This window comes from Ursus americanus, chromosome 1, assembly GCF_024610735.1.
Source record: "Ursus americanus isolate L20-20 chromosome 1, mUrsAme1.1.p, whole genome shotgun sequence".
NCBI classification, from domain to species: Eukaryota; Metazoa; Chordata; class Mammalia; order Carnivora; family Ursidae; genus Ursus; species Ursus americanus.
Window position 1 is genome coordinate 44,090,658 of NC_142127.1, and position 144,179 is coordinate 44,234,836.

The following is a 144,179-nucleotide window of genomic DNA, read 5'->3' on the forward strand; positions in this document are numbered from 1 at the left end:
GACGATTAACATAGACTTTAAAAAGTGGTCATTTCTGGGGCACCTGGTTGGGTTAGTCAGTAGAGACGTGACTTTTAATCTTAGGGTTGTGAGTTCAAGCCCTATATTGGGCATGGAGCCTATTTTTTAAAAAAAAAAAGTCATTTCATAGAAATAAAAGGGCTGATTTGTAACAAGACATAATAATCTTAATGTGTGTGTCAAAATCATAGAGTTCCAAAATAAAAGGAGAAAAAATGGACAGAAATAAAGTGAGAAATATACAAATACACAATTATTGTTAGAGATTTTAAGAATCTTCTCTCAGTAGTTGATAGAACAAATAGAAAAAAGTTAGTAGACTTGAATAATACTATCAGTTATCAAACATGAAGACCTAATTTACATTTACAGGATAATATATCCAACTGCAGAATATACATTCTTTTCAAGTATATATGAAACATTCATCAAAGACCATATGCTAGGCCATGAAATGAGCCTTAATTTATTTCAGAGTATTTGACAACAGTAGAATTAAATTAGAAATCAGTAACAATTGGTATCTATAAAAAGCCAATTATTTTGGAAATTAACACATTTCTAAATAATCAATCCATGTGTCAAAGAAGAAATAATAAAGAAAATTAGAAAATGTTCTACATTGAATGACAATTAGAATATGATGTTAAAAATCTGTGTGTTCATGCCTTTTAATCATTCTTTTGTCTCAGGAACTGATTGATCAAATTTACGTTAACAATCAAAATACATGAAAGGGGATAGGCAGAAAAGCAGACTGTGAAGATTGAAAATTATGGAGATCATACCTTCCATCAGCCAGTTGTTTTTATTCTATTACAATTATAATAAGGTCACTGGATATTGGTTAACATAATAGGCAAATATCCTTCCAGTGTCTATAAACAGAATGCTAAATAAATATTTTGGCAATTTTTACCTGATAAATCCCATATAGGGGTATGTATGAAGCTTCCATTTCATCCAGTGAAGCAATAGCAGAAATAGTCTGGATAACATTGGCAAAGACTATAACTAAAGAATAAGTTAATCTGTGATTAAAAAGTTGAATAGACAACCAAGAAAAGTTGTGAAATCTTTGTTCTGAGATCTGAGACAAAACCATCTGTCTCTGATTTTAGTGCAATCCTTAATGAATATAACCAGTCTGACTAAATGATCTGTTGGGAGGCCCCCTTCCAAACACAAAACCTATGATTTTAATTAGCATTGGTTATGGTGCCAACACAAGGGGAAAAAATTGCTCACTGCCATAAAGAATAGTAGGGGTTTAATTCTAAATCTAAGTTGTATCTTCTAATTTATAAATTCTTTCATTTGGAAGAATATTTTCTTTATAGAACTCCAAACATTCCTCCTCCTCTGTCTCCTCCTCCTTTTTCTTCTTTTTCCTCTCCTCTCGCTCTCTCATTGTGTGTCTTTTATGAGAAATCAAAGAATATTCGGTTTGAAATTTGTGATCATGATTTGAACTTTTCAAAAAATGTGTGAGTCATGTCTTGCCCTTTGATAATTTCCAAGTGACAAGGCTGCTTTTACAGATCAGTCCCTACTTTTAATGATTTCAGTATATTTTGTTTGGTTGGGAGTGAGAAAAATAAATGGGAAGTGTCATTCTTGAGTATGAGCTTGCAAATGCATATGTAGAGAGCAAATGGTTATTACTTTATTGGAGGAACGCAGTATGTTTTCCTGAGCCTTTTGCCCTTTTCCCTTCTCAAGCCTGCAGTTTCTCCTGTTTTCATTTACAGATGAAAGCAGTACAGCAATGTGGTGGGGTGGCAATCACACCTATCTACGTGGATAGAAGGCGATTAAATATCTAACCATCTTATGAGTTCTAACCATACTTTGTAATTCACATACACAAAGTTATATAGAGCAACTTTCAAATAAAGAATGCAAGAGATCATTTCTTCATTCATTCTTACAGGCAAAAATTGGTATATTAATAATATTTTAAAAAGAGAAGAAAATGAATGAGCAATGTCATAATGCTTTGCTATTCAAAAAATATTTTACTTCAAATGATCTGAATTCATTCCAGCAGCAACATTGTTGATTTGATCAGGACAGGAATTATCTTTATTCTAAAGACAGAAGAAACAAGAAGGAAAAAGAGAGGAAGAAACCGTACAGATCAAGAGATTAAGTGAACTGAGGAACAGAATGGCCAATTCTCTATTTTTTCTCTCTAAAATGTAGGAGTGATTAGAAGTAAGGGAATTCGCCAGTGAAGGTAGTTACCAGCATGTTGAACAAACACATTACCAAAACACTTTCCACACATGAAAACAAACAAAAAGTTTTATAACAATATTTGTTTTGTAGCTATATGTCTTAATTGGTGCTGCTTTTACGTTGGTCTATTTTAAAAACTGCATCATGGTTAGAAAGATTATCTCTTTTCTAATCTTTTAAAATTTCAACAAATATTTCTAGGCATTAAGGATAGGCAACATTTTGCCTTGTCTGCTTCTCTGACATTGAGCTGTTTCTAGATGCTAGCTTTGGCTGCTGTACTTTTCATATCTGCAAGGCTATTCCTGGGGCCACCCTGCAAATAGCCATCCAGGTTAGACTTTTCCGAGCAGTGGGGCATGGCTATCCTGCTTGCAACACCCCCGTTCTGTTCTGTGCTCAGGCTCAGGACGTTGAGTGGCAGTACACTTTCCTTTATTCTGGTATGATTGTTGCTTCTCAGGGGCTGGCTTGGGCTCTGATCTTGACATTTATGTCACAGGTGTCACCGGTGAAACTGCTGGGAAACCAGATGGCAGGTCTAACTGAGGTTGGCAGCATCTGCTGTTGTACTCATTGTCCCTGCTACCTGCTCTACTTTCTTCTTCCTGTTGATGTTATTGTCTGTGTTGCTGTTTCATTCGTTCAATGCTATTTACCTTTCTACAGGCCTTTCCAAATATGAATTCCTTTCTGTAGATCTCTTTATGCATTTTCTCTGCTTGGAACCCCGTTATCCATGAAAGCTCATGAGTTGGCTGCCTTCCTTGGGTCTTTCGGGGGCTTTTGCTTAAATGTTACTTTCTCTAAACACCTTATTTAAATTTTCAATGCACCATTCTCCCCCACCCTCTACTCTGATATTTTTTCCCTCCCTTCCCTGCATTATTTGTTTCCATAGCAATTAGCATCACCTGCTCTGTTCCATGTTGACATACTTGTACATAATCTGTATCATTAGGATATATAAAATATAAGCTTCATGAGGGCAGATCTGTTTGGTTACTTACTGTATTCTAAGCATCTGGAAGAATGCTGGCACTTAGCACTTTAAAAATTTGTCTTTTGGGGCACCTGGGTGGCTCAGTGTGTTGGGCGGCTGCCTTCGGCTCAAGTCATGATCCCGGCGTCCTGGGATCGAGCCCCACATCGGGCTTTCTGCTCGGTGGGGAGTCTGCTTCTCCCTCTGCTCCTCACCCTGCTCTCGTCCCCTCTCTCTCTCTCAAATAAATAAATAAAATGTTTAAAAAAATAAATTAAAAAGTTGTCTTTTGTTGTTAAATGATACATTGCATTGCAAATTCTGAAATATCAGGCTTCTAGCTTTATATTTGGTCTTATTCATTCAGCTTATGTGTAAGTGCTTATGTGTAAGAGCTTTAAGGGCATAGGGAAAAATTGGATAAGTAGCATCTGCTATGTGTAGTGAGTATTGTACTAATTTAATCCTCACTATAATCCAAGTCCTTTGCCGAAAGAAGCACAGCGAGAAAGTAGCAGAGAAGTACGCACACCAGTTTTATCTGGCTCCAAAGTTACTGCCTTTTCTTCAAAGCATGGTGCCCACCAAATAGTAGTAAGTCAACAAGAGCCCCTCAAAATCGATGATGTTGCATAAATCAGGTGTAGCTACAAACTGAGTGCCAAAAATAATTGGTTAAAAAAAAGAACTGCAAATTAGCTCCCTAAAAAGATAACTGGCAACACCAAAAGAAGGAAATCCAAAACTCTTTAGAGCCATGGCACCTTTGGCTTAACTCCCTGGACCTACAAAGTAACTAACTTAAGAAGGAAGACATGTTCCTGGACACATGTTTTGACATATTTGCTGAAAATACATTGTTTACAGTGTATTTTTACAATGTATTATTACAATTTGTAACAAAGACAAATAGATTATTTCTTGATCCTAAAAAGGAAGAACTGCTCTTCAGTGTCTTCTTAGTTCCGTCCAAGAAACAGTAATTAAATGTATTTTTAAAAACAAGCAAGATTTTATTGGTATTATCCTTTTTTACTATATCCTCTCTTTGACCTCTTTTGATCTAGTGATACAAATGCAAGTTAGGTCTCATTTTTAATTCAGTACCATATATGTATAGAGAAACCACATGATGCAATGAGCACTGGAGACTGGAGAGTGGTCAGCAAGCCCAGATAAGCCCCCTGCCCTCATGAGGCCCAGAGCCAACCACTGATTAGGGAGATAACATGTTCTGTGAACATCTTCTGGATGCTGAGTTATCTCTAATCCAGAATTTATGTAAAAACCCTTAGCAATTAATTTATTCTGTCTTCATTTTTCTTCCCTTAGTAAAAGATAATTTAATGCTTTTAAAAATTTTTTATTTATTTTTTATTTATTTATTTTAGGTAATAATATAATCTGGAGGTTGGAAGTATTTTGCTATTACATGTTTCAATTGTTAGCCCAGACAGGCATCCTTTCTACAGTATCTGCTTGAATATTTTTAGTAATTAAGAATTATTTATTAAAAAGTAGCCACTTTGTTTAAGGCAAGTCTAAGAATTTGAACATTATTATTTATATTAAATCAAAAATTGTTTTCCTATAACATTCATATTTGTTTTCGATCTGTCCGTTAGAGTCAGAAGAGCTTTTCGCACATCTAGGCCCCCTGCAACATGACAGCTTGTTTAAAACTGTGTCTCTTTGAAATTGTCTGTTATCCACTTCTTTTATTGAGTATCTACTATGTGCAGGGTATTGCTTTATATGTACTTCGAGAGTCACAAAGGGAGTATATCATAGCCTTACCTAAAGGCACTTAAATATGACAAATAGTGTGTGAGAAGCAAGTGCTATTGAGTTTGAAAAAGTAAAAAGCCATACCCGGCTGAAAGAATCTAGAAATATTCATAGGAATTGTAACATTTGAGACCTAAAACTGCTATTGTCTTGTCAGGTTGAATTGTAGTGAATTTCAGGTTGTGAAAACAACGAAAGCAACAACTTGGAAGTAGAAACACCAAGATCAGGGTGCAGGTTTAGGAAAACTTGGGCAAATTATTTCTTCTTTACTGTAAAGTGCTAGTAGAGGTTGACAGGTAATAAGATGGAAAGGAAATTTGGAGCATTCTTTAAATGTCATGGAGAGGAATTTGTGCTTTATATGAATGGTAATGGAGAATGGTTGAAGATTCTTGGATGAGGGTGACAAACAGAAGATTATACTTTCATTAAGTTGACTTAGCAGTAGTTTGGGGAGTGAATTGAAGCAAAGAAAAATGTATGTATAGGAATGCATTAAGAAAAATGTCACTGGGGGGCGCCTGGGTAGCGCAGTCGTTAAAGCGTCTGCCTTCGGCTCAGGGCGTGATCCTGGCGATCTGGGATCGAGTCCCACATCAGGCTCTTCCGCTTTGAGCCTGCTTCTTCCTCTCCCACTCCCCCTGCTGTGTTCCCTCTCTCGCTGGCTGTCTCTCTGTCACATAAATAAATAAAATCTTTAAAAAAAAAAATGTCACTGTTTCTCTACGTATAATGGAAATTCAGAAAAGGAAGAAGATTTCTTAAAGAAACTGTTTCAGAGCAATTGCACCTGGGAAATTGAAAGATTGGGAAGGTAAATAAATGATTGTTGAACTGTCTGGGCTGGCAAAATAAGCTACAGAGGCAGAAACAAGCATGTGTGTGTGAGTGTGTATGTGTGCACATGTACATAGGTGTAGTGCGTGCATGTTTAGTGGAGAGGAGAGGCGGCAGAGAGAGTATTCTGACTTTTGTTAAGTAGCCTGATTTTAAGAATGATAAAGTAAGCTCAAACAGTGGAGGGGCCATAAATGTATCGAGTCACTTACACTGCCCTGTATAACTGAAAGAAAAAAAGAAACTGGAAACCTGGAATTAGGCTGATGTCATGACACATAAATATATACTGGTGAGAAAAGAAAGTGTACTGAGTGAAAAGAACAAGAGAGCTTCTGAATAACATAGGGCTACAACTGTTAATTCACCAATGATATACTGGACAATTTATCTCAGGTGATGTACTAGGCTGGACATTTTGGAAAAACCACAAAGAAAGATGGGCTAAGATAAGAAAGATGAGCTAATAGGGGAGATAGGTTTTACGTGTAACTTTAATAAAAAGTAGAACTGATAAACATCACTAAGGAGTCTCTGGAAAAAAGAAACCAGCATTTATTTAGCATCTACTATGTCCAGGAAAACTGCTTAGTTTTTTTGTATAAATCTATTTCATAAAGCTCAAAATGAGCCTTGATTTCTACTGATGAGAAAACTAAGGTTCAGAGAGTTTAAGTCTTACTCTGGCAGAAGTCAAGCTAACCCCACAATAACATGATTATAAGGGGAAACTCAGTTTTTCCTTGTAGGTCACCAGTTTAATAGCAGCGGGCTTATGGTATTGTGAAAATATTTCAGATATAGATAGGGATCCAGTAACTTAAAAAATCAGACATATTTCACCTTATTCTTCTCAATTGGTGTATCAATGGTACGTTTCTCCGAAAATGGGGTGATGAAGCATATTTAGAATTTGAAGTCAGACACATGTGAGTTTACATGCTGGCTCTGTGTGGCAGTGCCTCGTTACAGCCTCCATAAGCTCGGATCGCCACCCCATTAGAAAAGTGTCAACAACACTACTTCCCTTACAAAATATCACAAGGATTAAATGAGATAACTAATATCAAGAACGAAGTAGAGTGCCAGAATTTAGATCATGTTAACATGACATGAAGACACAAATCCATGGTCTCTTTTGGTCTCATTCTCTCATATCTAGTTCTCTGTCTGAGGCAAACACATGTACATACACACACGCACACACAAATTTTGTATCTAGGATATTTTGGAATGTAGCTATTTTTTGAGCATTGTTTTTCATTTCAAAGACCTTCTGCTCCTGGCTCTGCCTACTTGTTCTTTCCTGGGGATGATGCCCAGACATTCAGATCCACTACCACACTGAGGTGTTTAGAGGCTGCTTTTTTTTCCTCCCCCACTGAAGAGTGTGAGGGCTGAGGGGAAAAATTATAGGTAGAGGTCCTCAACAAAATGGAAGGAATGAAGACAGCTGAGCTGGAAATATTCAGGCATTTGGAACAATTTTTCACCTTATGGGGAAGACCATGCCTTGGGAAGTTTTCTTCCTTGCTTATTAAATCCAGAATTGGAATTCTGTGATTCTAGCATAATCTAGCCGTCAAAAATAAACGAATATGTAATCAGAGTAGAGGTGGCCTTCCAGCTGCTAAATCATTTAGGAAGGATTGAGGTAGTTCATGGATGTCTACTAACACGCATTTAATATATCTAAAGATTAAAAAAGGATGTAAAACCATGTTGCCAGCCTACCTGCAATAGAATAAAAATACTTGCATGAAGATACAGGCATATGTCATTATATGTAATTTATTTTTTCCCAGGAAAGTTGGATGTAAAGTGATTATTTACTACACTGGATATTTCCTAGGGATCATCATGATCTGATAATATTGGTGTGCATATCTGTTAAAGAAAAAAATAATGTTTAAAAATATAACAGTCATCTAAAGGAATGACTATACTTTTATAAAGGATATTGTTCAACAATTATAATATGAATATAAAATACTGAAAATAAGTTTTTTCATATTGGAGCTAACCCTAGAATTGAAAGAAAAATGACGATTTATCTGAATAGTGCATACTGAGCCTATGTCTTTCATTTTCAATTATGTTCTGTTCTTAATCTATAGTGGAAAAACATGTAAGTCTGATTGCTCAGAACTTTCTCCCTTTTATGGAAATTCTTAGTTATAGAAATGAGCGAGTGGATCGAGGTTAAAGAGAAAAAGATGTAAAAAAACAGTAAGTGACAATCAAAAAGTTCCTGAAAAAATAGATTGAAATGTATGGATTAAGGAAACTAGAAAATCCAAAAATAAATCTTCAGATAACATTTAGCAAGTATGTTCTTAATGTTTCCAGCATTATTCTAATGTAATGAAGAAAACTAAAAATGAGTTGTAAAATAGGATTAAAAGATAACTTTCAGAAAGACATTTCTTAGTCTTTCTCAGCTTTCTTGAATAAAAATCCTCTAAATTTTTTGAGCACTTATCCACAATCATTAGTTATAACATAAACTATTATATAATTATTTCCTTGTCTGTGAGATTAAGTAAGCCAATTTTTTTTTAGTATAAGTTGAACCTTAGAGTAATTATTATAAAGTGAATCTTTGTGGAAAGAAATTAGAGTCGTATGCTATTTTTACTGCAAATCTTTGTTTTATTATTACTCTATCTTTCATATAACTCTTATTTTTGTAGATGTCATCATGTATAATAACATGGCTTCTTTTATATCTTAATTTAGAAAACTAATGTTCCTCTTTTATAAGTGAGAATAATTTTTAAAAGACGGGATTGCAAGGAAAAAAATGTTACCAGAATTTAGAAGTCTAATTCATAATATTCATTCCTTTCTGACTAATTAAAATAATATTGTTTGCCTTTCCAATTACTTATGAGTCTTCCAAATATAATGTCTGGCCTAAAAGTTGTAACATAAAATCACCTGTCTGCAAAGTAATGCAACTGAATGAAGTTTAAAAACTTCGTGTAACATGCCATTTAGCATTCTCATAAAATGTCAGTTTGGTGTTAACAAGAACAAATGGAAGAAAAGCTAATGTGCAGGCCGTCTGAAAACATCATCCTGGGAAATCAGAAATAAGAGACTATGATTGTTATTTCAAATCTGTACTGCATACAGTATTTTTGAGATGGAAAAAATATTCACATGTTGCTCATCATATATCTTGGATGTTTAGGTAAAACATTTCGTGTTCACCCTTTTAAATATCCTAGGACACATTCACTAGCTAGGATTGATGGGACAGAAATGGGTGAGCCTACAACTAATATGATGTCAAAGAAACTGTACATTACCTTGGTGTTCCTGATAGCAAGTGTTTCCTGGAAAGAACCTGGAAGGCTGGAGAAGCATTGCATAATGGTTAGGCACATGGATTCTGTGGCCAGAGAGCATGAGTTCGAATTCTGACTCTACTGTTTCCAGCTGTGAAATCGTATGCATGTTGCCAAGTATTTAACCTCTTAATGCCTCGGTTTCCTCATGTTTTAAATGGGGATAATCACAGCATCATTTCGTCAGGTTGTTCTGAGAATTAAATGGTTTTATAGTTCTTAAAATAGTGCCTCACAAAAATAGTGCAGTATGTGTTATTATGGTTAACCTCCCCCAAAAGATACATTTGGCAAATCATTTTGTAATTGTTTTACTCCTTAATTTATTTTTTTGAATTAGAATCTTGTTATACAAAAGCCTATTATTTTTTTTTTTTTAAGATTTTATTCATTTATGTGACAGAGAGACAGCCAGCGAGAGAGGGAACACAGCAGGGGGAGTGGGAGAGGAAGAAGCAGGCTCATAGCAGAGGAGCCCGATGTGGGACTCGATCCCGGTACGCCGGGATCACGCCCTGAGCCGAAGGCAGACGCTTTAACGACTGCGCTACCCAGGCGCCCCATACAAAAGCCTATTATTAAGCATATTTGTAAAGTGAGACCAGAATATTCATGTATTCATTTGATAAATGAAGCTAATGTTCATCATAGAGATTTATGGAATATATGATTACAGTAGGAGAACTTATTTGGGGGAAAGAATCTTCTAGCCATCTTGCCTAGTTTCTAAGTCTTTAAGATGGTACACATAGAAAATATATCTTTTCCTAATGAAAATGGAATAAAAATATGCGTACAGCATATTTTCTAGCATATATATAGCGTATTTTCTGGCTTTACCATTTTCATTAGAAATATATGTATACATAGATATATATCTTCTGACATTTATAATATTACCAAGTATTGAGGCACTGCAAATATGACCAGTATGTGACTAGAGTACACACTTACTGTTTTTGTTGACAAGTATCCATCCACCAGTGGTAGTATTCCAACTCTGCTTTTGAGGAATGTTCCTATACCACCACCACAGTCCTGACTCTTCGTAGGTTTCAAGCAAGGTTTCCTGCTAGTTCCAAAGGTAAAGCGTTTGCTTTAGGGGAGGCCAATCAAAGCACAAAGCACAGCATTAGCTAGGACTGAGTGATTACTTAAGGGATGGGCATGTGACCCAACTGGAGCCAGTGAGATGCAAAGAGAGTTTTTCTGGATCTTTATTCCTATTGGATTTAAGTCTGGGAGGTTGGGAGGCTGGAGCTGCTATAGCACCCTACTACAATAAGGGATGAATCTCTAGAAAAGCTATCACCATGGAAGTCAAAGCCAAAGGATGCAGCATAACTAGGTGCTGGTAATGTCAGCTGTGTTCCAGAATCATCCCATGCCTAAAGCTAGCCCTAGACAATAAACCTTCCCTTAATGAATTTCCTTTTCTGTCCTTCCGTCCTCTCCTTTCTTCCTCCCCTCCCTCCCTCCCACCTTTTCTTCCTCCCTTCCTTCCTTCCTCCCTCCCTCCCACCGTCCCTCCCTCCCTCTCTCCCTTCTTTCTTTCTTTCTTTCTTTCTTTCTTTCTTTCTTTCTTTCTTTCTTTCTTTCTTTCTTTCTTTCTTTCTTTTCTTTCTTTCTTTCTTTCTTTCTTTCTTTCTTTCTTTCTTTCTTTCTTTCTTTTTTCTCAAGCAAGTGTGAGTCATTCTTTTGTCTCTTGTAACCAAAAGAGACCTGCTAGAGTGATTAAAAAATTATTTTGGCTGTATCTTCTCTATGCTCAGTTCCGACAAATACATTTTTAATGAAAATGTTGAAACTAGAAAATATGCAAAATACATTGATTTAATAATTAGGACTGTTTCTGGTTATAATTGGTACCACTGCCTGATTTTTATTTAATCTTTATTTCAGGCTTTAGTTGCATGAGCAAGTGTTTCTTTTTATGACTGAATAAGCTTAACAGATTTTTGGTGTTGGACTTTCAGTTTGGATCCTGCATGTATGATCTTAGATGACTTTTTCTACCCTCTGTGTACTTCCTTTCTTCAGTTTTCAAATCAAGATCGTGAAAGTGATTATTTGATAGGATTGTGGGGGGGACGAAATGATACGGTACATGCAGACATGTTAGCCCAGTCAGTGACTGGCACATAGTAAGTCCTCAAATCATTACTTTATCATTAATTGAAAGATTAACACTTAGGATTTCACTGGCTTTTCATTTTTCTTCTGGCTGCTTTTCAGCCACTAAAATCAGAGTTAAAATAGGATTGGTGTCTCATCAGGGTTATTTTATTTCTAGAGAAAGGTTATTTGTATAGCACAAAGACCATCTCTGTTGTATTAGCAAAGCACTTTATTGGATTTCAGATACTCTGGGGCTGAGGCTAATGTTAAATTACACTGTATGCAAGACTTGCATTAATATAATTGCCTTTTTATGAGTTTTTATTTTTAACATTCAGTATTTACTTTCTTTTTTTACTTTTAATTTGAATTATTTGTTTTGATTGAATGACTTCTGGCTTAGCAAATAAAAAGCATGAACAGAAGCTTAATCTGTTAGCAAAATTAATGATTGAAATCAGCAAAGTCTTAGCGTTTTGTTCTACAAAAAGCCTGTGAAAAATCAGAGCCCCATTAGTGAAAGCTTTGGGCTGCTTCAGTGTAGGTACACGATGAGGGGTTTCTCTTCACAGTTCCCCCGCCCTCTAGTGGTAGTTATAATAACGCCATTTTGTAGTCCCCAAACAGGAAATGCCTGTTCTTACTTCAGTTACCAGAATCCTTTTACAGGAAGTTAGGTGTGGTCTTTGAAGGAGAATTTAAAAAAAAAAAAAAAAATGAAAAAAAGAAAAAAAGAATGATGGAATTTTAGCTGCAGTCTTCTTGGTGCCAGCTTATCAATCCCAAACTCTGGGTGTAAAAGATTCTGCAGGGGTAATGTTTTAATATTCTTATTATGCTTATTGTCTGTGATGCTTCTCTACCTTTACAGTAGAATCCTTGGGGGGATCTGCAGAGGACCACTTTCATTTTGAAGCTGCTGGCTGCATGTTTTAGCATGTCTCTTCTGTTAGAGCATCCAGGCATGGCAGTTTCCTCCATGGAGTATGCACGGACCTTCTTCATGCCTATGTCTGTCGAGGCATGAGGGTCTCTGGGGATGGGTGAGGTAAAGGAGGGATGTTTTGGAGACAGTGTGATACTGAGAGGGCAGTCTGCTAGCTAGTGGCTGAAAGGTCCTAGTCTACTTCAGAAAAAAAAATGTAGAAACGGTAGAGTAGCTTATGTTATTTTAAATTTCCCTGTTTGATCTGGCAGATGCTACAGAAATGATCTGGATATTAATGCATTTACTCTTCGAAAATGCACTTCATATAATTAAATGGCAATTCTCATTCCTGTAGGATAGGGGTCACAATGGATTGATATTTTAAAAAGAAGGAAAAATAGGTAAGTGATTATATACAGATGGCATTCAAGAGTTAAGGTTTTGGTTGTATGATTTCAAAAATCATAGAAACTCTTGCCCCTGTTCAGAGATAACATTTGGAATGATTGGTGTGCTCTGTTAAGTTATATATGTTAGTCCGGTGAAGTATGATTAGAACACTGTAAGCCTCCATTTATATTATGCCAAAGACCAACAAAAAAGGAGTGTTTAAAAGATAAACTGTCTTAAACTTGTTATTTTTTCAAGTCTAAATCTGCTATTTAGGTTTTTATGAAATGGGCACTATTTGAGAAAATGAACTAATTCTACAGTATTTCCTAACTACTGCAAATTTGTTAATTTAAGAAGCAATTATACTAGGTAGCAGCAGGTTGCTAAGCCAGGGGGGTCCAAGATCCAGACCTCTGACGTGGATGACTTCCTGCCCAGTTTGGCAGGAGCTGGATCCCTTCCTGTGCAGCTTCCGAGCAATTCCAAATGCAGTCGGGCATCCCCCGCTCCTTCCTGCTCCCTTGCTTTCAAGCAGTATCTACCTATGTTTCCATAGCCTGGCATTTCAGGATTTCCAGAGCTCTCTACTAGGTGCGTTGATTTTGAATAAGCTATTAAAGGTGTAAAAGTAGGCCAAAAGGAACATGTAAAAAAATGGAGAGGTAAATGCAAAATCCTTGCATAGCCCAGGTTCTATAATTTTGGGTGATTATTCATCTCTTGTTTTGGATCTCTGATATTTTTTCAGAAAGGATGCTGAAAAAGATGGCTGCCAAAATATTCACACAAGGGAAACAGCAGGCACAAACCAGTATCCTCCATTTCCGAGCTCCGAATTGGATATTTTCACTTAAAACATTTTGGGAGTGGGAGACTAGATTACCTCATAGACATCTACTGAATATGAAAGACAGCTCTCCATGCAAGCAAATGAATGCATGCACAAGAATCCCCTGGATACAGCTTCCTTAGTAAAACATTGCAGATAGCTTGGTTTATATATTTTATCTCAATATCATGTCATTGCCACAGTTACCTTTTATCCTAATGACTGTTGCTTCTCTCTCTCCCCTCTCTCTCTCTTTCTCTTTCTCTTGTTTCCATAGCACTTTCTTATGCAAGGAGCTAAACAGTGATTAAAGGAGCAGGATGAAAAGATGGCACAGTCAGTGCTGGTACCACCAGGACCTGACAGCTTCCGCTTCTTTACCAGGGAATCCCTTGCTGCTATTGAACAACGCATTGCAGAAGAGAAAGCTAAGAGACCCAAACAAGAGCGTAAGGATGAGGATGATGAAAATGGCCCAAAGCCAAATAGTGACTTGGAGGCAGGGAAATCTCTTCCATTTATTTACGGAGACATTCCTCCAGAGATGGTGTCAGAGCCCTTGGAAGACCTGGACCCATACTATATCAATAAGAAAGTGAGTTTTTAGTCAAGTTGTCTTTACTTTCCCTACTTCCTAATTGGTTCTGGACTAGTCCCACAGATGTCTGGCGAAGAATGATATGCTTCCTCGCCTTTGTCTGAAGCATCACTAGGATGCTGGGTGGGCTTGAGCATGTAATGGAGCCATTATCCTACAAGTCTTTTGGAAGTACTCATTTGAATCTGTATTCCCAGGACAAATAGAACTGAAGAGGCATCATGCGGTTGGGTAACTGAGGAAGGGCAAAAGTCTTCTCACTTTACAGTGTGATGAAGCAAAAAGTGAAAACGAGTGTTATATTTCCAGAAGTGGTATTTAAATTCCTTCTTACAACTCCAAGCTCTATGGAAGTTACTTTGATCGGTAGCAGGATTATGCCTTCATACCATACACTTTGCCCTTTCCACGGCTCTCTGCAGGAGAGATAACAGTAGGTGACTTAAGTACCCCCAAAAGAAGCTCATCCAAAACACACGTAGTAAACTCCGAAGTTCTCATGAAATTTTTTTGTCAAAATGAAGTAATCAAAGCCTCATTTTTATGCTTTTTGTGAATTACTAATATAGTTTTAAAATACTTATATCAAAACTTGATGAAAGGTGCTAAGAATTCCTACATCATTGACTACAAGTTTTGTTTTGTTTTTTTCTCCTTTAAATCCTCATGTCATTTACCAAATTTAGGAAAGTTAATGCACAGAAAGAAAAAGCACCTATCATCATGTCGTATGTTGGTAATTAGTGTATTACTATAGTATTTTCTAAGGCAAAATTTTAAATGATGGTCTCACCTTTCTCTTAAAATGTTCTTAATTTTAATATTAAGATCCTAAATTCTGTTTTATGTGTTGTGTTTTCTTTTTCAGACGTTTATAGTATTGAATAAAGGGAAAGCAATCTCTCGATTCAGTGCCACCCCTGCCCTGTACATTTTAACTCCCTTCAACCCTATTAGAAAATTAGCTATTAAGATTTTGGTACATTCATATCCTTTTTTCAAATAGTTGCTTATTATGATTATGATTTTGTTCTTTGACTGAATTATTGATCTGGGAATTTTTTTAAAAAATATATGTGATTGGCAATGTTATGTGCTCTTTTTTTTTCTTTCCTCTTACTGACAATTAGCATATTGCAAATGGGATCATTGGTAAGTGAACCCTTTTTCTTCATCTTCTAGTAGTTCCCCTCTTCCTGACTCACTGCTTCTTTCTTTCTTCTGTCCTCTTCTGCTTCCTTCTGAATTGCTGTACATCTAAGACTTCTTCATTAATATCGATCATGTTACCAGGCTCTCCTTTTACACGTCTTCATATTTTACAATGTTTTGCAATGGGTGAGCTCCATGAGCTAATTTCCTTACTGCTTTCACGTTTGGAAAATATGTACATGATCTGAATTGCACGATTTTATATCTTTTTGATCTGAGTTGTACAACTTTCTGCTTTTTATTTCAGCATTTGAAAGCTTTGAGTGAGTAAATGCTCACAGTTGTAATTGTATACACACTAGCCTTTCAGATATCTCTCTAATTTTTCCCCCAACAGTATCCCACTGATTTTCTATTTTCTTTCTTTCTTTTTCTTTTTTCCCTTTCTTTTGCTTTTCTTTTCTCTTCTCTTTCCCTCCCTCCTTTCCTTCCTTCCTCCGTCCTTTTCTTTTCTTTCTTTTCTTTCTTTCCTTTTCTTTCTTTCTTTCTTTCTTTCTTTCTTTCTTTCTTTCTTTCTTTCTTTCTTTCTTTTTCTCTCTCTCTCTCCCTCCCTCCCTCTCTCTCTCTCTTTCTCTCTCCTTCCTTCCTCCTTCCTTCCTTCGTTTCTTCTTTCCTTCCTTCCTTCCTTCCTTCCTTCCTTCCTTCCTTCCTTCCTTCCTTCCTTTTCTCACTTGTTCCTGTGTTTCATTCAAGTCAAAGATTCTGCTACAACTGTCTCTCTCCAAAGGCTTATTGTCTGTCAAGCCATATACATCCTCATTTTATTCTTCATTCTCCTTATTGAAGTAGCAACTTCCCAGAAATTAGATTGATGACACCTTGGTGGGAGAAGGTAATTTGATTTACTCCTAGAAGTTAAATAGAGTAGTTGTGAATGAGAGGTTTTATTTTCGGTGAAGGACAGTGGTCTGACTGACAGCCAGCCCTGGGAAAACCAAAGAAGCAAAGGTTTGAAATACTGGGGCTTTGCCAGGCAGGGGCATTTACAGGAAGAACACTTAAACCTTGGGATGAGGATTGATACGCATCAGGAACCATAGGTAAGGTTCCTGAAGGGGAAACTGAAATCTAAGCAGAGTCTCAGGGCAACTTTTAATGTTGTCTCTTCTTTAGAAAGAGTCATTGCCTGGGATTCCATGACATGATCAGTCCAGGGATTCTATGACATGGTAAGACTTTCAGTGTAAAAGCCTACTTCCTCCAGTAGTCCAGGAAAATATTTGAATTAGATGAAGTGAGGAATTCAAGATGGGGGATAAGCTTAGTACAGGGAACTCATTTCAGTTCTGGGTGGAGGGGCTGTAAATCATGTCCCCAGACTTGCCAAGCAGTATGGTAGATGAAGTTTTCAGAAGCATGACATTCTAGAATTCAGTCTCCCTTTGACATCTAGTTTATTCCTCTTCCTCCCCTATGTCCTTTGCATAGACATCAGCATATTTTAATTCGTTATTCTTTTATGCTTTAAGATTTAATAATTTTTTTTGTGAATTATCTAAAGGAATAACATTCCCTTATTTCTATTTTTCAAGAAAGAGAACCCAATTGTATGGGGCATAAAGGTCTTTAAGTTAGCATTAGAAATGAATAATAAAGTTGAGATTTAGATTTGAGACTCCTGAATTATAAATTATGGTCTATTATTATGTTTTGGATATTTGTAATCTTTGCACTAAGTAAATCTTTCCATAAATTGTTTATTATGTTATCAGATAACTGTATACCCTTTATGTAAACTTTATGTTTATATGAAATTATGTGAAAACTCAAACTTATGTCCAACACTCTGTTAAGAGTAGATAACTAGGAGAGTATGCATTGAATAAATAAGTGACTAATGAGCCAGAGGTTAGAAAATTAGAAGCAAAACAAGTAACAAAATGGGAGGTCTGAATAGGTCAGAAAAAACTATTTTGTCCTGAATCTGAGTGATAGGATGAAATTAAGAAAGCTAATATTAAAGAAAAAAACAGTTTTTATTTTAAATCTTTTGTCTGGAGATTGTGTAATTTTTAGAAAATGTCACGAAAGCCATCATCTCACTCCAGAAAATCCTAGGAAGTTAGGGAACCCATGAGTCCTAATTTAAGACCCTTTGAGAAAAGAGACACCCAGTGGTAGAGGACAAGGACAGTTTTAGAAGTTTTGATTAGAGGATCCAGGCATTAAAGGCATAGTTTATGGTGGGGGCTCTCTGGAAACTGAGACAACTTGAATTTGAGGGTTTGCACTTGCTTCCCAGAAGAAAATCTTCAAAGGGCAGAGTTGTTTGGAGGCCTGTAGTGATGTGAATTATGTGAAGGCAGCCAGGTAAACCTATTAAGATTTGCTAAAGTGAGTGATAAGACGCTTACAAATGGCTGATAAGCCACAAATTTCTTCCAAGGTAGAAAAAGAAGATTTTTAAAAATCTCTAATTTCTTGAATTAAAATACTATATTTCGGATATTTCATCTTGGAGTAAAGATATAAGAATAGAAAAAGCAAGTGGACCAAAAGTCTAAGATAAATGAATTCTTTAGCCTTTTGGCGATAGTGGCATGCTTGATGGGAGAGCCTAGTAAACTTTGATGTGTATAATACTGTAGGGTTTGCAAGTGATTCTGCTAGTGATTTTGTCTTTTATTCTTCTCAACACAAGCCCTACGTACGCTCAAATCCTGGTTTTCTGACTTCAAGCACATGCCTTTTGCTGTAAGGTTAAAATGCTTGGAGATGGTAATGGCGGGTTTGGGCATAGTTAAGAGGTCATTGTGTATTTATTATCATTAATTTAAAAACCAGAAAATGCCTATTCACAATAAAGAAATTTATATTTTAGGCCTAGACTAATATCTCTATTTCCAAAGAAAATCCTGTCTTGTTTCTTAAAGAGCTGTTATCTTCATTAGGAACTGTTGAATATCAAATTAGCTTTGTTTCTTGACTTTGGCAGAATGAGAAGTTATACTTATGCTTACTATATTTGTGCCAGGGTGTATTTTGAAAGCCGAAAATGCTTTTGATATGCCTAGTATCTTGTTTTGCTAGTTAAATAAAATATGGTTATATTTTCTAGATAATAAACAAGTTAAAAATGATCCATATTCCTAAAATTCCTTATCAGAGTTTTAAAAGTGTTTCATGTCAGTTTTTATTATTTTAGATTAATGTGCATATTCCACCTTATTTTGCATTTGTTACTCATTACTTGTTCATTTGCAAATATTTATTAAGTACCTAATATATGGCAGGTGTTCTAGGCATTAGGATGCAACACTGAACAAAACAAAATTCCTGCTTTGATGTAGTTACGTTCATGTATGTGTATGTGTTTGAGAGGAGGAAGATGAGAAAAATAAATCCAATGTCAACTAGTGATAAGAGATATTAAGAAAAATAAAGCTGTGTAAAAAGAGAAGAATAGCAAGGTACTATTTTAGGTCAGAGAAGCCTTCCCTAAAAAGATAGCATCTGAGTAGAGATCGGAAGGAAGGGAGAGAGTGAGACATGGAAATCTAGGGAAAAGTTAAGTGTAAGGAGAATAGCAAATGTGAAGGCAGAGTATAAAGATAGAAGTACAACTGGTGTGTTCAGCAGGGAGAATCAGCAAGGAGTCCAGAGTGATGGGGCGAAGTGGGGAAGGCAGGGTGTAGTAGGATATGAGGTCAATGAGAGTGGAGGGCAGGGGCTGCAGCTGTAGGCCACAATGAGGACACCAAAGTCACTCTGAATGAGATGCAGAGTGATGGTTGAAGGATTTCCAGCGGAAGAATATCATAACCCAACTCACATTTTATAAATACCACTCTGGCTGCTGCGTGGAGAATGGACTGCATGGAGGGAAAGGTTGGGAGCAAGATTGATTGGGGTCCTCCTGCCATTATGAAGGCAAGGGATGCTAGTGGCTTAGACTGTGGTAGAAACAATGAGGGTGACAAAATGGCATTGAACTTAGATGTATTTTGCAGAAGAGGTGACAGGATTTTCTGAGCAATTGAATTAGATTTGAATGTGTTTTTGAGAGGGCTGTTAGACATTCAGTGGAGGAGCTGAGTACTTGGGTGGAAATGCAAGTCTGGAGTTCAGGAAAGGGTTGGGCTGGAGATAAAACTTTGGGAGACATCAATATTTAGATGGTATTTAAAGTCATAAGAAAGATATGCAACACTCCAGATCATACAACTAGTGCAGACTGCCTGTCATTCACCCAGAGTAGGAAAATGAAAAATAGCTTTAGGTATCAGAAAACCTGGATTCAGACCCCACCTCTGAGATTTACTTATTGCTCTATGACCTTGGGCCAAGGTATTACAACTGTTCTGAATCTCAGTTTCTCCATCTATAAAATTGGAATCAAAATTTATACATTAATAATAATAAAATGTATGATAAGTACCTGGCATCATGACTAATACGTAGTAGGCACTTGATAAATGGTTGCTATGATAGCTGTTGTTGGTTGTAGTAGCTACAATTCTAGCAGCAACTGCTGCAAGATTAGTAAAGGAAAACTCTTGTACTATTAAGAAATTCCACAACGAATTCTGTATAAATCACTGCTTTCTTCCAGCTTCACATTGCAAAGAAAATGTTTATATGGCACCAGAGTTTGGAGCTGTCGGTGACTAAAACACAATGTGATTGTGCAACCTTCTCATTTTGCAGACGATTTAATTAAGTCCCAGACGTGTTTACTCCCTTTCTAAGGCTACATGTTTTATCAGTGGGAGAGCTAAAACTTCAGACCAGGTCTTCTTCTTCTTGTTCTTCTTTTTTTTTTTTTAAGATTTTATTTATTTATTTGACAGAGAGAAAGACAGCTAATGAGAGAGGGAACACAAACGGGGGGAGTGGGAGAAGAAGAAGCAGGCTTCCAGCGGAGCAGGGACCCTGGGATCAGGCGCTGAGCTGAAGGCAGACGCTTAAAGACTGAGCCACCCAGGCGCCCCAGTCAGACCAGGTCTTCTCATTCTCAGCCCAGTGCTGTTTGCATTTTCCACCCAACAGAAGACAACTCTCAGGTATAATGTACTAGGTGCCATGCCAATTTCGCTGTCTGTATGCATTCCAAAGGTTATCTTCAGTGCCTTCAACTTGCTAATTCATTAAATAAGAAGTAGGCTTTTTAGCTCATTCCAAAATTATACGGTATCCACGTAGAAATAAAAAAAAGTTCTGGTTTTCCCTGAAAAGAACTATGTAGGCCTGTAAGAGAGGAGGGGGAACAACTTATGATTTCCATTTCCCCTGCTTTAAAGGCTCAAAAGTTATGCATTAACACATAGTTAGGAAGATGGTTAACATTAACACATAGTTAGGAAGATGGTTAACAATCATAAAATGAAACAACTCAAGAGTTAAAAGTATATAGTGACCTTTAGTTAGTATTTCTGCTAGCTTAGAAATATGCACTGATATGTAGCAAGAGGCCTATCCTACTCTGCTTTGAATTTTTCATTTTTATGTTAAGAAAACAAAACAAAACAAAACTCTAACATTAAACTGTGTTTCCCCTCTGGTGTAGAGTTAAAAACTCCTCTGCAACATCTCTGGATGTTATATAACATTACAAAGTCCCTGAACAGACTCACAATGACTTTCCCTTCTTTAAGAATAATAAAGAAATGCCCTACATTTTATATTCAATAAGCAAATGATTAGTAGTAATAAAAGTAGCTGTATCCTCTAAGGAAAGCATTAGTACTGTATTTACATAAGAAAACTGAACATCCAAGAATTAAGCAACTTGCTGAAACCCATGTGGTTGGTAAAGGATACATCTCGTCTGTCCTTCAGTGCTTTAAAGCTCACGTTTCTCCATCCTGTCCACACGGAGCTAGGGCTAGGTAGGCCAGTATTTTAAATATTCAGGTTCCATGTCAAAGGGTACATAAGCCATGTTCAGTACAAACTTGGGGGTTTCTTTTCATCATATACACACAGAAAATATTTTTTTTATTTATTATGATATGTTAGTCACCATACAGTACATCATTAGTTTTTTTTATAATAATTTTTTATTATGTTATGTTAGTCACCGTGCAGTACATCCCTAGTTTTTGATGTAGTGTTCCATGATTCATTGTTTGCGTGTAACACCTGTGCTCCATGCAATACATGCCCTCCTTAATACCCATCACCGGGCTAGCCCTTCCCCCCACCCCTTTCCCCTCTGAAACCCTCAGTTTGTTTCCCAGAGTCCAGTAGTCTCTTGTGGTTCATTCCCTCTTCTGTTTACCCCCCCTTCATTATTCCCTTCCTTCTCCTGCTGATCTCCCTGCTATTGCTTATGTTCCACAAATGAGTGAAACCATAAAATATTTTAGATTTGCCAACTGGCAGTATTAATCACAGGTTAACATATTTTACCTGGTATAAATAAATTAATAGATTAAAAGGATCAATTTTTTCCTGAAATTATTTAAGGTTAGTCAGCCTCTATTATATTTTATATACCAAGGCTCTTAAGGAAATATTGATCTGGGATACATTATGCTTTTAAAAATATACTTTGTTGATGTCTTGGCCTATATATTTAGAAAATAATGTAGGATTTACACGTTTTATTACTAGTTCTTCCCCTTGAAATCTGCCTTGGTGTAGAGTTTCTATACTTTTTCAACATGTGGTATCACCAAAAAAAATCCATACCTACATTTTTTAATATCTGTATATTTATTATGATTATCTGAAACCTTATAAAAAGTCACTCACTAAATGCCAAGAGTTTTAAAAGTATGTGACTGATGAAATTAATCCACAGCGATTTTTAAAAATTGATGAATTCTGATACACCCCCTATTTAGCAATGCCTATTAAATCAAAAGCAGAAAACCTAACTCTAGTTATCTTTTATTTTGCTTTAAAAGCAAAATAGTTTTATTTGCTTTCTTTTCCTGAGTGCCTGTCAGGATCTTTAACTTAAGTGTATTTTTTTATTATTAAGAGGATAGTCATGCAATGTGGAAAACTCTTGTCTGAGCATAAATGCTTTATGCTTTGTGACTTATGAGACAATAATCACTCTTTCTATTGTCTAATAATATTGAAATTTATATTTTACTTCATTATATATAATTAAATTCTACCATTATAAAGAGTAAATGTTTTTTAAGGGTCATAAAACCATGGCTCAGATCATTATGTGACATAAATCCCATGAGGCTATTAATTTCCACTTATGTTTGCCTTCTGTACTCTCTTTCAAAAAACAAAGTGTAGAAACTTGTGTACTCAATATACATGAAGATAAATTTCATGCTGTATTTTTATCCCATATCGTATCAATACATCATCAAAAATCCTTATAAAGGAAAAATACTATTCTGTTTAGTAATAAATGAGTTGCAAAATTTATTTCATTCAGTAGTCCACTGACTGTGCAAAATGGCCAGAATTTAGTGGTGAACACTACAGACGTGGTGTCTGCCCCCACGAAGTTGATAGTCTAGTGGAAGAAAAGGTTGGCATTAAAATTAATCATTGGTAGAATAATATAAGATGCTATGGGAATATATAACTTGTAGACCTGAACAGGTGAGGTACTATGGTAAATAACTTTCTACTAGAAATCTTTTTTAAAATAAGTACTAAAGAACAAGTATGAGTTGACTATAGTGTAGTAGAGAGCATTTCCAGGGAGAAGAGGTGGTATTTGCAAAGACCCTTATTTGAGGAAGAGAATATGTCATTAGATGATCTAAAACAATTACAGTATCATGGGAGGGTGCAATTAAGAGTGAAGAATACAATAAATAAAGAATGCAAAACTAGAGGAGCAGACAGGGGTCAGACCTTCTGGAATCTAGGCTGTGTTAAGACATTTGATCATCATCCTAAGAATAGCGGAAAACTATTGAAATCATCTGAATTACATTTACACAGGTCATTTTAGCACAATATGCAGAATGTATTGAAAAGAACTAAACATAGATTCAGAAAGACCAGTTTGGAGGAAACTACAATAATCTAACTTACACTCGGTGGCATCGGACTGTGTAGTGATGTGGGGATGCAAAAGTGCCCTGAATCCAGCTACAGCAAGGTACACTTGACAGTATTTAGTGCTAAACTGGATGTAGAGGTTTACGGAGAGAGAAAAACCCAGGACCGGATGCCATTTAAACACTTGACTGTGTAGAGTTCAGAAGAGGCGTCTAACCTGGAGACAAGTAGTTGAGATGGTGGATACATAAATGACACTTAAACCTATGTTTGTTGATGAACGCTACTAGGCTGAATATAGCAGAAGAGGGGGGAAATGGCTGAGATATCCTGTCTCCTTTTCAAAAAGGAATTGCTGCATTTCAAAGGATGCAAAGAAATTGTTGTTGCCCGTGAGGCATGAGGTAACCAGAGAATTAGGATTTCAATAAAGGGAAGGGAAGAAAACTTAATGAAAGAGGGAAGAATTCTCCTTCCTGAATACTGCCGAGAGAGCAAGTCAAGTAAGAACAAAATTGCCCTTTTGTTTATTGACAAAATACGAAGAGTCTGCCATCTTTAGAAAGAATAGCTAGTAAGCTTTTGATAGGAAGCTCCCAATAGGATGGGAGATAATAAAGATAAAAGAAAAAAGAGATAAGAGATTTCTGAAGTGTTCTGGAAAGAAGGTGTCCGGAGTATGAGTGGGGGCATTGAAAACTTTCCCCATTGAAACAGGAAGGAAGAAAGGATAGGTCCAGAAGCCTCCAGAGAAGTTTATCAGCTTGGGGGTGAGAAATAGAGATCTGGCAGTCTGATGCTATCTATTCTCTCAGTGAAGTAGGAAATAAGGACATCAGCTTCAGGTGGGGAGGGAAGGAGGAAGAGGGTTAAAGGTCAGAGGAGATTGGAGAATGTTTGGAATTGTCTTTGCAGAGGGTCGGAGATGGAGCTAAGTGAGAAATACAAGACTGTGTAGAGGACTGGCCAGATTCACAACCATGAATTTAGAATGGTGCCAGTCTGACAAAAGGAGTTGTTTTCTCCCGTAGGACCTAGCAAGCTAGCAGACACAGAAGATCTAGTTTTATATACTAATAGCAATCATCTTACATTTATTTTACTTTTTGTTTATTTCTAGCAATTAAGGAAAAGTAGGTGTTTCTTCTTTGAAATGATGTTTTTCTAAAGTGTTCTCTAGGTTCTAGTGCCCTCACGTGGCTGATCCACATCATTCACTTAGGACTGTTTTTAATGTGGATGCATTTGAACAAGCTGAGAATTAAGCACATGCCTTATATCACTGTTAGTAAAAACAAAAAATGAATTATGGCTTTGTCTAATGGCAGTTGTTAAGTGCAGAGAAACTTCCATTATAGATTAATAGAACTTGGCTACTCACTGTCCTGTTTTACTGTGCTTAAAATCATGTTACTGTTTTGTTATGTGCAAGTAATATGAAAATTTATAATAAAAATTAAGAGTAAGAAGGGTTATGAACAGCATCTACTCAGTTTCTGGGATTTTTATCATTGTGTCTAAGTTTACATTGATAAAGATTGTCATTTTACATAATTGCAACTGAATTTTTCTTATGCTTTTCCTTAACTATGGAAGTCATTTTAATTATCTGACTACCAAATATTTTCTCAATTTTTGTTGTTGTTTTTCAGTAAAGGAAAGTGAAGAGCATTGGCTGTGTCTACAAAGGCAAAGTGGGTACAGCGACACAAACCAGATGTTTGTTATAAGGAATGTTCTCTATGATTCAGGAAGTTAGGAAGGTGATTTTTTGAGCATCTTTTCTTTACCAGGCACATTAAGTGTAGGAGCTTTTGTGTATTTTAACTAATTTGATCCTCACAGCAATCCTGTGAAATGGTTATTTTTTCTCACTTTTATAATGAGTTAAACCAAATCTTAGGTACATTAATAAGTAATTTGGCCACAGTTACACACCCAAGAAATGCCATCACTAATACCAGCCATCTTTTCTTACTATTCGAAATTTTATGAGCAATTACTGTATATTATACATTCCATGCAGAAAGGATCATATTAAAAACATTCTACCAGAATGATCCTTGGAATAGAATTATAATGCATTTAAGTAATCACTTAAATTCTTTTGTTGAATTTTTGTCGTAGTTTACAGACATGCTGAACTTGCAGTTCGGTTGTTGAGGTAAATCTGTCATTTAAAAAACTTAAATTGATAAATTATTTACCAGTGAACCCATCTCTTTATATTAAATTACTAAGAAACACCTAAATGGCCTCAAAATAGTTGAGGGCTTCGCCTGACATGGCCTAAATATGTGGTTGTTGAATTACAGAAATGGAAAAGATGGACTCAAGAATAAAATAATAAGAGCATAAAAATTCTAAGCTTCATAGTGTAAAAGGCATGGTGGGGCATAAAAGTGAGATTTTTCCATTGAATTTTTGTCTTCCTTGACAATACTCTTCTACTTTATTCAATGTGCTCATTATGTGCACTATTCTCACCAACTGTGTATTTATGACCATGAGTAACCCTCCAGACTGGACAAAGAATGTGGAGTAAGTAGAAAATAAAAAATATTTTTCAATGTTGTTATCCCTTATATTTCAAATTTACTATCTTGAGACCCTATCACTTTCTTCAGCAAATCATACCAGCTACTGTACACCAGACAAGTTTAAACAATGACTCAGGACCATTTCAACCACTAATTTCCCATAGGACAAAGCTTGCAACGGCTCATTCATTAGCTCAAATCCCTGCACTTGTTTGACTGCCAATATTTGTAGCCCTTTATCTTCCTTGTGAGTCTCATACTCTTTTGAATATTATCAGTGATTACTAATATCCAATGATAAAATTATACTTAGCTTGTATGTTCTTTTTCTCATGGCTATCACCGTTTTTTTTAAAGATTTATTGATTTGTTTTAGAGAGCAGAAGACAGAGCTAGAGAGAGCGGGGGGAGGGGCAGAGGGAGAGAGAATCCTCAAGCAGACTCCCCTCTGACCGCAGAGCCTGATGAGGGGCTCAGTCTCACAACCCTAATAAGATCATGACCTGAGCCGAAATCAAGAGCTAACCAACTGAGCCACCCAAGCACCCCGGCTATTACCTTGCTGTTTTATTAGTATATATTTCATGGCTCTTAATGACACATATTTTATTAAACACAATGCTTCATTAATTTGGAGGTTAATACCTATTTGCTTAAATCAGACTGAAAGCTAGTGTATTTCAGGTAATATCATCTTATAGAACCATATTATTTGGGCCTTCAAATTAGTTAATGTAGCAAATACAATGCTTATTTACTTATAGTTAATGAGAATGTCTTTCAGAATGTAATGTTTCTTTTGCCTTAAACTCTTCCTAAGCTCACATCATGGGGAGACCAGTACAGACCCGTACAGAAGCTTCTAATTTTTTGTTGTTGTTGTTAAGTTTCCTTTAAGACATGTACTTGTCAGTTACCTACTACATCTTTAATGTGGGCTTGGCTATTTCCTCTCAGGTACACCTTTACAGGAATTTATACTTTTGAATCACTTATAAAAATACTTGCAAGGGGCTTTTGTTTAGAAGATTTCACATTTCTGCGGGATCCATGGAATTGGTTGGATTTCACAGTCATTACTTTTGCGTGAGTATCTTCATACATTTTCCATCCTGGAATAATAAATCACTGGTGGGAGCCTATGCTGTATTTCTCCTCAGTGGCTTCCCTTGACAGATCAAGCATTTTTCTTAGTTATCATGTGAACTTAGAATATTTTTCTTCTAATCAAATGATGCACTTTGGAAAAATTAGGAATCTAGTAGTTAATTTTATAACTTTGGATTCAATTAGCACTATAAAGTAATAAAATGAAGTTTCTCAAGTAACATAGACTATGATTGAAAACAATGCCATTTTTCTCTTAATTGGGAAATCTGATGGCAACGGTCATTGAAGTTGAAAAGGTCTTGATGAAAGACCAACATAGACTTAGATTTCCCTAAATTCTGAATAACTCTGATTTAATTCTACAGGTATGTAACAGAATTTGTAAACCTAGGCAATGTTTCAGCTCTTCGAACTTTCAGAGTCTTGAGAGCTTTGAAAACTATTTCTGTAATTCCAGGTAAGAAGAAACTGGTATAAGGTGGTAGGCCCCTTATATCTCCAACTGTTTCTTGTGTTTTGTTATTGTGTTGTGTGTGAACTCCCTATTACAGATATGTGACAGAGTTTGTGGACCTGGGCAATGTCTCAGCGTTGAGAACATTCAGAGTTCTCCGAGCACTGAAAACAATTTCAGTCATTCCAGGTGAGAGCTAGGTTAAACACCGAGGCTGACTTTACTGCATTGGTGCTACAATCACAGCTTTTGTGCATAAGCCTTTTGCTTGTCACACTTTGCAAAGAAATACGTAAAAAAGCAAGAATCAGGACATCATATTTTGGATGGGTTTGATTCTTTGCTTTTACTTCTTGCTTTCTTTAAAACTGTTCTAAATCAGCCTTTGAGTTTAACAGGTCTTTGCATGAGGCATTTGCAGTAACAGGCTACATGGTTTGCATCCTGTAACATCAAGCTTTCCGCATAGAGGCTAAACTATGAGGCGTTCAGACTGATGCAAATTTGACCATTGAGGTCGAAAACTGGTGATGTTCTTATCTGCAGATAAATGAAAGAGCAAGAGATAGCATGAGTGCTGCATGGGGCTCAGTTTTCAGATGTCTTCCTTTTTTAACCCATATTCAAGCTTGCAGAATTCGCAAATATATAACCTCATAATCCATTGACTTCAAGATTTCTTACTACTCTATTCATAAAGATTTTTCTAAAATCAATAAGAGGTTAAGGAGTAAGACATCTGCAAATAAAAGCAAAATATTTACACAAGGTTGGTGTTTAAGCATGAATAACAAAATCATTTCTTTTGCTCTAAGGGGTATTTGGAAATATACTTTTGGTTCATTTCCATTCACAGTTTTCTAACGAACATACAAGTTCTGCTTTCATTCATTTTCACCAGCTACAGGCTTTTCATGAAAATGTTATTCAATCACAAACATTAAACTAATATTGTTGGCATTCTGCATGACATCTTTATTTTCCAGGACAAGTTCATGATGTTTTTGTTGATAACATAGCTGTTGAATAGTATATTGACATTCCTCCCTCTGATTTTATTCGTAGGCCTGAAGACCATTGTGGGGGCCCTGATCCAGTCGGTGAAGAAGCTCTCTGATGTAATGATTCTGACTGTGTTCTGTCTGAGCGTGTTTGCACTAATAGGACTACAGCTGTTTATGGGCAACCTGCGGAATAAATGTTTGCAATGGCCCCCAGATAATTCTTCCTTTGAAATAAACATCACTTCCTTCTTTAATAACTCATTGGATGGGAACGGTACCACTTTCAATAGGACAGTGAGCATGTTTAACTGGGATGAATATATTGAGGATAAAAGTAAGATATACTCTTTTAACCATTAAGTTGTTTAGTCCTTTAGTTAAAGAAATACATATAGTGGAAATTGTCTCAATTTTAATGTGAACTAAATGACTTAAGCAATTTAAGATAACACATGTGATACAGAAATCAAATGATATTTATGATATGATGATATTTTACTCCTTTTTCCTTACCTATCAATCAGTATAATAAAAGTTATCATTTGAAAATGTGTTATCTTTTCCTAAGACAGTATTGAAAGCAATACCATTTTATTTGGTATTTGGTAAACATTGATCAGGAAGGAGTTTTCAGTCATGTAGTAAATAAATCAATAGTTTGAACTATTCGGTGTATTATGCTGAAACAAATGCATTGTTAAGAAGACTGGGGAAAAATAACTTGGCCTTATTTGGTTGACTCATTGTATGTATTGAGTGCATATGATATATCTGGAAATAGAGAAATCATTCAGCACGATGGAAATCTACGTTTGTGTATTCATCAGAAACTTAAGCAACCCCAATCCAGCCATTCACTCATTGATGATGGGAAAGTGTAAACTTAAACCCAATCTCTGTTATTGTAATTTATCCTTTTGGGGTCAGCCATTGTTTTAGAGTTGTTTATCAGTATAGTTTGATTTTATTTAGGAATGGACATCAGAATACAGTTATGATGCCATATACTTCAGTATAATTTTTACCACTGAAGCCAGCCTCTGTGTCATGTGGATGTCCAAGTCCTCCCTCTCCATGTGCAATTACCTAGCCAACTCCCATTGGTCTTTTGATTATCAGTATTCTACTGGGATACTTATTCTAAAGTATCCATCATGGTTTTTAGAACCATGTGAAATTTTATCCCTTCTCAAATTATATTCATGTTTTAAGAGTTAGTATTCTTATGAAGATTTCTATAACAGAGATTAAGACTCATTGGATAGTTTTTAAAAAATTCATGATTTATGGGATTTCCTACTTATTAATATTGTAATAACAGCATAGTAACAATATTTGCACATAAATATTTTCTCTATTTCTGATTATTTCATTCAGATAAATTTCTATTAATAGAATTTGGTGGGGGGGTGTCAAAGGGTATAACCAGATTAAGGCTATGGAGATAGAGTGTCAGATTGCTCTCAAGAGAGATCATACCACTATATAATCCCTACAGAACTGGTCATTTTACTGAACTGTCCCTAATATTGACTATTACGGTATTTTAAAATCTTTTGGTAGAAAAAATTATTATTGCAGTAGAATTTTTAAACTATGTTTATTAGTACCATTAACAAGTTATATATTTCGTATAACGTGAATTATCTGTTGATTTTTTTTACCCATTATTTCATCAAGTGATAGTAAATTTTGGAGAATTCACATGAATTCTTTCATTTATCAAGCATGTTAACATTTTGTCCTTTTCTGGCAAATTTATTTAGCTTGTTTTTCATCTTATTGCTTGTTTTTGATGTTTAAGTGATTTTCATATTTAGGCAATATAGTTATCAAATTTGTTTTCATTTTTCTCTATTTAAGTTTAGAAAATGCTTCTTAATTTGGAGATCATAAAAATATTCCCTTAGATACTATACATATAAAGGAACCACCTATATCCTATATAAAAACACTTAACTATTCTTTGTATTATATTAATATACTTGTTTTTAAATCTTCAATCTTTAAAAATCTAGACATATTTTTTTGGTATATATTGTGAGGTAAGGATCAGAAACTTTTTGTAAAACTACAGCCCAGATTTCCCTGTATAATATATTAGGGGATTCCTTCAGTATAGGCTTTAACTAGTCCTAAAAACAACTACAATAATTTTTTGTGGGGTATATGTATGTGTTTTGATGTTATATGTTTTTGTATGTGAATATGTATGTTTATGAATGTATATGTTTTTTGAGATCATCTTTGCAACTTATTGAAGTTATACATAAGGTTTCCCTAAGAATAGAAATTAGATATACTTAGAAAATTATATACCTTCAAAGAAACAGGTTTATGCTGTTCCTTTGAAGGACATTAATCAAGCCAGAATCCAAAACACAATATTTATTTAAAGCATCATAGAAAGGAAAAACCTAACCTCACTTTTCACAGGAAATTAAGTTAAAACTGGTAGGAAAAAATATCTGAATCTATTTTGAGACCATGCAAAAGGGTACTTATAAAGTACCCTTTCTCTCACTTTTTGTGCCAAACAGCTTTGACTCTTTTTTTTTTAACTACCCCAAGCAATTTGAGTTTATATTTGTAATAAATGCTGATAAGAGAATCCTATGTTATTCCTTCCCCCAAAAAATTCTTTTTAAAACAGATTTTCTAAACATTTGTTTAATAAAAAATTTTATATTTTGATATTTGTTTAGTGTTCAGTTATTATTAAAATATTTTCATTTAGCCATATACATATTTATTATTTTATCCATTTCATTATGGTTGAAAGAAATTATGAGGTCTGTTATCTGAACACAATGGCTGATGTGTTTTGAGGGGTTTTTTAATGATTCTTTCTATTCCTCACTCTTTAAATAGGTCACTTTTATTTTTTGGAAGGGCAAAATGATGCTCTGCTTTGTGGCAACAGCTCGGATGCAGGGTAAGTGATGTTTCGTATTGAGTTTCAGTCCACACTGCTCCATCAGCCCCAATAACTTGCCACCTCCCACCCACCCAGCCCTCCCTCACTCCTCATTCAAAGCCCTCCATAAATTCCACTTCACGCTGATTCTCAAAATAGCTGAAATAAGTGTGGATTCTCACCTCCTTCACACACTCATATGCGGCAATTATTTTTCCATACTAGGTCACAGCTAATCTTCCAAATTAGTTCAATGGAAAATAGAAAAGCAGTATATATGTATTAGAAGATTAAGTTAATGGAATTCATAAGCATGTACTTTTGTAAGTGTGATATTATATATATGCTAATGTGGTCTCCATGGCTTCAAATGTAAGATCTCTGAAGATAATGTCAGTATCTGAGTCATGGTGAGTGTGTGTCGAGCATATTTTAGCAAAGTGGTTAAGAGCACAGGCTGGAAAGTTAGCATGGATTCAATCCTGACTCTACCAAATAACACTTCCTCCCCTTGCCTTAGTTTCCTCCAGTGATAAATGGGTATAATAATAGAGTTGCTGTGAGGATTAAATGGATTAGTGAACATGTAGCTATTACAGCACTCAATAAGTGCTTTTGATTATTATGATTGACATGTGAACTTTGTTATTAAGAATTATTGCACTTGGAGCTAAAGCCTAGGAAAATTCAGAGAAATAATTACCTTTCCCTGTTTGGCAAGAATTTAGAACCATAGAAGAAGTCTGTTGTTCTTCAATGGAAGATGATGTTGTGGGCATTAATAACTAATACCTGAGACTTTTCATTTGGCTCATATGATAAATATTGTGCTGCCTTTTTCTCCAAATCCCAGTGATAAGTAGCACAGACTAATTTTAATTCCTTGTCTGTACCATTACTAAATGCTTTACATAGAATATCTTATTCAACGCTTGTATATTTGTAAGGCAGGTCCTGTTATTAGCCCTTTCTTACATATGAGGTGCCCAAAGATTAGCAAAGTTAGGAAACTTACTCAAGATCATGCATCCCAGAAGTGTCAGGCACAATACTGGGGCCAGGTTTGGCTTGATCATTAAAGTCATAACTGTGAACTGTGACATTCCCTCCTCTCCATGTGCCCCCATCCATCCTTCCTTCCCCCCTCTTCTCTACTGCCATACTCACACACACACTCTGCATCTAGATATCTTCAGTGAAAATCAGTTTTTTCCCTGTAGACTTATTCTTCTGTTCCTTCTACAAGTCCCAGAAGATATTAATCATGATATGATTGCTTTTATATGGAGACATGATAAATATAATGACAATTATGAATCACAGAGGAATCCACAAATAGACCTAATATATTCTGTTATTATGTAAATCAGTCCACATAGTGTTGGGTTAAGTGCTGGGTAAGGTGAGAGAAATCTGTTTTCCCTACTGTCATATAAAGTAGACATTGGCATCTATAAAAACAGGAAAGTCACCCACCAGACTTGCAGTACTGACTTCTTCTTTTAATCTAATTACAGCCAGTGTCCAGAAGGATACATCTGTGTGAAGGCTGGTCGAAATCCCAACTATGGCTATACAAGCTTTGACACCTTTAGTTGGGCCTTCTTGTCCTTATTTCGTCTCATGACTCAAGACTTCTGGGAAAACCTTTACCAACTGGTGAGAACAGATAAAAGGATTCTTCTAGGAAGCATGAAATACTGAGATCAAGGGAATTGCTATAAAATACTGTGTTACTTGGGAGTGTGAGATTTTAGCATCTATATAAAATTTAACAAACTATCTCTCACATTTTTCAGACACTACGTGCTGCTGGGAAAACATATATGATCTTTTTTGTGCTGGTCATTTTCCTGGGCTCGTTCTACCTGATAAACTTGATCCTGGCTGTGGTGGCCATGGCCTATGAGGAACAGAATCAGGCAACTCTTGAGGAAGCTGAACAGAAAGAGGCTGAATTTCAACAGATGCTCGAACAGTTGAAAAAGCAACAAGAAGAAGCTCAGGTACAGATAGCAAGAGCGTAGAGCTCTTTTGTGTTTGTTGATCTCAATCTCTGACCGCACCAGTGAGGTCAGCGACATTTACTGCACAAAATCAGCAGTGGATAAAAGTAACACTTGAAACGTGTCATATGTGTTGCTGTTAGGAGCCTGTTCGAATTTTAGATTGTTATTTTATGTTGATGATTACTGTCAATGCTGATAGCATCAAAACTTTGAGAATTATAATTGCTTTCTTGACTTTTTTTTTTCCTCCCTTGTGACTCCTCATTTACTCAGGCTCACGAAGTATTGAGATCTATATGCCCTCAATTTTCTGGGGAAGAGGAATTTGTTATAGTTGCTTCTTCATTAGTGTCAGTAGAGGTGGGAAAGATCAGAAAACCAGAGTCAAACTGAAAAGATTATTTCCTAGAATCTGGAAAAGGAAAGACCTATTTAATATTCATTTTTATATGAAGGGTATTTAAATGCAAATTTACAGATTGCATAAGAAAAACCCTGGTGTATAAATGTAGTAAGTCACCACATTCTCTGCCTCCTATCCTATAAAAATAATTTAATTTGGATTTGATAAGACTTCAAAATAAGGCAAGAATTGCTCTAATTGTATTTGCTTGATTTAATGGCATTAACTAATCCAAGTGCCTATTTTTGGCTTCTCTTGGATCTTGACTACAGTTTCCTTTTAATACTGAGTATCCTAAATATTTAATAAAGGTCAGATAGATAAAATATACTGGGGTAACAGCAACAAGATAGGATACTATACCTTTCGCGGGACGCCTGGGTGGCTCAGTTGTTAAGCGTCTGCCTTTGGCTCAGGGCCTGATACCAGGGTTCTGGGATCGAGCCCCGCATCGGGCTCCCTGCTCTGCTGAGAGCCTGCTTCTTCCTCTCCCAATCCCACTGCTTGTGTTCCCTCTCTTGCTGGCTGTCTCTCTTTGTCAAATAAATAAATAAAATCTTAAAAAAAAAAAAAAAAAGACTACCTTTCCCAAAACTGTACTCTTATAATTTAGAAATTCATTCAGATGCCATGATCTGGGATATATATATATATATATATACATATATGAATGATCTGTAGTATGTTTTTGTGGTACATTTCTTGGTGAAATACTTCACTTAAGTGAGAGATAAAAGTTTATCAAAATAAAATACTTGGCTGAATTAAATTCAGTAATTTAGATTGGCACTAAAAATTAGTGTCAAGTGGATGTGTGATGGATCAGGTTAAAATAGGAAACCTTTAATTCTTAAATTCTTTACTTCATATAGTGGTTAAGTCAGAAAAATTTGTTATGATATTTGAATGTCTTGCTCATATTGTTGAATAATTAGAGAGCATAGTGAGAGGCCAGAGCTTTCAAGTTTCCATCAAAGTCCCATGTATCATCTTCCACGTGTCTTTTGAATTTAATTCTTTAATTGGTTTAATGACAATGCATGGTCTTCCAAAATATGGAGCAGAATGGAGAATTGTTTTTCACGATCGTGCTCATGATACTGAAGAGAGATTAAGTAGTGAACAGGGATAGCGTTTTTCGAGGTTTGGATGCAACTACCTCTTCCTGTCTGTGCTTCTAGGCAGCGGCTGCAGCAGCATCTGCTGAATCAAGAGAGTTCAGCGGTGCCGGCGGGGTGGGAGTTTTCTCAGAGAGTTCTTCAGTAGCATCAAAGTTGAGCTCCAAGAGTGAAAAAGAGCTGAAAAACAGAAGGAAGAAAAAGAAGCAGAAAGAGCAGTCTGGAGAAGAAGAGAAGGAAGATGGGGTCCGCAAATCCGAATCCGAAGACAGCATAAGAAGAAAAGGTTTCCGTTTTTCCTTAGAAGGAAGCAGGTTGACGTATGAAAAGAGGTTCTCTTCTCCACATCAGGTAAAGATATTATTAGCTTACACAAATTGCATTTTCATAACAGACCATTTTTAAGAGATATGCCAGAATTTGGTAGAAATAAAACCACGTTCCCCCTCAATGGCACCGATCTATCAGAATTGTAATGTTCATCAAGTGTTGTGTTTATCACCTCAGAGACTTTGTGAGTTTTGCAACTTTTTGAAATCCCAAGAAAGCATTTTTAGAGCATAGACCCCACTGTGCTTGGGAAGGTTTCTGGTTTTCAGGTTTTGTGGAAGACTCAAACATCTCAGGGCAATTTTCCACATGAGAAATTATCAGCAGATGGTTCCCATCCCTTTTTAGCTACACAACTGTGCCGGGACCCAGTGCCTATGGGTTTTCTGAGTGGCAGGTTCCTAGAAGTGAACCATGTATTCTTTCAGACCATCTGTGTAGTTGTTCCCATTCACATACAAACTTCATTAGAAGAATCTTTCTTCAGACACTTTGTTTCAAAGGAAAATGAAGCAAAATTTTTCTAGAAGTGTAGCCAAAATTCTTAGGTGGGAATGCGCTAAGGAATATTTATGACACTAAATAAATAGTGGTGTTTAATTGCATTTGATTATCTGTCTCATGTTTAATGTGGGATTTGTGCTGAAAGAATATCCTGATTATATGGGGCAGTAAATGTTCACTGGATGCCTGTAGCTTATGTACCAACACAAGCTGTTGAGACTTTGAAATTTGGGATCCTTAAATTTTGAAATTACCTAGAGAATTACCAGATACAGAGTTTCTCAGAAGATAATGTCACCAGTAGTGAAACCTTAGTATGATTTAGTAACCATAACAATGAGAACAATACTGATGGCAATGATAATGGCTGACACTTACATAATCCATTGCAGCTTTCAGTGTGAACTCACTTAAGCCCTTCACTACAGCCCTGAGTAGGTACTGTGATCATCATCCCCAGTCTGCAGATGTGAGAATGGGAGGGCTGCATTCTTTCTCAAGTGCTTATTTTATCCTTGGTGTTCTTTTTACGTTATCATAAGTAATGCTAATATTATTTTCACTATTAGGCCCAGTGAAATTGAATAATTGCTAAATGTCATATAGTTATTAAGGGCTGAGGTGGTGTTCAAATTTGATATGACACTGAAACTCCTGAACTTTCCACTTTAACAGCCTGACTAGAAAGAATATTTTTAAAAAACTGATAAAGAAACTTACAATTTGATTTCACTAAAAAGATACATGTATTTAGGGTTATACTTGCTCTTCATATAGTTTGTAGTATATACAGTCTCACAGAACCTCATATTTAACATGTGTAAAATTTTTATAGGTCAATTCGATTCATTCCAAGTCCAAATAACATTATGAGAGAGAATAGATTAAAGGATTAGTGGGGTTGAATTTATATTTAAAATAGAATTTGTTTTTAATTCTACATTTTATATTCATTCTCATTCATGTTGTTGTCACAATCATTATGATTTAATCTTAATAAATGTGAATTCCTTAAAAATCAAATCCCCTTTTTACAGCATTGGTCATGTTGAAAAGGAAGGAAAGGAAGAAAGGAGGGAGGGAGGGGAGAAGGAAGGTAGGTTACTAGAGATAAAATGGCCTAAATTTGAAACTGCAGATCACCAGGCACCACAGTCTCTTCAATTTGTTTCAATTCAGATCCAACAGAACTAATTCTAGGTGAAATAGTGAAGCCTGAAAAGGTTAAGTTCTGACCTACTTCTTTCTGCAAATTTTGCCCACAGATACAACATTTCCCCAGTACTGTCTTCTTTGTAACTCTATTTCCTAGCTAGTTGGGCGTAGTAAGTGATTACTGACTTATACAACATGCAACATTTGGCTCAAATTGATATTTGTTTCTTAAGTAGTATCTGTATTTTAAAAGATTGAAAACCTTTCCTTTTAGCTGGTAAATAGATGCATAGTTAAGAAGATGGAGAGGGAGAGAGAAAGAGGATAGGGGAAAGATATAGAGAGGGAGGGGAAGGGGGGAAAGACAAAGAGAATCCTGAATTTATACTAATCCCACTTTCCAAGTCCCTGGAAGTAATACAGAAAATATTAAGGAAGGTAGAGGTTCTTAAGATACAGTACCAAAAGGCCCATTGTTAGATTTTTTTGAAAGTCCAAGACCCCAAAGTATTAAAGACTACTGTTTTGTGGTGACACGATGGAAAGGCAGTTGTGTTGGTAACCATTTCTATTTTCATAATGAAAAAACATATATATAATATAGGCTTTTACTGCCAGATTATAATTTTCTCAGTAGCATAGGTGGATTGTATGAAATATTTCTTAGGCTTTAGTTTGACTTGTTAGTGTGGAAGATGGGGGAGAAGGAAGTCAAGAGGACAACCTCTAATCAAGTCTCAAGACAATCAATATTGATTTATTTTATTTTATTTTTTAAAAGATTTATTTATTTATTTTAGAGAGATAGCACATGTGCAAGTGGGGGGAGGGGCAGAGAGAGAAGGAGAGAGAGAATCCCAAGCAGACTCTGTGCTAAGTGCAGAGTCTGATTCAGGACTCAGTCTCAGGACCCTGAGATCATGACCTTAGCCGGAACCAAGAGCTGGTTTCTACTGAGCCACCTAGGTGTCCCTGGATATTTTATTCTGAAGATATAGTCGACTTTCTTAAGTTATTAGACATAGTCGACCTTCTTAAGTTATTAGTTCACTCCCTATTTATAATAAAGCAGGAGTTTTGCTTTTTAGAGATTCATTTGTTATGGCAGATTTTTTGTATTGCCCATCCTTTATTTGTGGTGCAGCATTTGATTGTTGTGGATTTAGATAATTAATGCAAGCATTAGAAGATGATGTTAACAGATGGAGCACAGTCGTTTTTCATACAGCTGTCTCATGTAAGCTGTGCTCTTGTATGGCATAATTCACCTTTGAACTCAGAGGGAAACCTTGTGTATAATTTTATAATTTATTTCCCTCCAACCCTTCCATTGGCTCTAATTAAGTGGAGTACTTGTAGTTAAAATATAAAGTCTTACTAAGAGTGATACATATAGTTTCTACCTTATTTCTTATTGCCAAGCATTTCGTGCCTGCCTTTTTGAGCTGATGATAGCCAGTATGTCACAAATCCTGTAATTCTCATGTTTTTATACCTTATTCAAAGTCCGTTGTGAAGAGATAAAAGAGGTGAAAGAAATTGGGTAGTAATCTAAGAGAGACATAAAAAAATAATTACTTACTTGGAAAACAATAAAGGAAAAGAAGGAATCTTACTAGTGAAATTAGTAATAAGATGACAAAACATGGGAGCAGGGAAAGGAGAAAGGACATCTTTTGGGGGAGCAGATCAGTCTCTTTAAATGTCCTTTCTGTAATTAATGAATAGGATTCCATAATGTAAGATAGTTTTTAAAGCTTACAAATGTTTTACAGATATTTATAGACATTATTGAGAAAAATTATTTTTTAGCCAAAAAGAAAATTAAAAGCATACTTGTTGGTAAGGAAATATAAAAAAACATATGGGTACAAAATAATTTTATTTAGCTTTAAATCCTTTGGAGAGAAAAAGATAAAACTAATAACATTTAAATGATTAGATTAGTATTCTTTTTATTAATAATCCTAGAAATCCAACTCCAGCCAGCTTAAATGAAAAACAGAGAACTGAATAGATCAGATAAATAATATCTGTGAGTAGCTTTAGGCATGGCTGGATTCAGAGGCTCAAAACATGTTATTATGGCCAAGTATTTCTCCATATTTCAAGCCTAAATTCTTCCAATACAGTGGCAAGATGCCACTGCAACTTCAAACTTATATTCAATATTCTTAGCAACCCCAATTGAAAATGCACCTCTTTCTCAACAATTGTAAAAGAAAAAGGTGGCTGCTAATGGACGAAGCAGGCTGCCCTGCCCATCTTTAAAGGGTTCTCTATGGCCTGAGGTATGGAATGCACTCATTGGCTGGGCCTGGGTCATAGCCTTGACTGAGGATCATTTGTCAAGGATAATCAGGGTACGTTGAAAGAAGAACGAAAAATGGATATCGGACAGGCAAGAAAGTGTTTACAATAGTGAAGTTATAAAAGTAGACTAGTAATAATCAGGAAGTGTTTGTGTTCAATGCTTCTGTGTTTAAGAATCAAGGAAAACTGCATTGTGGCAGTGACAATGTAGCCATTTAGAAATCTGTGTAATGACTGTGACCAAATACTTACTGAAAATCAGGCTTTTGTGAATATGGTACTTTTCAGATTTCTTGAGAGACAGAAGAGTGAAAATCAGGGAATGAATCATACAGTTCTCTCAGCTTGATTTATTTAATTTATTCATGAAGACATTATAAAATATGCAAAGGGAAAGGGAGAAGCTGCTCCTTGTACTATAATTAAACAGACCTACTAGCAAGATTGATTTTATTTTCCTCTGTGGTGAGATCTGCATCAGGGTGTGGTCACTAGTGAGCTCTTACTGGGCTATATTTTTGGCTTCAAAGGATCTAAATGTAGTTGTGTGTGTTTAGTTGCTTTCCATTGGCATGTTAAATGAGATTAGTTTCTAGAATAGGGTCTAGCAAAAAATTCTGTTCTAGGTGCCAATAATGGGACAAAATAAATGTCGAGGGGTATTTGCGACTATCTTAAGGCATCTGTAAAATAGAAGTGACAGAAAATAAAAAATGGAGGAAGGGAGAAAAAGGGAAAGCAAAACAGATGAGGTGAGCCTGGTAGAGAGTGCCAGCACACCACCAGCATTTACCACAGGAGCGCATGGTTCCAACTTGTCCCATGACTTATCCTCTGGTAAGTCAGCAGATCTGAAACGAGTCAAGTCTCATATGTTGGGGATGACTGCTCTTAATTCTTTTCATCTGTGTTTTGTTTGCTTTCTTATTATTCATAGTCTTTATTGAGCATCCGTGGCTCCCTTTTCTCTCCAAGACGCAACAGTAGGGCGAGCCTTTTCAGTTTCAGAGGTCGAACAAAGGATATTGGCTCTGAGAATGACTTTGCTGACGATGAGCACAGCACCTTTGAAGACAATGACAGCCGGAGAGACTCTCTGTTTGTGCCACACAGACATGGAGAGCGGCGTCACAGCAATGTCAGCCAGGCCAGCCGCGCCTCCAGGGTACTCCCCATTCTGCCGGTGAATGGAAAGATGCACAGTGCCGTGGATTGCAATGGAGTGGTCTCGCTGGTTGGCGGCCCTTCTGCCCTCACGTCTCCAGCTGGACAGCTCCTTCCGGAGGTGAGGCCAATGAAAACTGCCGCTGTTGGGAAGGGACCTGTGGCTGGGGCAGGCAGGAGTTTTTTTGATTTCCATATCCAGCGATTTTGTTAAGTCTTTTGTTCGGGTTGGTTCACTCTAGCTGTGAACTCACTTTGTCAAATTTTTCTATTTAGATGTTTCTACAAATTAATTAAAAATATAGGTTGGCTCTCACAGAATCTAATTAGAAGTATTCATCATTATATGGGAAGAAGAAAAGGATATCCTTCAAGGCCTAGGGGTATGATATTCGCCAAAAAAGCACAGCAACAATTTATCAAACATGATGTTTAATTAATATAATCAAATGAAATGCAAGAAATGATATAAATATTCAACTGAAGGATCTTGTTACCACTGTTCCATTAAAAAGAGAATTTGATACTTCTTCTTGAAGTAGATACTGTTACTAAAGACATCTAAATCCTGCAATGCAACATTTCTTTTTCTTTGCAGGTCAGAGTGCTGTAACATTTTTAGCACCCACTCAAATGACCCCAGCCATTGTACCTTTGTGTGGTAAAGAAGTCACTCAAAGTACCTGGTAGGGTCATGCATTGCAATTTTTAGAGCAGATTTCATTTTTTGTGTTACTATCATGATTTCTTTTTGTAAACAAAGAGGCTCTAAATCAAACATATAAAAAAGAGTTTCAACTAAATAGCAGACACTTACAGGGATATATTATTGACATTTGCCTTTGTAAAACATAAGGTGCTTCTTAACTTTGGTAATAAATAAGATTTTATTGCCCAACATAAAACTATTCTAGCAATGTCATTGGGTTGTATTTTATAGTTTGCCAAATCATATTGTAATCTTCTTTGTATGATTTTTCTAAAACAAGCCCATTTATTATAGTTGGAGAAGCTCTTTCAGCCACATTAAAATCATATGGAGTCAGCTTTCTGTCATCTAAAAGAGGAGCTTCTTACCGCTTACCTAGGTTACAGAAATAGCCATTGATCGCTTTTTTCCCATGGCCTCTCCCTACCACTTTCTCCCAAAGAAACATCCAAGTACCTGGAGTCAGATAAAATAGTGAAAAAAGTAGAACTTTGTAGTGAAGGAACCAGGAAGAATGCAGAAGGAATATCAACTTCTCTGTTAAAACAATCATGGCTGACTATGTACCAGACACTGCCTGGAACACTTTACATGTGTTATTTCATTAAGTCCTCACGACAACCCTTTATGATAGGTACTAATATTATCCCCATTTTAAAGAGGAGGAAACTGAGGCCTGTGCATGATGGAACTAAGATTTGACCCCAGGTGTGTAAGCTACTGACCCTGCATTCTATCCATACTGCAATATTGCATTCCATTGAATTTTTTTAACTTTCTTAAATGGAAAGTAAGAAATGGCTAAGGAAGCAAACATTTTCATTTTAGCCCAGTGTTTCTCCAAATATACTTGACCCTCAGACTACTTACATCGAAATTCCAAGGGATGCTTCTTAAAACTGGATATTCCTCATTTCCCTCTCCCCCAACCCCTGGCAGTCACCATTCTGCTCTCTGCTTCTGTGAGTTTGATGGCCAAAGGGTACAAAATTTCCATTAAGCAAGATAAATAAATTCTGGAGATTTATATAGCATAATGCCTATAGCTAATGATACTGCATTGTAGCCTTAAAATTGGCTAAGATGGTAGATTTAATGTTAAGTATTCTCATCATGAATCATAACAACAGCAACAACAATAAAGGGATGAGTGGAAACTTTGGAAGGTGATGGAGATGTTTGTGGCCTTGATAGTGGTAGTAGTTCACAAGAGTATACTCACTGAATTGTGTATATTAAATATACACAGCTTTTTACGTGTCAGTCATTCCTCAATAAAGCAGTTTAAAGAAAAAAAAAATAGAGATTCCTGGGCCAATCAAGACTTACTCAGACCAAAAGAGTGAAGAGAACAGATAAATGTTAATTGAACAAACAAATCCGCAACTTCTTTGCATAATACAAGGAGTATCTCAGAAAATAGAATTTGTCAGTAATTACCATAAAACCCCTGTCCTATCAGAGAGGATAGGATACATCTCTGAAGGCAAATGGGAGCCCATTTGAAGCAAAACTTACTGAAATCCTTTTATTTCCCACTCCATCATGTCCATTCTGCAGTCACGCAGCCAGGCGCTCAGAGGCAGGGCACTGAGCCAAAGGTGCAGACAAAGGAGTAGGCTTTGAGAGACTGCAGAGGGGGAAATGAGAATAGAAAATAAACCGCTGAAGCCAAATGATACCCACCAAAGCACACAGTATCCTTGACATGTAAATTCAATAGAAGCAATTTAACTTAAGAAAGAATTTCCTCAGTAATATCATTAGAAGATCAGAAATCTATCATTAAAAATTAGACAGATCTAGGATTGCACATATAGTTCTGTACAGAGCAGAAGAGACTAGATGACCTTTAAGTGACCCTATTTTTTTCTTAAAATTTTGCCTCTCTGACCAGGCCAAATATTTTAATTTCTGAAAAACAGCCTTTTGATTTGAAGGCCTTTAGTTTCAACAGGGAGGAGTAATTTTTTTTCTCATCAATTTTGCTTCTCTTCTACCATAAAATTAATTTTAGAACGGTCTGTATGGATGTCTGTCACCATTAATGGCAATCATATCAACTAAGTGGAAACTTTGCTTTTGAATATGTCTGCATCAGAAGGATGCAGGTTAATAAAATAATGTTAATTACTCATTCCACAATAAAGTCAAAGTAGATGAACAGGACTCATATTGCTCTTTGAAATAGGGAGGATCCTCAACTAAAAATGACTTCTTGTGTATTATTAGCACTCAGATCTGCATTTGAAATGCATGAATTTTGCCCTTTCTTCCTGTGATAATTAACTTCCTTGTTTGATCTCCTAAAGTAGGAGTAAATTTCTGCCCATGTTGAAATCTTCCTGAGTGTATTTTGGAATAGAAAAGTATCAAATCATTTTATCATGGTTAAAAATCAAAGTTCCCCAAATTGGTGTTATTGACTTAAATTAGAATTTCAGCACCAAGGATGTGTTGTTTTGTGGATGGTTTGTGGAGTTGTTTTGCAAATGTAAGACAGTTATAAATTAGTTCTAATACTTGCTTTTATTATTAAGGATGTTAGGAAATGTTACCTATTTATAATGAACAAAAGCATTTTACAAGTTGAATTCACATTTTAGGGGGAATGTTACTAATGCATATTAGGGAAACCTTAGAAATTGTTTCCGTACATTAAACCATGAATATGTGTCTGTAAAGATATAATAACTCAACCTGAGAGTAAATCAAGGAACAATGAGTTTCAATCTGAAGTTCTAGGTAGGATTGGTTGAAATGCTAAAAGGTTAGCTATGCAATGGTAGGTATGATCCCTCCAGTCAAAAGCTCCACTGTGGAGGAATTAAAGTCCATCTTGATTGCAAACCCAAAAATCACTGAAGGCTGAAAATCTGATGGGCTTTGAAACGCTTCCCAAGAATGCTGATTCCAGCAATATCTTAATGAGCTGTTCTCATCTGGTGGGCATTTAGTTAAATAGTACCTATTGTAGGTACACTTTGGGTTTTGCTACCCTTAAGAATAATAGTTATTTTATCTGAAATTTTATTTTCAGGGCACGACTACTGAAACAGAACTAAGAAAGAGACGATCCAGTTCTTATCATGTTTCCATGGATTTGCTGGAAGATCCTACAGCAAGGCAAAGAGCAATGAGTCTAGCCAGTATTTTGACCAACACCATGGAAGGTATGTCAAAAGTCCTACAGTAGACCCACTTGGTGATACTTTGGTAATGATGAAAAAAAAATTACTTCCATAAAGTCCAAGAAAATTCTTCCTGACTTTATATCACATCAGCATTATGTCTTTTACCAGATAAAAGTAAAATCCACGTACAACACGTAGATTCTACTATCTTATACAGATTTTTACATTTAGCCTCCAGGAAGCTACTGCAAATTCAAGATATACTTGGAATACTGCTTTTGTAGATTAAATTCTAAACTGTTGAAGCTTGTTGTGTGTATGACAGTGAAAGGAGTGGACTGATAAATGTTTATTTTCATGATGATGCTAACCCATTTAAATTGTATTAACTGCTTGAGACAAAAGTTATAAAGTTCTTTGATTTAACCAGGAATATTAATGAAAAATGTGGATTAGGGTTTGATATCAACCTCTTTGAAGCAAATTTTTCAAAATTTTGTTGAACTATTTTTGCCTTTCTGTGACCAGAGTTTTACAATATATCAGCTCTTTCTTTAGTTGCAGATTGTATATATGAGTAGTTAACATATTGTTTAGCGGTCTGGATCTTATAATGCCAAAATAAAGACTGTGGGGACAGCTTGATCGGTTATCGATTCTTGGTTCTGCTACATGTTAAATGTGTTAATTTAAGACTCTGAACTTAGTTTTTCTCATCAGTAAAATACAGATAATGAGATCTAGGCATCAGGGTGTTGTAAGAATTGAGACATCATATATAAAACACCTATGTATCTGGAATGTAGAAGGCAGTCAGTAAATATTATCATTATTGTCATTTTACTTTCATTGTTTTTGTTAATTCCCGTTTGTGTCTTTCCACACTGTAAGTGAATTTAAATGTGAACTATCAACTTCAACTACTTGGAAAATACTTTCATATAAAATATATTCTATCCTCCTCCCTTACCCGCCATCTCGCTTCTGTCCCTTTCTCTTTTATAGCCCCCCTTCTTTCTGCCCCCTCCCAGGTTGTATGTATGTGTGTGTGTATAGGCGTGTCAAAGGAACAAGAAAGATGGCGAATGAGAGAGAATGCATGGGCACATGCCTTTGTTATTGTTAGTTATAGTTTCTCTTGGCATTGGACGGATTCTTGGAATAATTCTTTTCCAGTCTGAATGGGAAGATTTTTTTTATACTAATATCAGTACCAAAAGCCTAAAAGTCGCAGCCAGAAAAAACCCACAGTGTAGATGTCTGAATATATATCACAGCCACATCAGTATTACAAGACCCAATTTTCATAATATCTTAATGCAGTATCAGAAATCTTCTCACTGATTTCTATGGAATATTAAACTCAGTACGTTCTTCCCCAACCTCGCCTGCATTAGCTTGCACTCCCTCTTCTCCCCCAGCTGCCAGTAGCTTGCTCCTCCCTGTCCCTCCAGGTAAATCTTTTGAAGATGCTCTGGTCTTCTGCTCCTTGCCATAGCAAAACCACTGAGAGGAAGCTGCCAGTGGTTCTGCTACCGATGTCAGCAGCATGTCTGCTCCCTAAAGCAAGAAGTAGACAAGGAGACAGGGTAAGTCTAAATCAACAGTCCTACTTTTCACTTCTGATACCATTAAGTTTGAGCTAACGTAAGAAATTACTTGAAAACAGCAATCCACCACAAGATTGGCCTTGTCCACTAATTAAAATACAGAGTTCAAAATGAGTGTATCCACATGGCTCTCCATTGAAATGTGTCTCAATGGGCTTGCCTTGGATGTCCTAGAAATATGTATAAATTAGGAAGCAGAAGACTGAGTGTTTGGTTTAATACCTGCAGAGCTTTTTGACTTTATACTTTTGTGAGGGACAGTGGCAACATTTTCATTCTGTTTTTCATTGGTTGATTAGAATATAAACCTTTCTTTTCTTTATTCAATTGTATCTAAAAATTTTGAATGTGATGTTGACCTAGGTTGGTTGTTAGCAATACTTCACATACACATGCATATTAGAGCTGTCTTACATAGTCCTTCCTTTTTTGGTCCTGCTAACCGTGGAAAGATTTCTTAGGTTGACATAATTTGTTTATTTGGGGATCCTTTCTCTAAGTCTAATCATGTTTAGTTTACCCCCCCCCACCTCTTTTTTTTTTTTTTCTTTGAAGCAGGCTTGTTGATCCAGTTGGCTGGCATCTTTTGTTTTCCTTCTTTTGAACTACAGTCAAATCTCCATTGTCCAGGGGAATGAATAGCCTCTTACTTAATGAAACTGTAGGAGATGAGCAAAAAATGAATTGTTTGCTTTTCAAGTTTTAAATGCAAATCCATACATAAATGTTCCCTGGTCACATTCTTGGGAAGGATAGTGGGAGGGTAAGTTACAAACACCTGAGGAATTGAGGAGAACCAGCAAAATATCTAAACTGGGATGGAAGTCAATCTCAGTGTAGATAATCTACACAGGAATAATGGAGAGATGGCTGTCGTTCTTTCCTGAGTGCTTTGTTTTGTTTTAAAATGTAAGATTCTTCTCTCTGTCCCTCTCTCTCTCTCTCTCTCTCATTCTCTCTCACTGGCATGAATAATTGAATGATTTTATTTTAGAACTAAAACAACTTTGATCCACTTTTTCCTGGTGTCAAGATGAGCAACACTGCCTGAATTTTCCCTTTTGAACTTTTCTCTGGTTTGTTTGTTTGTTTTTTTCTACACAATTCCTGTTTGCTTCTCTTTACCTGCTAAATGACAAGTAGAATTTAAAAAATACTTATTCTGACGGTACACAGGCCAAGAGTTATTATTTCATTTCTCTTCTGTCAGTTACTGTAAATGGTATCTTTTTATCTTCAGTATAAATATGACATTGTTTAGGAGTCTTAAAAGCATCTTATGCAATAACTGGTTATTAATTTTACATTTTTCCTCTGATTTACACCTCAACTCTTCTTTATTGTTTACAAAATTACATATTAAGAAAGAGAGACACAAACTGTGCACTTGAAGAATTTTAGTATCTAAAGAGACAATTGAAGAATCTAGCTCTAATGGATTTCTGTTACCAATAATCAAGAAATTAATTTACTTTAGGAAATTGGTGAACTTACAGCATTAGTTAGTAGTTAATGTTTATCAGCAAAACAAAAAATCATTAGCTATGGCTGTGTTGATCCATTCCATATGCTGTTCTCTCCCCCATGAAGTTTAGCTTCTAGTGAACTGTATCAGGTTGGAAGGGATATTTCGTTGCTACAGTAGTAATACTAAGGTAACTGATCAGAGTCAAATATACTATGAATGAAAAAAGAATCTTTCCCTTTATTTTAGTGCTAAGAAGTGGTGGTCTCATATTTGGCAGAACAGATAATCAGGTGTGAAGTAATGCTATGGGCAGAAAGCAAGTTCTGCATTCTTATCCCACCCGAGTTGATTAAAAGATCATCTCACCAAAGAAGATAGTAATTTCTCACTTCCTAATTTTCTAAAATTCTTTGCCAGTATTTACCAAGTTTCAGTATTTTGAGTATCACCTTAAAGAGCTATGCAATTCTGTCTTCTCTCTCCTATTATTTAATTGAAAGCCTTCTTGAAATCATACTTTTTTCTATATAAATGTACTATATGAAATTTTATATCAGAGGTTTGCTATGATAGTTATATACTTTAATACATTAAAGTAAATTCACACCATGAAAATTTATGAATTCTACATATGTGCCACCTAAAATCCTCTTATATTTTACCAGTAGTACATGTCTCAAGTGAAACATTGATTTATGCTAACAGTGAGTATTCCAGTTTCTTAACATGTATATTTTCTCTTCTTTTGTGCCCTCTAGTTAAATAAGGAAATTTAGGGATAAGGAATCTTGTTGAGTTTAATATGCAAGCCTATATCTATAAAAAGCTTAACTGGAAACTTTTTGACAGACACTGGTGGCACTGACCAAACTATCTCATTGAAAGACCCAAAACACATATCTTTTTTTTTAATTACTTTTTTTTTTTTATTCGACAGAGATAGAGACAGTCAGCAAGAGAGGGAACACAAGCAGGGGGAGTGGGAGAGGAAGAAGCAGGCTCATAGCAGAGGAGCCTGATATGGGCTCGATCCCATAACGCCGGGATCATGCCCTGAGCCGAAGGCAGACGCTTAACCGCTGTGCCACCCAGGCGCCCCCCAAAACACATATCTAATCCAAGAAACTGAGATTCAGCATGACTGATAAAAGTTTTAAGACATCTCCTGTGAAGGGGTTCTTTGATAATGTGTGTGTGTATATATATATATATATATATATATATATATATATATATCTGGCTCTATCTGGAGCATGGATGAGCTTAACCCAAGTCCTCCCCATTAGTTTCAGATATTCTTGAAGATAATTTTTGAACAGTTTAATATCGCAGATAGACTCTGGGAAATTATGTTTAGCCAAAATAGATTTGGAAAGTTTACCAGCCTTTTTGTGCCCATGTTTTTATGACAGATAAGCCACGATAGGTCTTTTCCTGTTCCACCACCAGATTAATCCGTTAATGACTTGTGACAACTTTTATTTCTAAAAAAATCACTTTCAGTTTAAACCAAATGCTGCCTAATAAAAAGTAAGCAGTTTTCATGAGTATTCTAACTTTTTTTTTTTTCCAGAACTTGAAGAATCCAGACAGAAATGCCCACCCTGCTGGTATAAATTTGCTAACATGTGTTTGATTTGGGACTGCTGTAAACCATGGTTAAAGGTGAAACATCTCGTCAACCTGGTTGTGATGGACCCATTTGTTGATCTGGCCATCACCATCTGCATTGTCTTAAATACACTCTTTATGGCCATGGAGCACTATCCTATGACAGAGCAATTCAGCAGTGTGCTGTCAGTAGGGAACCTGGTAAGACTCGCTGAGGGTCCTTGCAAGAGTTCATGATTGCCTTAATGAATTTCATATATCACCTTCGAGTTTAATGTGTATTAATTGGCAGTGTACTCCTGGACAGCAAAAGTTTATCATCCCTTTTTTTATAACAAAAATATATTGCTGCATTTAAGCAGTGCACAAAAGTGAAAGATTTTATGTACAATTTGATTTAGAATTAAATTTGATTAGAGGGGCGCCTGGGTGGCTCAATCGTTAAGTGTCTGCCTTCGGCTCAGGGGGTGATCCCAGGGTCCTGGGGTTGAGCCCCGCATCGGACTGGGCTCCCTGCTCTGCTGGGAAGCCTGCTTCTTCCTCTCCCACTCCCCCTGCTTGTGTTCCCTCTCTCGCTGGCTGTCTCTCTCTCTGTCAAATAAATAAATAAAATCTTTTAAAAAAAGAATTAAATTTGATTAGAAAGATGATTATGAATTATAGAGGACATTAGTCTATGGTAACAAGATTGTGATGTGTTTCTCAGGTAGTTAGAATACATTCTTAATGACATAACTACGTTTATCAAGTTTTAAAATATGCCAAGTCAGATAATTTTGAAATATCATTTATAAACACTGAAGAGAATCTTTGGGAAGGAAATATCACATAGAGATTATTATTTCTGTTTGAATTTCTTCTGTAAATTTAGGAATTTATAATGCTAAATTTTTGTATACATTTTCCCTTAAAAATTTGTATTAACATTCACTGGATATATGGTAAAGTGACAGAAAGGAAAGGAAAGTGATCTTATACTGAGAAATAAAAACTCAGGCAACAAAAATATATTAATACCAATGTAAGAGGCTTAAGTTCTCATATACCTCCCAACTTGAGAAATGAAATTTACATGAGCTCCCTCTCTCTAGGTTCCCATAAAGTCAGTCCTAAGGCAGGTACTATGATTGTTTGTATTTTACAATTAGGGAAACTGTGTCCATAAGAAATTGACAGAGCAATGAAAAGTCTGAACATTATATCCGAGATTTTGAAAGCTATTTCAGAGAATACCATAAACTGTAGTCAGAAATCATAGAACTGTGGGGTAAGAAAGAATAATAACATTACCTAGTCCAAATTTTCACCTATATGGGAACCACTTCAGTATTTTCTCTAAAAAATGAGCAAGGGATGGAAGAAAGCTTAATGGAAGCAGGTGTTAGGAAACAACTCAAATGGGCTTAAGCAAAAATAAAGAGAATTCATTACCTCAATTAGCTAACACCCATTTGGGTATAACTCCAGGTTTTAAGCTGTATAGATTCTCTTTCTCAAGCAATGTCACTGGGAGTCATTTTCTGACCCTACTTCTTCCCAATATGTTTCCTTTGTCTCTGGCTGGGTATTCTACTGGTAGCAACATCCCACCAACTTTTATCTTTTTTTTTTTTTAAAGAATTTATTTATTTATTTGACAGAGATAGAGACAGCCAGTGAGAGAGGGAACACAAGCAGGGGGAGTGGGAGAGGAAGAAGCAGGCTCCTAGCGAAGGAGCCTGATGTGGGGCTCGATCCCATAACGCCGGGATCACGCCCTGAGCCGAAGGCAGAAGCTTAACCGCTGTGCCACCCAGGCGCCCCCCACCAACTTTTATCTTACCAGCCTAGATTCCTGAGCAGAAGGATTGTGCTTCCTAACTAGTTGCTTAACAAAGGTCTAAAAATTGATGATTATTGGCCTGGTTGGAGTTACATGACCATTTCTAAGCCAGTCAGTTACTCTGGTTCTAGAATTAGAATGCCCTATTTGGCCAAACCAGAACCATTTCTTATCCCTGGAGACAGAGTAAATGAGTGGAATTATAAAGAAAAAAAATCAGTTCTCCCACTTCTAGATGAAGAGAGAGTAGATGCTGGAAAGACAAAAAAACAACAAATGGACAATTCAAAGTGGGATTTGTCTTATGTGTTAAGGAAGGCAAGATTTGCATTTGAGGGGAATCATGGAATATTAGAAAATATATGGATAGGATATATAATTCTTCTCAAGTACATATGAAATACTCCCCAAGTTAAGTTATATGTGAGGTTATAAAACAAGCCTCAATAAACTTTAAAAGATTGAAATCATGCAAAATACTTTTCTGACAAAAATGGAATGGAATTAGAAATTAATAACATAAATTTGGAAAATTTACAAATATGTGGATTTTTAAAAACTTCTAAGTGACAAGGGGTTAAAGAAGAAATCACAAGAGAGATTAGAAATACTTTGAAATGAATATGAAAACTCACCAAATTGAAACTTATGAAGTGCAGCAGCTAAAACAGTGCTTAGAGGTAAATTTATGCTGTAAATGCCTAGAGTTAAAAAAAAAATCTCAAATCCATAATCTACCCTGCTCCCTTAAGAAACTAGAAAAAGAAGGTCAAGCTACACCCCCAGCTATCAGAAGAAAGGAAATAACAAAACATAGTGTGGAAATGAATAGAGAACAGGAAAACATTAGAGAAAATCAACCCAAAAGATGATTCTTTAAAAAATTCAACAGAAATGACAAATCTTTAGCTAGACTTACCGTAAAAAAAAATAGAGAAGACTCAAATTATAAAAATCAGGAATCAAAAGGGGACATCACCATAGATCTTACATAAATAAAAGGAGTATAAGGAATGTTGTAAATAATTGTATGCCAACAAATTAAGCTAAATGAAATGGAAAAATTCCTAGAAAGTAAGAAACTACTGAAACTGAGTCAAGAAGTAGTAGAAAAATCTGAAAAAACCTTTAACAAGTAAAAATTGGATTAGTAATCAAAAAATATTCCCACAAAGGAAAGCCTAGGCCCAGACAGTTTCACTGGTCAATTTTATCAAATGTTTTAAGAATTAACACCAATCCTTTACAAACAGTTCCAAAAAATAGATAGAAAGGGATATTTCTCAACAGAATTTAGAATTTGAAGCCAACCAAGATAGAGAAATTGGATGAACATGTTGAGCTTTTCTTTGAAATCCCAGATGGGCTAAAATTTGGGGGTAAAGACTATGTCAAAGAACCAGAATTCAGCTAGGACAAAGAACAAACCAAAATACCTCTGTCCTAATTAAGTATAAAACATAGCTACCATAAGTTCCATGTGGCCAACCTATAACTAATTGCCTGCTAGAACAAAAATCAGTTTTCTTCAGAGGAAATAATTGAATCAAAACACTCTACAACACATCACATCACATAAAAAAATTACATGATATGTTAAGGGAATAGGAAAATGTGTCTTATAGTTGAGAGAAAAAGCACTTAATAGAAATAGATACAGAAATGACCGAATTGCTAGTATCAACATAAAAGGACTTTGGAGGAGCTACTGTAAATATGTTTACATTTTGAAGGGAAAAAATGATCATAAAGAGTAAACAGATGGAGAGTATGGGTGGAAAAGAAATGAAAACTATTAAGAAGAATCATCTAGACATTTTAGAACTAGAAAGAAAAATTCTAAGGTGAAAAATTCATTTGATGTATTTTTAAAAGATTGCAGATGTCAGAAGAAAGGGTTGCTAAACTTGAAGCAAATCAATAGAAATGATCCAATTTGAATGGCAGAGAAAAACCGAAAAGTGTACTATTACTAATTTGCACAATAATATCAAGTGGTCTAAAATTTGCTTAAGGAAGACCCAGAAGGAGAAAAGTGAGAGAATAGAACAAAACAAATATTTGAAAAATAATGGCCAAAATTTTCTCAAAATTGGTGACAAATATTAACTTTAGACATTTTTTTTTAAGATTTTATTTATTTATTTGACAGAGATAGAGACAGCCAGTGAGAGAGGGAACACAAGCAGGGGGAGTGGGAGAGGAAGAAGCAGACTCCCAGCGGAGGAGCCCGATGTGGGGCCCGATCCCAGAACGCCGGGATCACGCCCTGAGCCGAAGGCAGACGCTCAACCGCTGTGCCACCCAGGAGCCCCTAACTTTAGACATTTTAATATTAAATTATATAATTTCAGTGAACATCAGCAAGGATAAATATAAAGTTAACTACATTGGGCCCATCTTAGTCAAGCTGCTGTAAACAAAAGAAACTTTTGGAAGCAGCCAGTAGAAAAATCCTTATTATATGCTAGGGGCTGATATCTCATCAGAAACAATTCAGTCCATAAGAAAATAACCCAATGAAAGAAAAAAGGAAAAAGTTAACTTGTTATTCTGCAGTGAAACTATCCATGAAAAGCTAATGTGAAATAATTTTAGCATGAACAAAAACTGAGAGAAGGTGTTGCATCAGAATCATGCTACAAAAAATGTTAAAGAAGTTCTTTGGGCTAAAGGGGAAAAACCTGTCAGATGAAAATTTGAATCTGGGAATGATGGTCACTCAAAATTAATAAACGTGGGTAAATAAAAAAGATTGCCTTTTTTCCCTTATCTTAATTTCTTTAAAAGACAACTAGTTGTTCAAAACAAGAGTTTATGGCATATGTAAGCATAAAATATATGAAAAGATTAGCATATGTGGTTGGGGTGGCAAAGATTTTTTGGAAAAGTAACAAAAAGTGTTATACAGTATCTTAATATCTGTAGAATATTCAAACAATGGATATCCACTCAACAATAAAAGGAGAATAAACTGGTGATACCTGCACGGGTGAATTTCAACCTGAAGTATTCAAGAGGTATTTGTGTCAGTAAGGGTCTCAGATTTCTGAGATGGCCACCAAGTTTGAGAGTGATTTCATTTATTGAGCTAGTGAGTATCAAAAGAAAAGCAAGGTTGTGCAGAGAAAGTGGTAAGGTAAATTTTGGACCTGTTGAATTTGTGATCCCTATGAAATAGCCAACAAATGGAAGTGTTGAATAGGCAGGTGGGTCTGTGGTTCTGGAGCTCAGGAGATGTGCTGGAATGGAAAAATAAGTCTCAAAGTGTAAACTTCTTGTAGGAGGAAAATTAGAGTAATAAGGTCCAGGACAGAGAGACTTCTGAAGAAGTCCGATATTAAATAATTTGTTAGGGGAAGAAAAGCAGCTGAGAAGTATCCAGGGAGGTGGGGATCACTGAAGCCAGGAACAGAAAATATTTTCAGAAACAACGAACGAAAAAACAATGTGAAGAACCCCCAAAGAGATAAGCAAGATAACTTCAAAAATTTTGACTGAATTTACCAATGGTGATGTTGGCTATTTTGGTGAAATTTGTTAAAGCAGTTTGTGTTGACTGATAGGTTGCAAAGTGAGTTGAAGAAATGGAACTAGTGAGTATAGACAAGTACCCAACCTCTTAAAGAAGTTGGGCTATGAGGAGAGGACAGATGGGGGTAGCTAACAGGGGAAGCAGAATGTAAGGAGAGTCTCTTCGATGATGTTCATGGTAGTTGTAGAGAAGGACCGAGTGTCCATTGCTCCCTATAAAATCCCAATTGGAAGAAGTCAGTAGCAGGAAAAGGTTGAAACTATGTGGTTAGTTGAGAAAGTGAATTCTTTGAGAAGGCCAAAGGAGACACATAAAACAGAGAAATTAGAGCAAAGCAGGGGCTCTTCTTTCATTTTTAACAGGAAGGGAAAAACCTGCAAAGCGTGGGTTTGGATGTAAGTAGGTAGATAGAGGAACACTGAGAAGGTTCAGATTGTCTGACTTCTGTTCCCTCTGAGACTCAGAAGTACTGAGGTGGAAAGATAAGGAAAAGCAGTCAGATATGTGGAGGAGAGAGTAAGTTTGAAATAGTTGCAGATTAAGAAAATAGAGAATGGAGAATACTGCTTCTTTTTGGCCAGGAAAATAATTTTTATTTTTAGCATTCTTACCATCTGTAGTGGTGACCATGTTTATTATAACTAATATGAAGCATTCTTAGCATTCTAGCCTGCAGGGCCATGGGAGGGGACCAACTATTAGGTAATCATTTGGTGAGTTTTGGAGGCCTAGAGAAATTAGAGACAGAGCCAAGCAGTTGACCACAAGGATTTAGCTGAACCTTTCATGTAAGAAAATAAAAATAACAATATTAAATTTATGGTCTTAATTCATGTACTCCTCATCACTTAATAAACCTTAAATATAGTAAACAATTAAACATTGATTTGAGTACAAACCATTTGAGGTTACTAATTTGCTGGACCTAAACCAGTTTTTAAAATTTGTAATTGTGGTCTGTTGGAAGTAAGTTAAATTGCTCAATAATTATTTATGTTTTCAAGAGTATTCACTTGTGCAATAACATTTCTCTTTTAGGTCTTCACTGGGATCTTCACAGCAGAAATGTTTCTTAAGATAATAGCCATGGATCCATATTATTACTTTCAAGAAGGCTGGAATATTTTTGATGGTTTAATCGTGAGCCTCAGTTTAATGGAACTTGGTTTGGCAAATGTGGAAGGATTGTCAGTTCTCCGATCATTTCGGCTGGTAAATTAACTGGGAGTATCCATAATGTTTTTATAATTAATTTAATCAGGCTTCTCTCATCTAGTAGGAATAAGAATGATAAGATTTCCCATAGTTAAAATATTATTTGAATATATTTAAAAGCAAACCAGATTCCTGTACAACCAGCTGGCAACTTGTTCTTCATCATAGCTTTAACAGATAGATAAAGTTTATTCAAATGACCAAATAACAGTTCTTTTTTAATTGAATGGCAAGGCTAATAGGGATTTATCCTACAAAGGATTCATATATAAATCCAAATACAATTAAATAACACAATATTCATCGTTCAGTTATGTGAAGTTTGCTTAACTGTGCATAAGGCTTGTTTGAGACTTAGGATGAGCTCACCTTTTTCTCAGAGGCTCAGGAATTACGGAGTTGCCCACTTTGCCCTCATAGAAGTCAAGACTTGAGACTGGGTAGAGTGTGCAAGGGAAGAAGGTGGAGCTCCCCACACATTTGCCCCTTCAGCCAGTCTGGAAGTCACCAGATCTAGTCTCTGAGAAGAATTGCTTATATTATGTTTTGTTAATTTTAAAGAAATAGTCTTTTATTTGATTTTTATATTCATCAGTTCATGAATCTTTTAAAATTCAGAGACAAAATATCACTTGACACATTTCCATTTAGAGTGTGATGCATTTTATCATGCTGTTACTTTGAGTTGGCTCTTTTTGTGATTTATTTTCAATTAACAGAGGCTGTAGATAGTTACTAAAGGCAGATTCTTATTGGTAACATATTAATGGTGATTAGATTCAAGACTTTACTGTGAAGTCTATTTAGAATTTCCTGTACCACTTTCAAAGATGAAATTTGAGTTGAGATCCTTGGAGCTATGGTTTCCTTCACTAGTTTTCATGGATAGCTGTGAATCTAATTTGAAGCTAGAAGGATGCAAATAACAGAGCAAAAATTAGAAATGATTATATAACAAATAATATGGGCAACTACTTAAAAAATCTTTAGTAAGTCTTTGTGATGATGTGATGCAGTTTGCGGAAATAGGAAGCATATTAGCATTAGTGTTTTGCTTAGCGTTTTGCTCTGGGAATAAATTAAACATTTTAGTGCTTATATCCACTCCTTTGGGTCACTTAGATGCCATTAAATAATACACTACTCTTCTGACATTTACTGAAACATCAGAAACAAAATTCTGCTGCCATCAAACTGTAAATGGTAACTTAGAGGACTCCATGAGATCGTACAACTGGCACGTCAAGTACAGTGGTGGCAAGCCATTTACACACTATAATGAATTGATTGATTAAGTCACGAAGACATAAGACTTGACCAAATACAGCTTTTTACTTAAGTCCAAGTATTTCTTATTTGAATACAGTAGTCCCAGTAGTCCCCTCCCCCTTATCTGTGGGAATATGTTTCAAGACACCCAGTGGATGCCTGGAACTGTGGATAGTACCAAACCCTATATATGCTGTTTTTCCCTATGCATACACACCTATGATAAAATTCGGTTTATAAATTAGGCACAGTAAGAGATTAACACTAATAAGCAATAATAAAACTGAACAATTACAACAATATACTCTTAATAAAAGTTATCTGCTTTCTCAAAATATATTATTGTATTGTACTTACCCTTCTTCTAGTGATGATATGAGATGATAAAATGCCTGTGTGTTGAGATGAAGTGAGGTAAATGACGTAGGCATTGTGACATAGCGTTAGGCCACTATTAGGAAGGAGGAAGAAGCATCATCTGCTTCCAGACCGTAGTTGACCGTGGTTCACAGAAGGTGAAAACACAAACAAGGTCAGGGCCCTATAGTAAAATAAATCTCCTTTAAAATACAGCTTGAGGTTACAGCAAACTTATGATATAGCAAGATTAAAGCAATCTAACGATTTAAAGAAATTAGTTGTTTTTTCTCTCGTACCTTACATAATTTGTGTTAATTTAACTGTACTTATGTATCTCAAGTACACTAAAAAATTTATCCACTTTGAGCTTTTAAATAATGAAAGCCTCTACTTCAGTGAATCAGTCTCTGCCAATTAATCACCATTAATCTTAGCTATATCAGTTCCCTATGGAAAACAAAAAAATCTTACATATGCTTATAAGATTCTGGAAATGTTGATATATCTTTTCATTAAAATGCCAATAAAAACTGTATAATATATTTGTTTTATTTATAAAGTAGACTATTTTAGAATGAAAAATAACCCATGGTATTAAATAACTGATACATTTATAGATAATAGTTTGACACACAAATAATCCATCACCCTGTAATTGAGACAATTATGCCATAGATTTTCCCTGTAAATAAATTCACAGATTCTTTAGAAGGCAGGGCAATAATAGCCTTCTCACTTTTGTTTCCAGCTCCGAGTTTTCAAATTGGCAAAATCCTGGCCCACCCTGAATATGCTGATAAAGATCATTGGCAACTCAGTGGGGGCTCTGGGTAACCTCACCTTAGTGTTGGCCATCATCGTCTTCATTTTTGCCGTGGTCGGCATGCAGCTCTTTGGCAAAAGCTACAAAGAATGTGTCTGCAAGATTTCCAATGATTGTGAACTCCCACGCTGGCACATGCATGACTTCTTCCACTCCTTCCTGATTGTATTCCGTGTGCTGTGTGGAGAGTGGATAGAAACCATGTGGGACTGTATGGAGGTCGCTGGCCAAACCATGTGCCTTACTGTCTTCATGATGGTCATGGTGATTGGAAACCTGGTGGTATGTAGTAGAAACATTTTCCTTATCTTTAGTAAAAGAAATGTAACCATTAAAGTGTGTGTTCAACTGATGAATGTTTTATATGTTTTTGGCTTTTTAAATCAATGCTCAATTATTCATTATTGCAGAAGCCAGGTACAGTTTAGACTATTGAGACCAACATAAACTTTTTAAAAAATATTTGTTTATTGTTTATTTTTATTTTTCCAGTCTTATGTAATTGACATATAACATGTAACATATAGCGTATAACAAGCTGTTAAAATACCATTTGAACCAGAGTTGCTCTTCATCACTATACTTCTTACTATTCCATGGCAATGGCCATTTCTGTTTTTTATCTTTTAGTTCTTGTATTAAAGCATGGATGTGTTACTAAGAATAGTCACTCACTTTATTTTTAAGTATCAACAATTGTATCACTTGAAGATGTTTCAGATTTGGATTTCCTACAAATTAGAGTTTAAAAAAATTAACGGTCATCTTAATCCATTAAAAGCACATGAGTTATTTGGTGCCTAGAAACGACAGTATCAGCAAGTACACTGACTCAGGAATCACTTATTATTATGTCTATGTCAAAGGAGCCATTTCCAATACATCTTTACTGAGTCCTGGAGGCATAGAAAAGGTGATAAGATATATATGACACCATGATATGACTTAACTCAAACAGGGGTAAAGTTAGAAGTATCTAATATGTGTCAAAAATGTAAAAACAGGCGCCTGCATGGCTCAGTCATTAAGCATCTACCTTTGGCTCAGGTCATGATCCCAGGGTCCTGGGATTGAGCCCTGCATCGGGCTCCCTGCTCAGCAGGAAACCTGCTTCTCCTTCTCCCACTCCCCCTGCTTGTGTTCCCTTTCTCGCTGTCTCTCTCTCTCTCTCTGTCAAATAAATAAATAAAATCTTTAAAAAATAAAATGTAAAAACAGAGTGGTATATATCAAGTTCACAAAGTGGAAACATTGCTTTGGCAAGGATAATCAAGGCAGGCTTTGTCAAGGAGTTTGAACCTGAATTATCTTTAATTAAGATGTAAGACTTAGCTCGGTAGAAAGAAAAGTAGGCTGTTGCAAACCAAGCAATAGTGGACCCAGTGGATGGGGAAGAGAAGACAATAGACTCAGTGGGCGGGATCAGGTTCTTATACTTTACATATTAAGTAATTATTCTGAGTTGCTTAAGTTCCAATCCAGTGGACTAGAACAAGGACTGACATAACCATATTTTAAAATATGTAATTGATAGACTTAACTTCCTTTCACATTAAAGTAACCTCCAGTTCCCCCAAAGGAAGAAAAAGGGAGAGGAAAAAAGGCAAAAGTTTATCATTTATTTCTATTCGTTTGCAGATTTCAGCCTCCTCAATATTAGCTTAGATGATGCAGACCTATTCTTGAAGTAACAAGAAACATGAGCACTGTGCAATCCAGAAATATGAACGGTGACTTAAAACAACAAATATTTATTATCTCTAGTTTCTGTGGGTCATAAATTCGGGAGCAGCTTAACTGGGTGGTTCCGGCTTGGGATCTGTAGTAAGGTTGTTTTCAAGATGTTGGCTAGAGCCCCAGTTATCTTGACTGAAGCTGGAAGATGAACTTCCAAGAAGCCTCCGTCTCGTTGCTTTTGACAGGAAGTCCCATTTACCTGTTGGCTGTTGGCACAAGGCCTCAGTTCCTCTCCACGTGGACCTCTCCATCGTATTGTTGACTGTCTAGGACATGCAGCTGGCTTCTCCCAGAGCAGGTGACATGAGACAGAAGGCAAGGAGAAGGCTTTGTTTGTGTTCTAATCACTGTCCCTTCTGCCATGTTGTATTCATCAGAGCTAGTCACTAAGAAAAACTCACACATAAGAAGGAAATTAGGCTTTAACTTTTGAATGGAGGAGTAACAAATAATTTGTAGATCTGTTTTACAGCCACCACAATCCCCAATGCAATTTGCTTGCTTTCAGAGAGGTACAGATTGCATAGAACAGGAAGAGATAGTCCTGGGGTTCCATAGAACAGAAACAAAAAGTCATAGGCTTGTATTATAGATATGGTTTGATTTCATATATATACTTGGCATATATTGGAAGAAGAGAAGAAAAGGCAAAGAACAAAATCCTTTCTGACAACAATGAATGAACAGATCAAACTGCAGCAGGGAAGTTTAATGTAATAGTAGTTTCAGTAATTTTGTAATGACTAAAAAGGAAATAGTGTTAATAGTATTACTTGATATTGGACAGGTATTTATTTCATTCACTTTTTTTTCAGGATAGTTTATCACAAACTAAAAGGAATACCTATTAGTAAAAAATGAGGAGTAAGAGCAATTTTGGAAAATTTATACTTAAGAGCAACTGAATCAACAGAATGTTTTCATCACCTGTTTTCCTATTGTGTTTAGGTTCTGAACCTCTTCTTGGCCTTGCTCTTGAGTTCGTTCAGTTCTGACAACCTGGCTGCCACTGATGATGATAATGAAATGAACAATCTCCAGATTGCTGTGGGAAGGATGCAGAAAGGAATCGATTACGTTAAGAGAAAACTACGCGAATTTATTCAGAAAGCCTTTGTTAGAAAGCAGAAAGCCTTAGATGAAATTAAACCCCTTGAAGATCTAAATAACAAAAAAGACAGCTGTATTTCCAACCATACCACTATAGAAATAGGCAAGGATCTCAATTATCTCAAAGATGGAAATGGAACTACCAGTGGCATAGGCAGCAGTGTGGAAAAATATGTTGTGGATGAAAGTGATTACATGTCATTCATAAACAACCCCAGCCTCACTGTGACCGTACCAATTGCTGTCGGAGAATCTGACTTTGAAAATTTAAATACTGAAGAATTTAGCAGCGAGTCAGATATGGAGGAAAGCAAAGAGGTAGGAATTTTTAAATAAGATATTTTGACTTAACGTATGCTTTGAACTAGGAGTCTACATCGAAGTTATGTTTTATCTCTATAAGAAAATAGGATATTGACACACTTTCTATGGCAAACTGGTGATAAATTGAGGACAGGTTAAAATGTAGCCAGATAAATGATATGCTGACTCAGTTTTTTCAAATATTCACCATTTTAAACTATTGATAATATTAATACTCAGATTAATATGAATCTTTCTAATTATTTTCAAATAATTTGAGATTTGTGAAAATGCCTCAGTTCATTTTCTTCCTTGTAATTCTCCCACAATGGTGGTTTTTTGTATATACTAGAAAAATACTTGGTGAGAGGGCAGTTCCAATTCTTACTTGGCTTTTATGAAATACTTCATAAAATGTGATCTTATTTAGTTTGCACAGGCATTTTTATTCATGGAAAATCTGGTTGGGATCTTGGCTTGGAAAATCTGATTGGGATCTTGGCTTGATATTTACATATAGTTTCAGGTTTCTGAAGTAAATAATTTTTTTAAGGAGAGTAAGGTAGTGATGAATCATACTGAAAATGTTTAACCCTACTGAGCCCAGTGCATGCTGTCTACACAAACAAGTCCTGATATGTTGGAGAATGTAAAATTTTGAGTTTGTCAACTACAGTACCAGTCTTCGCAGTTTAAAGTATTCTTTGATTTACTAGAAAAGTATGAGTACCAGAGTATGCTTTTAGTTCGTTTCTAGGTTAATAAGCACAGAGTTGGAGATAAAGAGAAGAAAGAATTTAAACCCTTAGTGTTTAATTGTTTAACCATACAAAAATGAAAACAGAATTCCCCGTGATTAAAGCTTGCATAAGCAAACAAAAATAAGAGCCAAAAGCAGAATTCATCCTTTCTGTCATTTGAATTGATTGACAGGAAGAGAAAGACCTCCAGTACTATTTTCATTCTAAGAAAGATAGATGACTGGGGAGCTTGAGGCACTGAAGGGTAAAATTTAAGTAGTGTAGTGGTCACAAAAATTGGACATTAGTTAATAAAATTATGAACAAAAATATATTTCTATGAAGGAAACCTTAGCTGTTTCAGTCAGTATTCCCATGTTGATTATCTAAAATTACTGAAGAATGTGATATTTTTCATTCTTTCTTGTTTTAAGATAAGTATTGCTAATTCTGTGATTAGGTAGAAATAGATGTTAAACATGAAATCCAGAGAAAGTTTATTTATTTATTTTTAAAGATTCTTTTTATTTATTTGAAAGAGAGTGAGTGAGAGAGAGAATGAGCAGGGAGAGGGGGAGAAGCAGACTCCCTGCTGAGCAGGGAGTCCTACATGGGGCTCAATCTCAGGGCCCTGGGATCATGACTTGAGCCAAAGGCAGTCGCTTAACCAACTGAGCCACTCAGGCACCCCAGAAAAAGTTTAAAAAGAGGTATTAAAATTAATGGGTAAGTAACAAGGCCATAGTTACTAGTTTCACAGAATAAGTGATGTGATTCAAGGTGAAAATTATAAAACTTTATAGCCTGAGGCAACGAATTGCTGTAACTAATTGAACTCAAATGTTTACTAATAAAGCCATTATTTTAAAATTTAATAATATCTTAATATATGGTTAATAAAATTTTGGATAAGTGTAATTGGTTGGGCTGTGCTGAAGGAAAAGGTGGGACCTAATTGTACCTATTATTTATTATTGGAAATCGAAGCCAGCATTTAGAAAATAGAATTAGGTCATTAAATTTTACTATATATTCCCCTCTTGTTATCCTGACATTATACCATATAGTAAATATTTCCTTTACTGTAAGGGAAGTCAATTTTTCTTTTTTTTTTTTTTTGATTTTTCTTTTTATGTATGTTTGATTTTAGAGTATCATATAAATTAAGAATAAATTATGAAGAATCAAATGTTAAAGCCATCAGTGAGTTTAAACTTTTGGCTAAGTTTGAGTATCTTTTCAGGTGAAGTTAACTTGACATCCAGTCTTTTTAATTTTCAGAAATTTTAAAGCCTCAGGCTTTTCCAAAACTGCATGTATTTTTGCCTCACCCCCAACAAACCATTATGTTTGACACAGGAGGAATGTCCAATCAGGTGGGGCTTATAGTAGGAAAATCCAGACTCTCTTTCCAGTAGCCATTAAGCTTTTTCATTTGTTTTCTGTTTCAATTAAGTACTCCAAAATAATATATGTGAAGTCATTACTTTGGAATTGGAGCAGAGAACTGATCTGCCCATTGGAAATAGAAATTATTCTATTGCTTTGGCTATGGAGTCCTTTCGATTCATTCCCACCATAGAGATTGTTACCTGGTTGCTCAAATTTATTATTTGGAGGAATTTTCAAGTATGTCTTTATATCAGACTTCCTAAATATACACTCATAAACTAATAAAGATTAGGGCAATAGTCTAGGAAGAGAAATGTACAAGTTTTAATCATTTGGTATTTTACCTAGTAGCTCTGTACTAGAAAACAAAAGATATTTGAGAGAATTATCCAAGAATTCCAAATATTCCTACCTGAAATATCTGTTTAGTGTTCCGTCTTCTAGTTATTTTTGTCTGTTCATTTTTTTAACGAGTGGGATGGGTTTTGCTGTTAAGTAACACATGTACAGTAGTAAGAAATGGTATGAAGGTTATTATATTCTTTTCTAAATAATTTTTTTAATTAAAGGGAAAAAATAGAGCACTTCAAAAATTTTGGAATGCCTAAAAATCCATTTTTATAGGACAGACTAACCAAGTGGACTCGGAGGTTGTTTGGGTGTTTGAACTAAATCCTCTATGTCTTTGACAAAGTTGTGTGATTCTTTGATACCTTTGTGTAGATCTTTTAGAGTTTGCCATATAATCATGTATGCTCTAACTCAACATTATTTGACTATATTTAATGTAATTCTTTTCATAGTTTGTGATTTTGAATGACTGATTTCTCTTTTAGAGTTTTAATAATTTTGAAGCCATGCTTGAATGATTATTTTTCAAAGTGAAATTTACTAGTACAATATGGTGACCTTCACTGCTTACCGTTCTTACTTCTCACAGGGGTAAAATCAAGCTGGAGCCATCAAGAGTGCAGCTCTGGTGTTTTTTAACCAGCCAGAGGCTCGTGCCACCACTTTTACCCAGGTTACCCAAGCAAGTTGTACATATATAAATATAATCAGTTTCTAAATGAATTTTGACTGGCCTGCATGTTACTCAGCTACAGTCCTTGCCCATCCATTGGCAGTAAAATAAAAACATGCACAGCTGCTCTTACGCTGAGTCATGTCAAGCATGGTCGGGCAAGTCTGGCAACCCTAACTTTTTAAAACAATGATTTAGCTGCTAATCTTCTTCATAGATTTTAATAGAAATTAAATTCACTGAAAAAGGAAAGTGCATGCCTTTATGGATTATTTAATTTCCAGTTAATGCTACAGAATTTTGAACATGCTAAGGGCTTAAAGGAGAAATGTAGGTGCTCTTTGAAAAACTTGCAGAAAAGCTTTCTCTCCCCTGGTTTTTTTTTTGTTTTTGTTTTTGTTTTTTTCAATATAGCCCCAATGGGTGTACTTCGTTGATAATTTTTTGTTCAGTGTTATATTAAGTTTTTCTGAAGGGTAATCTGCAAATCAAAGCAATTCCTTATTCATGTGCAAACTGCCTAAAGGGTATTTTAATGTGATAATAATGTAAATGAATTGGAATGTTTACATTTTGGCTGCTAGCAGCATGGGTACAATTTTTATCTGTTTCATTACAGAGAAAATGGCATTGCTTTATTCAGCAGTTGACCCAGAAGTATTTTACATTTAGAATATGATTCCTTGGAAATTCTGTTGATATTAACCCCTAAAACTCCTAAGACTGAAAGAAAAGGGGAAAAAATGCCTTTTGTACACCAAAAAAATAAGATAATGGTCTTTTAGGTGGTATGTTCATTCTGAAAATAGATCTGGGATCCACCTTCTTTACTCGGTTGCTCCTCTGGCCTTTGTGGTTTTGTTTTTCCTTGTTTCATCCAGACCTGCTAGGAAACTGTCTCCTGAAGAATATTATTTAAATGTATCATACACTACAGACTCCTATGTGGAAAGAGAATCCTTGTGAGCTCCTTTAGTGTTTTTAAATGAAAGGACCTCCCTTGTCATGTGACCATGGCAATGAGTGTAACCCACTTTGGGGTCCATTTGGTGGACCTTTGCATTTCCTAATGTTGAAATTATAGTTTTGTACTCAAATATGTTAACTAAATTGCTCAGTACAATTTAATTATTTTCTTAAGAAATGTTAATTAAATACTTTGTCACTTAGGTGCAGTTCCCTCTTCTGCTGTTAAAACTGTAAAACAACTCTAATGTAAGCATATTTGGCGCTCTGGAAAGGAGCAATGGTTATGTCATTCTTATAGTATTCTTTTATACTTCGGAACAAAATATTTAGTCTCTGGCACTCTAGACTCAGAAAGATAATGCCTTGTATATTAGAAGAATGACATAAAATGGGACCCAAGATATATAATTGTTCACAATGAAACACAGATATACATATACACAGGAACTAGAGAGAATTTTTTTCCTATAATGTATTAATTCTTCATAAAAGTGTGGGATTTGACACCTTAGGATAATAGCTTGTTTTTCCCAGTTTCTTGGAGAAAGGGGAGGTTCGTTTCCTTATTTTCTGAGTATCCCATATTCCAATTCTTGTATAAACAGGTATACCAAGAAAGTGATAATCAGATGTATTATCCACCAGTTTATTTAGGAGATTTAGTTGGAGTACATGTGGTGAAACACAAACTGAGCAGAAACTGGTTTAAATTGACTTCATTTATTCTTAACTCTTACATTATTACAGTTTTCAATTTCTTTGAATATGTCTCTAATCCTCCCTCAGGAAACATTGTCTGCTCCCTAAAAGAGTATACTAAATTCTAATACAAGGGGTGGAAGAGGGAAAAAGATGTGAGAGAAGGTTTTGGTGGGAAAGATTCAATAAGAACCCACTTATGATTTTATCCTGGAGAATGTTTAGTCCTCAAGGTAAAGTTTTCCAATTGGATAGTGGTTAAGGGAGAAAGAGTCTCTTAATATCCTTCATGTAAGAACAAAATGGGCTAAACATGTGTGTCTTTGGGGCACTATCTATCTGCTGAGGGGTAAGCCAACGTGGTATAAAGGTCATTTTTGACAGACCAAGAAGGATACTTCAAATCCAATTTATGGTTTGAAAATTGTGTAATGTATCCATTATAAAGACAGAAATGGTTTCTGGGTAATGTAGTATAATACTAATGATACTTTTTGTCGCATGTTTGACTTTGCCATCTTCCTTATTAAGACCATAACACCAACAATCCCTTTGATTGTCCTAGTGTTAAGATTTTTCATGGAAAATAACCCAGAGTTCCTTAAATATAAATTTGAGTTAGGATCCATGTGGAACAAAAGATTGCCATTCTTGGGGGTCAGAATCTTTAGACACAAAATATTTGATTTAATTTATATTTGAAGCTATTTCATTCTTTAAAATCCCAATTCCTTTTATTGATCAGAGTAGAATATACTGCTTTTCTAAACTATATATAATATTTATAAATAATTATATTTCCTTAAAAATGTATCTCAATTTTATAATGAGAAACAAGGGTGCCTATGAAAAAATAGCAAGTGATGTTTTCTCTCCCTTTTTCTGCTGTTATTAATTATTTGAAAAAATACTTTTACTTTCTGTAAGAAAGACTACTAGTTTGGCATGTCGGTGTTTAATAGTAATATATCAATGGTATGAAAAGTAAAAGAGATAGAATGTTTAAAAATACAAAATGAAATATTATGTGCCTTGATATTTATATATTGGATCATTTAGCAAAATATGATTCTGTCTGGCTTAACTCCTGTAAGAATCCAGCAGATTTTCAATAGAAAGAGCCCTGTAATATGAGATTTTCATTAAAACAAATGTTCAAGTAATATTTCCACCTGTAGGTTAATTATTGCCAGTGCTATTCATAGCAAGTAACAATTGACTATTCCTGTTTGATCTCTTTACTATCCCAATATTAGAATACATTATATTTGGTTAAAATTTAACTAGGCAAAGGTACTGTAACAATATCATTTAGTTCATTTATTTCCTGATAAATAAAAAATAAAAAGGGAACCTAAACATCTAAATTTTACCAAAGGAAAATATAAAACTTGCCAAGTGTAGAACTGGAAAGTATAGAACTGGTTCTGTTTCTAGCCAATTCATATTTTGACCTCTTACTCATGTGGCATCTTGCAGTGGATGATGCCTAGTTTGGAGCATTTACAAACAACCTTTATTTGAAAATTCTTCAAGTACATGAGTTCTAGAAGTTCCATATAATGAGGTATATTTGACGGTTCTATTTGGTGAATTTGTACCATAGTTAAGACTTATTATAATTATGACCACATCTGAAGCTGGAGTTTTGTAGTCTTAATTTGATTCCTTTGATGTTTGTGGATTCTTTACACATTTTAACTTTTAGTCAACGTATTTTATATTATGATATTTGCCTCTTATGTAATTTTAAGTCATTGGATTGATGTTATCAAGAAAGATTTTACAAATTGCAGTTTCTTGCCTACATCTCAGTATTATTGTTTAAAGTAAACTCTTTGTTCATTTAATATTCCAATGAATATTTAGTTCTACTCTACATTAATACATATAAAAATATGAATATAAATTGAACTAATACTAAGTTCATAGTCACAAAACGTGGGAATCAATAATATCACAAGCACTATCTTGAACCTACAACATTTAACTACGTATCACGTCTACTAAATATTTTTTACTGATAAGGGTTGGTTTTACTTATGTATCATCAAAAAATTCTCTAGGAAATTCTGGGAAGATAGGGTACAGAAGATCTAGAGTCCAACTACTGACTCACTATAACTTATGACAAGATATTTAAAGCCATGTTTCCTTCTCTAAATAGACACCAGATTGGTTGCTGTTTCATATCAGAGGGAAGATGGAGAAGGAGGAGAGTCCCTCTCCTTAAAAAAATTCCATTCACCATTGGGACTTCAGATCTACCTATAAAGAGTGAAAAGAAAGAAAACACTGTCAGAATGATTCAGTATTATTTTACTAACTCCAGAGTTAAACTACAGTTTTCTTTGTAGACTCATTTTAGGTCTGAATAATTGAGAGCCTGGTGTTGAGACAGCACTACTAATTCTAAAGTAATTGGCCATTATTTACACAATTCAGAATCTTAAAGGATTTGTGTTACTCTGCACCTAAGTGGGGATATTATTTATATTCTCTTGAATGTAAAAGTATTCAATAGGAGGTGTCAGAAGTAGTTACTGGCAGGATAAAAGAGTCCATGCACTGGTCATTTATTCATTTACTCGACAAACATCTGTTAAACACAAACGTTGGTGATAGGTATTAGGGATACAGAGATGGCAGTAGTGTCTTTGCTTCAAAAGATTAAATCTGGCACTTTACATCTTCTAGAGAAAAAATCGTTTGATGTTGCACTTCTAAAATTATAACTAGTAACCTGACCTTTAAATACACAAATATTTGGCTTCAATAAAAAGACATTACTTCTATATTGGTATTAAGGAGCTGCAGTAAATGAAAGGTGTGATAGTTGACATTACAGGGATCTTCTGGAACATTTCAAACCAAGATTCACTGGAATTTGTTGTCTGATGACTTTCCCAATCACCGTCAAGAGCTAACCTTCATTTTGTTATGGAGAAGTCGATTCATTCATTCATTTTTTAAACAATATTTATTGAGTACCTGTGACATACCCAGCACTAATGTAGGCTGTAATAGAATCATTCACTAATGTCCCCCTGAGCTTATGGAGTACTCTGAATATGGATCCTCGTTTTTCCCTTGGGTTCGCCCCCAGGTCTTCCCCCAATCTGTATTTACAGTGTTATCCTTTTTTCTAAAAGGAATGTTTTCCATTTCTTTTGTGAGCTATCTGCAGTTAGATTAGGTATGACTGAGCTTCAGGTTTTCCGATTACCATGTTTCAACCTCCTGCAAATGATAAGATCAGTATCTTCAGGTTCCTAATATGTAACAATTTTATGTGACTCAGATGAATTGGAATGAGAGGATAATTTGGTCATATCTTAGTCAATTACACATATGTAAACACAGCTATATTATCAAAGAGTCTAACCAAAAGACAAAGGATAGGAAATTAGAAGTCTAAAAAATTAAAATATGTGTAACAAATATTCCTATTTTGACAATTCATATTAAAACAAAATATATTAAAATTTTAAGGGCAAAGATATCATGATTATCTGTCTAGTAGTGTGATACACCTGGTGAGCAGAAGAATTCAACAAAATTCAAGCATTTTATAATATATAATCCTTGATTTAACTGTTACATTCCAATTAGAAAATAGTCCTGAAACTGGATCTAAGAAGATAGACATATCTTTTATGCTTCTGTCACCGATATTGTTAAATTACACAAGACAAAAGCATTTTTAATCTCATATGTATCATATATAAATAGTTTTACTTCATCAACATCACTATGCCAAGTAAATATTTTAAATAAAGAAAATGATTTTCATAAAATAAAGGAACCAGCTTCCCGGAGCGGATCCATCTAATCCTTAGCTCAAATATGAGTAGAGTGTTTCTGATACTGACTGTAGTGTCCACTTTGTAGTAGTTCACCCTACTTCGGTGTGCCTTTTATCATGTGCTTACCTCATCCCCTTTATAAAGTAGCTCTTACCAGCTCAGCCATTTCCTAATGTTATGCACTAATGGTAATAACATTGTAACAGGTCCGAGAATGCTGTGGCCCAAACTACTCTGATTCCATGTGGCACTCATACCTGGCACTGTGTCATTCCTGCAGCATTTTAAGACCAGGCTAAAGACTGGGATCCCTTCATTTTTAGCTGATCCCTTTCACACCCTGATCTGGCTAAAGTTTGTTGCATGTCCAGGTCGAAAAAACTTCTTTCTATTCTATTTTTCTTCTGGTGGTATTTGATGTAGCCTAAAGGAAACCAAAACGACTGCCAAAGATTCACTTCTCCCTGTATTACCAGGACAGGTAAGAGTGCCAGAGTGACAAGTAGTTTCCAAATGCACAGTGACACACAGGAGTGCATTGGCCAAAGAGAATGCAAAATACCAGCTCTTGCTCTAAAGCTAACAATGTGCTGCTCTTTTCTGAATTAGAAAACTATAGAATATATTTAACAACAACTACTGGTATATGTTTTCATGTCAATGAAAAGTGGATAAATTTAGATTGTTGCTGTTTATGTGCATTGGATCGATCTTTTCTGCATTTGACATGAAAATACACTTGTGCAGCTTTCGTTGGTTGGGTCACAATTTTAGAATAAAACAAACCATACCATTTGCCAGTGAATTTACAAAAGCAAGATCACAGATGGCCATATGACTCTGGCAGCTTACATCAGCGCTCTTCAGGATTTATTTCAGAATCTCTATACAAGGGCTTAATCAAAAATTATTGAACCTGTTAGCACCATATTTTTAAAGAAAAAACTATGCTGTGGCACTGCATCTAATCTTGTGACCCCCACCTCTCCTAAAGCGGACTGGCATTATGTTTAAGAGACTCTTGAATTACAGATCAAGGAAATGCATACAGAAGACTTGAGGGCACACCTTTTGAATTTTTATATTATAGATTAAAGAAAATATTTTAAAAGCTTTTCTGTGGAATTGATTTTCAGAAGCTAAATGCAACTAGTTCATCGGAAGGCAGCACAGTTGATATAGGAGCTCCCGCTGAGGGAGAGCAGCCTGAGGTAGAACCCGAAGAATCCCTTGAACCTGAAGCCTGTTTCACGGAAGGTGAGTAGAGCAGTGCCTGTGAGCTCACCGGACCCTTCTTACCTCTCTCTTTCCCCACCCCCGAATCATCTCTATCTAGAGACTGTTCATTCATTTGTTTGGTTTTTGTTTTTTCTGTATCAAAACAAAGATAATTTTTTAAAAGATAGGGTTTATGCAATGAGACATTCCTGTTTTTGTGCATCCTGTTCAACTAAGAAAGGCTGCTAACTATATGGGTGTTTTGGTGGCCTTCTAGAATATCAAATCAGAGAGAATGCCAAATCAAACATCTCTCCCTAGCTTTAAAAAAAAGAAAGAAAAAAGTTAAGGTCAAAGAGGTAATTTATTGTTTACTGTTTTGTCGGTTTACAATGGGCCGTAAGTGATAAGTGTACATTTAAAACTGTCCATGAGTAATGGTTACTTGTTTCTGTCAAGATTAATTTTTTTACTAGTTCTGAATGATAATAGATAATAGATAATGAAATGCCAAAATGTACTGTGAGTTTTATAATATGGGACACCATGCCTTGGGCCAATAATACCAAGAGGATTTTCTGAAGAAAGCTAAAAGTATGTAATTTGAGGTATGGAGCAGTTATCTCTTGAACGATAATGCTGTATATCCAACAACCCAGAACTTCTTAGCATATAGAAAAAAACATATATTTTTGCTCACAAGTCCATGGCCAGCCAGATGATTTTGCTGATCGTGGATAGGCTCTCTTCCAAGCCTGAGGTTTTGGATGGCCTGTTGGGCTGACTCAGCTCCACTCCTGTCTTTTCTTGTCCTCCACACAGTGGTCAGGCATGTTCTTGGGGTGAAGGCACAGGAGCAAGAGAGGATGCCTAACTGCCAAGGTTCCCCTTCTGCCAGGTTTGCTCCTGTCCTGTTCACCACAGCAAAGTCACCTGGCCAATCCAGACTGTGTGGGAACGCACCACTAATGATCAAAGAGGCAGAAAATTTAGTGCACTAGCACAAGATATGAAATTCTTTTCATTTCTTATATAAATCCCTATTATAGGTACAGGAACATTTCTCAAAAACCCTGGATATCACTTCACATTTAACTAATTTTTTAGTTAATAGCTATTTAATAATGCATATCATGTCTTAGTCTCAAATCAATACCATATAGCAATTGCTTAAGCAAAAGCTTAAAAAATAGTGACAGCCTCAGGGCATAGTCAGTAAGTATCTGACTCTTCATTTTGATTCAGGTCATGATCTCAGGGTTGTGAGATCAAGCCTGGGATTAGGCTCCGTACTCAGTGGGGAGTCTGCTTGGGATTCTCTCTCTGTCTCCCTCTGCCCCCTCCCCCTTCTCTAAAATAAATAAATAAATCTTATAAAAATAAAAAATAAAAATAATGACTGCCTCAAATTGTTACTAGTAATGCAATTTTATTACAACTAATTCTAAAAGTGTTTCATTTGGGTTATGCATGTTTACATTAAGAACACTAAAGCTGTTTTAACTTAAACTTTAAGCAAATTTTAGAATGTGTAATTACACAGATGTTAAAAATCACAATTGATGTCAATGGATTCTTTCAAGGTTGTTATAGAAGATTATGTTGCATATACTTATTGATTTTGGACTTTAATGCATTGGTGAAAATAAATACTTAAATATTAATTGTAAATTTTTAAATAATTTCAGAGGGAGAGCTATTTGTTCAGCATAAGTTATGAGGGAGTCACTCTTTGCTTTTTTCTTCAAAAAGTCTGCATACATTCCAGGGCAGTTATTTGATTATGAAAAAAATAATATGACTTCCCAAAATATTCAAGTGGTGTATCACAAAAATAATTTCTGTGGTATTAGTTTTTACTCTTTACCAGACAATTAGCTTAGTTTTAGGGTCACAATATATTCATATATACTGCAATAATAAGGAAATAATAAGTTATTATGCAATAATAATTATGGTACTATTAACATTTGTCTTTTGTAAGGTTTAAAAAAACACTTAAGTATGAAATATTTTAGAATATATTCTATGTAGGATATAGAATAACTTAACATTATAGAAAATAATAATGAATAATACATAGATGCCCACCAACCAACTTTAACAATTTGAATACTTTAGTCATATTTGCTTCAGACTTTTTATTTAAGAATAAAACAGATAAAGATTAGGCCCATTTTGTTCCCTGTTTCTTATCCCCCTTTCTTCCTTTCTTCTCAGAAATAAACCAGTGTCTCAAATTTGGCATTCATCATTCCCACCAAAATTGCTCTTTTTCTGTTAAACTGTTTTTTCATCTCATATCCTCTTTAGAGAAAAAAAACACCCTAAATTTAGTTCCATTTAATTTAATACAGTGAATATTTTCAGGGCACGTGAATCTTCTTGATCTTTTGGGAAACAGAAATATGAAAAAGATCTTGCCTCAAAGAAACAACAAATATAATGCTATTTATTTCTTAGTTGAGAAGCTAATAACATTTTATAGCACATCATTAAATTTTCATGAAACAAAGGATATGATCTGGCTGACTGACATTCTAAAGTAGCATCTGATAAATGTCTATGCAGTAAAATATTATGCTCTTTTCAAGATGAGGTTTCCATTTTTCTATTGATTGAATAAGAGCCCTCTTCATGGTTAAATCCTCATCTCATGACTCATCTCCCACACCCCAGCATCCGCCTATTTTGTGTGCTGCCAGGTCCTGTGAGCTCAACAGTATCTTCTGATTCCTAACCACTAGCACCACTGTTGCCCTTGTTTGGGTCTCATGCACTCTTAACTCCTTTTTCATCTTCTTTCTTCTATCCATCAGTGCCTTTTATAGGCAGAGATCATTCTAAATCAGTGTTCTTATCAGGTAAATCTTCACAACTCCCAAATAAATCCTTCAATGTTTTAGTCATTGGACAGTATATAAAATCTAAACTCTCCAGTTGACTCCTCAGTTCCTTTTTTCAGATTGGCTCTAAGTGTTTTTTCTAGTCTTGACTCCTAATTCTTTCCTTCATGCAACTTCTAGACCTATCATTAAGTTTTATTGATTTCACTTTCTCCATTCCTTTACAGCTTCTGTACTAGACCTGTTCTTACATATCCCTCAAAGTCTAAGCTGCAATTCATTTCCTCTATAAAGCTCAATATCAGAAGTTAATCTATACCAGTCAACTCTCACAATACCTTATTTAATTTGTGATTTTTTTGCTTTCAATAACTATAGAATTTGTGAGCACAAGTGCCCTACTTAAAATGCACACTTTTTAAGAAAAGATTTTATTTATTTATTTGTTTGAGACAGAGAGAGTATGAGTTGGGGGGGTGGTGGGAAGGGACAGAGGGAGAGGGACAAGCAAACTCCTTGCTGAGCAGGGAGCGGAGGCAGGGCTCCATCCCAGGACCTACGATCATGACCTGAGCCAAGGGCAGACGCTTAACAAACTGAGCCACCTAGGCACCCCTAAAATGCACACTTTTTAAAGAGAAAGTCTATGTTTACACATTCTACAATTATACTTTGTCCAGTACAATTCCTTGACTACAACAGATATTCAATAAATATCTATTGATAAGCCTTTGATGTAGTAATTCACAGATTACACAAAGATGTTTATAATATTGTTGCTGATAATAGCCAGAGTTAAAGCAACACATTCAATAATAGTGGAATAATTCTATAAATTCTGGTTAAGTCTGGTTATCTTATTTAGAGAAGTATTGTGAAAGCCTTTCACAGTTCTATTTACTTACAATAAAAGGGAAATGTGCATATTATACTATTAAGTGAACTACTTAGAATTCAAATGTCCATGTATGAATGGAATCATAGGATAAGGATAAGATGCAAATATCAACTTTTGGTGATTTTATTTTCCTTTCTGTTTTTCTATATGTTTTTATGATGTAATATAATCCATTACAATAATCACATATGCATAAAAAATATCTGTTGAATGAATGGTTTAAAAACCGTACAGATGATTTGTGTTTGTGTAAGTGGAAGCCTAAAAAATAGTTATTTACAACGTATCAGGTAATAACGTAGGTGAGTCTTCCACCAATACAAATGTACATAATCGAAGAGTGACTATTTTTTTTCTTCATTTACTTTGACTTATTGTAGACTGTGTGCGGAAGTTCAAGTGTTGTCAGATAAGCATAGAAGAAGGCAAAGGGAAACTCTGGTGGAACTTGAGAAAAACCTGCTATAAAATAGTGGAGCACAACTGGTTCGAAACCTTCATTGTCTTCATGATTCTACTCAGCAGTGGGGCGCTGGTAGGTGACATATAATCTGCTCCTTTTCCTTTACTGAAACTCTTTACCTTCCCCCTCAGTGAACCTCTTGTTACATGTTTTTAAAATATGGTGCTTGTGAAGTAAGAGATTACATTGTGATATTCTTAGCACAGTGTGAACCCCAGTAGATAGCAATTTTTATTGTTGTGGAGTAGATCTCAGATTGAATCAAACTCAAATTATGGTTTCTTGTAATACTTCAAGATATTTCTGACTTTGAGTCATCAGAGGCAGTTCTTATTAAGAGTCATTATGCAGACATGATATGGGATATCAGCTAACTGTCAAACTGCTTACATAAACTCCATTTCACAGGGGATTCACTTGTCTTGTTCATCCTGATTCACTAGTGCCAATCACAGTGAATGGCAAATAGTAGACTGACTTAATTACTGACTAATAGCAAAATGAAAGCATTAAAACTTAATTTATATCTGATTTCATTCAATGGAAGGGTCAGTTTGGTCAAAATATTAATTAACCTATGAAAATAGTGTGACCTGTTTTCCCATTTGGTGATAACAAATGTGGCTGCATTTCTTTTATTTTTTCAATTAGCAACTACAGGGTTTGGTCAGTTGATTTCATTAGGATTATAGCCTTGTGTCTGGAGGCCTCTAAGACTGCCTCTGATTTGACTAAGAATCCTGCATCTTGCCATGTACTTGCGCAAAGAGGGTCAGCCCTGAATTTTTAATGCCAATAGAGAGGGAACTCTAAAGTCTCACCAGTAACTAGTGCCTTTGCTGTCTTAGCTCTTGGTTCTCAATTATACCCAGTCAAATCTCACCAAAATGCATCAACATAGCACCATGGCTGGCTTCTGAGGGGCTTCTAGCTTCACCTGTAAATTGAGCTGCAAAGACTTTAGGCCCTTGTGCCCTGATCACAAGCCCGGATCCCCCTTTTCTCCAAAAAAGAACATTTTCTTTTGTTCTTAACCCAGACCACCAAGTTATCCTGATAGTTTTTCCTATAAGGAGATTGAGTTAGATAAATGATCTTTTCATTCCAGAACACACAGAGGCTCCTGAAAATCAATTCCCTACACTGTCCCAAGAGCTCTGCAAAATGTCACAGCGGGGCTGGGGTGGGTGGGCTTCCCCACATGCACCACACATGTGCCCACGCTGAGCGAGAGAAATAGAGAGGAGAAGGTGATAATCCTCTGTTCCTCTTTCCTCCTGCTATGGGAGTGGGGGGGGGGGGGGGTTTGTCTCCTGCCTTACATTTGCATTACTGAGAGAAAACATTCTAGTGTCATGAACAAAGCACATCTACTCACACATGACTTTCTGCCTCCTGCTGTAGAGAGAAGCACCTGACAGTCTCTCCACATTTTTAAGCTCTTTGGGATATCCCGATACCCTAATTTAAAAATTATTTGAATTCCTTGGTTGACTGAAGTGTGGCTGCAGGTGACCCTGAAGCACAATGCCGCCATGGGGAGCGAGAAGCCTTCCAGACGCAGGCGCCTGAGACGAGGCTTGCAGCAGGTTTGCTCTGTTAAGACATCAATTAGAGACAGTTTATGACAATGAAATTCCATGGGATTTTCTCACTCACAGGCCTTTGAAGATATATATATTGAGCAGCGAAAAACCATTAAGACCATGTTAGAATACGCCGACAAAGTTTTCACTTACATATTCATCCTGGAAATGCTTCTCAAGTGGGTCGCGTATGGTTTTCAGATGTATTTCACCAATGCCTGGTGCTGGCTGGATTTCCTGATTGTTGACGTGAGTGTTCTGCACTTCTGTGTTTCATTCCATTGGCATGTGATGATAGTTCTAGCAATGGTGCCTGGCACACAGTAGGCACTCAGTAAATACTTTACATAAATATAAATGATGACTCCCATTTTTCCCAATGAGAAGATACCCCATAATGTTTTTTTGCTGATTTAAATTCATATACTTTCATAGGTGAAACAGTCAAATGCTGCCTTACTACACTTATTGATTTCATTTCAGATTAACATTTAAATCCCAAGTTATACAGAATAATATATTGATGTAGAAGTTTTGCTTTTTTTCACTCTTACCTTTGACACAACAACCGTGTTTAAATTCCTCACGGTTATCTTTGACATTAGTATTTTTGTTATCATCAGAGCCTGTTGAGAAGTGTTTGTCCCACAGATGGGTTACTAATCACAAAGAAACTTGAAAGTCAGAAAAGCAGGAGATACATTTCTTGATTTGTATGATGGTTGAAATAGACTGGCTGTGGGCCAATATTTAAAAGTTGTTTTAAACTGCACTGGTGTTGAAAATAAAGTAAGATGGAGTACCAGAATATAAAAGTCTTTAAAAAATGGAATACAAGATTACTCTATGATTTCTGAGGGAAAATTTTGAAGATCTCACCTTTTATTCACAAATACAAATTCTTAAATGAACAAAAAAATTAAAAATCATTTTCATTTAGTTCTGGATATTTACTTCTTATAAATACCTTTTAAATTAGTAGTCTATTCATAATGGCCAAAAAAAACCTTAAAGGCCTTTTTTCTAGGAAAGACTAGGCAAGCCAGTGGGGACAGGGTTAGGCACATGGGGAAGGTGACAGGATGATGTTCACAGCCAACAAAGGAGGAGGACGCTGGAATTTGCAAGAAAGCACAAGTGCTAACTAGTACATTTTAAAGATGGTATTCTGTTGATTGTAATTCCTTGGAAATTAAAGACATACTTTTAACTTGAAATATTTTGATATATAAAATTTATATATCATGCTAGCAAAATTTTAAAAAATGGACCCTTCCATGGAGAAAGTTATTTTTTACAGTTTCAAATGAAAAAATATCAACTTTTAATCCAATTTGAGTTTTCCAAGAACCAAACAGAAGAAACAAATTATGAGAAAAAGAGTTCTTTGAATTTAAGAGAGAAGAATATCTGTTCTATTTTTTCCTAATCTGTCTATAGCAAATCTACTATTAAATATAATATATAAGGCTACAAGCAGAATTACATCAAAAGTTTTCTGGCAATAAAAGAAGACAATAAATAAATAAGGACTTAAAACCATGTATGATTGGATATTACACAATGGAAAAATATACCAAGACTATATATAACCAATCTTTTATTTGTATAATTGGATTATGGTGATACTTTTTCTTTACTTTCTATATGTGGTTATGATACACTGGAAAATTTATAATAAAAATATTTGATATATAATGTATCTGTGTAACAGTAAAGGCATTTAATCAATATGATCTGAATATAAAGAAATTCTTAGGAGAAATCTAGTTGCCCTGCAGCTGGTGCTCATATTACTGAGCATATCCTGGTATTTACCTTCTTAGATTTAAGAAAATTATTATGACAATATATAAAACTCATCAATACTTTGCTTTATATCAAATATATTCCTGATCATCTGTTTTGCTATGGAAGATACAAATATGAATGTCATTTTTCTAACTTGTGGGAGCTTACAGTTGACAAGTGAGAACAGATACGTATATATCGAGAAGATGACATCTGTGTTGGGAGTGCCATTCACTTCACTAAGGAAGGAGGCAAGGCTTTGTGAGGCAGCACCCTTGTGAGCTGGAGTTTGAGGGCTGAGAATGTCAGCAGATACAGATAAGGGGAAGGACACCAAAGCATTAAGACCAGTGCAAGCCAAGCAGGGCCTGTTCAAGCGACAAATAATCCTAGAGAGTAAGAACAGTGCCACGGGGTGAGGGAAAATGTTTTCTAATTGGATGACGAGGTAAGAAAGGTAAGTTGGAGAAAAGTTTAAAGAACCTGTGATGATGGGGCGCCTGGGTGGCACAGCGGTTGGGCGTCTGCCTTCGGCTCAGGGCGTGATCCCGGCGTTATGGGATCGAGCCCCACATCAGGCTCCTCCGCTATGGGCCTGCTTCTTCCTCTCCCACTCCCCCTGCCTGTGTTCCCTCTCTCGATGGCTGTCTCTATCTCTGTCGAATAAATAAATAAAAATCTTTAAAAAAAAAAAAAAAAAGAACCTGTGATGCCATCCAAAGAGATGTAGGCCTCTGATCTAATTCGGGAAGAAGCCACTGAAGCATTATGTGACCAGAAAAGCTTGCTCTTTGAGGGAGCGAAATTTGGTGCAGTTGTGAATGATGGACTAGAAAGAGGATTTTTAGAGACCATAAGATCAATTAGGAGATTGTTCCAGGAAGAGGAGAAAGCATACATGGATCTCCTTCTCACATTGAGCTACACAAGTTCCATAGAAGTGGGTATTTTCCCACTTCTTTTACTTAGCCAGTCAATACTGCCCTTGTTCAGAATTGTTTTTCTTATGTCCTACTTTTATCTTTCATCCTTTAATTTATGCCTGTTTCTTATTGATTCTGTCTTCAGGGAAGGTAAAGTAGTCCAGGTCCTCATATTTTATATACAGAAAATTTTCACAACAAATGATAATCCAGGAATTTTATTTTTCAATTATTAGTGAAGAGAGGGCTCACAAGGCCTAAAATTAAAAGTTTCGATTTTAGGGGCACCTGGGTGGCTCAGTCAGTTAAGTGTCTGCCTTTGGCTCAGGTTATGATCCCAGGGTCCTGGGATCGAGTCCTGCATTGGGCTCCCTGCTCAGCTGGGAGCCTGCTTCTCCATCTACCCTTCCGCCCAGCTTGTGAACTCTCTCTCTCTCTGTCTCAAATAAATTAATAAAATATTTTTTTAAAAAAGTTTAGATTTTAGGGAAAATATGTAAACCACTTAAGATAAATTTTTGTAGCTCATTTTTTGCCAAATTTAGAGGTTTTTTCTATTTCACATTACATATGCAAAATTAGTTTGAATAAGTTTTGTAAAAATTTTCTGTGTGCCTTATTTTTTTTAAAAATATATTTTTTCAAATATCCATTAACACCATACTCTTAAAAGCTATATTACACATCTATTTTTCTTTCTCTGCTTTTGAAATTCAAGTGTCTTTAGGACAAAATACTTTTTCTTAGATTATATAGATCTAATGAGTTTTCTATGTATTTTCAAAGAAATTAGACATTTCTGTGCTACTTATGACACTTGATCTTTTCCTTTTTAGTTGAGATTTTAGAATTTCTATCAACTACGTTAGTCATCTCTATAAAACCATTGTCCTGGCAATTTCTATTAGTCATACTAAAATCTCAATTTTTTTTTGGTTAATTATTTTCATTTGACCTAATTCATGGTTTGATGCTCTCATACTGAAGTTGACAGAAAGACAAAGCCACTATTTAGAAGCCTAGATCTTTCTGAGTGTGTTTGTGTGCAGATTCTCCAGTGGTTTTCTTAGTTCACCTGTGTACTTACACTAAGTTTTAGTCATCTCCCTTTTAGGTTGGCTAAACATATGAGAGATGATAAAGGTTTACAGATCTGTGGGTGAAAATTGCATTTCAGTGCCATTTCTTTTTCTTGTTTTACATTTAATTAAAAAAAACTGTTCGTGTCAAGAATCTTGAAAAGAGAATATGTATAGCTTCTTTCTCATAAGTTTATGGCAGTGGTTCTCAAAGTATGGCTCACAGACCAGTATCTTTAGCCTTACCTGGACTTGAAGATTCTCAGGCCCCATCCCAAAACTACTGGATCAGACTCTACCAGTAATCTGTGCTTTCAACAAGCCCTCCAGGTGATTTTGATACTCACTACGGGTTGAGAACCGGGTAAGCGTTTTTGCCTGTAAGTGAGAAAACTGTGTTGCTTTTTCTGTACAGGTCTCATTGGTTAGCTTGACTGCAAATGCCTTGGGTTACTCAGAACTTGGTGCCATCAAATCCCTCAGAACATTACGAGCTCTGAGGCCACTGAGAGCCTTATCCCGGTTTGAAGGAATGAGGGTAAGACTGCATGCCTTCGAATTTGCTGGAATTATAATTGAGAACAGACTGACATTTTGTACCTCAGAAATGACAAATCTATGGAGAATTTATATCTTATACATTCATACTGACATACCCTGTCAATCAATATTTGTCAGACATCCGTAAACTTGACACTGTTGGAGACACTCACAGACTAGAATGCCTAAGTGATTGCTTCTAATTAGAAACAATTAGATTGCTGCTAAGTAGATTTTTCACTCTGTGGGAAATCTCTATCATGTTGTGTAGACTTCCGATGTGAGTCAAGATTAGTTATGTTCGTTCCATTTCTAAATGTGCGGGAAATTCCACCGACTGTAATTTAAAACCTCCAAAGAATTCCTCATCATTTCTTCATTGCTCCATATGATGTGTTTGAGACTTTTTAAATCTGAATCTGGCCCTTTAGCCTTCAAACACAGGCTGTGGTGGCTGAAAAAGTAGGTCAGTGGAAATCTACTGCTCATTTAGAAAGGTGGTAAAAAGAAAGAAGGAGGAATTTGTGCTGCCATTTGTCACTGTCCCGGGGCACTAAACCTGAGGCCACACCCCCTCAGCACAGAGGAAATGATGACATCCTGTCTCTGGGGATTTCACTACTCTAAACAAACTTTTAGAAAATGATGCTTTTTCTGATCATTTGAAAGTAGTTACTTGGGACTTTCTCTGAATGTTGCAACATTAACAGAAATGAAAGATATGTGTAGGTGTGTGTGTTTGTGTGTTAGTGTGCTCATGGTTGCATAGAAAGGATCTGTTAGCTGTTAAATTCTTTTCACTTTACCAATTTAAAATCACTGTTTTTGCAGTAGTAGTTTTAATTTTCAAAAAGTAATCAAACTTTCAATAGTAGAATAATTTTCATATTTTCTATACCAAATTTGCATAGATAAGGACCTAAATTCCTAGTCTTTCCATTCATCTATCTTGGAAAACACGTATATTATTTCTTTGCTCTCCAGTTTTTTTTTTTTAACTCTGCTAATCAGAATCTCCTCACATTTGCAGAGCATTCATTGTAGTGAACTTAAAAATGAACTGTCAAGTCTACAAGTACCTCTGAATTATCAGAAAGTTGAAGTTCTTGTAGTAACTTTACACTGTAATAAGTTCTTTAGAAGTTTCTTTCATTAAAAAATTCTTTAAAATATTATCCTTTACTGAATAGGCTCCAGGTGCCAATTTGCAGATGAGTTGTGCCTTTTTGCCAAGTACCCATTTGGTATGGTCGATTGTAAGATACCATTATTCATATATTTACATGTGTGTATGTATGTGTTTGTATGTAAGATACCATTATTCATATATTTACATGTGTGTATGTATGTGTATGTGTGTTTGCAGATGAGTTGTGCCTTTTTGCCAAGTACCCATTTGGTATGGTCGATTGTAAGATACCATTATTCATATATTTACATGTGTGTATGTATGTGTTTGTATGTAAGATACCATTATTCATATATTTACATGTGTGTATGTATGTGTATGTGTGTATGTATGTGTTTAGAAGTTTCTTTCATTAAAAAATTCTTTAAAATATTATCCTTTACTGAATAGGCTCCAGGTGCCAATTTGCAGATGAGTTGTGCCTTTTTGCCAAGTACCCATTTGGTATGGTCGATTGTAAGATACCATTATTCATATATTTACATGTGTGTATGTATGTGTTTGTACATGTGTGTATGTATGTGTTTATCCCATAAGGGAGTTGAGGAAGATTAATGCGTGTGTTTCGTATATTTTACATGCCTGCTCATTGATAAAGTTTATTGCTGATGTAGGTTAGAACATGATTTTTAGCTAAATATTTCCTTGAGGGATAATTTTTAAAAGTGCTGAAAAATATTTCCTGAAAGCCCTAGTTAATTGAGAAAGCTGCAAGTAAAAGAGCCATTAAGTGAAAACCCTGGGCTCAAATTGCAGTGCTTTATGAGGATTTTCTTCTGAAAGGGATTTCCCAAAGGAGGATCAGAAAAATGAAATAATTTGCCCAAAGGCGCACAGCTAATTTGTGATGTAATCTGGAACACAGAGCTCCTGACTCCCAAACCCCCTTCTCCTGTCGCATGTTTGATTTCTATGCTCTGAGCTCTTTGCTCCGAAATTGTAGCTGTAGGGTGACCCTAGACTACAGTGCCTGGGACATCCTGGCTTATACTGGCTTTCCCAGAATAACTGTTATCAGTGTTCCCTTTTGCCCTGGAAATTGACCCTCAAGTGTTGTTCTCTTTTACTTTCAGATTTTGGTTTGTAAATTTTATGGTTTGCAAATTTTTAGAAATTGTGATCTTCACATGCTGACACTGTTTCTATTGCCATGTCACTATTTGCATTTATAATTAGTTCCATTCTTTGATGAAAATTTGCTCTGTGTATGTTCTTACCTCTTGAGAAAACATTCTATGATATAAAATATACTTTAACCATTCTGAACTGTAAGTGTAAAATTTTTTATTGGAGCTACCAGATACTAGTTTCTGCCCAGTATTGAACTTTAGGAACAGATATATTTTCTATCACTTGACTGCTGTTCTTTTAATAGTGTTTAAATATGGTTGTTGAGTTTTCACTTATTTTCCCTTCTCATTTCTCTGCCAGGTTGTTGTCAATGCTCTTTTAGGAGCCATTCCATCCATAATGAATGTACTTCTGGTTTGTCTGATCTTTTGGCTCATATTCAGTATCATGGGAGTAAATCTCTTTGCTGGCAAGTTTTATCATTGTATTAACTACACCACTGGAGAAATGTTTGATGTAAGTGTGGTCAACAACTACAGCGAATGTAAAGCCCTCATAGAGAGCAATCAAACTGCCAGGTGGAAAAATGTGAAAGTAAACTTTGATAATGTAGGACTTGGATATCTTTCTCTGCTTCAAGTAGTAAGTAACCACTTTATTGTTCTCTGTGATGTATTGTTAAAATGAGTCTGAAATCTTCTCTCTCAATATATATATATCTATGTATATAGATATATATATGTATACAGAGATAGATAGATATAGATATAGATATAGATATAGATATAGATATAGATATAGATATAGATATAGATATAGATAATTTACATAGATTCTTTCTAATCATTGCTGAACTATCTTTACTGCATCATGCTGGAAACTGGACTGCTCTACAAAGTTTATGGTCTTTCAGACTATGCATTAGCTACCCCAGTACCAGTCCTTTGTTATTGAGATTTCTATGTAGGTTCCCACTTTTTTACCCCATCCCTAGTCTGAGCAAAATAGAGGCACAGGCCCTAGCGTGGGGTTGGAGAAGTGTGTGAGTGGAGGAGGAGGAGTGGTACATTTCTCTCCTCCTTACTACCAGACAGTATAAAACCCTCATCAAGCCTTCATCCACACAGTGTCTACCACCACCATAAGCAAACTCCCCACCTTTACGTCTGTCACACGGACACCTACCTAATTCCAACCTTTCCTGCCTGTCGCTTGAACTCCTTCAGATAGGGAGATTGCTCTCTGCAAATAAAAATCTTCTATCAAGTCTGTTATGTCTGTTATGAATTCATAAAAATCCATTCCACTTCTCAGCTGATCACTCCCTGAGATAATCCACCTGCATGATACCCAATGCTGTATGAATATTAGGGGGAAGGACAGATCCTGTGGTTCTAAGGAACTGAAAAAAAATGCATAAAACTTGTTTTTAGGTGCATTTGTCTCCCCCAAAACCACAGATATTTAAAAGAGTAAATCGTAGTTCAGTATGTTTGTATTCAGATTAGGCAACTACTTCATCTTATAGAATAATTGGATCAAAATAGTATAATCAACAATATCGAGATTTTTCAAGAACAAATCATCATGATTAGTGATTGGTGATAATACCATTTAGAAAAGAATAAGAATGGAAAACATTAAGATCAAACAATGCAGCATACTTTTCAACTTGTCTGATGTTATTTTATCAAATTTCATGTTACGTTCTTATAGGTATATCAGAGTCAAAGATTGTTGATAATTACTTTTATGATAGCATATTGTTAAAATCTATCCTGTTTAACTATAGATTTACAGAAGAATGTAAAGTTGAAGTATTTTCCATGCATCTATTACAAAACTTTTCCCAGATTTTACATACTAACCCCAACCTTTTATATACCTGTTTTTGAATGATTGAATTGGTCAATCTGATACTTAATTTCTTTTCTAAAATTATAATTTATGGGAGAAAAAATTACCTGGTATGACTTTTTTACAGGCCACATTTAAGGGATGGATGGATATCATGTATGCAGCTGTTGATTCACGAAATGTAAGTCTGTTTAGAGGGAAAATTGTTTAATTTGATCCGGTGAATATTTCCACAGTGTTGTAATTTACTAATAAACAAAACAATGGGTCAATTTATAGAAAACATCTATATTACAAAAATAGAATATTCAACCTTGCATTATTTCTTCCACAATTTGATTTGAACGTTTTTCTCTACTCACTGTAAATCTTCTAACACATCTTTTCTAGTATCTAGCATGGCACCCAGCACTTAAAATTTTGTCGATTTTGCAAAATGAGACATTTTATTTTCGGCTCTGATAGTTCTGGCCATTTGTGCATTAGAAGCCCTCAACGTGCACTTTCTTCATCTGTGACAGATTTCTTCCATCTTTTTATCTTCCCTGTAATAGGAAGAATCCGGCTAATGGTAGAAAAAACAAAGAGAAAACAAACAAAAACTTTACAGTGTTTCTCTCTGGAAGTGAGATTTTCAGATAGAAGGAAGGGGCCTTCACAATCTGCCTTAGACACGTCAGCACTTTTGAAAATTTTGTACAATTTTCATTAATTTTTCACCATGTAACAATGGGAGAGGAAATCACATTTAAAAAAAGGAGAGAGATTGGCTTCTGGTATATTGCCAGAGCATAGTAATTAAATTCGAAATGTTATTTTCCTAAGCACCAATAACCAGGTGGTAACAGAGAAAGAATTCCTGAACAGTTGGTTTTGTTTTGGGTTTTTTTTTTCACCTTATTAAAAAAAAGAGAGAGCGAGCATGAGAACTAAAAGCCCTGCATTGTATCTCTGCGAGTACTATCAGGAATCCCAGTCATATGCTTTTTTGAATAATAATAATAACTTAACTAGTATTACTACTCACTTCGCTAAGGGCTTTCTTAATACTATCCCACTTAATCTTAAATAACAACGTTACTGTGTGGTTGATATTAACTCCATTTCACTATTGAAGCAAATTGGCTCAATGCGGTAAGTGGTAGTACGTGTTTTTGAACCCTGACCACAAACAATGGGCTCATAACCACTTTCCTCTATAGCAGTTTCCTACCTCTTTTGAATAATTCATTTAGAGTTCTCTCTCCCTTCCTTAGCAGCAGCCTGATATGAAACTTTCTTTCAGTTCCTTCCTTAGGAACTTAGCGGACAGTATCTGCTACATAACTCCTCAGCGTTCAAGCACTTTACAGTGATGAAATCCAAGTGGACACTAAAGTTGTGAAAAGTTGCTCACTCTTACTCTCAGTAGTTACCAGAGAAATGCAAATTTAAACCACAATTGACATTAACTATACATTTCCCTCATTGGCAGTATTAAGTATGACCATATCAAGTACTGTCAAGGGTAAAGAGCAATAAGAACTCTTATGCAATGCTGACGGGACAAAATGGATAAATATTTCTTTAAGAAGTTGGGCATTATCACGTGATTCAATAAAATTCAAGATATTCTTTAGCCCCGCAATTTCATTTTTAGCAATATATCCTACAGAAACCTGTGCACATGCATAGCAGAATCTATGTACAAGAGTGAACATAATTTTTGAACTAGTAAAAAAGTGGAAACAGCTCAAAAGTAGTAGAAATGGACAAATGATTGAATGTTATACAGTGATGAATGATATATGAATACAGCATACATAGCAATGTGGATGAATCTAAGAATAAACAGTTATAACAGATGTATCTACTAGACAAAATATAGACATAACTAATCTTATTGTTCAAGAATGCATGGTTACATCGGTAGGGGAAGAAAGGGATAAAGAAAGAAGGGGTAATCAGAAGGGGGAATGAAGCATGAGAGACTATGGACTATGAGAAACAAACTGAGGACCTCAGAGGGGAGGGGGGTGGGGGAATGGGATAGACCGGTGATGGGTAGTAAGGAGGACACATATTGCATGGTGCACTGGGTGTTATACGCAACTAATGAATCATCGAGCCTTACATCGGAAACCGGGGATGTACTGTATGGTGACTAACATAATATAATAAAAAATCATTAAAAAAAAATAATGCATAGTTACATGTTAACTCTAAAGAAAAAGCAAGGAAAAAATTACCATAAAAGTCAGGATAATGATCGCCTCCAGCAGGGATTATAGAGTTTATATTTGGGAAGGAATACAGCAAGGTTTCTGAGTTCCTGACAATGTCCTGCACCATGAGATTCATCTTATAACAATTTATTACTACATTTTACACTTATGTGCTGTGCACTTTTCTGTATGTATTGTATTTAATTTTAAAATGTTTTAAACTATCATTTTATATCACTGTTCACTGTATACATACATAAATGAAATAAATGTCCCATCAAAGAATAGGTACTTTTACAATATTTCTGACATTTTCCATTTTACTCTATTTCATTAAAAAAACATAGCAAGTTGTCCATTACCCTTTAAATTGATTTCGTGACACAATGGGTCATTACTTGTATCCATTACCACCTGTGACTGGTTAACTGAACTGGTTAGAACAATATCCTGTGGGACCTGAGCTATAGATTACAGCCAAAGATCACACCGTCACTCTTTTTTTGACCAAAAAGTGTGCTGGACAAGACAAGGCATCATTGTTACAGAAACTCTGCCTAAAGCCTACCGAGTAGGATGAATCTATAGACTCGTTTTCAGAAGGGAATGATCCTACAGATGTACCCATATCCACACATACAATAATAATTCTAGCCTATGAAAAGAAACGTGTAATAGGAATCAAACCTTTACACTCAGCTATTACTATAGGCCAGGCACTGTTTCTTTAAGCACTTTTCAGGTATTAATACGTTTAACCTTCTCAACTGCCCTATGTGGTTACGGTTCTAGTATTTCCATTTTACAGATGAATAAAAAAAACAAATCAGAGAGAATAAATCATAAAGGTTTTAACATAAAATAGTGTAACTCAAACATCTCTTCTGCAGGAAAGGGAAATCCTCACTTTGCATGCCCTGTTGGAGGACTTTACCTATAAGGGAAAGTACATTCATAATCTAGAAATTTATTGGGTGAAATTAATTTTAATTATCTGGACTTTTCTATGAGCTTTTTCACTTTGCCAAGTCAGTGAATGGTCTTGCAGGACTCTTCAATAAGCATGTTAGATTTGATGTTTCATAAAATCTGTTTAATGTTTGAGGTTTTTTTTCCATTCCCAGCAATTGAGACATGTTTTGAGAATTGAAAATCAGCTGACGTCTTTTTTATAAAACAAGTAGTAGTTCTAATTGTTATCATTCCTTAATATTTTGTAGGTAGAATTACAACCCAAGTATGAAGACAATCTGTACATGTACCTTTATTTTGTCATCTTTATTATTTTTGGTTCGTTCTTTACCTTGAATCTTTTCATTGGTGTCATCATAGATAACTTCAACCAACAGAAAAAGAAGATAAGTATACTAAAACTTCATCTTTATTCTAAAACATGAACTAAACATATCACACTGGTTCTTTTTGGGTCTAAAACGTAATCAGCTAAAAGAAGGAATATAAAATTCTGAAATTATTTTGAGATATTTAATCAATTGTAAGTTTTTAAGTAATTGCTAATTCAGATAGCATGTATGTTTTCAGTATAGAAATATGACTGATTAATACAGAATAATTTACAGATTGAATACATGCATCTAACTCTGTAAATACAAAGATGGGCAACACTAGAATAGCACGTGGAAGCCAATTTTCACACAACTACGGAGGTGGATTTTATAGCTAGAAAAGAACAAGATTTTAACAAGTTTTGTTTTTATTTCTTTACTTTGGAGGTCAAGACATTTTTATGACAGAAGAGCAGAAGAAATACTACAATGCCATGAAAAAACTGGGTTCAAAGAAACCACAAAAACCTATACCTCGACCTGCTGTAAGAATAACATGCTTTCATTCCCAGCAAGATCTATGTTATTTATCACTTGCGTAGTCCAAATTGCCAGATACTAGTATTTTTATCTTAGCCTAAGTGTATATGTGTGTGTATATATATATATATACCTCGTATACACAAAATATATAATATAGGTATTATATATAAACATATAAATATATGTAAATTAAACATTTCAGACTTATATGCCAATAGCATTACATAGGATTGATGTCATTGAGGAGCTTATAATAATGTAGAGAAGAAAACATATGCATACATACATTGTGTGGAAATATTGAACGTTCACAGAGTACAGTGGGGACCAATTGGAATAATTGGTACATCTCAGATATTCCCCATTTCCTATCCAGTTCTGCTGATTAAGTGGAATCATTAACGATACAAGTCAGGGTTTTTTTTCTGGTTTTAAAGATATTTCATATTTTCCCCTAGCATCTTGCTTCTAAATCTGATAACATCATTCTCTTCATGAATTTTTATGGCTATTCCAGTTGTCTATTTGCCAATAGCTGCTTGGTTGCTGCAGGACATTGTTGTCAGGAGGAGAAGAGCCCTTTAGAAGAAGGGCAGTGCTTGTGTGAAGGCCCTGAGGTAGGAAGGCCAGTGAGGCTGGAGTACAGAGAGTGAGGGCTCATTGGGATGTGTTGAGAACGAAGAGGTTAGGATGGGCCAGATTTTTCTGAGCTTTGTAGGCCATGTTCAGAAATTGTCTTTATCCTTAGAGCAATGGGAAGCCATTGAAGGGGACCTGGTCATTTTCAGTTTTGTAAAGATCACTCAACCAGTATTGATAGGGGCAATGTGTATGCTTCGTAGACTTATTTTGGGGCTGTTTCAGAGATGAGAGGTAGCCTGAACCAGAGTGGTGTGGAGATGAATTAAAGTGGATGGATTTGTGAGCTGTCACTGGAGTGAAATTAAAGTTTGTCCATGAATTGAATATGAGAGACAAAGAAGGACCCAATAAGGAGAACTTACGAGTTTCTGCCATACACCCTGGATGACCAGTGTCATGCAGGACATGAAGAAGGGACATGCATGGAGAAAAAAATGGAGATGCTAGCTTGCAGAATCTGGCAATCAAAAGTTTCTTAAGATTTGGAGAGAGATTTAGGTTGGAAGCAAAACAGGAGTTCTGGGGAAGAAGAGTGTGAAGAGGGAATATAGAATAAAGTCACACATAGGATGTGGCTCAAGAATAGAATGGTCTAGATTAGATTTAGAAGTAAGAGGGACTGAGTCCTGTAATGAATATGGAGTAATATATAAAAAGATACATGTGAAAAGTCAAGATAATATGAAATGCAAAAGGAAGCAGAAGAGTTTCTTTACACTGATTTTGATGCTCTCAAAAAAGAGTAGAGGGCAAAAGAAAAGAATATTTCTGAGAAGTTTGTAACTATCCTGGAGCAAGTGAGGGATAAAGGATTCCCCACCATCGTCAAGGGCCAAGATGAAGTGAGAGGACATAAATCTTTGGTGCACAAGGCTGCCAGGGTCACGTGGCTTCCTCCAGCATGTACTAGATCCTGGGACTTAAATTGGAGATAGCGATTAGTGACTGGGGATTGGATACATCGAAGTGACCCATTGGAAAACCACACGGACAGAAAATCTAAGGAGCTTTTCATTGATAAAAGGCTTCTGATTTTAAGCAATTTCGAACCTACTACACTCTAAGTGCTATATCTATAAGAAAAATGACACTGCTCTGTGCTTGCAGAGCCTCCAGACAGCTAGAAGAAAAAACTAAAATAAGCAGGAGCAAACCATTTGCAATACAGTGTTATCAATTTTATGACAAATGTAAACGTAAAGTTTTCTGAGGACACAGGGTGCTTAAAACTTAAAATTGAATTCAAAGTCACCAGAGAAGGAGTGAGGGAAGTCTGTTTTAGTACAAGGAGACAAGATAAAATGATACAGTAGAATCTGCAAATTTTATTAAGAGGAATTGGAAATATCAGAAGGGTAGAAATAAAAGAAACATAACCAGACTTGGAAAGGTAAACTACAGTAAATAAGAACTAAGAAGGAAGGGTCTGGAACTGGGATGAAACACATTTATCAAGTTGAAGGAGACTCTTGAAGGACAGACTCTGCTGAAGCAATAGAAGTCCAGTCCAGCAAGCCAGGTATCTACTCCGAGAAAGGAGAAAAATACAACAAACTGGTGATGTTTGATGTCCAAGAATTTCCATAGGGAGTAATGGATGTCTCTCAACAGGGAGAGATCAGAACACTAGTACAGAGAAGCCAGATGGATAAACATGTCAGGATCTGGGAAAGCAGGCTGTGAAGGGTATAGGGAACAGATCATCAGTGTTTCCAGTTAAGAAAGTAGAGGACAGCCTAGTGGAAGTTAAGTCAAGGCTTGAGCCCTAGAAAGCCTGAAATACCAAGCAGGTATAGGCAAAATGGTACAAAACAGGGTCCAAATGAGCAGAACTGGTAAGGTGAGGCCTTAATTTCATAAACAAGACATAAAGCCAATTAGTTCTTGGAAATAAGGTCCAAACTGAATAGGGCAAAGTTTGAACATCTGATTGTGGGCTATAACTTTTTAAAAGATTATTATATTCTTAAAGAAGAGTTACTTGCATATGATTTCACCAAGCTTTTCCTTATTGCAAAATCTGGCATAACCATAGATCAGTAATCAAAGCTAAGAAATGGTACAATACCACTTAAATAAAACATAGAACTTAATTGGATTTCACCAGGTGTTCCACATATGTCCTTTCTCTTGACCTATAATTTTTTAAAACATCTTCCAAGATGAAACTTCAGGTTCTCTGGCTTTGGGGAAAGGTGATAAAAGCAAAAAGTAGAAAAAAATAAACATGAGAGAAAAAGCTAGAGAATTATTTATTAGTTCTTTGAAGTTTACTTTGATGCCCACCTCTAATATGTGGGATAACAAAGATTTTTTATAGTAGCAGATATTGGCTGACTGTTGTACACATGATGTTACGGGCACTGAGAACACAGTAAGTGGCTCTTAACTTAAAGTCAGTTTATAAAATCTGATATCATGAACAGTGTAACTAAAATACATTTGAAAAAAAGTTGCATATGCCAGTATACAAAATGTTCTTCCAAATATTAAATAAACATGGTGTGTTTTTATAAAAGCCACATTTTCATATTGCTATGTTAAAAGCAGATATGTCAAATTTGATTTTTTTTATGTTTCTAAGTGAATTTTATATATTCCTTGTTCCAGAACAAATTCCAAGGAATGGTCTTTGATTTTGTAACCAAGCAAGTCTTTGATATCAGCATCATGATCCTTATCTGCCTCAACATGGTCACCATGATGGTGGAAACTGATGACCAGAGTCAGGAGATGACAAACATTCTGTACTGGATTAATCTGGTGTTTATTGTTCTGTTCACGGGAGAGTGTGTGCTGAAACTAATCTCTCTTCGCTATTACTATTTCACCATCGGATGGAATATTTTTGATTTTGTGGTGGTCATTCTCTCTATCGTAGGTAAGAAGAGATGCTTTTACTCAGTTAAGGAAGTTAGTAGTAAAAATTTGTTTAAAACTTTGAAAGTGTTTCTTACTGATCTTTCTCATTCATCCCAAAATTTCAGATAAAAGTCTAATAGTTCTTCAGTTCGTCATTTCTCTTGTTGCATGCTGTGCATGAAATGATGTGTAAAAAAAGAGATTTTCTATTTTTCAGCTTTCATTTATCATCTTGTCTCATTTCAGAAGACAATAACTGCAATTTGTCATAACACTCTTTTAGTCACTCACACTTCTGTGGTATAGACAAGTACTGCTTTGAATAAATAATTCACACACACATACACACAAAAATTATTAGAAGTAATCAAATAGTCCATAAATATTAAGCTATTGATAATTGGAATAGTTTGCATGTGTGTTTACATATATTCACAAACACACAAGCTTCATCTTACCTTTGGATTCAGATAGTTTCTATGGTTTGTAATATTCTTTCTCCAGAAGTAGACATTTTGTTCAAAAAACTACAACAGGCTCCTTATCATTAATACATATTAAGTGGTCAGGTATAGGGCATTAAATGAGGGGCTGGCAGTAAATATAAGAGATTTAAGACAAGGGTCTGCCTATTTGAGAAAAGAAAACATACACAGTGGGAAGCAAATAGTATTCTACTATTTATACTGCTTTCTCTGGTGGACTAGAACACTGAAACAATATGCCATTCTGTTTGCTCCTCGCAATGGCGCTATGAGGTGGTCACAGAGTGCTTAAGGGATGAGACTCGGGAGTCATACCGATCTGGTCTGGAGCTTCCCTATTTCCACTACTTACCCGCTCTGTGACCTATGGCAAGTTACCTCCAATCCCTGGCTTTCCAGGGAATATTTCTGTGAAGTGTTATTGTGAGAATTAAATGATATTATGTAAGGAGATGCACTTAGTAGCATGCCTAGAACAAAGTAAAGACCCAGTAAGTGCCGAGTTTAATAAAAACAACAAAAGTAGATATTAACACCACTTAGTGATGTGGGGAAAAAAGAGATAGGATTCAGTCACAAGTATGTCTGTCTCCAAAGCCTGGATTCTCTCCTGTCCATCATTCTTGCCACCTTCCAAATAAAGCGGATCACAACCGTCTCAGGATAAGAACTCCCATATTCCAATCCAGATTCACAAACCTCGTCCATTAGTTCTTATGCCAATACTAGAACTGGTATTTCAGAACTACAAATCCACTCCTTTGCTTCACTGCCGTATACTTTGTGACATCTTTAGGCCTTCAGTGGTTGAGTCTTTTAATAGATGCTTTCCTTGAACTAGGTAAAATGACCATTGAAACCTCAGTTAGCATAAAGGGGTTAATGTTATAACACCAAACCTATCAGTTTCATTTTGCTAAACAAATACTGCAGATTGTGTGTGTGTGTGTGTGTGTGTGTGTGTGTGTGTGTGTGTGTATTATGTGTATACCTAATTCTTATGTCCACATTTTGTAAAACTAGTGATTATCTAATCCATGTAAATTTTCATTCACTACCATTAAATATAGAACTATTTTTGTTTTCCTTGACTTTCCATAGGCATGTTTCTGGCTGAGCTGATAGAAAAGTACTTTGTGTCTCCTACCCTGTTCCGAGTGATCCGGCTCGCCAGGATTGGCCGAATCTTGCGTCTGATCAAAGGGGCCAAGGGGATCCGCACGCTGCTCTTCGCTCTGATGATGTCCCTTCCGGCCTTGTTTAACATCGGCCTCCTGCTCTTCCTGGTCATGTTCATCTACGCCATCTTTGGAATGTCCAACTTTGCCTATGTTAAGAGGGAAGTTGGAATTGATGACATGTTCAACTTCGAGACCTTTGGCAACAGCATGATCTGCCTGTTCCAGATTACCACCTCTGCTGGCTGGGACGGACTGCTAGCACCTATTCTCAACAGTGGACCTCCAGACTGTGACCCTGAAAAAGATCACCCTGGAAGCTCAGTTAAGGGGGACTGTGGGAACCCCTCTGTCGGGATTTTCTTTTTTGTCAGTTACATCATCATCTCATTTCTGGTCGTGGTGAACATGTACATCGCTGTCATCCTGGAGAACTTCAGTGTTGCTACTGAGGAAAGTGCAGAGCCCCTGAGCGAGGATGACTTTGAGATGTTCTATGAGGTCTGGGAGAAGTTTGATCCCGATGCCACCCAGTTTATAGAGTTCGCCAAGCTCTCGGATTTCGCAGCTGCCCTGGATCCTCCTCTTCTCATAGCCAAACCAAACAAAGTCCAGCTCATTGCCATGGACCTGCCCATGGTCAGTGGGGACCGGATCCATTGTCTTGACATCTTATTTGCTTTTACAAAGCGGGTTTTGGGTGAGAGTGGAGAGATGGATGCCCTTCGAATACAGATGGAGGAGCGATTCATGGCGTCAAATCCCTCCAAAGTCTCCTACGAGCCCATCACAACCACTCTGAAACGCAAACAAGAAGAGGTGTCTGCTATCGTTATCCAGAGGGCTTATAGACGCTACCTCTTGAAGCAAAAAGTTAAAAAGGTTTCATGTATCTATAAGAAAGACAAAGGCAAAGAAGGTGATGGAACACCTATCAAAGATGATATTCTCATTGACAAACTAAATGAGAATTCAACTCCAGAGAAAACCGATGTGACGCCTTCCACCACCTCTCCACCTTCCTATGATAGTGTGACCAAACCGGAAAAAGAAAAATTTGAAAAAGACAAATCAGAAAAGGAGGACAAAGGGAAAGATATCAGGGAAAGTAAAAAGTAAAAAGGAACAAAGAATACTCCATTTTGTGATCAATTGTTTACAGCCTGGGATGGTGATGTAGTGGTGTCAACAGGACTCCCAGAGGAGGTCTATGCCAAACTGACTGTTTTTACAAATGTATACTTAAGGTCAGTGCCTATAACAAGACAGAGACCTCTGGTCAGCAAACTGGGACTCAATAAACCAGAAAAACAGCATTGACAGGAGGTTTCTGTTTTCACAACCAGCTGACACTGCTGAAGAGCAGAGAGGTAATGGCTACTCGGACAATAGGAACCACTTTAAAGGGGGGCGGGAAGTTAAATTTTTATGTAAATTCAACACGTGACACTTGATGATAGTAATCGTCACCACTGTTTATGATTTAACTGCCACACCTGCCATATTTTTACAAAATGTATGCTGTGAATTTATCACCTTTTTTTTTTAATTCACAGGTTGTTTACTATTATATGTGACTATTTTTGTAAATGGGTTTATGTTTTGGGGAGAGGGAGTAAAGGTAGGGAATTCTACGTTTCTCTATTGTATAACTGGATATATTTTAAATGAAGGCATGCTGCACTTCTCATTCACACATGAAAAAAATCACATCACAAAAAGAAAGAGTTTACTTCTTGTTTCAGGATGTTTTTAGATTTTTGAGGTGCTTAAATAGCTATTCATGTTTTTAAGGTATCTCATCCAGAAAAATTTTAATGTGCCTGTAAATGTTCCATGGAATTCACAAGCATTGAAGAATTGTTTTATTTTTACATAATCCATTATATGTACATGTATATATGTATATATGTATATGTGCGTGTATATACATATATATGTATACACACAGAGACACACACACACCATTACATAGTCATTCAGAGTCCCGGCAGCATGACTATACCATTTTTGATAAGTGTCCTTTGGCATAAACTAAAAATATCCTATCAATCCTTTTAAAAACCTGAATTGACCAAAAAGCACCCCCTACCACTTTATAAAGTTGATTCTGCTTTTTTCCTGCAGTATTGTTTAGCCATCTTCTGCTCTTGGTGAGGTTGACATAGCATATGTCAATTTAAACAATAAAAGTCTGCTTTGTAAATAGTAATTTTACCCAGTGGTGCATGTTTGAGCAAACAAAAATGATGACTTAAGCACAGTATTTATTGCATCAAATATGTACCACAGTAAGTATAGTTTGCAAGCTTTCAACAGGTAATATGATGTAATTGGTTCCATTATAAGTTTGAAGCTGTCACTGCTGCATGTTTATCTTGCCTATGCTGCTGTATCCTACTCCTTCCACTGTTCAGAAGTCTAATATGGGAAGCCATATGTCAGCGGTGAAGTGAAGCAAATTGTTCGACCAAGACCTCATTCTTCGTGTCATTAAGCAATAGGTTGCAGCAAACAATGAAGAGCTTCTTGCTTTTTATTCTTGCAGTCTTCATTGAACACTCCATGGTGACCAGCCCGACTGTACGGACATGTTGCAAGCTGCTTAAATCTGTTGAAACTATATGGTTAGAGTTTTCTAAGAAAATATAAATACTGTAAAAAGTTCATTTTATTTTATTTTTCAGCCTTTTGTACATAAAATGAGAAATTAAAAGTATCTTCAGGTTGATGTCACAGTCACTATTGTTAGTTTCTGTTCCTAGCACTTTTAAATTGCAGCACTTCACAAAATAAGAAACAAAGACTAAGATGCAGTGTAGGTTTCTGCTTTTTTATTAGTACTGTAAACTTTGCACACATTTCAATGTGAAACAAATCTCAGACTGAGTCCAGCATTTATTTGCTTTCAAATAGTAATGCCTTATCATCAAAAGAGGCTGAAGGAAAGACCAGTTGATATTCTTGGCATTGCTTGGATCAGATGTTTCCACCTAGTCTTATTCAGTAAATCGTCAGTCTTTTCCAGTGTTTGTTCACCCAGATAGATCTTACTCTTATTGACCCGTATGGCATTAGAACTGTATCAGTTATGATAGGGGACCGAAGTTTTGTGGGTTTTTTTTTTCCTCACAAAGCCAGGTAGTGAAATTATATTACCAGTTACAGCAAAACATTTTGTTTTCCTTTCACAAGCAACATTAAATGTAGATTCTTTATACTAAAGCTATTGACTTGTAGTGTGTTGGTGAAATGCATGCAGGAAAATGCTATTACCATAAAGAACGGTAAACCACATTACAATCAAGCCAAAAGAATAAAGGTTTTGCTTTTGTTTTGTATTTAATTGTTCTGTCTTTGTTTCTATCTTTGAAATGCCATTTAAAGGTAAATTTCTATCATGTAAAAATGATCTATCAGAAAAAATATAAATGTAAAGAATACACATTAAATATAATAATTCATCTTTAAATTTTTTCATGGAATGGAAATCAATTAAGAAGAGTGTATTGGATATCTAGTTTTAATATTGGCCAAAAATCTAGATATGGTATTGGGTAGAGTACTGGAAAGTTACAAAAATTAATAAAAAAATTGACTAACATTTTAAGTTGTGTGTCCTTTCTCCTTCCCGTCTACCTACTGTTTTGTTTTGTTCTCCTTTTCACTTTAGTTTCTTCCCTATGTATTCTTTTTTTTTTTTAAGATTTTATTTACTTGACAGAAAGAGAGTGAGCGAGCAAGAGAGCGGCAGGCAGAGGGAGAGGGAGAAGCAGGCTCCCCACTGAGCAGGGAGCCCAATGCAGAGCTTGATCCCAGGACCCTGAGATCACAACCTGAGCCAAAGGCAGTTGCTTAACTGACTGAGCCACCCAGGAGCCCTTCCTATGTACTCTTGATCTGCTTTCCTATATACTTTTCCATTCCTTCCTTTGGCTCTTGTTTTTCATTCAAGATATTTTTCTTGTTTCTTTTCTGTTCACCCAATCTCTTATTAATTACATTCTGTAGACAATGGCTCTGTGCACTTAAACCCCTAATAATTTGTTGTCGCTATAAAAAATCCATAGAGTATCATTATATTCATTTCTACAATTTCTTTGGCAAAAATTCTAAGTGAGCTTAGATCTCAACCCTTCGTACCATATTAACAAAACTCCCAAATGACACAGATTTGGTTTTTCTACTTAATTTGAGCAGTTTGGGAAATGTTTCTCAATTCTGATTCCATATTGAATTACCTGAGAAGCTTTTTTAAAAATGTCAATGCATGGGCCAAGGCCAGACCAATTGAAATCATATTTCTGGGGATGAGACTTAAGCATCTAATTTTTTTTTAAGGCTTACCATTGATGCTGATTCATACTACGGGTTGAAAGCCAGTGAGTTAGGGTCTCTATGCCCAATAGGAAAAAAATATTAGAAAAAATAGAAAAAAATAGAAAATGCCTGCCCCTTTCATGTTTCGGAGTTTTCATTATATAACTCACTGTGTATAAAGTAAGGCTTCCAATATGGTGGCTTTTGAGGTGTTTATCTCGTAGTGCAAGGACTTGACATTGATCTGTTTATATATCAGGGGTTCTCTTCTAAGACTGTAGTTGGTGAAAGGGAATTCTATCAGTATTGTTTTTGAGAACTTTTTCAAATTATACACCCACACAACAGGCACCGCAGTTGTTCCTAGTACATACTGGGTAAGATGAATATGCAGGTGGTTTAGGAAACAGTTTGGATTCATAAAATACTCTTTCAGGTGAATACTACATGCCCTGTTGGGTAAAAACCATTAATCTGGACCAATGGGAGATAATCCACATAAAACACACATTCAGTTTGTCATTCGAGTCAAAAATCTAAACAGGAAAGACCCATCCTCTACTTCTCTATTCTGGGGCACCTCTCATAATCACATGTTCTCCTGAGTTCTGTATAATACAGATCGATTTACAGAGAGAAGAGGGGAGAAAATACGAGGAAGGATGAAAAGGCAGAGGAGAAGGAAAGAGGGAAAAACAACTGGGAGAAGTAGAGGGAGGGAGGAGAATATCAAAATGGGAAGGGATGCTTTATAAATTAACCTCTGAAAAAAGGTCTTGCTGTTAATATCTACAGAAATAGTGCAGGAAGGGGGAAGGAAAAGACATAGGAAAGAAATTGTGTTTAGTTGTCGACATGTTAGATACACAAAGCAAACATGTTTCTCCTCTCCTTTTTTTTAAAGAAAAAAACTATGATAAAGGCGAAGAGGACATTATGCAAGTAAATGTTAGAATGATTGCATCGATAATGGGGTTTTTTTCTGTCATCTGAACTAAATAAATATTTGAGTGTCTACTACGTATTAACTTTGTGATAGGAGCTGTGAGATTAAAGACAAAATTAACTGTCCCAAAAAAGGGTATAGCTAGAGGTGAAGAACCTTGAATGTCATGCTCAAGAGCCTGAGATTTATTCTGTTGGCAACAAGGAATGATTGATTGCTCCTCAACAGTCCAATGCAGTGCCGTTAGGTATTTTTGTCCCTATTTAATTTGATAGTAAGAAGACTACACTGACCATTCTTTTTGCTAATATTTCACAGAGCTCTCACTTTCCCATCTCTTTATTTTTAAAGATGTCTGTGTTCTTACCTTTTGGTATATATTTTTAAAAGAATATACATAGATTTTTAAAAACCTAACATTTTCTGTTAATAGCCTACCTTATTATACTTGTATTTATTTTATACACAGATATATTTGATTTTATTTTTATTACTTTTTTCTGTGCTTTTTATTTGTCAAGTTTTTCTTTTTTCTTCCTTCCCTTTTTGTCCTCTTTCTCATTAATTTTGTTATGTTTATTCTCTCTCCCACATCGGTACTGGTTTGGAACCTACACATCTTCCTCCCTCTCTCCCTTCTTCCCTTCCTCACTTCCTTCCTTTTCTCTCTCTCTCTTTTATTTTTTAATAAGTGATTGCTCTTAAATTTTAACATGCATACTTAACTAGTGAAATAAAATCAGCAGTTGCACCCTTATCTGGAACAATGAAGTTCTCTAGATTCAATGCATATTGTTGTCCCCTTTTGGTGTGATTTTTGTCTACTATTTTAATTCTGCTTTGTCTGACACCCAACAAATTAAACAATATTATTATGATGAATTTGTATATGCAGTGCTTACTTAGACTTATTCACATGTTAATTAATCTTTCCTAAAATATGTTTCTTCTGTCTACTTCTTCATTTTATGCTCTATTTCCTTCGTTGTTTTTCTTTAAGATTTATTTATTTAAGACAGGGAGGCACAGGGAGAGGGAGAGGAAAAGGGAGAGAGTCCAAAGCAGACCCTACCTTGAGCCCCTGAGCGCGGAGCCTGGAGTGGGACGTAATCTTACAACCCTGAGAGCACAACCTAAGGTGAAATCAAGAGTCAGTCACTTAACTGTGCCACCCAGGTGCCCCCTATTTCCTTCTTGAAATATGTAAGGAATTTTATTAGTAAGGTCTGTGGGTAGCAAATTGACTTTTTTTTTCCTTTTTCTGAAAATGGCTTTATTTCAGCCATATTTCTTTAAAAAGATTTATTTATTTTAGAAAGAGAAAGAGAGACAGAACACAAGTGCGGGGAGGGTCAGAGGGAGGGACTCCCAAGCACACTCCCTGCTGAGTGCAGAGCCGATGTGGGGCTCACACTCACAACACGAGATCCTGACCTGAGCCGAAATCATGAGTCAGACGCTTAACCAACTGAGCCACCAAGGCAACCCCAGCCATATTTTTAATGTAATAGTTTAGATTATAATTATTATGGTGTTTTTTTTTAATTTTTTGAATCTAGTTATGAAATTAACTTTACTAATCTGCCTCAGAATTAATGCTATTTTAATTTGAGATTGACATTAACATCTGTAATTCAGAAAATTTCAGGAAAATTCTCAACTTTCAGCAAACAAATATCTCCTCATCCTATATTCTTCTGTTTTCTCCATCTGGAACCTCTGAGGGTTATATGTTGAAATTTCTTAATCTTTCTCCCACGTTTTTTACTGTCTCTTCCTTATTTTTAGTGTTCTTTCTGGGTAATTTGTCAGCTTTTGGTATCAGGATAATCCTGGCTTCATAAAACAAGTTAGAAATTGTCCATTCCTGAAAGAATTTCTGTAAGATTGCAATTATTTCTCCCCTACATAATGATAGAATTCATTAGCAAAGCCATATGGAACTTCAGTGTTCTTTGTGAACAAGTTTTTAATTAAAGATATTTGTTTCTTTAGTAGATCTAGGGCTATTATGATTTTTCCCTTTTTTTGTTTTGGGAAGTTGCATTTTTCTAAAGAATTTGTTCATCCAAGTTATCGAATTTACTGCTAAATGGTTCATGTCATTCCATTATTAGGCTTCCAGTATCTGTGGCATCACTGGTCATATCCCTTTCTTCCCTTCTGGTACTGAAAATTTGTAATTTATCTCTTTCTTGATTAGCTTATCTAAGGGTTCTTCAATTTTATTAATGTATTCACAATACCAACTTTTGGTTTATTGATTTTCTGTACAGTTTTCAGTTTTCCATCCATTGATTTCTGCTCTTTTCAATCCTACTATGATTAAGTATGTTGTTTGGTGTAGGTTTTCAAAATAGATACCCATTATCAACTTAAAGAGAATCCCTGTGATTCCGAATCTTCTAAGGGTTTTCAAAATCATTAGTGCACACTTAACTTTATTAAATTTTTATTGTACCTTATTTAGATAATCATATTGTTATTCTTTATTTTGGTGTTATGGTAAATGGTATTAATTGCTTTTAGAATGTTAATCCTAATTATTCTCCTGGAATTGAATACAATTTGGTCATTTACATTATCAATTTCATATATTGCAATATTTAGCTCTTTAATATTTTGTTTCACATTCTCAAATCTACATCTGTGAAACAGCTTGGCCCACAGGATTTCTATCTTTTACTGTGCCTGTTAGGCTTAGATCATAAGGTTATTGGTATGCTCAAAACAAGTTGGGGAAAGTTTTCTCCTTTTTTGTCCTCTGTTAGAGATTGAATAACATAGGTGTTAATTTGTCCTTAATATTTGGATGACTTATGAAGTCTTCTGAGCCTGATTTGCCTTTTGTGTTCAATTTTTTAATCATATATTTGTTTTCTTTAATAGATAGAGGGCCATTTAGCTTTGCTGTTTCTTCTGGTTTCACTTGCCATAAAACTATTTTTTTCTAATGATTTAACATTTCAAATAAAATTTCAATTTTATTCACATAAAGTTACTTATAACTTTATATTATCTTTTAAAACTCTGTAGGATCTGTAGTAAAGACCCCTTTCCTACTGATATTAATTTTATTACTATATTACATTGTATTATATTAATTACTATACATTAAGAACCAATTTTGGCTTTTCTAATCTTCTCTATAGTATGTCCTTTTCTATTTCGTTATTAATTTTGGTTGCTTTTATATTTATCTTTTCCTTCTTCTATTTCATTGGTTTTAATTTACCATTATTTTGTAAATTTTTAAAAAACAAGTTCAGCCTTTATTCTCTTCTTAGTAAATGCACTTAGGCTAGGCTATAAATTTCTAAGCATGGCTTTAATAACATTCCACAAATTTTGTTGTATTTTATGTTGTTACCATTCAGTTAAAAATGTTTTCTAATTTCTATTGTGATTTCTTCTTATTTTATTAGAAATTTAGAAGAGTACTGCTTAATTTCCAAATATCTAAGGAATTTTCTAGATATGTTTGTTTTGACTTCTAATTTATTTTCCCTTTGTTCAGATAATATACTCTGCATAATTTTAATCATTTAACTTTCGGGGGGGACTACTTTGTAGCTCAGCAGCTAGCAAATGTAACATAAGTTTCATACGTGGTTGAAAATAAAGTGTATTATTCAGTTGTTATTGTATTATGTATGTTTAATAGATCAAGTTTATTGATTATGTTATCAAAATTCATCTTTATTGATTTTTTGTCTTTTTTTTCTATATAAATACATCACACTTTCTTATTGATAAATCTTGTAGTATATTATTGAAGCCAATCTTTAGGGGGTAAAAGGAATTATCACCTCATGTTCAATTCTAGAAAGGCATCCTATAAAAGATTGCATTATTAGAAGGAACTATGAGTAGTTCATAACTATTGCCATTATTTTCCAATACTAAAAGGCATTCTCTTGTAATACCAACCAATATTTTAGGAAACCATATTCTGATGTGTGTTGGTTGGCCTTCTTTGATGGTTCCTCAAAAAGTTAAACACAGAATTACCATACAACCCAGCAATTCCACTCATAGGTATACACCCAAGAGAAATGAAAAAATATGCACACACAGAAATGTGTTCACAAATGTTTATAACAACATTACTCATAACAACAAAAAGGTGGAAACAATCCAAATTCCCATCATTGGATAAAGAGATAAACTGTAGAATATACATACAATGAAATATTATTCAACAATAAAAAGGAAAGCAGTACTGATACATACCACAACTTGAACTGACCTTAATAGCGTCATGATAAAGGAAGGAGGTCAGAATGAAAGGTATTGTATGATTTCTGTTATATGACATGTCCAGGATAAACAAATCCATACAGACAGAAAGCTGGTTAAAGCTTACTAGGGGATGCTGAGGGCAGAATAGGGAGCGATTACTTACTCGCTATGGGGTGTTTTCTGAGGCTATTTAAAGGTTTTGAAACTAAAGATAGATTGTGGTTCCACAAAATTGTGAGTACACTAAATGCCACTGAGTTGCACACTTTAATATAATTACGCGAATTTCATTTCAATGGAAATTTAAATGAAAAAAATTAGTTAATATTATTGCAATACTACCCACTAGGGGGCGCTACTTCCATTACGAAACATGACAAGCATTTTTTTGGTAGAGTAGGAGAGTTACCTTTGCAAATACATTTTGTGCTTATTTTGCATCTATTTTAGATGTGAAAAAATAGAAGCAACTGTACCTTTTGGAAACATTTCTGGAAAACAATGTTTTACATTTGAATTATCTCTTAGGAAAAAGCAGTTTGTCAAACATCTTTATTAAGAAAAGATTTCTTTCCTTGAACATTGAAGACCTCATAGTTGAAAATCCAAACCAACACAAATAAATTATGAAGCCAAAGAAATGGTGAATGGAAAACACTTCAGAGAGTCCCATAAAACTGGATGAACAAAATGTTCAAGTACAGAGTTTCAAATAACTGTTCATTATTACTGTAAGTACTTGAGAGGGTCTTGAAGTGTTTATCCACATTTTCATAAGCACAATAAAATTTGGTTGTCCAGCTCAGTTCATGTCTTAAATTCTTTCTCTAATTCATGAAATAACTCTATTCATTAATAAAGCTCTATTTGTTGGAGTAGTATCAAGAATAAAATAATTAGACCATTATCTCCCTTAGCTTCTGTGGCTAGGGGTTTTAACAAAGTCACACACGAAGGGTCATGCTTTCATATGTGTGAAATATGTATTTTTAGCTTCAACCCACGCAATAAGTTACTCTTCCTACAAAGAAAATGTCCTCCTGCTATTGTAAACAACAGATCCCAATTGCGGCAGAAAAAATTAGCCCAAGAAAACATAGTCCCCAAAGCAAATCTGATTCAAAACATTCTAATTAGTACCATATAATTATAGCATTGTACCGCCATTCTTGGGTTAATTTATAAAGTCAGCAGTCAGCATTTTCCAAGTCGTACTAACAGGAAGCAAAGCCTTCCTCAGAATTAGCTGATAAAGACTATAAAGACAGTACTCCGAGCAAAATCAGAACAGTTTTGCTATTAAGTCCTCTGTGAAATAAGAAACAAGCATTCTGGGACAGACAGTTTGGGACAAACTCAATGTGAGGCTTGGCAAGAGAATCTAACAATTCAGAAACATGAGCTTAATCATAGACCTTTACTTAGAAAGAAATGGAAAAATGTCAGAACCTACTCTATAGTCCATATTATGAGGCGTATATAGATTTTCCTAAAATTCAGTCATTCTAAAACCCAACAAATGAAATACCTTTTTGTCCTTTCCATGGAATAACTTTTAGATCTTGTTATAGTGCATTGGTTTTCAATTGCCAAGTAACAAATAACCACAGATACGGTAACTCAAACAACACATGTTTGTTATCTCACAGTTTCTATGGGTCAGGAGTCTGGGCACAGTTTGCCTGGGTCTTCTGCTCGGGGTCTCACAAGACTGTAATCAAGACATTGGCCAGTACTGGGGTCTCATCTGATGCTTGGGGGGCCTCTTCCAAGCTCATGCAGTTGTTGGTAGATTTCAGTTCCTTACAGTTACAGAACCCATGGGGCTTGCTTCTTCAAGGCCAGTGGGAGTCTTTGTTGCTTCAAGTCTCCAGGTTCACTGTAATGGCAGATACATATCATTATACATTTGTCTAAACCCATAGAATGCTAAAGGCCAAGAGTGAACTGTAATGTGAATTATGGACTGGGGTGATTATGATGTGTCAATATGGGTGTATCATTTGTAGCAAATGTAGCACTCTGGTGGGGGATGTTGATGGAGGAAGACAATGCATGTGTAGGGGCAAGGGGCATATGGAAAATCCCTGTACTTTCCTCTCAATTTTGCTGTGAACCTAAAACTGCTCTATAAATAAATAAATAAATAAATAAATAAATAAATAAATAAATTTTAAATAAAAAATTAAATTAAATCAATTAGATATCTTTATTACATATGCAAAATTCCTTCACCTTTGCCATATTTCAATGGTTAAAAGCAAGTCACATGTTCTGCCCACATTTAGGTAAAGGGAATTACACCAGGGTGGCACAGCTCAGGGGGAAGGGGGGTCACTTTAGGTGTGTCTGCCACATATAAAGATAGCTGAACTAAATGAAACCTGACTATCCTAACCAAAATTATATTGCTCACAGAGGATAGGCCAGGAAGAAGGCATTCTCTTCTGCAAGCCTCTTATGATTGTGGAATAATGAGGCTGATTTCTCTCTGGGTGGCCACATACGTCACACATGCAACAATTACAACCAGCCATCACTCTTCATCCTTCACACCAGTATATTCATTCATCTGCACCCCAAATAAACTATCTTTCTCTATCAGACAATGACCTAAGCATTGACAATTGTTTTCCTTTGTCCAGAGGAAATTTCCTTTAGAAGCACGCAGCCTGAATTTTTAAAATTCTAATTAAATCTCTACCAGTAACTCAGAAGAAAAATCAAATAGACTTTATCTACTAGAATTTACCCAATCATAATTTCTAACTTACTCAGTACATAAAGAATCCCTGGGGCATTTATTGACTTTTATCCTATTTTTTTTAATGCACAATGATTCATTCTCACATCACTTAAATTTGCACATGACTATTTCCAGATGGTACTGAAATGATCTGGCATCCAGATATTGGTTACTGCACTAATGAAAAGAAGTGGCTAGTCTACACAACTTCTTGCCTGAAAAATCAGAACGTCAGGGAGAAAAAACAAAAAAAGAGGTCTCTTAAATCTCAGCTACAAAGAAACAAGGAAAAATAACAAGTAAAAGAACACTAAGTAAAAAATGCTAATCTTGAAGAGTCTTCTGTGAGGGCAGCAAAGACCTTGGAGAAAGAGACATTGGAGCAAGTTTGCAGAGGTAACAATCCCACAATCCTATCTGCATGATCTTGAATAATTTGTTAGTCCTGGGAGTGATTTATGGCATTTGGAATAATTATCTGAAACCGAAAATCTAACTCTTACTTGAGGACCATTTGTAAGTCCTGATTAAGTTAATTGCTAGAAATAATAAAGCAATCAAGTCAGTCAATAAGGAAGTGTATGCGTCAGGCCTGTCACATGGCTGACGCAGGGCTAGGCTTTGTGCCAGACGTGAGTTTGATGTAAATCTGAATCTAGTACAGAAGCGGTCAGGATATTGAGGAAGTCTTGTCACCAACAAAGCTGGCTGTCCCACGACGTAGTGACCCGTCACAGAATGGCTTGTTACAGATTAATACTTGTGCTTTTGTCTTTCTACAAGTGGGGAGATGTCTAAGAACCTAAGTGGCTACTTTCAGGGTAGTTACTCGCTGTAAAGACATCAAAGCATCTTGGCGCCTTTGGAAGGCTTTGATGTCAGTTGCTCAAGATTAATCAGTCATTTGTGTCAGAATTAGAGAAAGTGCCAGGGTGCTACCACTCCCATGTAGATGGTAATACCAGGAAAATAGCAGGTGTTTATTAAATATTGCTGTGAAATTGAATGAATGGTGATCTGTATATAGTCTTTCTGAAGGGTTTGGGACAACTTGGATCTTCTAGCAGTCTTTCCCATGAGAACTGCCCCCAACTCATACCCCATTTCCCCAAAGACTGGACATTTGTCAGGCATTCTTCCGGCTCTGCTGCCTTACCTTTTGGTCACAGTGGATGAAGGATGAAGACCCAGGTGGATAAATCAGATTCTCTTTTACAAATCTGAACTGAAGACATAGAGATTGGTATTTGAAAGTTGAATTATTTAATGGTGGAGCTAGGAAGACTCTGTCTTTCTGAGGATTGTGGGGTTTTTAAAAAATCCTTTCTTTGAATTCTATGAAATGTCTTTTCAATAAATCCCCTTTTTATTCATTTATTTTTGTTTACTTTGAAGACTATATTACTTTCAACCTAAGATGTCTTAAGTAAGATTATCAATGGGCTTTTGAAATGTGCCGGAGGTCAAAGAAAGGAACACGAGGTATCTGTGGGTGAATTACCTTATTTCCTCATTTTTCTCACTTCAAGCATGAAAATTATTAAACTTAAAACTTTAAAGAGTATATCATAGCTTTTCTCTCCATCCTCACATCACAAACTCTTAGGGATACAGCAGGCTTAAACTCTGTTAAATTTATTTTCTGGAAAATGTTTTTATATCAACAACAACAGCTCCCCAGCTTAAAGGGGAGGAGGGAGAGAGAGAGAGAGAGGAATATAAATTTATAATTCTCAGTAGAAATAGTTTAACATGAAGAAAGTGACAGATGCACTGTAAAGAACATGAAGAGATTCAGTAGAATCAAACACGTTTGTTGAGCATTTGATAGAGATTTTCTATTTATAAGCCAGAGTTTATAAATTGTCTGACTCTAGTTTGTTTCAAAATACATGTAGTTTTAAATGAACATATACATAGATTTAATAACATGTAAGTAAGTTTATATCTTATGTTGATTTTTCTGAAAACCATGAAGAGCAAAGTGTTACAAAGTATTACAGATAAAACTTCTTAATGAATAGCATTATTTTAAAATTTCTATAACTTTTTTAAAATCTGAAGCTGCTTCACTTCTTTTTTCTTGGATATTTTTATTACACTTTTCAATATGCTTAAAGTATTTTATAAGATTCATGTATTTAAAGTATACCCTCTGATGAAACTCACCTGCTTTAGAGTGCATACATTTTGATTGATAATATATTGCTGGTTCTTACTCTTCCTTGCTAAGAAATGTAAGATCAAATAGACTACAGAGAATGATTAAACACTAAAAATTGTATATATTAGTATTTTGAAGTTATTACTGTAGTTGGTAGTCACTGGAATAGCAGTTGCTAATATCACGGAAGTACACACTCCCTGGCTGCCACATTGCCCTGGGCTCCATGGGTCTGTCTGCCTCACTTCCTGCTTTACCCTCACTGGTAGCAGCAAGCCCTGTGGTTCTTGCCCAGCCTCACTCTCCAACTCTTTTTCTGACCACACTTTAGTTCAACGGAAGATTGATTCAAACATCCTGTTGTCATCATCTCTCATGCCAAACTCAGTAGTGAGAGGTGGCAGGATGTACACTTACACGTATCAATGGGCAAGAGCCCAGACTTCAGAGTCAGAGCTTATCACCACTGGGTAACCATCTGGATACACCAGTGATGCTCACTCAGCAGCTGAAAGGCCAAATAGGCAGAATTCCATGGGGAAGCTTGACTTCCTGCTGCGAATAGGTGAGGGTAGCTCTTCCAATTAGGTAATGCAAAGCATAATGGGAAATAAACTGTTCCCTAAACACTCTAGGTCTGATGTCATGGCCTCTCAGCGTCTTCCTGCTGTCTCATTTCCTAAAACACCAATCAGGTGTCCACCTAGCTTTACGCCTCTCCATGAGTCAGCCCTCCTGACGTCCAGGACCTTGAGCCCACGTGATCCCCCTATGCATATGCATTCCACTTTGGTTCTATGAGGACATCTCTGGTGCCACATTGTGGAGCATGCCCAGAGGAGCAGTGACGGAGATGATGGTTCCTGCAAGGGTAATAGCGAGGAGACACACTGCCTGCGGTGTAGGCGCGCTGTTGTCCGTTGGTCAGGAATAGAAGCTCATTTAGGCTACTTCACATTGCAGGAGGTTAGTAAAACTAAAACTTGTGGCAGTAAGGGAAGCAAGGAACTCAGGAGCAGCCGAACGGTTGAGGCTTGGTGGAATGGAACACAGTCAGGTAGAATCATCTACACCGTATTAGGGTTCATTTACTGAGAACAGCATTCGAGGGCAATACAGGGACTTATCTCCGCTTCTGTCAGCTGCCAACCAGCTCATTCATCTCATCTGTAGCTTGTCTTCACCTCACTCACGGCTCTCGTGGCCTTTGCCACAATATGGCATCCTGGATATCTTCTCAGCTTCTGTTCCCACATAGTCTGCTCCTGCAGATTCTGTTTCCAACCTTAAATTCCGGAGAGGGAATCTGGATGGCCTGGCTACATACCCGCGCTTGGAAGGAATCATGCCCACTTTGGATGGTCGTCTTGACACAGGAACCCACCTGTGCACATAAAGGAATGAGGAATGTAGAACTTACTAACTACAGGTTGGGGCCAATCCGTTAAAGGCATTTTAAGTTAAAATGAGATAAATATTCTAGATTCTGTGACTAGGTAGCTTAAAAAGACCCCGTAAGGAATTGTGAAATGTACCTAACAACCAGAAAATGACGCTTTCACCATTAGTAGTTACATCTCTCCTTCAGCCATGTAATCAGGTAAAAGCACTGGAAAATGTATCTGATAAGAAAATTGCATCTAATAAGTTGGCCAAAGACATTAAACGTTATCAAGAAGTCTACAAAAATATTGTGCAATATAGACTTCTGATTTTCCAGTTTATATATATATTTTATAATATGCACAACATACTATCATATTAATAAATTTGTAATTATTAAGGAGATATATATCTATAATTAGGGACAAGTTTAAAAATTAACTAATAGTGTTTATATTCCAAAGAGTTTTATGAGGCCAGAGGTCCTTTCATTTGTTCACATCTGTCGCTTAGCACTGAACATTTAACCATGTTGAGAATCTCTTGTAAGCCAGAACAGATACAATTTTTTTTTTATTGTGTGCCACCATCACAAAGATCCATGTTTTTTAGAAAGGGAGAAATCATTTATAGTATCAATTACTTCTGCAGAACCAGTAGAGATCTTGTGGAGATCTTGTGGAGAGCCAGGTGCCCACACTGTACAACGCACAATGCCATGGCTAAGCAGTGTGCAAGGGCAGAAATCGCCCCATGTGACTGAGAGCCGGGAGCTGGAATGGACTGGAAAGGGCACTCATACCAGAAGAATGCAAGCATCACAGGAAAGCGATGCAAGGCAAAAGAGCTCGCAGTTTCTGGTCCCGGCACGGCCACGTGGATAACAGGGACGTGGAATTAGGCATCTGGCTATGATGGCCTTGCCCGAGGTAGCATATGGCAAGCTAAGGGTTAACACAGGCATTGGTAAGTTAGGACGCACAAAAATATGTTGGGGAGGAGCTAGATATCTGGAATCCTAGAGAAAAAACAGATTGAATCAGGAGACAAAATGGGAACTAGCAGAGACCAAAAGCAGGTCTAGTGTCAAGGGATGAAGGTAAGCAGGCAATCGGACCTGGGCGGTCAAATACTGACTTGTAGGAAAGCATCAGGACGGCTCTTATCTTTGTTAATCTGCTGGTCTCTCTGTCAATTTTTCTTGGCCTCATTGAAAACAATTTGTAAGTATGAAGTAGATTTTTAGAAACATGATCGAGGCCGGTTCTCTGTTAAAATCTTTTGAAATGCCATCATCTCACCGAATAGAAGTCATTCAGGTAAGGATCGGAGATGGAGACAAACACTGTAATAGGAAGAGATTTTCTATTATTAAAAAGATAAGATCATTGGGCTACTTTCAAAGATTCCTCATAAAATGTCTCCAAACTGCTTTTTCTGGTTTGTTATTCACTTTATGTTTCAAAATATCTTAGGCTTAAGCCACATCCAGTGTTTAGTCTTAATCACGGAAGACATGCCCATATTTCAGTGCCTGTGGTCTCTGTTGTAAACTAAAAAATTGAACTAGTCTCTAAATCCTTGGAATGTCCCAAGTGATAGCAGTGTTTTTGTCATTTGCAGTGGTGTCTGACTGTTTATACTAAGGAGGTGACTCATGGGGGGCCCTAGATCTTTCTGCTGAGATGACCCAGCACCGACCATGTGATTAGAGGGTGATAACAGCCCAATATCCAGGGAGAAGGGAACTGAAGGCTTAGTTCAATCATGTGGAGGCCAGTGATTTATTCAATCATGCCTACGTAATGAAATACCAATAAAAATTCTAGGCACTGAAGCCTAAGTAAGCTCCTTGGTCGGTAATACTCTACGTACTGTCACACATCAATATGCTGAGAAAGTGACATCCTGATTCCCCGGGGGTGTGCAGGGGTGGAAACTTTGAATTTGGGGCCCTCCCAGACCTCACCTAGGTGTCTCTCCCTTTGGCTAGTTCTATTTGCATCCTTTTGCTATAATAAATCTATAAGCATAAATATAGCACTTTCCTGAGTTCTGAGTTGTTCTAATGAATAGTTGAACTTGAGAAGGTGGTGGGAACTTCCCAGAATTGTAGCCAGCTGGTCAAAAGCACAGGCGGCCTGGGGACCTTCTAACTTACAGCTGGTATCTGAAGTGAGCACAGTCAGGTAGAGGGCTGTGCCCTTGACCCACGAAGTTTGGCTCAACTATGGGTAGCGCTCCTTAATGTCCATCACACCGTCACCACATCCCCCAACCCCGTCCCCTCCAGCAACCCTCAAAATAAAACAAGACGAAATCAGAGAGGGAGACAAACCATAAGAGACTCTTAATCATAGGAAACATACTTCTTCCTTTCTGATTTGGATGCTTTTAATTCTTTTTCTTAACGAATTCTCTGGCTGCGACTTCCAGCACTATGCTGAATAAGACTGGTGGGAGTGGACATACTTGTCTTGTTCCTGATCGTAGACGAAAAGCTTTCAGTTTTTCACTGTTGAGTACAATCTTTGCTGGGGACTCGTCAATATGGCCTTTATTATGTTGAGGTTCATTTCTTCATTTGTTGAGAGTTTCTATCATCAAAGAATGTTGAATTATGTCAAATGTTTTTTCTGCGTCTATTGGGATGATCGTATGATATTTATCCTTTGCATGCTAATGTGGTTATCATCTTTATTGACTCGTGCATGTTGGGACACCCTTGAATCCCAGGGATAGATCCCAGTTGATAGTGGTGTGTGAACCTCTTAATGTGCTGTTGAATTTGGCTTGTGAGGAGTTTTGCATCTTTGTTCATCAGGGATATTGATCTGTAGTTTTGTTTTCTTGTAGTGTCCATATCTGGTATCAGGATAACATTGGCCTCCTAAAATGGGTTTGAAAGTGTTTCCTCTCTTCAAATTTTTGGGAGTTTGAGAAGCCTTGATATTGCTTCTTCTTTAAATGTTTAGTAGAATTCATCGGTAAGTCTCTGGTCCTGGACTTTCCTTTGTTGGGGAATTTTTGATTACTGATAAAACGTCTAACGATTCTATTCATTACTGGTTTGTTTCTTGTAATCTCCCATTGTTATCTGCACATTTGATGCAGCGCTCACCTGTTTCAGACTTTACCAGCTGGTTTTGTTTGGGAAAGACACTTATCCGTGGGTGAGTAGAGAGAACCCGCTGTATGGAGTCTGGCGGTTCCTGCCGCAGGAAAGGCTCAGCAGAGCAGTTTTCCTGGGTCTCCCCCAGCTGAGGCCAGTGTTGGGGAAGATTTCAGCGGTTCTCAAGGGCCCCGGATGTGTGTGTCTGCAGTAGTGGTGAGAGCTGTTAGATTCTCTAGCGGCACCTGACCTTCCTTCGCCCATGGAGGGTGTCGTGGCGGACAGGATCCCTCTTAGCACCAGGTGTGGTTCGCAGGCGCCCTGCAGTCACAGTAGTGCTGGTGTCCGGCGTGCTGGTGACCGCGGAGCAGCACGACAGCCGGCCTGAGCGCTGGTGCACGGGAAAGCGCGGCTCTGGCGGGCAGGTGCTGGCGAGCCCTCCAAGGCAGTGGTTCGGCTGCTAGGAACGCTTGCGTGTGCACGCGAAGCAGCGGCAGGTTAGGGTCTGGCCCGTGGGTGCGTATGGAAGGTCCTACGAGCCAAGATCTGGAGTGCAGGTACGTGCTCCGTGGCTGAGCTCTGGGGTCCAAGGCCCACGCGGGATTGGGGGTAAAGGGCCTTGTAGCCCTGGTCCCAGGGCCACACAACAGTAGCTTCTTCCCTGGGAGGCCCACAGCAGCGTCTCCCTCCCTGGGGGTCCGCATTAGTGATAGTGCCCTTGGGGACCTGGACGCGGCTGATACTGATCCTGACACCGGTACTGAAAGCTCCTGCTCTTCTTCCTTTCTAGCCTTCTCGGGATGTTTCGGCTCTGCCATCACCCAGCAATCCTTTCTGTGTGGTTACTCTCCTTTTTTTTTTTTTTTTCCCCTCCACTGTGTTTCTGTAAGGTGAATTTAAATCTTGAGACCTCCTAGGGCTATTTTCATTCATGGGTAACTAACTGTATTTTATTTTTTTCTTTTTCTTTTCTTTTCTTCTTCTTTTTTAATGGGAAGGTAAAAGAAAAATCTGCCATCTTGCTGAAGTCCTACATCCAATAGTCAAAAGATGTTCACTCGAGGGTCAAGATTTAATAAAATTAATTTTTACTGCTTCATTAAGTACATTCTTAAGTGCAACTAGCTTTTTCCATTTTTCTCCTGCAAGTGTGTGGCCCTAAGAACGCAATGACTAGAAAGGCAGAATGGTTGGTACTGCTGTTGATATTTGTGCTAATGCACCCAGAGTTTGACCCTTCGTTGCTTCTGTACCATCTGTGCAAATGTCAACAAAGTGAGGGGGGGAAGCAAATGTCTTAGTGGTATTATGAAAAGTTATTTGACCTCATGGACCTGCTGCAAGGGTCTTGGGGAACCCCAAAGTTCCATGGACCACACTTTGAGAACCACTTATTAAATAGAGTTCCCTATTGCTTGGTGGTGCTTCCAGTAGAATGTAGGCTTCTTGCAACGGGGGGATACCCCCATCTGCTTTGTCATTTTACTTTCAAAGCCTAGAGAAGTGCTCAGCATAAAATACTGCAAAATAAATATATGCATAAAAAACAAATGGATTTAATGTTAGGTATATTTGAAGCTTGCACTGCACTGTTTTGCTTACGGTGTTCCCCTTATTAATGTCTATCGGTTACTTTGGCTGATAGGAAAAAATCAAAATAAAGAGACAGACTATATAAAGCTGGTTTCTTAAAGGCCTGTGGAGGTACCCTAAAATCGCAGTTGAAAGGATTGTCTCTAATTCCATATGGAAACTAGTCTTGTGCCTGAAAGCAACAGCAGCTGCTTGTGACGCTTGCTCTAGTAGCTTCCTCAGCAGTGAGCTGGGCACAGATGCAGAACACATTCTTTTCTTTTACAAAGCTTCATTTAAAAGGCAGTGCAGAGAGTAATTATAGAAAATTTAATGTCCACTTGCTTTTTCAAGTACTTTTTAAAAAACAAATACCTGCTTCTTATTTCAATTATTTGTCACCATGAATAACGTAATACTATTTCTTACTGCGATGCTAATTGCATTTGTTGGGTAGAGAACTTGTTAGGTAAAGAGCGTAACACCCACCATCAGAAGTCTGCTTCAGGGGCAAGTGTCTCTACGCCTTTGCGCCGGCCATTTTCTCTGCAGAGAACATTCTCTCCCCCTTTCCTGACAGGTAAGCCTTACCTATCATTCAAGCCTTAACTCAAGTGTTACCTCTTCCCAGCGGCCTTTCACTCTTCCCCAGATGCAAGTTATTTTTCCAACTGTTTCTCTTGTCACTTATACATACCCTACTGTAGCACTTAGCACGATGGATTTTAGGTCTTTACCAGTAGGGATGATGTAATTTTCAACTTTGAATCCCCAGGACCTGATAGAGTGCCTGGAACAGAGTAAATGTTTAACAAATGGTCTTTGGGATTGTTGTTGTTGTTTTTAAAAATGCAACACGGTTATACTGTTTCAAGGATCAGGCAAAGCTTTTTCATCTTCTGATTATCATACAGATACATCATGATGCATGCCCTAGACAACATTATTGCCTGAGAGAAACTGTAGATTTCACAAATGCTGTGTATATCCTGGCAACGTTGGGGCACCTGGGTGGCTTAGTCAGCTAAGCATATGATTCTTGATCTCCGCTCAGGTCTTGATCGCAGGGTCATGAGTTCAAGCCCCACGCTGGGCTCCATGCTGGTCAAGAAGCCTACTTAAAAATCAATCAGTCAATCAATCAATCAATCAATCAATGCTGGCAACCTTGAATAAATGCAAAGAATAATAAAGTAGCAAGAAAAATAATGAAAAGCAGTTTAATTCTTGAGTGTTTTTCAGAACTTTCAAGGAAGGAGTGCTTTCATAAAGAGAACACTCTGCCTCTTTGCCACCAAACAAAGAGTGGTCCATGGACCAACAACATTAGCATCACTGAGAGCTTGTCAGACATGCAAAAATCGCAGGTCTCACCCCCAAAATAGACATTTTTACAAAGTCTCCAGGAGATTTGTAAACTCATTCATTAAGATTGAGAAGCAGTGGTCTCACCTCTGAAAAATCACGTCCATCCATTTCTCTCATTTCTGGGTTCTTTCAGAGCAGCTGCTCCCTTATCTCTGCAGAGATCTGTGAGGGCTTTGTAACTCTAAACTTCTGCCATTGGGTAACAGAAAAATTCCTGAAAAGGAAAACAATCCCTGGAAAAGAAAACAAAGGAAGGGCAATTAAGAGGGTAGGGGTCCTGGGAAGGATGTGGAGGAATAAAAGTCCCAGTGGGAAGATGCATATAGAAGGTGTGAGGGGTTGGCCTTAGAACCTCTGGAAGTTTGTTGTATTGTCAGTGTAAACTAGAACAAATTTTATTTTTTAAGTGTATGCTCTTGAAGAAAATTGTCTAACCTCTTAGAATCCAGATTAATTTGCTCAGATTCAGCTTTTTAGCAGTAGTATTAATTAAAACGAAACTACTAAATTGCTGTTGGTGATAAAGTCATGTGAGTTCAGGAAAACATTTCAAAATCTCTGATCTTTAAAGTGTAAAAGGATAAACCATTGATTTACCAAAATCGTTCTGTTTCAGCTCACTTGTTTTGTAGTCTGTAATTTAGCAACTCAGAAGTGGGTTTTTTTTAAGTTTTTTTTTCTTCTGAATTTTCTTTAACTGGTGACTTTGTGCTTTTAACTCACTACACTTAGCAAAAATATGAACTTCATTATAAGTCTAGCAGAAATGATCTAAGAAGCTCAGATGCTGACTTTTCACAATGGAAGCAATCTTTTTTTCTTCTTTTCTTTTCTCCATGTATTCATGGCATGTTGCTTCATATTGAAGGGATCCAGAATAAGCCAGTGTGCATAAAAATTATTTTGAGCCAAAGACATTTGAATTCTGGAAATCCCTCATCTGCCTAAAAGCAAAGCCGCCCAAGAGAACCCAACTGTCATAATTCCCCTCCCCACCCCCACCCAGGGGCAACTCTAATCAACTCTTCTTGGAGACAGGAAGTCTACATACCCAAGCAGACATTGCCATGGAACTACCATGTTTTTCGTCTATTTTCCTAAAGACCCATTCTAAAAGTCACTTGTTTTTCCATAAGTGCCCCTTTATCCCTCTCTAACAAGTCATTTGTTCCCCCCAAAGTGTCACTCTCCCCTTCCCCATCCCCAATTAAGATGGGAGATAAGCCCCAAATTCAACCACCTCCCTGACTCACCTTTCTTTGTGAACTCCCAAGTACATATATAATTAAATCTGTTTTTTTTTCCTTGCTAATCTGTCATTTGTCAGTTTAATGAGAGGCCTTCAAACACTAAACATAACAGGGTAAAGTTTTTTGTCTTGCTGACAACTTACTTTTATCACATTTGAAGCAGTCTAAATATTAAAACGGTGGACACACCCAGAGCAGAATTAGTGTGATTTAACCATTATAGACTTATCTATCTAATAAAAGTTTGGCAATGTGAGATGAATTCACTCTGCAAAATCAGTAAAACCATATGAAGCAGGTAGTGGTGTCACAGACATCAGTGGTGCATTTACAGTTATCATCAGTCGTGATTCTTGATTCAGGGGTTACAAACTGGTGTTTTCTTCAGCCCCATGGTATTAAAAGAAACACAGTGAGTTTGAATACCTTTAGGAGAGGCTAATACTCTGGTTTTACATCATTCCTACTATTCTGTAGTGTCCTACATGTTTGTGTCCATTCATTTTACATATTTGTAATACCTTCCTGGCCCCTGAAGACAGTTGGGTAGGTGTCTCCTGATTTTAATCAGATCGGTGAAGATAACTGTAAGCTATCTGCTGAACTCTGCATAATATTAACCTAAACAGAGAGCTACATCTAAATCCATATCCTTAAATTTGATTTCAGCAGACTTTTGTTATGTCAACATTATATAAAAACAGCAATAATTCCCATTAACAACAAAATAATAAACAAACTGAACTTTTATATTAATAACTCTAAAACTTCTGGGGATTATAGACTAGTGGAGAATCTGATGAAAGCCATGTACCTTCTCTCCAGCAAAATGTATACACTTCCTCTCTCCCCCAAAGAATTTGGAAGCAATCTCAAGTTATTTATAGGTTTCCTAAAGCCCATTTATAGGTTGATTTTTCCTAAGTACTTAATATGGTAAGAACCAAACAACTTACATTTAAAAACTGAGCTTTTGAATAAACTACTACTACCTTAAGTTTGTGTTAATGTAATGGTGAAATTATCTTGGATCTCAGCCCTTTTCTCATATCTTTGCCTTCTCAAATTGAAGGCTTTATGTTACAAATTCTTGGAGAAAGGACTTATCTGGTGTATTTCTCTCCCAGTGCAAAGCGTGATTCCATACCGGGTACTGCTACTACTAATACTGTATTCCTATCTTTAATATTTGACAAGTGTGTCTGAAAGTTGCATCTAGGTTGGAAAGTTGATGTGTCAGGGGGTTTGGAATGCTTGAGTGTTTGCTGTTCGGGGCAGCACAATATGAACGTCATTATTAAATATATTTTTTAATAAAAGATGGGACATTTAATATTGATTTATGATTACTATTTGAATATAGCTTACCATTTGGCAGTTATGCTATATTATGCTAAGTCTGCAGATATTTTATTTTATCTTATCGTGTACATTTGTACATGATTGCAGAGACCCCTTCTCTAACCATCGTCGTGCAGGATACTGGGCCATCCATGTTAGTATTTCTGAGAGCTGATTGACAAAAGCAAGGAAGTGGCTCAATAGAAACTTAGGTACATGTGACCTCACAGCCGCAGAGCTGTCCTCACCTCCAAGCTACTCTTACTTAAAGAGCTGTGTTGATACGAAATGATTTATAGTAGGTGTGTGTGATTTATTAAACATCCTTTAGGAAGAAGCAATTCTTACTACAAATCAAGACTTTGTTTCATTCCTTCTTACTATAAACACTAGCATGAGGCACCTTTGTTTTTTAAAAAATAGCAGATTTAGTAAATGTAAAAAAATCTTTGAATTCCAAGAAAAAATTAACATAAACATTCTAATATGCTGGATTATTCTTACTTACGTTTGTCTCATTGAGTAAGTACAATCGATTGAATCCTGACTTCACAATGTAACAACTGAAAAAATTTGAAAAGCTGACCGTCATAAAGAGTTTGGAAAATTAAATCTAATGAATTGGCTGGTATACAGTGTTTACTCGATATTGCTTCCATCCTTCTCCCCTTATCCATGTGATGGCGTAAGGACTTCAGGCAAAATTTTCAGAGCCTTAAAGTCAGATAGTATCTTAGGACAATACCTGTATGGTCTTTGTAAATATATAAAATTAACATAGTTCTCTGTTAAGTTTTCCCTCCAAATACTTAAATAAATATGGGATTGTTTCCTTTCATTCAGAAAGTATGACAAAGATTAAGTTTCGTCTATCTTGGCTTATTTTGGTTCGTTTCTGAGGAACTAGGTAAGTATTTTTCAAACTTTTTTCTAAAGAAATTAAAGAAGGGACAATAGAAGCAGCACCAAATCCTGGCTTGTCCTCACTTCTCTCCTTATAAGAATAATTAAGGAAAGTTTTCAGAATGATTGGCCATTTAAGCAACATAGACCCCAAGGAATAGCCAAAGCATAGATAAAGAAAAGGTTAAGGAAAAGAACACTCCAGAACCAAGGAACAGCATGGGCTAAAACACAGACACGAGAAGACAAAAATTATGCACAGAAAATGTAAGTAGCAAGAATAATCCTGTCGGACTGTGCTTGTCACGCTGTGTTCCGGGAAGCCCGAGAGTTGTGTAGAGTAAAGTAGGTGCCATGGCGGAGGGGAGGGGATGCAAGTACTTGGATCTCCACAGAGCCTTTCAACACCTAGAGATCCGGAGCACTTCCGTGTTTGCTTCTTTACCTGTTGGGGTTCCATTTATATTCATTTTGAACAAAGTTTTCCACACTGAAACAAATGGAGAAAAATTGTCTTACAATTGTGGTTGAAAACCAACTTCAGCTAGCTTAAGCAAAATAAAGATGATTATAACGAAACTGGGCATTTCTCAGAAACCAAGAACAAAAATGTGGGCAAGAATTGAGCCTGTTACTCCAAAGACAAGAATTTGTAAAGCCTCAGATGGAACTGAATCCAGGACGTGAAAAAAAAAATCAAGAGTTCAGAGAGCATGCTTTCTCTGTCTCTCAGTCCTATTTCTCTTTGTGAACAGATTTTATTATTATTTTTTCTGCAGAGAAGTTTTATCTGCTACTCTGTCAACATGGTTGGCAGAAGCCGCCAAGTCAAAACTACCAAAGTTTACACGGTGCCAAGGACTGGCTGACTGGAGCTCTGATCGCAGGTAAAGAAAGCGTAGAGACTGGAAAAAAAGAAAAAAGAAAAACAGAGAATCAGTGACCCATAGGACAACATCAACTGGCCACATTTATGAGTAATTGGTGTCCCAGAAGGAAGGTGGGAGGAATAGAAGAAGTATTTAAGGAGATAACGGCCAAAAATTTACAAGTTTAATAAAATTTATAAATTAATAACTCAAAGAAGCTTAATAACCCCAAGCAGAGTAAAAGAAACCTATATCAAGGCATCTCACTATCAAATTGTTGAAAATCAAGTGATAGAAAGACAATCTTGAGATAGGCAGAGAAAAAAGGCAGACTGACTACAAAGGACAAAAAAAAAAAAGAGAGAGAGAGAGAGAAAGAAAAAAAGAAAGAAAGAAAAGAAAAGACTGGCAGGCTGGTCCTAAACACAATAGAGCAGTGTCTTTAAATACTTGAAAAAAGGAAGAAAAAACCTTTTATTCTAGAATGCTATATCCAGCAAAACTGTTGTCCGAAAATAAAAGTGAAATAAAAGCTTTCTTAGACACACAAATGCTTAGAGAATTCATCCCCAGTAAACCTTCACTACAAGGAATGTTGAGGAAAGTTCGTTAAGCAGGAGGAAAATTATATCAGAGGGAAATATAAATCCTCACCAAAAAATGAGGAGCACCAGAAACAGTAAATACCTGGGTAAATATGAAAATGTATTTTCTCATTTTTAAGTTCTTTAAAAGATACTCAACTGTTTAGTGCAAAAATAATAATCCACTGTAGGGTTTAAGCGCAGGACCATCTGGTGAGCTAGCCCTCCAGCCATTAGGGCACTCATTAGCTGACACTGAGTTAATAAAAAGGAAGGTGATCATGTCTGGATCTGATCCAAGCAAGGGGAGGCCTTTAAAATGAGGTGAAGTCTGGGGTGCCTGGCTGGCACAGTTGGTTAAGTAACCGACTCTTGGTTTTGGCTCAGATCCTGATATCAGGGTCCTGAAATCAAGCCCTGCATCAGGCTCCCCGCTCAGTGTGGAGTCTGCTAGAGATTCTCTCTCCCTCTCCCTCTGCCCCTCCCGCTTGCGCTCTTTCTCTCTCTCTCAAATAAATAAATCTTTAAAAGGAAAAAAAAAGGGAGGTGAAGTCTAAGAGAGCTGTTTTCCTGCTGGCCGTCAAGAAAGCCACCCCGAGTTCTGTAAGTGCAAGGAAATGCATTCTACCGAAAACCACATTAGCTCGAAAGAGGAGATTTGATTCGTGGGCCTCAGATAAGACTCCGGCCCTGGCTGACACCTTGATTGCAGCTTTGCAGGCCCTGGACAGAGAATACAGTAATGAGCTTGAGACCTACCAAAACTGAGATAATAAACGGATATTGTTTCAAGCTGCTACATCTGTGGTAATTTGTTACATAGCAATGAAAAACTAATAGGCCCATACAAAGGAGGTGCTGAAGTTCTGTTCTGCTAACTGTGACATTAACTCTCAGCAAAGCATTTCTTTACCACCAGTGCTAGTTTATGTTGGTAGTGGTGAGAAATTCCCTCACTGCGCACAGTAAGCACCATCGGCTGGGGAGGAAATGGTCAAAGACAGAGCTGAGTGATGTTCTTTCCCATCAAGTAAAAAGATGTATAGGTAAAATTTTATGTCTTACCTCTCCAACTAGATTGTACAGTCCATGAGAGGGGAGTAGGTGTTTTATATTTTTTTGTGACCATGTAAAAAATGCTTATGCTCTATGTTGCTCAAAGTCCATACAGTGTATGATAGAAAAGCAAATTAAATTTTTTTAAATGGGTGAATCTTTCACTGATTCTCCAAAGATGGTTAATATAATTTGGCAAAAATATTTATTTCTGTGACTTTCAATTTCAAGATCCGGGTTAACATGCATCAAATTATAATGCCATAACCTTTTCTGACACTAGACACTATTTGGTCACAAAAGGAATGATAAGTGTCAGTTACTTTTAGCCCAATAATTATTTAGTAATTACAAAAATTTTTAACATGTATAGCAGGTAGCATTAACACAATGCTTATAATACTCACATAATTAACATCCACATCACTATCCTCAACTGGTACATGTTGCAAATTCATAGATGAGAAAAGGATTTCTACCTTATTGACTAGAGCTCTAAGGAAAACTATTTTCTCTAATCCAGTTTTTCAAAAACCGAATCTCCGAACTTTTTAATTTGCATACACAAATCAGTAAGATATTTTCAAGTGCATATTCCCAGTACATGTATATTTATTTATTTACATGTTACAAAGAAATACATTCCCATAGTCCTTATATTATAAAGAATACAGTAGAATTTTTTTAGGGGCACCTGGGTGGCTCAGCTGATTTAAGTGTCCAGCTCTTGATTTTGGTTCAGGTCATGATCTCAGGGTCCTGGGATAGAGCCCTGCATCTGGCTCCCTGCTTGGTGGGGAGCCTGCTTGTCTCTCTCTCTCCCTCTGCCCCTCTCCCCACTCATGCCCTCTCTTTCTCTCTCTCTAAATTGAAAAAATAAATCTTTTTTAAAAAGAATACAATAGAATTTTTTTAAAAATGAACTGAGGATAACAAACATTATTTTAATAACTATTTTAATTTAAAAAGGAACAAAATGTTTTTTCTTTAAAAATAAATACACATTACATTACAGAGGATAAATTTAATATTTAACACGCCTGATTATTTATAAAAACATTCTGGCCTAGCACTTTATAATAAATTTGTAGGTCTGGGTTTAACTTTGGTTTACTTAGATATTTGGGTTTAGAAGTCCATCTTAGCTGACAAAAAAAAGATGAAGAGCTAAATGGAAAAATCTTGTCTGTTTTTTTATTTTGCTTACCAAATCTTTCTACTCATTTCTCTATGTTGTCCACTAAAGATTTTTGTTGAAATTCAAGCAAATTTTAATTTCCCCAAAATCCATCAGTTTTTCTTGTAAACTAATCGAGTGTTAATTATATCTTAATTGTGTTTTTAATTATATCCTTAAACGATGGTTCAAATGTACTGAAATCCATTTGAAGATTTTTTTTAAAGTAAACTCTTTTTTTTTTAAGTATTTTTTTTAAGTAATCTCTACAACCAATGCGGAGTTTGAACTTACAACCCTGAGATCAAGAGTCGCATATTGTACCGACTGAGCCAGCCACAAGCTCCCCCTTTTTGAAGGTTTTTAATCAAAGTAGAACATTTGCATTCCATGTTTTTAAGTGTGCAAATTTTTAGCAATGAACTTATATAATCATGGAAACATTTATTTTAAATATGCTCCATCCATAGCCTACATGTCTTGCAGAAAAGAGTTACTTTCTTTTCATTGATCACCTTCTTAGATCTTAGATTATTCTTCTTAATTAGGTTGGGAAACAGCTTGCACTAAGAGCAGGAAATGGTGTGAGTTATGCCATTTCAGGTGGCTACTTGTGGTTGCATTAGTTGTGATGTCTTCAATCAGTTGCAATTCTTTTTAAGCCACTAGCCCATTTTCTGAAGGCTTAGGTCAGTGAAAATTAGGGAAAATATATCCACAAGACTACCTAAATAAGTCCCAATGAACTGCTCTGTGTTGTAATAATACATGAACCAGACCAAGCATTTCTGTCAAAGCCACCCCCCCCCCCCCCGCCGCCTCCACGATAAAAGTCCGTTTTCCCTCGTGCAGTAGGTGACTCATGACTGTTTGGGACTCATTGTGAGAGCCAGAGTTCTGAGTAAAGCTTGATGTCTTTCTAAGTTTTCAGATAAAAATATTTTTTAAAAAAATTTTTATTTTTATTTATTTATTTGAGAGACAGAGAGCAGGAGTGGGGAAGAGAGAAGCGGACTCCCCGCTGGGCAGGGAGCCTGATGTGGGGCTCGATCCCAGGACCCTGAGATCATGACCTGAGCCAAAGGCAGACACTTAACCATCTGAGCCACCCAGGTGCCCCCAGAAAAAATATCTTAAAAAAAAAAAAAGAGTTCTAGTATTTTTACCCCAACCTCAATAGATATTTTGAATAAGCCCCTTTGAAGACTGGTGTTTGTGGTCAGTCCACCAAATCCTAGTGATGGTTGACAGATTTCAATTCCTGGGTTCCATCCAGAGCCACTGGATCGGAGGAGCTGGGGCAGCAATTAAAATTTTACACAAGCTTTACAGGTGATTGTGAGATACCACGAAGTGATGACTTGCCTCCAATTAGTAAAGCAAGCAAAGTAAAGAAACAGCTTACATCAGAATCAACTTGGGATGCTTGTTAAAAATACCTAGACACTGGCCTCTGTCCAAGACAAACCAAAACCAAATCTCGAGGGGTAAGACCTGGAATTTTATATTTTTTAAGTGATTTCTCACGCAGGACCAGGTATAGAAACCACTGCAGTTTATATCGTTGACGTGAGCTTTGTGATTAGAACTGACATTTTTCTCATTCCTCTCAAAATTCTCTTACTAGCGAGCTTGTAGAGTTCTCTGAGGTTCTGTGGTTCTCAAAATGCAGATTCAGGGTCAGAAGCAACAGCATCACCTGGAAAGTTTGGAGATACAAATTCTCAGACCCCACCCCATCCTACTGAATCAGAAACTTAGGGCATGGGACTCAGCGGTCTAAGTTTTAACAAGCCCTGCAGGCAGTTCTAATACTCATTTAAGTTTGAGATCACTGGTTGAGGTCAAGTAATGAAAATTACTTGTGCTCTTGTTTTGTGTGTGTGTGGAGGGGGGAACTTTATAAGAAACAATTTGATATTGAAGAAATAACTTAATTCCTTGGAAGTTGTATTACTGACAATGAATGAAGCATCGTGTTTTCTCTCGGTGTTTCTCTTTCTGTCGCGTGCTGCAAATGTTGGCAAGAATAGCACCGTTTTATATATTTGCATTGGGCGAGTCTGAGATCGGGGCTGAGGAAATCTTTGAAGGTTAAATTCTCACAAATACTTCCTCCCGAAGACCTTGTGCCAGTCCGTGATTTCCCAGCAGATGTTTTCCATTATACAGCTACTGGGTCATGACAGACTTTCCACGGTTTGCGGTTGCCATGACAACCACATTTTTTGGTCTGCAGAGAATAGTATACAGCTCAGAGGTGTACGTTTTCTCTTAGTAATGGAAATGTTGATCCATCAAAGAAATGGATTAGCTGACAACTGTACATTTGATAAATCAGCAGTAAATTTGAAGGATCGCATTTATTGTACATGGTTTATCCAGTGGACGGTATGCTGTTTACACTAAATGTTCTAGACAAATAAAGATCCTGTGGTAAGCATACCAGTTTCTGAGACTGTGAAAAGCTGGGGGAAATGTTTTGTTATTATTATAAACCATATTTTACATGCAGGAGGAAATGATTGTAAGGAAAATAGCCACAAATTTTAGTGATTCATATTTTCTGTGTTACATTCATTTTGAGCCGATTTTGCCCTTGGTCACTTACTATAAATGAAAGCAAGTATTAATTTGCAGAACAATGATAATTCAGTAACATTGTAGACTTGAAAACGATATATGCAGCATCTAATTGTTTGTAATTTCATCTGGGAGCTTGTTATCTAGGGTATCATTAGGTTTTACATACACAAAAAGGCTATGGTAAAACATTTTCAGAATTAAGGCCCTTTGAAAAATGAACCAATTATCATTTTCAAATTAAATCAAGAGAAAGTTTTTTCTTTTTCTCTACCAGTATATGTCTGGACATGGTAATTTCTCTCTCAAGTATTATTCATAACATACTGAAATCATGTTCTGCTTGGTTTATGACTATATGAGAATGAAAATCTTTCAAACAGAGGTATTTTATGTTATGGTAATTACATTCAGTGCTAGGTCCCATGAAGTCTGGGTCAAAGTGTAATGTTCATCCAGTAACTGTGAAATTGAACTCTATTTCTTGTACTACCACAGTGACTGGGGACAGGCTTCATATTACACTTTGATTTTTTTTTTTTTGCAATAGTTTAATACTTTTTGTTTTGGAATAATTTTGATTAAGTATAATCGTGTATATGCATCACACTGATGGACAATTGTTTTGTTTTAATTAATTCCTTTTTTTTTGAATTGCATTATTTGGTGTAACTCAATGAAAATTTGAAAATGTATTCTTTGTCTTGGGTGATGTAAAATTCTTTATATTCTTTAATTGGCAAGTTTCTTTGAATTACAGACCTTGAAAGTATTGTATTTTGGTCTTTTTTCCTTATATCAGGGGTATGTAACTTGTATTATTTCCTCCTCATAGATTATATGCTTCCTGAAGTTCAATGTTATTTCTTTGGTTTGTCTTTGTCTTTGTATCCCTCGCAGTACCTAACACACATAGAAGTGCTCAATAGATTCTTGTTATAATCAATTGATATAAAATATTTTTATCCCTCTGTAGATTTGACTTCAATGGATATTAATCTGGAACTGCTTTATACATCTTTTGATTTTCCAAATGTTCTGAAATGACCGTAAATGATTTTATAATCTGAAAAAAAAATGAGTCTAAGTTTCAAGGCACCTGGGTGGCCCAGTCAGTTGGGCATTTAATTCTTGATTAGGCTCGGGTCATGATCTCAGGGTTGTGGAATCGAGCCCTGCTTTGGGCTCCATGCTGAGTATGGAGCCTGCTTGGGATTCTCTCACTCCTTCTGCCCCTCCCCCCTTCCACTCTAAACAAACAAACAAACAAACTAATCTAAGTTTTGAAATAACAGAAAGGAAATTCAGTAGCTACTTTTCTGTCTTGACATCACTTGGTAAATATGACTGTGGTGTTTATATGTATCTCTCACCCTTCACCCCCTCTGAAATTGCGGATTAAATTTTTGAAGGGAGTAGTTCTGTCTAGAAGAGAAATTATACATCCACACTCAAAGGAAGCTGAGAGTTCCCCTCTCTCCCCATCCTGTTCTAACCTTTTCCATCCCTCTCATCCTGTCCTGTTCCATGTGTTTGTGTTTAAGAAAAAGCAGAATCGTAGGATTTCAGACCTGCAAGGGACCTAGGAGATTCTTAGGTCACAGATTACAGTCTCGAATGCTCCTGGAGCTAGATAGTACCACAGTGTGTGAAGTAGGTCAGCTTGGGACTGTGATATCTCCGAGAGCAAGCCCCATCTAAAGGGGGGACTGAAGACACAGCTCCAGGTAATTATTGCTAAGTGAGAATATAGGCCACCTCTACCAATTTAAAAAAAATAAAAATGGATTTGTATGTAAACATCCCAATTTTTAAATGTTGGCAGCTAATGCATGCAAAAAAAAAAAAAAAGTACTGCTTGTCAAATAAAACATATCTTCAGGTCAAAATTAGGCCATGAGCTGCCAGTTTTCCCATGTGGTTAGACTACATCCTCACTTCATAGATGAGGAAACTTAAGCTCAGACTGCTGTAAAACTTGCCTAAGACCATCCTAGATCTTAGACAAAAAACTCCAGTGCTCTTGTTGAAGAGCATAGATATTGGTGACTTGAGCAGATATTTCCTTAAGTCAGGAAGGAAGTTTGTGAGCATATCCTCTGTGGGAATGGAGTATCTGGAAACCATTTTATATCTTTGATCGTGAAAACAAGAAGGCATTTGTCTTGTGGATCAGAAAGTAGAAACAAGGCTTTGTTTGAGTAGGTGATGTGGTCCAACATCTGAGAGGAAGAAAGGGTAATATTGTTTACTTTGTATTCATTTGCATTTTTTTTAGTAACCCCAAACTCTTTTTTGCTCAATAAAACCAAACAATCTCTGAATTTCAGTTAGAGGTTTGCTAATGGGAGGAAACTGGTATATTCTACATTACTTCTATTAGATTATTATTTTGATTTAGGGATTACTTGTAATTTAGAAAAAGAGAAATTATTTCCTAAAATTGCAAGAATGATCTCTTTCCCTGAATTTATATTATTACATTGCATTTTGTTTTTTGCTTAGTGTTCCTTCCCTAAATACTCAAGCAACTTCCTATAGATCTTTTGTAGTATCAAACAATTCATTCTTATAAGAAGGTTTCTATTTTCTTAGATAAATTTTAGTCACTGATGAGATTTTATATTCAAATGGGGTCCAGCATGCATTGCTCCTTATTCCACAAACTATACAAGATCAACTAGACCAGAAATGCTGAAATCTGAAGATGAGAATATGACTGAAAGATTAAGAAAGGCCTAAATCACAAAATACATTACAAGGCACACTGTAATAAATCTGTAATAAAGATGGCTTTCTACATCAGTGATTCTCAGACCAGATTCCTCAGATCACCTGAGAAACTTAAAAAGTACCAATGCCCAACCATGGATTCTTACTTAATTGATCTGGAAGCTGGGCACACATATATCTTATGCCAGTCCATGTCCACGTGTTGGGACTAACACATGGTAGAAATAGTAATGGGTCCAGAAGTAGGATAAATTCTCCTCTAATTCCTTACACCAATGCCAGTATATCGAGCATCAGGATCTGAAGAGGAGTCACAAACCTGTCTTGGTCCCCTATTGCATTTGCAATACAAGGAGTTACAGAGTTATGAGAGGTTGGTGAAGGTTATGAGGTTACCCACATACCCCAGCCATCTAATTATAATGCTTGTGGTGGTCTAAGAACTGGCTGATTGTCAAAGCAATTCTTTTTTTTTTAAAGATTTTATTTATTTATTGGACAGAGATAGAGACAGCCAGTGAGAGAGGGAACACAAGCAGGGGGAGTGGGAGAGAAAGAAGCAGGCTCATAGCAGAAGAGCCGATATGGGGGTCGATCCCATGACGCCGGGATCACGCCCTGAGCCGAAGGCAGACGCTTAACCGCTGTGCCACCCAGGCGCCCCTGTCAAAGCAATTCTTGAACACAAAGGTTAGGTCAGAGAGGGAGGCCAAATCCTCTAGGATGGCCAGTGCCACAGGTCTTGAAGTGAAAATGCTTTTGGGAAAACATGAGTCCTCTGAACCACACTCAGTGGTGAGGTCTTCATTCCTGACTACCCTTGACCCCCCGGGGGTACAGCTGCTAGTGTTCATTTATTTAAGCTCACCAGCACAATCACCTCTCAGAGAGCTAGTGTCAGTGTTGTCACCAGGACGTGTCCCTTCATGGACTCAGAATCCTCATCTTTTACCTCCTTTTCAGTGGCCACTCTGAGAGCTAAATTTTTGACCCGAGAACATCAAAATTCTAATTATCCTTATCTATAGAATAAGTAGGACAAATTGCCATAAAGTTGTTCCTCCAGGGAAGATGAACCTCAGGGATCCCATGGTGATTTCTGTGCCAACATTTAAAGAGCTGCCACTTATTTTAAGGAAGAGAGAAAATATGAAAAAATATATTTATCATATTTCCAATATGTATTTATATATGTATATATCTTATATATACTTATTTTATCCATACATATATATTCACATTAAAGCTCTGAGCAATTCCTTAATTTACATTTAATTCTCCGAGTGCCTTCAGATAGAGGTTTATGCAATAGAGCTAACTTTTACACGTTTCAACACTTTAATCTTAATACTTTTAAGTTTTAATTTTAATACTTAACCTCAGAAGAATATGCCTAGTGAGCACAAAACTTTAAATTGGTATTTCCCAAACTATGTTCTGCAGATCTTGAGTTTTATGGTTTGTTAACCATTGCCATATATACTTACGGAGGGGTGTAAACACCCCCCCCCCAACAGGATTTACTGGATTCGGAAGTGCTGTCTTAAATAAATGTAAATGGGCTTATTTACTTTAAGATTTTGAAAGTTTTTGCCAGTTAACATTAGAAAGATGTAGTTTAATACATTTTCAAATTTTTTCAACAGATCAATCTGTTTTGGAGGACCAGGTAATGAGACTAGTGTTTTTTAAAAAGAACTTCAAGAAAATACCCAATACGATGAATTGGAAATTTATGGATTTTGGAATTCCAGACAGGGTTCAAATTCTAGCTTTGTCCCTTGCCCAGCTATGCGACTGGCAACTACTGGGTATCTTGAGTAGAAATTGGATAAATAGTACCAGTCTTACAAGACTGATCTGAGATTAAAAAAGATAAGTTATGTAAAGACACTGGGACACAGAGGTCCTCAATATATCAATAAACCTGCATTCACTCCCTTTCTTCACTTCAGAGTCTCCTCTGATGGCCAGTTCATCCATAGGCCTATGTATCTGTATGACTCTAATCAGGTTTCACAGATGGATCTTATTTTTTTTCTTCACTCAGTTATTTACCCTAAATACGGGCCTATATTAACTAGTCCATACAACGTAACAGGTCAGCTAGTATTTCAGGGTATTAAACACTAGGTTCCTTGGATAATCATTTATTGTTGGACATTTGAGTTATTTTCAGATTTCGCCTTTCCTAACAGCTTTGTATGAAAAGCTTGGAACAAATTACTTGTTTGCTTTTAGATTATTTTCTAGGAGTATATTCCCCAAAGTGAAATTACTAGGTCAAAGGAAAGAAACCATTATATAGTTTTTGTCACAAACAGCTCCGCAGAAAATTTGAACCAATTTACGATGTCACTTAAAATATATAAGCGTACCTTTATACCTTAACCTGTCACCAATGGATGTTTAGTGCTCTTGCTAGTTTAATGGGTACATACTGGTAACTTAAATCTGCCTCAAGCCAATTTTATTTAGTATCCATCGTGCTGTGGATTTTGAGTATGACACTTTATTATCTTTATTTTTGTGTAAGTGTGCAAGCTGTTTATTCTACTTCTTTGATGTTTATTGACTAAAATCTGATTTCCAGGGTATAGGATCTCTAGCCAGCCTCATGTTTTAGGGAAAGTATGGATAATATGTAATAACTACTTCTGTAAGATGACTAGCAAGCTTTGTCATATGACTCCAATCCTTTGTTCTCCCACCACTTCCCTTCACCCATCTTACCCTCTGAACTTGAACTTAATGGATCTCAATTTTTTTTTAATACAGAAATGATACTACAAAATATCAGTGCTTGCTTAAATCTCTGCTTATGAAAAACAACAACAACAACAACAAAAACAAAATAATGGTCTGGTTCTAGCAATCTCCAATGTGAAAAAAAGAAAAATCTCTGCTTATGGTTAGCTAAAAGAGTTTATGATGTCAAAATTCCTCCTAAAACTCAGAAAAGCCATGATACCAAACTTATATCAATAATTTATACTCATGGACAACCTTTAAATGGGATCCTGATAATTTTTAAATTAATATGGAGAGGGACTAAACTATATTATATAAAATTATTACAGAGGATTGTCTACTTCATGTGTCAAACTCTGCCTACAGTATTTTTCCCTATTGCCAAGGACACTTGGCCACTCTCAAGTCTATTCTTTAGGACCAATCCTGACTTTAGATAGTAGTTTCCATCTCAGTAATATATAGTTTGGCATTAAGTTACAGGTCCTGCTAGTTCAGCCTTGGTCATGAACTTCAGTACTCATAACTAATTTATCTGTCTTGAACCCAAGGATTAAGTTTGCCTCTATTGGCAAACAACTATAAGGATAGTTGTCTGTTCCCCAAAACTCAAGCTCGTTGGTGAAGGAAGAGTTGGTCTGTGACCTGTTGACTGACTATAGATACTGACTTTCAGCTTGTCCTACGCCTTAGCAAATACGGAGTCATCTTTTTAACCACTAACAGATGAAAAGCTAGGTGAATCATAATCCAAAGCCTGAAGTCCAAAGTCGTTGTTTTTCAGAGAAAAGAACATGTGTTATTTACATGCCAAACTGAACAGCTTTCTCTTGCCAAGGTGCACAAAATGAGAAATCTCATTTATGCCTACACATGACTCAAATATTGCCTTCTCTATATTGGGGACATATGCATGCTTTGAAAAAGGACAGATCTGAAGGACTATGTACTGAAAGCAAAGAGGCAGGAGAGGGAGCCATAGAGGAGATAACCCTGCAATCATCTACAGAAACAGTTCACTAGATGTCACCCCACACTTGAGTCAAGATGAATGTTTTTCTGACAGAACACACTAGCAGGAAATGGGCACAACTCCCTGGAAAAGAACTCTTTGTTTCTCCCCAACCTAAATTGGTGGAATATCTTTGCGTTGAAAATTATTTGAAGTCATAAAAGGAACTTTTGGTTTTCACCAAAGAGTTTTTGATGTTCATGAAGTCTTGACATTTGAACAGGAATGTACTATGCTAATTTATTATGTAATTTTACATAGTGCATATTTATTACATAGAAATTTGAAAATGCAAATGAGCAAAGCAAAGAAAAAATGCCTACATGACATGACTTAACCTCCAGAAATAAAATTATAAACATTTTGATACATTCTTCTAGAATTCTTTCTATACACACACACTAAATAGTTGCTTCATAAAGTACCTATTATGAATTTTTTCCATGTCAATAAATACATTTTTAGTGTGAATATACAATATCACTTAAATGGCATAATAGCATTTATTATTTATTCATCAGTTCTATATAATTAAACATTGATACTATATGCTTGAGATCCTAATACGTTGAAAAAAAGATGTGAGCCTCAATGTATTTTTCTAATATGTTTTATATTAATATTTATGATATCTCCAAATCTTACTTAAACCATTTTAACATTTTTCTTTGAATAAATTGTTTAGACTTTAAAAAATCAGAGAGTAAGCCACCTTTATCCAAGTGCTCAATATAAAAATCTGTTACCACTGTGAAAATTAATAAAGGGAAACCTCACTAGAACGAAGTCAGGAGGTTCAGCCAGGAAGCTCTCATGTCCTACCACTCCTCATTTATTGCACATCCAACAGGAAGAGAGGGACCTCGTGCTTGGATACTACTTTACTACCAACCCCCATCCCTTAACCCCTCCCCTGCCCCCCCCACCCCCGCCGCAACAGCCCAGCCAATGAAGGACAGTCACAACTCAGCCAATGAAAAACCACTATACTTTGAACTCCCAGTTTACTCCAATGGAGTTTTTTGCTTATGACAGTCCTCCCAGCTTCCCCCTTCCCTCTGTAAAAGAGTGCTCCTTTCTTTTGTTCAGCAGGCTTGTCTATGGTTTTTGTTGTAGCTTGGTTGTCCAGGACTGCAATTCTCTGCTATTCCCAAATAAATCCATTTTCGCTGGTAAAAATAACTGGCTTTTTTTTTTTTTTTAAAAGGTTAACCCCACCAGTTTTAAATTCTGAGGAAGAAAATAATGGCTTGTTTGATGTGAGTATTCGCTCTGAGGAAGCCTGATATGGCCCAGGTTTCATCTCGCACAATGGGAAGGGCTGGGGAAATCAGTGGAAGGTTTTATGCCCAAAATGTTGTGTGGATGTCCTTTACTGGCAAGATACTCTAGATTGCAAAGGTTTTGAAAGATGTCACTGATATATTCCGGAGCGTCAGATGTTCCCGTGTTCAGATTCCTTACTGAGTTAATTCAGATAATTTATTTTATTTCTCTGATCTCATTTTCCTACCTGTAAATTAGAGGGCATGATAACTACCATGCAGTGTCATTGGAATTAAATAAGATCAGGCTTTTAAAGCTCCTGGTTCATAAAAGCACCAGGAGTTTGTTTTTTATTTATTTAAATGGATCTTTCCTTTTTTCAGAAATATAATCCATGCTTTCTCACATCAGTTGAGTATATGAGTAAATAATACATGTGTAAGTCTGTACAGTACTTTACCATATTTTATTGAGCTGCACAATTATGAGTAAACCATGTTTGCTGCTGCTACATACATGTGGCTTTTATCAATATGCTTTTGATCTGTTTACTCTAAGCACTATACATCCTTACAATTTTGGTCTTCCTCTGATGTTTGTTTCTTACCCCCCCCCCTTTTGAATCCTTTCCTACCTGGCAAACAAATGAAGTCATTAAGACCATCATGAAATAAATCCTGTTGGGTTATGAATATATCATTTCAGTTTCTGTTGATATTTGCCACGTGCTTGTGAAATACACTTGGTTTTGAAAGAAAATAATGAGGTGATATTCTTGACAGCCCCGCTCCACATCCTTTCCATAATAGCTTGAATAACAATAGGAAAGAGGTTGCTTTTATTTGACAAAGCTTTTTATTGTCTAGCCTGATCAAGCTTCATACCTCTGTTTGCACCTACCTAGAAACTGAAGGAAAAAAAGCAAGGAAAATTCTATCCTTTCTCACTAGGACACACATTTTTTAACAGTTCCCCCAAAAGGGTATTGTGTTCATAGAATACTCTATTGACCCTCTGTATTATCTTAATCAGAAAAGGTTTCTTTCTCAGACATATTCCTAAATAGAAAACACCACTGATCTTGACTTGGCATAGAAACAAATATGTGTGTTTGGTGTAGGTGTGTACGTGTACGTGTTTTTAAATACAGAAAATGTACGTGTTTTTAAATACAGAAAATCCAGTTCTTTGTTCCTTAAAATTTCTCCAGCCTATAAAAATAATAGGAAAAAAAACCCCAGTGAGGTGGGAATTTGTTAATCCCTATTTGCAGACCTTGTTCTTGTAATATCATTTTCATTTTTTTTCCTTCCTTCCTTCCTTCCTTCCTTTCTTCCTTCCTTCCTTCCTTCCTTTTTTCCCCAAGGTGGACTTGTCTGAATGTTTCTGGAAGAAGTTGGTAGGTGGGGACTTTCATCTAGGCTTTCTGTGCTGAACATGTCTGCTTTTACTTTGGATACTCTGCAGATAGTGGGGCTCCAGCTGTTTTACTAGTTAGGGTTGTCCTCACTCCAGCTGTTTTACTGTTCGCTGCTGCTGTAACATTGAGACCTAAACATTTAAAAGAGAAGTCAAAGTAAACACATCCTGTTCCTTTACTCGGTGGGTATTTACGGAGTGCTTCATAAGCACCAGATACTACCTGTGTTATTAAGTGTTCAATTCTTTAATAGATTCTTCCTATTAGGTGTGTTTATTGTCATTTCTAGAAAAAGAAAGTTTTTATTCAGACTGCAGTATTATATTCAAGACATACCTTAAATTTAATGTGCTGCTGATTGTGTCTGATTTATGAGGTTTACTAGTTTCTACCTTTTTTTTTTTTAATTTTGACAGAAAAGAATGGAAGCATTTAGAATCTGTTCCATCATTTCAAAGTTTAGGAAGGATTTATCCTAAGTTTATTAAGTAGTCAATTGAATAATTGAGTCACGTACCTACCCCCATTAAACAAATTTCCGGGTACCTATAAATCGAGATCAACCAACAGGAATAAAACTAAATATTTGGGGGACTCCTGGGTGGCACAGTCAGTTAAGCATCTTACTCTTGGTTTCAGCTCAGGTCGTGATCTCAGGGTCCTGGGATCAAGCCCCATGTCGAACTCCATGCTCAGCGTAGAGTCTGCTTAGAGATTCTCTCTCCCTCTGCCCCTCCCCCTCTCAAATAAATAAATCTTAAAAAACAAACAAAACCCCCCCAAAAAACTAGATATTTGGTCTTGAACCCAACTGTAAATTGACACGGAGTAGTGTTATTTATTCAGTTATATTTTGCAACACCTTTTTACACATCTGGAAGAGTGCTGAACAGTCGAGATTCAATGATGAATAAAGCTGCTGCCCTTACAGAGACTTCAGGGGTAAGTGATGGGCTGAGCTGTTTCGCTCCATCTGATGGAAGGATGACAGAAACTTCCATGGGCTTTCCCTTTTATACACACCTAAGGGTTAAATTACAAACTCAACACTGAGTTACTAAGGGTTCCTAAAATTTAGTATTTATTAGTTACTACAATCAGTACACTACTAATATGTACTGAAAAATCTATATTACTATTTTATTATTTATTCTTTCAGCAAATATTTATTTTAAAAATATCTAGTATTTATTTATAATTGTTACATGCATTGCACTAAATATATATATGTTATAAATATAATACTGTCTCTTTAAGCACAAAAACAACCCTACAAAGAAGGTTTTATTACTGATCAAATTACACAGGAGAAGAAACCAAGCCGTAGAGAGGTTTACATGATAGAACCTGGACTGGAATCAAGGCTCTAGATCTGGGCCCATGCTTTTAATTCCATTGTACTAGATGTTAAGGATTGAATGGTGAGCAAATCAAACACTTGCCTGACCACATGGAGCTTATAGTCAGTTAAGGAAACAGATACTAACTAAACCATCACCCAAATATGTAAGCACAAAGAGTAACATCTACTTGAAAGTGCAAATACAGGAAAACTATATTTTATATTTAAATTATATTAAAATTTATATTTTATATTTAAATTTAAAAACTATATTTTATATTTAAAATTATATTAAAACTATATTATAAAACTATAACAGGGAACATGATAGAATCTGACAGGGCAAGACAAAACATCCTGAAAAAATTAGATTTGAGCTGCTTTCTCAAGTGTAAGCAAGCATTAAGTTGGTGAACATAATAGGAAAGGGAACGGAGGTGAGATAAAGCATCCACAGACGGAGGGCATGGCCATGAAGCAGAGGAGTATGGTAGGATTAAGGGAAATCCAAAGGGGCTGAGACAGCTCTGACGGAGAGCGTGGCATGGAAACGGTGAAGCATTCAAGGCCAGACTGTGCTGGACGATCCAGGCAATGTTAGGAATGCTTGTCCTTTTCCTAAGAGCTTTGTTAATCCATTTGGTGACTTTAAGCTTCTAAAAGTTCTAGTTACCTCAAAACGCTTGGGAATTTTGCAAACCTACTGCAGAAACATAAACACAAAGACATATTAGCAATTTCTTCATTTTTTGGCAAGCACATTTCATTATAAGTATGTCTTGAGTTTACTGAGGTCTTCATTTGAAGTTATTTATTACTTTAAAATTTTAATTACTTTTAGCTTATCTTCATTACCTACTTAGCTGGTTATAGAATTTTGGGCTAACACCATCTACCTGGAATGTGTTTGAATCAATATTTTCGGTTTGTAATTTTTTTAAGATTTTATTTCTTTATTTGTGAGAGAGAAGAGCCCGCACACAAGCAGGGGGAGCAGAAGGCAGAGGGACAAACAGGACCCTGGGATCATGGCCTGAGCCGAAGGCCGATGCTTAACCAACTGAGCCACCCAGGCATCCCTGGTTTATAATTTTGAAATATTACCTCTAAATTAAGGTATGTTATAGTATAAATATTGTCTTAGTCCATTTAGACAGCTTATAACAGAATACTAGAGATTGGATGGCTTATAAACAAAATAAAAAAAATTTTTTTTAACCAAAGAAATTTCTTCCTCACAGAAGCCTGAGAAATCTCAGATAAAGGCACAAGGACATTCAGAATCTGGTGAAAGCCTGCTTCCTGGTTCATAGAAGACCATCTACTCACTCTGTCCTTACATGATAGCACAGGAGAGCTCCCTGGGGTCTCTATTATAAGGGAATTAATCCCATTCATGAGATCTCTACCCTCATGACCCAGTCAACTCCCAAAGGCCCCATTTCCTAATACCATCACATTGGAAATCAGAAGTTCAACATACAAATGGGGGGGGGGCACAAACTTTCAGTCCATAACAAATATGGTGATGCCTATTCACATTTCTATAGAAAATGTATGCAAAATTTCACCCTCAAAATTTTCTTATAAGGAGACACTGTATTGTTATCATTAGTTTTTTTTTTTTCCTGCTTTGGAATATGGGGCATAAGTAGAATATGTTTTACCAAAAGTCTTTATTTTCAGTGGGCCAAATTCAAAACCTATTTGAGAGCTGTATGTACCCACATTGCATGAGTCCATCATGAAACAAACCATTACCACATAATAACGCCATTTCTGTAGTGGAGAGGGGGACAAGGACAGCGGGGGTAGAGAGCAAAGAGATACCACTACCACCACCACCACCACCCCCAGAAGACTTCCTGAAAGAAATAGTAAGGGCTTCAGACCAGGCAGTGTCTGGTCTGAGGCTCCATGGCTAAGTGGCATTTGCTAGGTTTTTTAACAGAGGAGAGAGAGGAAATAAAATGTATGAATGCATGGAAATGAGAGAGCTTTGCATAATCGCAAAATTATGATGAACTTAGAATTCCAGGAAGTGAACAAGGCCATGGCAGGTGATAAGGCCCGACATGTATGCAGTTCGTGAGACATCCAGGTAGAAGTGTCAAGTTTGCCGACTTTTGAAAATAAATCTACTTTTCACTGAAGTAGATTTTATGACCTATAACAACAGAAGACCTATGACCAACAGAGGAGCCAGAGTCTCTGTTCAACCATGAGACAGTCTCTTGAAAATGGTAAGTTATTTGACTTTCATGTGAGAAATCACACAAAAATATTGTGATAGATATTGTTCAAAGGGAATGCACATTGTGGAGACTCCTTAAACCTCCTATTTTTTATGGAAATCAGTAGTCAGGAAAAACACAAAAAGGAGATGATCAATATGTATGTACAGAGATTTGGCTCCTGGTAAACACCCATATGATAACATCGGGTCTACTCAGCACATTAATGAAATTTGGCAAGATTTATGAATTGTCTTAGCAACCTCCCCAGGAAATGGAATTTGGCTGATGTAATGCCATCTTAAGAAAGGCCAGATCTGCATATCATTAACATTTGTGTTGGTGGGTTCCCAAAAACGGGTGTAGTCTGACCCAAAACGAATGTTATAATAAAAGCCCCTGCTTGCTACGGGAGTGTGAAACCATCTGAGGGAAGCAAAAAATTAGACATTTCTTCAAGCACAAATGGCTGGTGTCAAAACTAGTTGCAACAGCGCTGTGTTCGGCAGCTGCACCTGTGTGGTAACTAGGGAGCTATCTGGCTATGAATGTTTGTTTCACACATCAGAATTTAAAGTACAGGATGGAGTACACTGGGCAACATCTCATGAAAATGGAATGGGGTTTTCTTCCTCCCTCCATAATTCGAGCCTCCAGCTACAGGAGTAAACTATGACATAATAATGTTTTCATCTGTGGAAAAATACATATTTTTCTATGCTAGTAATGGCATTTAAAAGGGAAACATGCCTATTTGGTCACTGACCACTCCCACATCATAACTATCTTGGAATTTCCTTTTTAAGCAATCTTTCCTAGAGACCCAGTATTGGCCCGAGACCAATTTACTCTTTGCCAAAAAGTTATTTCTCAGGCCCAATTATCTAGGAAGCTCATGAAATGTGTGCCTTGGCAGGCTGAAGAAAAGATTTTGTAATCAGGTTTTCCAGAGGAACTCTCAGAATTTCCAATCCAAGATCCTGTTTTGGTTGGAAGAGGGTGCACAGATAGAAACATTAAGAAAGAGAAATGAGAAGTGTTGTCTCTAATATAACTCTAGGAAGATTTGTTGTATCCAGTCCCTCCTAGTGGAAGTGAAGGGAATGGTAAAAGGAAGGGATCTCGAACTAAGGATCTCCTAAAATGGCCATGCTCAACATGACCATTTGGGTAACCTTAAAGAAAGACCTAAACGTTAGAAGCAGGGTAAAGGTTTCTTTTGCTGCGACTTGAGCCAAGTGAGTATGTCAAAAGCAAAGAGGATCAAGAGGTTGGTCTGAGATCTCTATCAGATAGAGGTCCAAGAGATTGATAATGACCTGGAACTTGGTTTATTTATACCTACTTGCCAGTTGCCACACCAGCCATGTGGCTCAGTCCAAACAGGAGCCACACACCTTCCGTTGTTCAGAAACTCTCTTGAGTCCCTTCACTTCTGCTCCCGTATTTCTATAGCCTCGAAAAAATTCTCTTTAACCCCCTAACCCAAGATCTACTCCCTTCCATTTCTTCTTTCTCGGGAGAATGATACTCCTTTAAGGAAAAAAGAAAAAAAAAAAAGAACTCAGTTTTCTTAAAGGAAATGGATTTTGTTCTCTAGAGTTTGCTAAGCCTGTTTCTTGTCACTTCTTACAATTAGCTTCTTCTAATTTCTGCCTTTGAACAGATCTCCCAAACTCTACTGCAGAAACAAAAGCATCGTCCGCCCTGTTCTACTTAAAATCCAGCACACAACTCGCCTCTTTCAGGAAAATACCCAGGATATACAAGATCTAATCATGTATTGTAAATTCTGTATTCAAAAACCTATATTTCATTTATTGCTAATCTGATTGACAAAAATTCAAAAGCTTTACAAAATACTCGTTTGGTGAGGCTCTGGCAAAATAAACACCAACACTTGGCATGACCCTGATGGTTATACAGAATGGCAGAACCTCCTTTAAAAAAGGAATTTGTTAAATTCTATCAAAATTACACACATATATAATCTTTAACCTGTTGTATTTTATTATTATTTTGAAAGATGATAAATGAAGGGGAAAAATCGATTTACTTTGCCCCGTATATGTGAACCTTTAAGGCAGAATAAAAATTGAAGTTATTAAATGTACAAGGAATGATAGCATTCGATTGTCACTAATTTTCAGTTTCCAATCAAACAATGGGTCTAATTTATAATTATGAATACCTAATATCGAAAACAAACAAAACAAACCCAAATCACACTTATACCAATAGACGTGCATATACAACCTAGGAAGTAAAAGCCTGAAGGTGATCAAATACAACAGGAGCATAAACAACATTACGGAGATGCAATCAGCACAACCGGAAACTAATCGAGTAGTCTTGTTTTCATGACAATATAGTTATTTGCAAAAGTTCAACAAGAGTCTGTTTTCCTTGTAACAAGACAAATTGGAAAAGTTAGTTATGTTACCAAGATTTTGACAGAATCCTATTTGAGCGTGATGGGCATAGAATCAGACATGACCAGTTTTAAGGAACCAAGGTCAAGACAATAAAGCCCCCTTCTAAAAAGCCTCCTGGTCTCTTGCTCTCAGGGTTTCTGGCACCTTTGATGCGAGTGAGGAAGGTTACTACCTGATAGGTTCAGGAACCTCAGGATATTTGGGGACCTTGAGAAGAGAGGAATTCACCCAAATGTATAGATATTGTACATAAAGTCTTAATGGCAAGTCCTTTGCTTGGTTCCCAGGCTGTGAGAGATTTTTAGAGTCCAATCCGAGATTCCTTATGAAGAAATCTGAGATTTCTTATGAAGAGTTGCAGCAAAGCGGACTTCAGAAGAGCTTATTATGGTCATCACTGCTCTTGCTGCCCTTGTGTAAGCAATCGGGCCAAGTTTAATGTGACTGTATTTCTTTTGCAAACAAATTAGTCTTACTGTGATTATCTTTGATAGAAACAGGGGTGACTGTAGATAGAAAAATTATGTTTCAGTGGAAAACTATCACACACCCTCGAGGATATCAGTCCTGTGCATTGTCTTTGAAAGGTTTTGTTATCCCATCTCTAAGCTGGACTGGATTCCGAACTCTTTCAGTTTCCTCATTTATCTGGCTACGACTCTCCAAACTAATATTTACAATTGTCTCCCACTCTTCTGACCCAGAATAACTAAGAACAAAAATCATCCTTTTCCCAAAGACCTGCCAGCTGAAGTTGGACGACTCCCTATAAACGTAAGAGAAATCACCACAACAGTTCTTGTGTGGACAAGCTTCCAGCCTGTTGCTGTGTGGGCCACTCAGAAAGTTCACCAGAGTACCTGATGACATCACCAGAGACATTCAAACTGCACAAGATGCTTCAAGCTTGACATGCTGACACCTCAACAGACCGCCCTCCATACTCAAACTAGGTTTATAGTCAACTCCAATCGTTAGCTTTTGTTTTTCTTTTGCTTCCATGTTAATGCCACCTATGAAGTAGCCGATTGCTCCCACCACATAAGCCCAACTTTGGGAGCCCACCCGCCATCACTGTTTCCTGAAATGAGACACTGTTTAACTGAACTGAGATCTTCTCAGGACTAAGAGACTGGTTTAGTAAGATGTCTACTAACCCGGCTTCTAGACTGCGAAACTTCTTGAGGAAGTTTCAAATGTAGAGAATGAAGGGAAGCAGAGGATGCCACCCCAAAATGTGACTCTTTGGCACCAGGATTATCTTGGGCTGGTTATTTTGAGAACCAGAAGACACAGAAGAAACTCTGAAAACAGCAGAGGTTACTCTCTTGTAAGGAAATTTAAAAAGGAAATCTCCATTTGTAAAAGTATCTCTCTTTTTGTACCAGGAAGAGTGGATGACTAAACCACAAGAAACTCTCGTCTCTGGAGAAGGCATCACTTTAAACATGCATAGGAAACCGCACTGTTGTTTCCTGTGCTTTTTCCTGGGGACCTCCCTATGACCGGCCTTCCCATACCTTTCCTTCATCTTTAGCTGAAGGTGGTCTTTAGGCCACCTTGGGTGTTACTCATTTAATGTGGGTATCTCCTGTATACATGAGGTGTACATGTTAATAAACTCCTGCTCATTTTTCTTTTGTTAATCTGTCTGTTGTTACAGGGGTCTCAGCCAAGAACGCAGAGGGTAGATGAAAAATTATTTTTCCTCCCCTACACTACAGGACTGTGAAAGGACTGAAATCTAAAATGGAACCAGAGGATGTGAAATGGAAAATCTCATGCATGTGCCCTCAGAAGAGACAAGTTTAAGAACTGAGAGCCTGATTTCCCACAAACACTCGATTCACAGAAGACCAAGAACATCCACTAAGAACCCCTCCAAATCCTCAAGCAATGAACTTCCTACTTGGACTGGACAGTCCCCTCTTTGCACTCCTTGCCCATAAATACGGCCCAGCCCAAACCCTCAACAGACCTGCTGCCTATAGCTCGCTATGGTAAGCGTTTCCTGCAGAGGAAGATAGGTACGTGGCTGACACAGTACAGTCGTGAGCTGATTATTGGTGAAGCTGGGTGATGGATACATTGGAGTTATTTCATCTATTCTTCTTAATTTTGTATCTTTTTGAAATTATCTTTAATAAGACACTAAAGAATAATATATATTACCTTGTGAAAATAATAGATTTCTTGGGCCAAAGACTCCATGATTTTGATTCTGCAAATCTGAGATGAGAAACAGGATTTGTTTTCTAGTTCAGGTCCCAAATGTTTATCATGTAGGTTATCAAAAATATATACTTTTGTGTCTCTGCAGCCCTTGAATTATAAAATAGTACTTGGCATGTAGATCTGCTGTGATTTTTAGGTGTGTTTTTATTTTCACAACTAGACAACAGTTAATCTTTATTCCTGTTTTTCTTGCTATTTCTCTAGTACAGTTCCTTTATATAACAGATCTTCAAACATATTAACTTCTTATTCCTCTTGAAGAAAGTGTATAAGCCTTAGTCCAGAAGAAATTCTCCTGAAACCCACAAGACGAAGGTAGGTTGCAAGACATTTTATTGTATATGCTTCTCATCAATCAATTGCTTTTCACTTCAGACACTTAGGTGAGAAAAAGATCACAAAACATACCGTATTCGTTTTTATCCTTTTGTAAGCTTAAGAGTTTATTCTTAATCCCTTGCTTAAAAAGAGTTCACGACCGCAAAGTGGTATTTATCAATAATAACAACAATCACTTCACAGCATCTGTTTGGGGAGATCAGAACTTAAAATCTCGATGTCATTTTTGTTCTTGCAAATGGAGATAGGAAGCAAAACTGGGAGGATGAAAAGACTTCAGAATTGTATGTATGTGTGAGAGTGGCAAGGGAATGCAGTGATTTAGACTGCGTTAGTTTAAACTGGATCAAAAAATTTAAGCTGGGTGAAAAAATTGGCCCTGGCCAATTACCCTCTATGGATTGCTTTAAGAAGTCAGTTTAGGGTCTTCTGAGTGTCAGAGTCGATCAGCTGCTGCTTTCTTTTACTTTGGGAGAGAGGAAAACCAAAAGTTATTCTTTGAAATTTACAGAAACCGAGAACTACCTTTGAACTAATCAAGAACACTTT

At 36.3% G+C, this 144,179-nt stretch overlaps 1 protein-coding gene across 1 annotated transcript; it reads left to right on the top strand.

Moving 5' to 3' along the window:
• Positions 1-12,090: 12,090 nt before the first annotated feature.
• Positions 12,091-97,851, top strand: SCN2A (sodium voltage-gated channel alpha subunit 2). The gene is made up of 27 exons (XM_045780598.2): positions 12,091-12,156; positions 13,771-14,088; positions 14,960-15,078; positions 25,681-25,770; positions 26,727-26,855; positions 27,245-27,336; positions 28,399-28,671; positions 31,209-31,272; positions 32,772-32,913; positions 33,054-33,260; positions 34,848-35,135; positions 40,024-40,371; positions 44,000-44,132; positions 48,745-48,983; positions 55,178-55,351; positions 57,732-58,088; positions 60,492-60,971; positions 70,723-70,843; positions 74,929-75,083; positions 76,673-76,846; positions 80,806-80,928; positions 83,551-83,832; positions 85,175-85,228; positions 88,472-88,609; positions 88,978-89,082; positions 92,333-92,603; positions 94,171-97,851. Exons 2-27 carry the CDS (start codon positions 13,822-13,824, stop codon positions 95,364-95,366), a joined length of 6,021 nt encoding a protein of 2,006 aa, XP_045636554.1. The 5' UTR covers positions 12,091-12,156; positions 13,771-13,821; the 3' UTR covers positions 95,367-97,851.
• The last annotated feature ends 46,328 nt before the right edge of the window (positions 97,852-144,179 follow it).

Bases quoted from the DNA above. Each gene is read 5' to 3' on its own strand.
- SCN2A (XM_045780598.2), top strand. From the start codon at position 13,822: ATGGCACAGTCAGTGCTGGTACCACCAGGACCTGACAGCTTCCGCTTC. The intron at 35,136-40,023 runs GTAAAGATATTA...TATTATTCATAG, and splicing joins GGTTCTCTTCTCCACATCAG to TCTTTATTGAGCATCCGTGG. The intron at 80,929-83,550 runs GTAAGACTGCAT...TTTCTCTGCCAG, and splicing joins CCCGGTTTGAAGGAATGAGG to GTTGTTGTCAATGCTCTTTT.